Source organism: Pelodiscus sinensis, chromosome 17 (assembly GCF_049634645.1).
Source record: "Pelodiscus sinensis isolate JC-2024 chromosome 17, ASM4963464v1, whole genome shotgun sequence".
NCBI classification, from domain to species: Eukaryota; Metazoa; Chordata; order Testudines; family Trionychidae; genus Pelodiscus; species Pelodiscus sinensis.
The window spans coordinates 10,254,137-10,398,315 of record NC_134727.1 but is presented as its reverse complement, the minus strand read 5'-3'; the positions used below and the strand labels follow the sequence as shown (position 1 = coordinate 10,398,315).

The 144,179-nt window shown below is 40.1% G+C and overlaps 1 long non-coding RNA gene across 1 annotated transcript; it reads left to right on the top strand.

Moving 5' to 3' along the window:
- Window positions 1–56,196: 56,196 nt before the first annotated feature.
- Window positions 56,197–121,131, top strand: LOC142818659 (uncharacterized). Its single transcript, XR_012896238.1, has 3 exons — window positions 56,197–56,327; window positions 88,082–88,180; window positions 120,250–121,131. It is a non-coding gene; the product is annotated as an uncharacterized LOC142818659 (long non-coding RNA).
- Window positions 121,132–144,179: the final 23,048 nt, after the last annotated feature.

Below are 144,179 nucleotides of genomic sequence, written 5' to 3'. Positions count from 1 at the left end.
AGGGAGATTACCTTTTTATAGAGTAGGTAAAAAATTGATTCACACTATAGGACACATCTCCTCATTAAAATCTTCAAAGAATGCCACAACTGAACCAAATGTATGCCAGTATAGCTTCACCCCATCAGTTATAACCTATCCCAAGGGTAACTTTGATTTTGTGGAGCACATTTCAGTTTGACACCAGTATCAAATTCTTTGACATAGCATTTTGGAATGGTAGAAAGATGGGATTTATGAGTTTCTTGTTATATAATATATATGCCCCGCTATAAAATACAGTATGTTTTAGTAACCAAACCACTGATTTCTCATGAAGTTGTGTCCTGTACAAAACATAATTACATGACGAGTAGAATGTAATCTAGTTCAGGTCTTTATTATGCTAATGTTAGACTGGGTTCAAAAGCCAGTCATTATCCACATCAAGTCTTCTGGCAATTACACTCCTTCACCATCAAACCTCAGTTAATATAGTCTCTCTGTTATTATCAGCCTTTTCCTTATCAAATCATTCAATAGTCTGTTTGTGATAATTTCGCAGCAGTGGGATCTAAAATATTTTGATCTTGCCGAAAATCTAGATCTTGTTCTCTAGAAGACTTCTATCTGGAACTGGAAACACTATTTTTCTCTTTATTTTTTGTCTAGAGGCTTTATGGGGGTCTAGATTAACCACAGTGCTTAGAGCTTTGGCTTAAATCAGTTTCCCCCTATTTAATGTTTAACTTCAGAAATACGGTTTTTGTAAATACTCCTCATGGAAACATTACTAACAGAGACTTTCTTCAAACTTTTCTAGCTGCCTGAATGCAGTAGGGCATATTCTATATCCACAAATAAAACCTTCTAGCAGATTTTAATAGATTAGACTTTCCCAATAGGATTTCTGGGGAACACCAAACCCTTTCTCAGTTATTTGCCATATGTAAATGACTTGTCGTTTTGCAGAAGTCTGGACAGGCACTTCAAATGGAACCAAAAGGAAACTATAGAGGCACATCACGTGATCGTGGAATAGTATCTCTGTGGGTCCCAGCTTTTCCTAACTGGTCCCCTTCAATACACCTACGGTTGGACCAAACTGTGAACTTTCAGCCCTTAAACTCTTGGGCTTGCAGTCTTCTTTTGTCCTTTGTTGATTTCTTAGAGGCTGTTGCCCCACTGCTATCCCAGGCCTTTCTGCCTCCAACTCCTGCTCTATTCTGTCTTGTGGACTTTTTTTCTTTATTGGTTCACAACTGTGAATTCATACCTCCATGACTGGCATTTGCACGTGGGTGTAGTCAACTGATTGCTATAAATAGGGAAGACTTTCTCCTCCCTTTGGCCTGTGTTCACTATGGACTCTGTAATATCCATGACAAGGCATTAGTGATATTATAGTATGTTCTCTGTAGCCACTGGATTTTTCCCCCAGAGTCTTAATTTGACATTGTAATCATGCAAACTTTAATTGGACACTCTCTTATGACCCTTTTTATTCTTTTAACCTATTTCCAACCATGCTGGTTTAGGTTACAAGTGAGAGTAATTTTAAAAGCTTAGAAAGCAACAGGACCCAAGGGGGCCCTTTTGGATAATGTGAACTACTGTGCATAAGGAACAGAGCTGATGTTAACATGTATGTGTTTTTAATTTGAGGATTATGTTAGAATTGAATCACAATCTCCAAGGTGAAGAATGAGTGCTTTAGCAGAGTACTTAACCTCAGCTGTGAAAGTAACATTAATTACCTGACATACTTGTAACCAGCTTCCCAGCTCTGCATATGCTATAGCATTGTTGATTTCAAACAATGGTGTGTGGACTCTCAGAGCTTCTATCAGTGGTGAAACTTATCAGCACAGAAATTTTTAATTGCATATGTCTCTATTCCCATGAAGAATTCCCTAATGGCAATACCTGTTGATGTCTTCCTTTGACAAGCATCTCTTTGATGAATGATGGACTATGGTCAAATTTCTTGCTGACTCCAAAACTGGAACATGTAGCAGAACAGGGATTAGAGCCATGTGAGGCACAGTCAATGGGAGCAAAAAAATGGGGTATTCATAAACATTAAGTCCCACATTTAGGGAAACTGCTTGCTTGATTAGCACAAATCCAGACATAATGGAGGGAGCATAAGCAATTCCATTACTATAGATGGGTTTATTTCCATTGTGTTTCCTAATGCGATCCTTGTATTCATTGAATCTACTAATACAGGTTGGACCTCCCTGCTCTGGAACCGTAAGGACATGACCTGTCCCAAACCAGTGAACGGCAGAAGGGCTGCCATTGACTGTGCTGGAGGGTGGACATTCGGGGCAGAGACAGGGTGGATGTGGAGCCCCAGGAGTGCCGCCCTGTGGGAGCCTACCAAACCCCACAGAAGCCAGTCAGCACTCCTGGCCCCTACCACTGACTGCGGGGCTACACTTCTGGCCCCCGCCATGGGGCTCTGTGACCACTCTGCCTTTTCCCTCTAGAACCCCCTGTCCCTGCTTCTCCCTCCCTTTCTCCCCCAGCCCTGAGTTTGGGGCACACCAAAAGCTCTGGAAGGTCAGGAAAGGAGTTGCTGTGTGGGCTGGGTGGGGCGGGCAGCTTTTCCACAGGGATGACAGACCACATATGGTGCCGGACTATAGAAGTCAGGCCACAAAGGTTGAATCTGAACTATAGTTGATGCTGAGGAGCTGTGAGATCAGTAGATATGATACTGATCTCACAGCTCAAGGTATGGGCAATACACTAGTGCTAATACTTTGACCACAAGACTGCTCACTTGTACAAAAGTTTTCCATCTTTACTGTCCTCTTCACCCACCTCAGCCCTCTCTTATTTGTCTGTTTATGCACCTTTTGTATTGTGTCATAATCTAGATTGTAATACATGTTGGGCAGAAATGGTATTTGTTCTGTTCACTTGTACAATACTAACAAAATGGAACTTGGCTTTCTGATTAGGGTTCACTACCAATCAGAGGTGAGTGAATTTTTTTTCTACCAAATAGTATATTCATGTGAAAAATGTAGCTTTGGATGTGAACTAATGTAATGAATGTGAACTAACGTAATATGAATATGCCTAATAATCTTGGCCCCCATTTGTTTATTTTTTCTGGATTGGATTCAAGCAACTTTCACAAAATGGCTGGAGGAGAATCATATCAACATAGAGTTGGAAGAGACTTCAGGAGGTCATTGAATCCAACCCCCTGCTAAAAACTGAACTAATCCCAACTAAATCATCCCAACCAAAGCTTTGTCAAGATGGGACTTAAAAACCTTTAGGGATGGAAATTCCACTACCTCCCTAGATAACCCATTCCAGTACTTCACCTCCTAGTGAAATCGCTTCTCCTAATATCCAACCTAGACCTCCCCCACTTTACCTTGAGACCTTTGCTCCTCATTCTGTCATCTGTCACCACTGAGAACAGCTTCTCTCCATCCTCTTTGGGGCCCCCCTTCAGATAGTTGAAGGCTGCTATCAAATCCTTCCTCATTCTTCTCTTCTGTAAAATAAATAAGCCCAAATTCTTCAGCCTCTCCTCCTAAGGCATGTGCTCCAGCCCCCTAATCATTTTTGTTGCCCTCCTCTGGACTTTCTCCAATGTGTCCACACACTTTCTGTAACGGGGATGGGGGCTCAGAATTGGATGCAATACCCCAGATGTGGCCTCACCAGTGTCAAAGAATCATAGAACATTAGAACTGGAAGGGACTTCGAGAGGTCATTGAGTCCATTCCTCCACCCTTATGGCAGAACCCAATACTGTCTAGACCATCCCTGATAGATGTTTGTCTAACTGACTCTTAAATATCTCTAGAGTTGGTGATTCCACAGCCTCCATTGGCAACTTATTCCAGTGTTTAACCACCCTGTGGCTACGTCTACACTGGCATGATTTTCCGAAAATGCTTTTAACGGAAAAGTTTTCCGTTAAAAGCAGTTTCGGAAAAGCACATCTAGATTGGCAGGATGCTTTTCCGCAAAAGCACTTTTTGCGGAAAAGCGTCCGTGGCCAATGTAGACGCGCTTTTCCGCAAAAAAGCCCCGATCGCCATTTTCACAATCGGGGCTTTTTTGTGGAAAACAGTACTGTGCTGTTTACACTGGCCCTTTTGCGCAGAGACTTTTGCCCAAATGGGAGCAGCATAGCATTTCCGGAAAAGCACTGACGATCTTACATGAGATCGTCAGTGCTTTTCCGGAAATTCAAGCGGCCAGTGTAGACAGCTGGCAAGTTTTTCCGCTAAATCATCTGACACAGACTGACAGTGTTGAATAAAGGGGAATAATCACTTCCCTAGATCTGCTGGCAATGCTTTTAGTAATGCACCCCAATATGCCATTAGCTTTCTTGGTTGCAAGGGCACACAGTTGACTCATATCCAGCTTCTCCACTGTAATCCCCAGGTCCTTTTCTGCTCAACTGCTGCTTACCCAGTCAGTCCCCAGATTGTAATAGTTCATGGGATTCTTCCATCCCAGGTGCAGGACTTTGCACTTGTCCTTGTTTAACCTCATCAGATTTCTCCAGTTTGTCTAGGCCACTCTGGTCCCTATCCCTACCCTCCAGCATATTTACCTCTTCCCCTATCTTATTGTAATCTGCAAACTTGCTGAGGGTGCAATCCATCCCCTCATCCAGGACATTAATAAAGATGTTGAACAAAAACGGCCCCAGAACAGAACCTTGGAGCACTCCACTTGATATCAACTGCCACTTGATATCAATTACACATTGAGCCATTGATCACTACCCATTGAACCTGACCATCTAGCCAGCTTTCCATCCATCTTACAGTCCATTTATCCAATCCATACTTCCTTAACTTGCTGGCAAGAATACTGTGGGAGTCCATATCAGAATCTTTGCTGAAGTCAAGGTATGTCATGTGCATTGCATTCCCCATATCCATAGAGCATGGCGGAAAGGGATCTAGGGGTCATAGTGGACCACAAGTTGAATATGAGTCAACAGTGTGATGCTGTTGAAAAAAAAGCAAATATGATTCTAGGTTGTATCAACAGGTGTGTTGTAAGCAAAACTCATGAAGTCATTCTGCCGCTCTACTCTGCACTAGTTAGGCCTCAGCTGGAGTACTGTGTCCAGTTCTGGGCACCACATTTCAAGAAAGATGTGGAGAAATTGGAAAGGATACAGAGAAGAGCGACAAGAATGATTAAAGGTTTAGAGAACATGACCTATGAAGCCAGGCTTCATGAACTGGGCTTGTTTAGTTTGGAAAAAAGAAGATTAAGGGGGGACATGATAGCGGTTTTCAAATATCTAAAAGGGTGTCACAAGGAGGAAGGAGAAAATTTGTTCCTCTTGGTTTCTGAGGACAGGACAAGGAGTAATGGGCTTAAAGTGCAGCAGGGGAGGTTTAGATTGGACATTAGGAAAAAATTCCTAACTGTCAGGGTGGTCAAATATTGGAATAAATTGCCAAGGGAGGTGGTGGAATCTCCCTCTCTGGAGATATTTAAGAACAGGTTAGATAGACATCTGTCAGGGAGGGTGTAGACGGAACTTGGTCCCGCCTTGAGGGCGGGGAGCTGGACTCGATGACCTCTTGAGGTCCATTCCAGTCCTATTATTCTATGATTCTATGATAGAGCCAATTACCTTATGTGTGGATATGGAGGAGGCTTCCTTCCAAAAGCTTTAGTCCAGAGGTTAGTATACTTCCCACTACTTATTATTACAAACATATTTGAACTTGAGTCTCCTCCATCACAAGTCAGTATCCAGTTACCGGGCTGTGGGATATTTTGAGGTAAGCGTCTCTCATGCTGTCATTGGAGTGCAGGCTAGAACTTGCATTTTCTGCTTCCCTAGTGAACAAACTAACCACTGAACTGTACAGTTGATGAGTAGTTCTTAACCAGTCCTGTTGGAGTGGCTGCACTTTGAATGAAATGTATTGGACCAGAGCATGCGAGCGTAAATGATTCTTTAGCCTGGGGGTTGAGGCACTCATTTAGGACAAGCAAAATGCAGGACAATGTAGCACTTTAAAGACTAATCCAGATTGTAATTCGGACCGTCAGGGGGAGTCCATATAGAATTATTTTTCCTTTGGTGTTGATAGGGGGGATCTGGTAGGTCAGATTGATGTTCAGTGGTGGTTTGGAAATATTCTCGGAGATGGAGGCGGCGAAAAAAAGCCTCAAGATCACCACAAAATTGTATCCAGTTTGTGGGGGACGTGGGGCAGAAAGAGAGACCCCGGGACAAGACAGACTTTTCTGCTGGATTGAGTTTGTAGCTGGAGAGGTTAACAATATTATCCGGTGGGTTGAGGCAGTTGCTGTTGTAGCCAGTGGTATGGAGCAGGTTAGAAAATTTATTGTCTTTTCTTTGTTGTAGGGAATAGAAGTGTTGTAGGGAATAGTAGATTTCTTGTCTGGTGGAACAAAAGTCTTGCAAGGTGTCAGTCGGTGTGGATGTTTGTCTTGAGATGAGATGATCTAAGTTAGAAATGTCATTCTTGATGGTTTTCTGTTTCTTGTATAAAATACTTATCAGGTGGTTTCTTAATTTCTTGGATAGTGTGAGGCAGAGTCTTTCACTGTAGTCAGTGCAGTATATTGATCTTAATCGATTGTTCACTTTCAGTCCTTTGGGTACGATGTCCATCTTCTTGCACTTGGATAGAAAGATGATGTCTGTCTGTATCTGTGCAAGTTTCTTCGTATGGTTGATGGATTTCCATTCCAAGCAGCTAAATGTAGTGCCTTGCATGTAGAATAGTGATAGAGATGTAGCCGTGTTAGTCTGGGGTAGCTGAAGCAAAATGCAGGACAATGTAGCACTTTAAAGACTAACAAGATGGTTTATTAGATGATGAGCTTTCGTGGGCCAAACCCACTTCCTCAGATCAAATAGTGGAAGAAAGTAGTCACAACCATATATACCAAAGGATACAATTAAAAAAAATGAACAAATATGAAAAGGACAAATCACATTGCAGAACAGGAGGGAGATGCAGGGGGGGTGGGGGGGGGGAGAGGAAGGAAGGTAAGTGTGAATTGATGATATTAGAGGTAGGGAGAGTGGGATGTTTGTGAGTTAATGGTATTAGAGGTGATAATTGGGGAAACTATCTTGATAATGGGTGAGATAGTTCAAATGTTTGTTTAGTCCTTTTTGGAAAGTGTCGAATTTTAACATGAATGACAGTTCAGAGGATTCCCTTTCAAGTGCAGATGTAAAAGGTCTTTGTAGCAGAATGCAGGTGGTTAAGTCATTGAGAGAGTGTCCTTTCTGGTTAAAATGGCAAGAAACTGTTTTCTCTTTGTGATCTTTTCTGATATCTGTTTTGTGGGCATTAATCCTTTGGCGAAGTGTCTGAGATGTTTGTCCAATGTACATAGCAGACGGACACTTTCGGCACATGATAGCATAGATTATATTTCTGGATGCGCAGGAATATGTGTTCTTGATCTTATAACTCACTTGGTTAGGTCCAATAATGGTATCAGCAGAATGAATATGTGGACAAAGCTGGCAACGGGGTTTGTTGCAAGAGAAGGTACCAGGGTTGGTATTAGCGTGGTATGTCCTGTGGTGGTTGGTAAGAATCATCTTGAGGTTAGGTGGTTGTCTATAGGAGACTATGGGTCTGTCTCCCAGAGCCTCTTTGAGTATGGTATCCTGTTCCAATATAGGCTGTAGTTTATTGATAATGTGTTGGACAGGTTTAAGTTGGGGGTTGTAGGTGATGACAAGTGGTGTTCTATTGTTGGTTTTCTTGGGTCTGTCTTGAAGTAGATGGTTTCTAGGTATTCGTCTGGCTCTTTCAATTTGCTTTTTTATTTCTCTGGGTGGGTAGTTGAGGTTTATAAATGCTTGGTAGAGATCCTGAAGCTTCTGGTCTCTGTCAGTGGGATTAGAGCAGATGTGGTTGTATCGAAGGGCTTGGCTATAGACGATGGATCGTGTGGTGTGTTCTGGATGGGAGCTGGAAGCATGTAGGTAACTGTATGAGTCGGTGGGTTTTCTGTAGAGAGTGGTATCTAATTTTCCATTGTTGATTTGTACGGTGGTGTCCAGGAAGTGGATCTCTCGTGTAGAATGGTCCAGGCTGAGGTTGATGGTGGGGTGTACGTTGTTGAAATCTCTGTGGAATATCTCCAGTGTTTCTTGGCCATGCGTCCAGATCATAAAGATGTCATCGATGTACCGTAGGTAGAGGAGGGGTGAAAGGGGACGGGAGTTGAGGAAACGTTGTTCTAGGTCAGCCATAAAGATGTTAGCATACTGTGGGGCCATGCGTGTACCCATGGCTGTGCTGCTGATCTGGAGGTATAAGTTGTTCTCAAACTGGAAATAATTGTGGGTGAGAACAAAGTTACATAGGTCTGCTATCAGGTTGGCAGTAGTGTCCTCTGGGATAGTGTTTCTAATTGCTTGTAATCCGTCTTCATGTGGGATGTTGGTATATAGAGCTTCTACATCCATGGTGGCAAGGATGGTATTATTGGGGAGGTTATCGATGTTTTGTAGTTTCCTTAGGAAGTCAGTAGTGTCTCGGAGATAGCTGGGGGTATTGGTTACGAAGGGTTTGAGAAGAGTATCTACATAGCTGGATAGACCAGTAGTGAGCGTGCCAATACCAGAGATGATGGGACGTCCGGGGTGCCCAGGTTTATGGATCTAGGGAAGTAGATAGAACAATCCTGGTCGGGAGTCAGAAGGTGATTCTGTGTGGATTTGTTCCCGAGTAGCTGTGGGGAGGCTTTTAAGGAGACAGTGTAGTTTCTTTTGGTATTCCAAGGTGGGATCAGAGGGGAGAGGTTTGTAAAATGTGGTGTTCGAGAGTTGTCTGGTTGCCTCCTGGGTATAGTCGGCCTTATTCATAATGACCACAGCATGCCCTTTGTCAGCTGGTTTGATTACAATGTCCAGGTTGTTTTTGAGACTCTGGATGGCATGGTGTTCATTTATTAAAAATAAGCTTTATTCAATTCACTGATTTTATTTTTTGTAATTATTTTTTATTTTGGTGTGTCTCAAACTGATTGCTTTTTTTTTAGCTGCCAGTGAACCAGTTGTACTGTCAATATACATAAAATTGTGTGCATGTACATTTTCTGCTTCTGTAACTTTTAAATGTATAGTGTAATTTCACATGTAATTTATAATAATAACTTCTTTATTAATACAAATGTAAGTCTCTGTGGCCTTACTAAGAATTCAGCTCATCAAAATAAGGGCAGATTCAGATACCTCTACTAGGGATGTTAAATTTAGATTAATTGGCTAATTGAATAGTTGATGCAATGTCCTGTTGCTACACTTTAAAGGCGAAAGTACTGCGGCAAGCATGGGGCCTGTGGGGAACCTAAGCAGTCCCCCACTGGCCCTGGGCTCCGTGTGGCACTGCTGCTTTGAAAAGCCACATGGAGCCTGGCCTCAGGTTCCATGCAGCATTTCAAAGCGGCAGTACCGCATGGAGCCTGGGGGTCAGCGGGGACTCCCCAGCTGGCCCCAGGTTGCGCACAGGTTCCACATGGCACTGCCTCTTTGAACCACCCCCTCTCACTTCCCTCCTTGCTGCAGCAGCAAAGGGTTGGGGGAAGCGACTAGTTGAATAGTGTGTCAACTGTCTGTTAAGCATTTGCTTATCAGATGGTAAGCTAGTCTTTCACATCCCTAACCTCTACTAATTTTATGTAATATTTGAGTCTGTGTTTTACTTCAGTCAATGGAAGTACTAGTGGAACATGGTCCAACTGACTATGAGTAAAAATATTAGAATCTGGTCCTCTCTAAGATCCTTTGATTTAGGATCGTAGAGATTCATTGCATCAGATAGTATCCTGGCCTACTAATTCAAGAGTGTTTACTTCATTTCCCTATGTATAGATCAGTCTGATGATTTACCACAAATGAAGTATTTGTAACATTGTTAAATCTAGACAGACACAGACAAGTAGCAGATTGGAAACAGCTCTCTTTCATCTATAGAGATTTCAGCCAGTTTGCAAGTAAAGATTTAATGCTCTTTAACGTTATTAGGCAAAATTTGTAATCATAAGGGAGATTGACCTAAATGCCTGATAGACTGAAAAATTGCAACCTTACACAAATGTCTTATGACTACAATTTTTAGTATAACCTGTTATGTGGGTAGAAGGCCTCAAAGGCTCTGGACACAAGAATACAAACAAGTGGCTTTCAAAATTGACTAAGTGTTGCAGCCCTCTTATGTCATCTTAATAATTTGTGCAATATTATTAAACCTTAATAAACTCTGAAGAGACATACAGCATTACTAAACCATTCCAAAAATTGATCTATTACACTGAAGGTAAATCACTAGAATAATTTCAGAACAGAAATATTGAGAGAATATTTAGATCTGAGGTGGGCCTGAAGCCCCTCCCCCATATAAATAATCCTGATAGCTGATTATGATTAGTATAGATCCAGGTCCAAACCAAAATCCTAGATCGAAACCCCTCTGAACTTTTTATCCAGATTCAAAGACACACAAACTCACCTCTAGTTTAGATAAGGAGCCTCAAAAATGATCTGGCATTAAAAAACCTAGCTTATCTGGCTACTTAGTTAATTAGGTTGTCTGGCTTTACTCACCTCTTCCCCTACCTGGAGAAAAAATAAAGAGAATGGCGGGGGAGAGGGAAAGGAAGAAGGTTATAACTTCCAAACACAGAAGGCCAAGATTATAAGTGAGAGCCAACGGACAGTTCTGTCATGGCAGGCTGATATGAATTTTTCATGCAACAAAGTTGTGCCTGTGTTTGTCCCAGGATATTAGAGAGAAAAGGTGGCCTGGCTTGCACCACTTCCCACAGCTCCCAGTGGCTGGGAATAGTGACCTTTGGCTGACAGGAACTGTGAGCGGCCATACCTCTGGACACACCAGTAAGTAAAGCGACTGGTGGCCTGCTAGGGGCTAACCCTGGTGAACCACATCTAGCCCACAGACTGCTTATTGCCCACCCCTGATTTAGCACATATTGTAAGGGACCATTCAAGGTGGGGTTTGAAAGTGACCTTTCAGTCATTGGATCAAAAAAAAAAAAAGCCTTAATGGGTTACCGAATGTTATAGTAAGCCCTAAATCCATGGTCTCTTTTCAGTCCATGATCTGAATGTTGTCTAATATCTACAGCATCCAGCAATGATCTCATGAGAAACTCTTTCCTTTGGTGAGTATGTGTGGGAGAGAGATAAAAGGAGTTACTTTTCTAAGTAACTACTGAAAGTTGGTCCTATAAAATATATGACCTCAACTACACTGTCTCTCTCTATAACCTAAGTCTAACATGGCTACAGCAACACTGCAAACAACAGAGTATACCCATAATGTGCTTCCTTAAACTGAAGGTAGGGCACACTGCACATAGACAACTCTCTTTGTGGAAATTTCAGCCAGGGCACCACCCAGTCACTCAGAGGCAGCTCTTTAGTGGTTTCTCTGGAACTCTCCTGTTCAATGCACTGGTCACTTTTCATGCCTCAGCTCCCACTTCTCCCAAGTTTTATCTGAAAAACCGTGATGGAAATCTCCCACTGCGGGACAACATGGTCTAGAGAAGTGGCTTGGCTATTAACTCTCCTATGCAGTTGCTTTTGCAACACAAAGCGCTAATTAAAAGGATTACACATCCATCCAGAGCCAGGAGAATGTTTTAATTCACACAGACTACTTAATGACATTCTTGGTACTGTTACTCTCTAGGGTAAATTTAGCTCTTTCTATAGAAAGTTCAATGCTAATGTTGTCACATTGATGTCTCATAATATACATATATCTGCGTCTTTTGTCATAAAACAATTTGATATGGAGTCACTGAGGGCTTGTCTACACTATGGAGAAAATTGACCCTCCAAAGGTCGACCTTCTAGCATTCGATTTAGCGGGTCTAGTGTAGATCCCCAAATCAAATGGTGAGGGCAGTCCCCACCAGCGTCCTGTATTCATTCTGTGAGGAGTAAGGGAAGCCAATAAGAGCATGTGCTCCTGTTGGCCTCCCGCAGTGTAGATGCTGCTGTGGTTCAGCTTAAGATAAGCCAAATCCAGCTACACATTTCACGTAGGCTACGTCTAGACTGGTATGATTTTCCGCAAATGCTTTTAACAGAATAGTTTTCCGTTAAAAGCATTTGTGGAAAAGAGCATCTAGATTGGCACGGACGGTTTTCCGCAAAAAGTGCTTTTGCGGAAAAGCATCCGTGCCAATCTAGATGCACTTTTCCGCAAAAAAGCCCCGATCGCCATTTTCACGATCAGGGCTTTTTTGCGCAAAACAAATCTGAGCTGTCTACACTGGCCCTTTTGTGGAAAAGCTTTGCGCAAAAGGGACTTTTGCCCGAACAGGAGCAGCATAGTATTTCCACAAGAAGCACTGATTTCAGACAGTAGGAAGTCAGTGTTCTTGCGGAAATTCAAGCGGCCAGTGTAGACAGCTGGCAAGTTTTTCTGCAAAAGCAGCTGATTTTGCGGAAAAACTTGCCAGTCTAGACACAGCCGTAGCATAAACTGACCTTTCTGGTCTAGAATAGACCAGGTCTGAAAGACAATGAAAATGGAGGCCCACGTTGTTTGAGAGTCACTTCTCACTCAGAGTAGATCTGCACTGCCAGAGAAGTGCTTTGAATGTATAAATCATCTGACTGGATAGCAGCATCCTCCATAAAAATCACTGTGCTGTCATAAAATGACCCTTAATACAGTATTTAGATGACTAAGTGTGAAATGTTTAAATGTACTTATTTTGTGTTGCTGCTACTGGCAAACTTTTTTAAATAATTGGAGTTATTGGGAGAACCTTTAATTTTTTTCACTGTGGTAACATGGAAACTTTATCCCATGTGGTCCAATCTTGCATTCTTAGTGTATGAAAGCTGGTTTATAGATTTAATTCTATTGAAAACATCTAGCTGTGATTTCTAGTATTCTCTTTGAAGTCTGCATCACAACCAGATTAAGAAGTGGATATCAAGCATCGGCACTCAAACAGTAAATACTGATAAGTCTGTGAATAAAATTAGATACTATGAGGAAATGCCAGAAAAGATGTTTTACATTCACACAGAACTTTTCATTCTAAAGCATATATAAAAATATACAGTGCATCCAATGATCACTGAAACTCTCATCTACTGTTGGACTAGAAAGCGGCAGCTAGACAGATAGTCAGTGCATACTATGTTGTACATCCATGCAGAAAGGGACACTGGTGCATTTTCCTCCTCTTATGAGGAATGCTACCTGATCCTTAATGTCCAGACACCTAGATTGCTATGGTCTTTTCTGAAATACTCGTGGAACTTCATCAGTCTTTCTTGAATGGCTAAGGTATGCACTTACTGATAATCAAAGTGTGCACCATGACTCTTGCACTAATACGAATGGGTGCTGTTTGGGCTTTCCAAAGGTAACAGCAAGTATTTGGAACAAGAAATCAATAAATCAAAGGTTTACCTCTTCCCATGCACTGCCTTTTAAATGTAGTTTGAGGATAATTTGCTTGAAGTATTGCTCAGAAAGATTTTATGTTGATTTGAAAGTTATGGATCATTATTATTGTTTGCTTTCAAAGGCAAAATTAACATTTTAGTCTGAATGCTATTCCCACTACAAAATAGCTTGATCTAATGAACAGTTTATGGAATGAAAATAGCTTCCACCTGAAGTACTTAATGGAGCTTATTTGTCTCAGTCAATATTTAAATGTGAATAGAATTGGCACATGAAATTATTCTGTGTGGAGATCCACATTCACAGCAAGTGTAAAGTCAAACACTCCATGAAACAGACTAGCTGAATTTAACAGAAAACTGTGAATTACTGCTGCTGATGCTTGATTGCATTAATATCAATATTTATACTACTATAAACTATGTTTATGGCACTGTAATTGATGAAGCTATTAATACTACCTAGACTTAGGACTTGCAATTATATTGCTATAAACTTAATTTATAGTTATCATAATGGTCTTTAGCACTCAACTTGAGGCCTGAAAACATTATACATCCATAAAGCAAAGGTTATTTTGCACCTAAGTGTATTCCCATTTTTAAACAGGAATTGGTTTAATTTACAGTTATGGTTACAGGGTTTTTTTTAACTACGCTTTTTCATGTTATTTTATTTCTTTAATTCTAGACACATGTAATGATCCACTCAATAGAGAGGAACAAAATACATGCGGAACCTCTTCTCTCACAAACAAATGTTATTATATGTATTTGACAGTAAATTTCCATATTCTTTATCATAGCCATTTTTTCTGAATGATGGTAATATCGCCTAGACTACACTGGTTGAAGAATTCACCATTCTGAGAAATATAGTACTATTTTACTCAGTAGTTTCCATACCTGTGCCTGTTCAGGACTGGTCAGGAAGCAATTTCGATAAAATAAGTATTGACAAAAAACTCCCTCCAAACATTGAACCAAATCTAAAGCTATAGAGTGTGTTTTGAAAAAGTTTTGGTCATTTTTATTGAACAGCTCTGCCCTTTCTTTTTTCTAGTGTTATAATAGAAAATTTGAAGTAATAGAGAGGCTATTTTCAACATATTTTTGAAACATCAATCTGATCAGAGTGCCTCATCTAGCAAGATCTGTAGAGCAAAAATGTTTGAGTAGGTTTATTTAAACTTGATGTAAGTACATGAATTCTGAATGCTTTTCTGAATTAAATATTTGATATTTGGCCCTTGCAGAGACTCTCTTGTGTGTAGTCAGACAGATGTTCTCATAACTATATCAATGGGGGATGGAGTTCCCTGTCTGCCCTGGGGCAGAGTAGATCCTTTCTTCCTGGAGTACTAGAATGACCCTTGTGCAGTATTGTCTCTGGAAAAGCCTCACAATCACAGATGGATCTGTGTAGGTGAAGGGGTACTATACTGAGGCTGTATTAACTTTAAAAGTAATCCATTCTGCGGTATGAACTCCTTTTTTTGGGGGGAGAAGAGGATTGGAGGGGCCTCAAAGGATCAGCTGAGTTGGGTTTCAACTATCTGCATATTTTGTTTACATTTATTATGCTTAAAAAAATCTCTTGAAGCCATTTAAAGGGTCAAATACTATTACATCTGTTCTCCACAAGGAATTTCTGTTCTCAGAATGTGGAAATATCACACGAAAATCATAATCCAATAAATAGTCCTATAGGAAGTAGAAAAAGAGATGAAAAATGTAAATATAAATACGGAGTCATTCAGGTTAACCCAAATACTAATTTATTTTTACAGACATACAGCCCTCATCAAAAGTACTATATTGAGAGCTCCATCGAGATGTCCTCCCTTACTTTTATTATTTGCATTGTGGTTGAACATAGGAGCCCACTTATGGCCTAGAACCTAGGCTTTGGTCAAACACAAAACAAAAAGATGGTGTTTTCCCCAAAGGCCTTACAAGTAAGGTATAAGACAAACCACAGATGGAGACAGACAGATGGGCGCGTAATAGAACAATGAAGCAATGCAGGTCAGAAAGATAGGGGAAAAAGTATCATTTTCTGTTTTTTCAAATGGACATCAGTAGGAACACACAAAACAAAAACAAAACAAAATGTATTCAAAGCAGTTCAACTTTTTACCTGTTAATTTTCTTTTAGTGTAGAATAATATTTCTTGATGTCAACAAGAAAAAAAAGATTTATACCGCAGGAGCGCATAAAAACTGCATTCTTGTGAAATCCAGAGTAATGTGTATATAAATGAGACACTGGCTTCTCTCTCCTCACAGTTGGTTCAGCAAATCTGGACAGTCTACTTAATTCAAAAGCTGCTATAAAATTAGGATAAAAGAACATGAATATAAGGACCATTTGCACAAAGTTGGTAAAACAGTCTTACATTATGGAGGGTCAAAATACTTTGCATAGACATGGTGCAGAAGTGTGTGTGTTCTTTGTGAGGAGTCTATAAGAAGCCCACCCCATTAAAGAAACAACTGTAGTTTAGCTGGGTGTACCGAGGTATTCAAGAGAGCTGCATCATCTAGTAATCTTAGCTGTCCCGACATGGACAGCCCCAATGGAAGGACAAAACACGGCACAACTTCTCCTAAGCACCAGACAGAAACAATGGTAAGACAATGTAGCAAGAGTTATCATCATGCTTCTTGAGACGACATGCCTTGTCCTTCATGCCTTTGCTACTGAAATGGTGCATTCCCTCCCCCTTCTTGCAAACTCTGGATAGTAGCATAATGTAGCTGTTAAACTCTCTTTACTGCACAAACTGCAAGCCAAAGACACCTTGCCTTACCCTGTACCTTATGAAATTATTAAAATGAGTAGGGAAGTTCCGGCAAAAAGTTTTTGTGCACATCTTATTAGTGTGAGCCATCCCTTTCCTAGGGCTTGACTTCATTACCAGTCTAAATATAGATTAATAGATTTCCTAGACCAGATGGAACCATTATGATCACCTCCTCTAATCGCTGTATAAAACAGAGCATGGAACTTTCCCAAACTAATAATTACTTATGAATATGAGCATACCTTGAAACAATCTAATCATGATTTAAAAACTACCAGTGAAGGAGATTGCACTATGAGCCTCGATAAATTGTTCCATTGATAAATTACTCCCTCTGTTTAAAATGTAAGTCTTATTTTCAGTCATCTGAATTTGTCTAGCTTCAACTTCAAACAATTGTATCTGGTGATATCTTTCTCTGTTAAAAAGCCCATTATCAAATATTTATTCATAATGGAGCTAGTTTTGGAGTGTCATCATGCCACTTACAAATCTTCTCTTTGGTATAATAAATAGATTGAGTTATTTGTTTCTTCCAGCCATTGAATCATGTGATATCTTTCTCTGCTAGATTGAAAAGCACATTATCAAACATTTGTTCCCCATGCAGGTAGTTCTAAACTGGAATGAAGTTACTCTTTATTCTTCTCTTTGTTAAGTTAAATTGAATGCGCTCCTGAAGTCTGTTACTATAAAGCAGGTTGTCAAATCATTTAGTCATTCTCATAACTCTTTTCTGAACCCTTTCCAATGTATCTATATCCTTCTTGAGTTACGACAACCAGAGATACAAGATTCCAGTAGCAGTCCAACCAGTTTCAAATACAGAGATAAAATAACCCTTTTACTCCTACATGAGAGTCCCCTGTTTATGCATCCAAGTATTTTATTAGCCCATTAGGCCACCTTACCAGACAGGAAGCTCATATGCAACTGATTATTCAGCATGTCCTTAAATATTTTCTAGAGTCATGGCTTCCCAGAATAGAGACCCCCTTCTTGCAAGTATTGCCTTTTTTTTCTAGGTCTATGCATTTCCATTTGGCTTTATTTAAAAAGATCAATTTGTTTGTACCCCATTTACAAACCTCTTTATTATGTACTATGTCCAAACCTTTGTGTTATCTGTAATCTTTAGCAGTGATTATTTATTATTTTTCTTAAGGTCATTAATTAAATGTGTATGGCCAAGAGAAGAACCACACCCACTCAAGATGACCTATCAGTAAGACAGGATTTCATCTAGTTAATTTTAAATCATTCTAGTTTTGTTATTCAAAGTATTATGTGATACAAATTCAGATTATTTACAGGAGTGTTACATCAAAACTATTACCTTTCCCAACAGTGCTTTTTATTAAAAAAAATAATGTTATGTTTGTTTTATAGAATCTATGTTCCTTTTAAGTTGTGATTCAGCACACATTATCAGAAGTGTTCCAGCTGATTCTGACTACCTCAGTTTGTCTTGCTAGGAAAGGCATCTTCCTACATAATTCAATATCCCTTTGCTCACCAACTTGGCAATTTTTCCCTTATCTCCTTCCCCTAAAAGCAAAACAAAAAGTGAAAAAAATCACACTTGCTTGCCAGGCAGGTTTCTCCCAAATTCTCACTGCTATAATTAAAAGCTACATTTTGTTTAAGCAAATTAGGAGTTACAATAAAGTGGAAGGAACATGTGAAATGAATAATTAACATTGTATAGACTTCAGCATCATAATTAAGATTAAATACTGCATATATTCAAATGAGATTAGCACAGCCATTGAAAACTGAAATGTGCTCTGTGGGAGAGCCTATGCATTTGCTAAATAATGTTTTATGAAGAGTATTCCAAAAACATTAAGCATAAGGTTGTCATATATAAAATGATTAAAATTTTATACAAAAGAAGCTGTAATTCTGGTAAATGAAGCAATTTCATTTCCCTGTTGATTCCACCTTTAGGAATATACTGTAAATGAAAAGTGGCTCAATGTGGAGTCTTGCTAAATAGAAGATGAATGCCCGAGCATGAAGTTAATGAGCCTTGGATGCCTCTCTCTCTTTCATCCCAGAACATCTTTTCAGACGCAGGGAGCAGTGCAACATCACCATTCATTCTCCCTTAAGCTGAGCTCATCAAGAATTCCTTCATTCTAACTCACCATTATCCGAAATCCATTATCATTTCCATTTATTAGGCTTGATAGGCCTGGGTCAAAATCTGTAGAAATGGGTATCGTTTGCTGTACTGTTTCTATAGCAAATGAATTTTGGATGTAATGGCTAGTTAGGCCAGGCCTGTTATTCAGCTCATGGGAATGTCATGGCATAACCTTCTGGCTCGCTAAGAAAAAGCATTAATGGTTCTACCCTATTCCACTTACCTTACAAGGCTAACAAGCACTGGCTGCTTAGATTTGGAGCTGTCCTTCTCCTAGAGAAACTTGCCTGAAGATGCTAAGCAAGCCATATCACCTCTGGTTTGAGTCTTTCATATGACACTGAAATAAGTCTTTGGTGTAGATTGCATTTTTACTGTAAAATGTACTTTTAAAAATAAATTTATTCCATTGTGATGTTACCCAGGGTACAACCTGAACTGCTAAACAGCTGTGTTCCCTTAAGTAACAAGCCTAAGGTGTCTGTTTTGCGGTTTCTGTTTCTGCTCTCTCATACAGCCTCTAGCATGCAAAATCCCTCCCGGATGAAATGTATGAATGCTCTGGCCAGACACTCATGAAGCGATACAAAGTGATACCAGCAAAATCCCAGTCCCAGATTTGTCCCCAGGAATGTGTGTCATACTACCCAGGTCTCTCCGTTACAGACAATACAAGCTCATAAAAAGTACATCATTTCATCTCTCAAAATTATATACATGAGACCTGTTGTCTCAAATACTTCAATCCAAACACACACTGGTTCAGGTAAAACTAGGATATTAGCTACAGAAAGAGCAATTTTAAGTGACTATCAGTAATGAGGCATAGAGTTACAATTGATTACAAAGCAAATATAAGATAATATTCAAAATAATATGTAACTTAGCAAGCTAAATGAATACAAAACGAGGTTTGATCTCACCATATGCTTCAAGCCGTCTGTGCTAGCTAAAAAGCCTCCCAGCCAAGATTCCTCCCCTAATTCAATGATGCTTCCTTTTGGCCATCAAGTGTTGTAATTATTGTGAGTAAAGCTGGATGAGAGGTGATATGGAGGCTATTGTTTCTCCTTCTTGTACCTTTCCCTCTCCTTTAAGTATTATCTCCAGCTGGAGTTCAGAAGGCAGCCAGTCTGTTGACACATGAACTCCCAGCTGTTCCACTGTCAATATGTAAAGATCTCACTAACACCCTTCTTCAACAGTGTAACACAGTTGCAAATATAGCGAACATCATTATGGGCCATATTAGCAGGAATGTCATAAGTAAATCATGTGATCTAATTCTTCCACTCTGCTAAGTGCTGAGTAGGCCTCAACTAGAGTATTGTGTCGAGTTCTGGGTGTCATAGGACAGATGTGAACAAATTGGAGAAACTGCAAAGAAGAGCAGCAAAAATGATCAAATGTCTAGAAAACATGATCTATGAGGAAAGATGAAAAGAGTTGTGTTTCTTTAGTCTGGAAAAGAGAAGACTAAGAGGGGGCTTGATATATAAAAGGGGATTTAATAAATAAAAGGTTGTTACAAAGAGGTGGGAGAAAAAATCTTCTTAACATTTGAGGAAAGCACAAGAAACAATGGGCTTACACTCTAGCAAGCAAGGTTTAGCTTGGACATTAGAAAAAACTTATTAACTGTCAGGGCGGTTAAGAACTAGAATAAATTGCCCCGAGAGGTAGTGGAATCTCCATCAGTAGAAATTTTTAAGAGCAGCTTAGACAAACATCTGTCAGGAAAGTTCTAGATAGTACTTAGTCCTGCCATGAATGGAGAGGACTGACTAGATGACCTTTCAAGGACCCCTCCAGTCCTATAATTCTTGCCAAAGCATGGCTGCTTACCTTGGTGATAATTCTTTTGGAATAAGCTTTTCTGGAAGATATCTTTTGGATATTTCAGGGAAGCCTCAAAATTAGCCAGAGGCAGGCTCCCCTAATGTGGACACACTATCTCGACTTAAAGCCCCAGGAGGCACTGGGGAGGAATAACTTTAGAATGGCCCCAGGGAGGAGTTATTTCAACATAGCAGCTGTGGAGCTTCTACACCCATCCTCTTCTGAAAAAACTTTTTGGAAAAGGGCTTATTCCTTGAGGAATGAGGTTTACCGTTGTCGGAAAAAGCCATCTGTTATTTTGACTTTCTGACAAAATAAAGCAATAACAGTGTTGATGTTAGTATTGTTTTTCTGGAATAATAGCCATTATTCTGGAAAAATGGTTCAGTTTAGACACACCCTTTGTCTCTTAAATCTGTTTTAAATCTGTTTTACTTTAACAGATACTTTAACTTTGTATCATGTTATAGAAATAACAGAGTAAAATCTTATACATTTACACACAATGTTGATATATATTTTATCAAGACAATAATGCTTAGTAGATTATGAGGATTTAAATAATACCTCACAAGGCATAATTAGTACAAAACATATCATATAATTAATGGGTAAATGTGGGATACAGATTATCACAGACACCCAAAAATTACACTAATGGAGGTGAAGTTATGATCTAGAGAGGACAAGAAAATCATTTGGCATCATAAAGGAAACTTAGGTGTTTTGGCACATATGTTTTTGTTGTCCAAGTTTAGAAGTTATTAATGAAAATCACTTACTAGGGAAGACAATTTAGGGTTTTTGCATGGAAAATATATTGGCAAAAATGGACAGCCATACAAACTTTTAAATGTGTTGTAGCCCATCACCCCACTGTCATGCTCTGGTTATTACATCTTTGTTCAGCTTACTTAGATCCCAGCCAACCCTACATCCCTATCTTCTCTCATTAAGTATGTAGTCCCAACATGACCTGCAGGGTAAAAAATAAAAACATACAATAAATATATTAATTCAGATGTTTTTGTTGAGGTGGCTTTCCCTCCTCAAAAAATAGTCTTCTTTGTTAAATATGTATGTTTCATCACCCTGGCTTGCAAACTGTCAAACCCTTAAGCTAACTCATTCCTTGTGATCAACAATTAGCTGTTTGTGAGCCTGAGACAGCAGAAGATAAGGAGAGGAAAGAAAATGATCAGAAATAATTATACTCATGGATTTTATTTCTCATGGGTACCAACTACAGTTATATACCAGTGATCTCATTCTATGTCCCTCATGTGTACTTTATTCAGCACCTTAAAGTTGGTCTCTGGAAAACTCTGAAACTTTCTGGAACCCAGATATTCATTTTGGCCTAACTTTATACTTGTTATGCATCAGTGAGAGTTTGCTGTCTAGAGTTCTCTGAGCTGTATGTAGCGAGATATCTGTCATGCCTCCCTTTTGTGTTCTGCACCTTTAACCAATGATAGAAGTCTCTGTTTTGTCAGCAGGGAAGGTGGGGCACTGCTGTAAGGCTGCTCTCAAAGAGTGACACACATATAACTGTGCTTTCTCACAGAGATCATACATTAGTTCTTTGTTCTTGGTGTTGTCTTGTTTTTTTGCCAAGCATCTCCCTTATGAAAAATAAAAATAACCTAGACTGAAAATACATATTGTTCTGTGTGTCCAGAATAGAGAATATGCTTGTCTTTCTTATACAGTGTTATTAGTGGCTTATATTCTATGTGCTAGGAGCTTTGCCATAACATTACATTGCTGCTGTTCTTCTGACTCCTTATAGTATGATTGTGATGCTTGAATAATTAAGTAATGTAAAGAACTCAGATCTTCCACTGGAAGACACTGCAGAAATGCTAAGTTGTGTTATAATTTTAAGTGTAATAAGCAAAACCAAGGATTATTGTTGTGCCTTTTCTTTTGGTTGGTTTGGTTGGGAGCTTTGTAGTCTTTGTTCGTGGGTTAGGGTGCGTCTACCATGCACTGTTATTTTGAGATAACTAGTGTTATTTTGAAATAATGTTAGCGTCTACACAGCCATTCCATTATTTCAAAATAATTTTGAAATAACGGGTGGCTTATTCTGAAATCCATACACCTCATTCTACGAGGAACAGCGCTGCGGCTATTCCAAAATAGCTATTTTGAAATAAGGTGTGTGTGGACACTCCACTGTTGCTATTTTAAAATAGCCCCTCACCAGGGCCATTCTAAGTTATTCCCCCCCAGCGCCTCTAAATCAAGATAGCATGTCTATATTAGGCAAGCCTGTCTTGGACTAATTTTGAGGCTTCTCTGAAGTGTAGATGTGCTATTTCAAAATAAGCTATTTTGGAATAACTGTTCCGGAATAGCTTATTTCAAAATAGCCTTGCAGTGTAGACGTGCCCTTAGATGTTTTCTGAACACAGGATCCTGTTAGACTATGTAAAAGTTAATAGAGAGAGATTTGCTGGACGGTTTATATTTGTTTTGAACCATAGGCAGTTTTTAACCCATACTTTCCCATATTTTGCAAGATCATAGGATCCTGATTGTTGTTTCTGCTTTCATCGTGTTTTCGGTATAGGTGATCAAACTGCTCAAAGTGCTGTAGGAAGCATCTATATGACTTTGATCTAAGAGTCAGGGGGTACGTCTACACTACAACGTTAATTCGAACTAAGCTAATTCGAACTAACGGATCCAGACTAAAAAACTAGTTCGAATTAGTGTTTTGCTAATTCGAACTAGCATGTCCACATTAAGTGGACCCTGAACCAGGCTTAAGGATGGCCGGAAGCAGTGCCGGCAGGGCATCAGAGGAGGACTTAGAGCGTGAAGATGCTGTCTCAGGCTAGCCGAGGGCTGTGCTTAAAGGGGCCCGACCCCCACCCCGGACAGACAGTTCTCAGGGGTGCCCTGCTTGCAAAGCAGTCCTGGTTTGGATTGCCCGGACTACCCACACTGGGCACATCACAGCACTCGGCCATCAGACCGGCTGCACTTGCTGCAGGCTGCCATCTGGGGAGAGGGGGCAATTGGGGGGCTGCAGGAGAGCTTCCACCCCCAGAAGCCCGCAGAGCCAGCCCAGTCCTCCCCATCGGGGGCGCGTACCCCATTCCTCCCTCACCTCCTTCCACTTACCCTTCCCTAGCCCCTCTTCTTGATGTACAAAATAAAGGACAATTGTGTTCAAAAATGGAATCTGTCTTTATTGAACAAAACTGGGGGAGACTGGGAAAAGGAGGTGGGAGAGGGGAAGAGAGAGGCTGGGAGAGGGGAGGGCAACTACAATGATGAGGGGTTGGGAACAGGTCCCATATGAAGAGAGGCTAAAGAGACTGGGACTTTTCAGCTTAGAAAAGCGGAGACAGAGGGGGGACAGGATAGAGGTCTCTAAAAGCAGGAGTTGGGTGGAGAGGGTGCATACAGAAAGGTTCTTCATTAGTTCCCATAAAGAAGGACTAGAGGACACCAAAGGAAAGGAATGGTTAGCAGGCTTCAAACTAGTAACAGAAAGTTGTTCTTCACAAAGCAAAGAGTCAACCTGTGGAACTCCTTGCTGCAGGAGGCTGTGAAGGCTAGAACTAGAACAGAGTTTAAAGAGAAGTGAGATCAAGTCATGGAGGTTGGGTCCATGGAGTAGTCTTTGCCAGGGGGTAGGAGTGGTGTCCCTGCCCAAGGTTTGTGGAAGGCTGGAGAGGGATAGCAAGAGACAAATGGCTTGGTCACTGTCTTCGGTCCATCCTCTCCAGGGTTCCTAGGGTTGGCCGCTGTCGGCAGACAGGCTACTGGGCTAGATGGACCTTTGGTCTGACCCAGGATGGCCATTGTAAGCTCAGGGCTCAGGGTCGGGGGTCTCAGTGGATCACCTTGATTTTCATGCACACCTGCTCCTGGGTGGCCAGGCTGGCAGCTCTCCTGCCCTAGCCGGCCACTTTCCTGTGCCTAGTGCGGAGGTCATGGACGAGGTCCACGATGTCCGCACTAGTGCAGGCGGGTGCCCGCCGCTTGCGGTCCCGGGCAAGCTCCCGGGAGCTGCCAGCCTGGTCCCTGGAAGAGGGGGAGGGCTGGGGGGCATCGGGTGGCTGGCTCGAGCCGTGCCAGGTGCAGGGTCTGCTGGCTGGGTGCTGGCAGGCTTGCACCTGACACGGGCACCGTAGACAGCCCATGCCCCTTAAAGGGGTCCGGGGCCGGGAGGGGGTCAGTAGCGTTTCCCTGGTGTTGGCCAGAGTGGCCACCAGGGAAACCTGGGGAGGGCTAGCCTCCCACTAGTTCGAATTAAGGGGCTACACAGCCCTTAATTCGAACTAATAAATTCGAACTAGGCTTAATCCTCGTGGAATGAGGATTACCTAGTTCAAACTAAGCGCTCCGTTAGTTCGAATTAAATTCGAACTAACGGAGCGCTAGTGTAGCGCCTATGAAAGTTAGTTCGAACTAACTTTGTAGTGTAGACATACCCATGGATATCACAGCCCATTTTGCTAACGGGGGATATGGAACAGTGGAAGACATACAAAACAAGTATATGGAAGAATCAGATTTTATAGTTTATGAATTCTGTGGACTTTCATATTTTTTCATATTTTGCCTTGGGAATTCCTTTGGCATTCAGAATATAACGCTCAGATTTTCAAGCTGCCCAGGAGAATTGAACACATTAGGAAGCATTAGGGAGAACTGAACACATTATTTCATGAACCAGAGGCCTAAATCTTTTTTTTTCTCTGAAATTAGACCTATTTTCACTCCTTCTTTGATCATTTGTGCTATGCTCTCTGGGCCTGATTCAAAATCCATTGAAGTCAATGGAAAAATTCCCATTGACTTGAAACGACTTTGGATCTGGCTCTTAATTCCAGTCTCTCTCATGGTTTTTCAGCTCAAAAATGTTCTTTACGTTCTCTTCGGTATCTTTATTCATCCTTTTTTTAACCACTTATTATTTTCTTTTGGGCATCTCCCATGTTGCCCTAGCTTTCTGGTGTTCTTCTGGCTCTTCTCTTTGCTTCCTTGGCTTCCTTCCATGTTTTCTAGCACGCTGTGTTGTTCTGAGATGCTTTTTGTGAGATGCATGACAAAGAACTTGCTGTGTACTCAATATGAGAAAAAGGAGTGATGATGAATTAATATATTGTCCAAACAAAGTAGATGTCCATTTAATTTGTAAATCATCTCTTTCCTGCACAGAAATAAATTTCTGAAATATTATTATAGAATATTTTATACGATTTTCATACTAAATCAGTCTAAATACAGCATATTATATGCATCTAAAGTATTTACAAATAATGAACTACATATGCATGGATGACTGTATAGATATATATGGCAGTCAAGTAAGCTTACAGTAATTCAGTGGTCACATTTTGCTCTAGAGAATAAAATAATTTCACCACACTGTTTTCAGAATAGAAAAGTAGAGGGACTACTGTAAACAACAGCACTGATTGAATAATCCATGGCAAATAATATTAATTGTAAATTTAGCCTATTTTTCATCTCACAAATAATTTGTGAGCAGACTTTGTTTTTTATGAAACTACTGGCTGAAGAGTTTATGCAGATGGAGCTCAGCCTGCATGCTGTTTGCAAATTATCACTTTTACTATTTACTTGTCCTGATTTGTGATGTGTGATTAGTCAACTAAGTCCATATAGTTCTTCTTCTGCTATCTGACAGTATAGCTGAAACTTTTGAAACAATGAATTCTAAGTTAGAGAATCTTGGTTTTGCATTTAGTTGGATGTGAACTAGGATATTCATACAAAGTTTTCCCTGGACATTTGTGCACAAACAAGTTCTAACTTGCAAATGTTCACAAAGGGTATGGCTAGACTACAGGGTTTTGTTGACAGAATTTTTGTCGACAGATACTGTCGACAAAGCTTCTGTCGACAAAGAGCATCTAGACTACATCCAGTTCTGTCGACAAAGCAAGCCGCTCTGTCAACATCACAGTGTGGACGCAAAGGACAGTGTAGATGCAATAACGCCTTCTATCGACAGAACTCTGTCAACAAAAGGCGTTATTCCTCGTAGAATGAGGTTTACATACGTCGACAAAACTGCTGAGTTTTGTCAACGTTATGTCGACATAACTCAAAGGCAGTGTGGACTCAGGTATAGTTTTGTCGACAAAAGTCCACTTTTGTCGACAAAACCCTGTAGTCTAGACACACCCAAAAAGTGCATACAAAAGGACATAAACTTGTCTAAACTAAGCAGCACCTTTGCATCTTGAGCACTTGTTCACAAACACAATATTGTAGTATTTGTCTGGAAATCCTGAAAAATATGTTACTGAATTATCCACTTGAAAACTGGATTTTTTTTTTTAGAGCAACAGATGTACCTTACACACTGTCTGGATGTTAGAAGTTGTTCTATTTAACAGAGACAAACACGAACTCCAGATTGCTTTTAAAGAATTCTCCTTTGTTAGGTTGGGACAACTTCATTGCATTGGCTTGATGGTGGCATACTGGTGGATTGCATAAATCAGAAATGAATTTAGGCACAATCTTTAACCAGACTGTGAAATACCTTCAGGGATTGACAGAAGAGTCCCACAGACATTTGACAATTAAATGTTAGTTTCAAGAAGTCAGATTGTTACTAGCTGAAGCCCAACACTCTGATAGCCCAAAGAAAATAAATGAATTAAAGCCTTGCCACTGTCTGAGATAACTAGTTTTGCGATTCTAGCATTTTATATTAGTAGCATAGAAACAAAACCTTAATCAGGCTTTTGAGAAAAAAAGATATTTCTTTAATGACCAATATATCCCTATACTCCAATTAAAATCAATAATGAAGTTACATATGTAAAAACTACAGCAAAATGATGTTTTAACAAACAAATGAAAGCACGGGTTATAAGCCTAAAGTACTACTGTGTGTCTACTATATTTTGTTTCAGTGTTGATAGCTTCTATATTTATGCAGTAGTTAATTGCTATTATAAAGATCTACCAAAAGAAAAGAGAGAGGGAGAGTTGAGATTATGATGTGTTTCATCTGTTTTATTCTAACTTTCAGCTTTCTATTCATATTTAATTTTTAATACTGAGTGATTGGCAGCTGCATTTTGCATTCAAATGTTCTATGCCTACGGGGTGTTGGCTCAATTTTAGTTCTGAGCTACCCCAGGACATGCAGTTCAATATTACTAGCTATTGGAACACTGAAATAGCCTAATAGCTTCTACTTAGTGGCATGGTTGGTGGTAGCGCATCATGTTGCTCCACAGAGACTTGAGGGTTTTTTGTATGCATTTGGAATCTCAGATGCCTCTCTGGTTGAGAAAAGATGCACTGCGGAAGTGATATGCTTATTATCTTAGAAGGGGACTGGTAGCATTGCAGAGGACATTGGCATCTGATTGGCAAAGAAAAAGTGTTTTAAGGGAGTGCGAGAGAAAAAGGGTTCTCTGGCTTTTCAAGTCAGTGATAAAATGCTGGAGAGGAAATCCATGGATAAGGACAAGGGTAAAAGGATATTGCAGATGGGTCAAGTGAATGGCAATGACTGATATGGTCACTGTACAAATACCAGTTTGGAGTGCTCCTCACCTTACAGTCTTTTCAGCAAGAGCTCCTATTGAAATAAATAAGGCAGAGAGAAGAGAAAACTTGCTAACTTACTGACAAGAAAATATATTTCCAAAACATTAATCCCCTCTTTATAAGCTGAATGGGACAGGGAAAGATGATTCATGCCATCTGACTGCTTAATAAACATCACACCCAAATTCTCTGTCCAAGCATATTCAAATGATATCATCCCTAAAATATCAACATCCTTATACTGGTTCTCTTTCTCCTTTCTGCCCCTAGTTTATAATAGTAATAAAGACAACATGCAGCTGGGATTTTCCATGCTGTATAGAGCTGGAAATATGCACTAAATCAGAAACATGAGATGATTTTTATGTGGGTTTTTCAAAGAGGTTTCTTATCTGCATGCAAGATAACTGTAGCCTTGGAGGAAAGGTCTTGTTCATTGTGGGTATTGTATGGAATATATGGGCTCAAAGAATTAATATAACCCCCCAGTTCTGTTTCTTAGGAATCCAAACAAGACACACTTAAAAGGGGAAAGAAAAGAACAACAAAGGCAGAAAATGCAGCTTGTGTCTATATTTACTCTCACCTGCAATCTCAGAGGGCATGTGTACACTGGGGAGTTTTTTCAAAGTAACTCCTCTTATTTCGAAATAACAAGGTAAGCGTCAACACTACCAAGCCTGTTATTTCAAAATAATGAGCTTGTTATTTCAAAATTATAGCTCCTGCTTGCAAAGAGGAATAAGCTTATTTCGCAGTAGTTATTTTGAGAGTTATTATTTTGAAATAACCTGGTAGTGTAGACGTAGCCTCAATGCTGAAGAAGCATAGGCACAACACAAGGATTTGCCAGCCATTTCAAGACTTGGTAAACTTATACCATTATCTGATGTTGCATTTAGCTGCCTTTTTCTGGTAACAGACTTACATCAACATTGCAAAAACTACAGTCTTGGTCAGCTAAGCCAGACACTTAGTAAACAAAAGGAAAAAAAGGAAAGAAAAGAACAGAGAAGAGCAAGAAGAAAGTGGGGAGGGAAAAAACATACAATTTGGGGTGCATGGAGGGAATGAGAAAAAGTCTCACATTCCAAGGGGATGTTCAGGATTCAGCTGGGTCCTCATTCTCTGCCATTGTTTTGCCAGGACATCTCTCAGAATTAGGAAGAAAATGGTCTGAGGCCCAAGGAGCTAGTGGGGGGAGGGAGGTCAGCCAGGATGGTGAAGCAGTTTTGGGGTTTTTTTGTTTGTTTGTTTTTGTTTTTTGAGAGTGAGAGAAAGAAAGAGAAAGACAGAGAGAGAGAGAGATATTAAAACACATATAGTAGCAATAGTTACCACCTGACCTTTCCTTTGAATAATTTGCTTTATCACAAAGGGTGCATCTGTACTACACCGTTATTTCAAGATAACTAGCATTATTTCAAAATAAAAATGTGAGTGTACACACAGCCATTCTGTTAATTTAAAATAATTTTGAAATAACAAATGGCTGATTCCGAAATCTGTAACCCTCATTCCACGAGGAATAATGCCTATTCTGAAATAGCTATTTCAAAATAAGGCCCGTGTAAACACTCCACTTCCGCTATTTTAAAATAATCCCTCATCAGGTCTATTCTAAGTTATCAAGATTGCACAACTACATCAGGAAAGCCTGCCTCAGACTTTTTGAGGCTTCCCTGTAGTGTAGATGTGCTATTTTGAAATAAACTGTTTTGGAAAAAAAAATCCGGAATAGCTAATTTGGAATAATCATGCAGTGTAGACGTAACCTAAGGGTTTAACAAGATGTGACTGTACAGACCCTACTACCATAACTGAGTTTCATTATCAAATCAAGAATGATTTTCTTTAAGAGTTTTAACACTCACTTTTTAACATTTTTAATCCCTCCCCCAACTTTTTCTTTCTGAATTCTGCATTGTCATTTGTGCAAACATTTTTAAAAAGTTCTTATTCTATTTTCTTATTTACTTACTTTTCACATTTCTCAGCTGAGTTCTTTCAGCAGCTTTAAGTTTATCTTTTTTATGGTTTTGCACTTATTTTTTAACTTAGCACACTTTACTTGCAAAGCTGTGCTCACTAAATATAGTCCTTGAAGGATTGGTGCTTTTTACTTTGGATTTATGTAAATTGGTAACAGACATTGTTTTCTCCCTGACCTTTCAGGAATATTTTCCATTTAGTTTGTTTCCTTCAGTATAACTTTAATTTGATTTCTATGCATTTTTTACATTTATTTCTTAAGGTGGCACATTTTGTTTTGTAAAGTTTTAATCATAAGAAATAATCCTGAAACTGCTGCCTTCATTTCAGCTTCCTTTACTTGGAATACTCCCCCCCCCCACCCCCCAAAAAAACCCAACAACCACCTAGATAGTATTTTTCTATGTCTCCCAATGCATCCTATCTTATGGCATTTAACACATCTTTGCTGTACTTTGCTAATATTTTATTATTTATGGCATTGAACATGTCTCTGATGTGCTCTGCTATTCATTTTTTTTCTTTAAGACCACTCTCTGGGGTGCATTTTTCACCCATTCCCAGTCTCCCTTAATACTTCTCTAGGAAGAGCATAGGCTCTATCTTTTTAACCTACTTATCCAGTGTGGTTTAAATGCTTTCATGCCATTTCCCTTAATGATGAGTTGCAACTCTCTCACCAAGGGGTATATAGGTTACCTGATTCAGATGAGTGGATCTGAATCATGACACCAGTATATATTAGGTTTAGCTCTGAGATCTTAGCCACTCAGGAGTATGTTGGGTAGGCTTCTAAGACCCAATCCAGTCAGTAGCATCAGAGACTATCCACTCAGTTCCCAAGATCTCAGCTCACTCCAAACTCATCACTGAAGTTTCTTTATTGTCATACTTATGTTGATCAGGCTCAAGTGAGAGTACAGGGCAAACCAGACATCCAAAGTTACTAACCTCTTCCTTTATATACATTACACTGCAGTTACTATATATTGTATCATAGATGTGGAGATTGGCCTGATCATTTTGTTGGAACCAATCCCTCTACCATAAGCTCTGTCTGTGTCCATCTGCAACTTTTTGCCTCATCTTTATGTTTCTGACTTATTATTTTTATCTTGTCCATTGCATATGGTTCCTTGAGTGATCCTCGTCATCTAAGGGTGTTTCTAGACAGCACCCTTCTTTCAGAATAAGCTACTCAATTTGGGCTATGCAAATTGTGTAGCTTATTCCAAGTTTAAGTGAAAAGAGCTTATTTTGAAATTTGGTGCTGTGTAGATGCCGGATGCTGGAATAGCACATCCGCTATTACAGGAATTAGCGGGCGCTTTTAAAGACATGGAGTTGATATTTTAGGATACTTCCAGTATCCTGAAATAGCAACGCAGTCTAGATAGGCCCTTAGTTAGTACAGCCATTCTATCTTCACCTTGCTGATCCATTTACTTCCCTGATTCTGTATACCCAGAAATGAATCCTTACTCTTTTCTAATTACTTATGCCTAGCCAAGTTTACAGTTCCAATTAGCATAAATTTATAGTCCTAGTTACTTCAACTGTGTGACCTTGGTTGTAGGCCCAAAAGGGTTTTCAGTTATTGTGAGGGGAAAATTTAACAGGACATATGCACTGGGAAGTTAAGGCACCAAAAGACATGCCTAAGTCATAGGTGCTGGACAGCATAGTGCCTTGATGCTTGGTCAGTGCAGCATAGCATGTGTGTGGGCAACACCAAAGGCATTAAGTAGGTGCTAAAGACTGGATTTTATTAATTAATACTCATGTATTCTTAAACTGAAAAATATTAAAATTAAACTCAACATCACAGACTTGCAATTTCTATTTGAAAATTAGGCAACTGGAAGTACTGCAGGAATAATTATTTTCACTGATTAATGACATATTTACTAGGAAGAGCTATTTTCAAATATTTTTTAAAAATCTGTTATCATTTGCAAGGCTGTGGATTGTGCATCAGGTTTGTGGATTCTGTTCTAACTGATTTCACTGACTTGTACTCTAGCTTTGAAAACTCCATTAGTGTTTCTATTTACCCATTTTAAACAAAAACAAAATCCAAAAACAAAACAAAATTGTATTTTCTGTATTTTTCAGTATTCCACCTAACCCGTGCAGCCTCCATGGCAAGAGTGCTGAGAGTGCTAGTCTACATAGGACAGTGACCAGTGCTTTTACCCTCACCATTGATTTGAACAGAGTTAGGACAATACAGCGATAACAACACCAGTATCCTAGGTGCACAGTAGAGTTCACTAATGACAGTGAAATGATGAGAGACGTTAGATAAAAGTGTAATATCAACACAACTTAATTAACTTCCATGTGGTCACAGTAGAGGAGACATTGTGAAAGGCTCTCTTTGGAGCTAGAAACTTTGAATGGGTGAATATTGCACTCATGGATAATGTCTCCTCTTCTTCCACCAGAATCTTTTTATAGGTCTGAATTGCTCATATTAGAAGTCCATCAGCTTTTGAAGTTTGTAATACCACATCCTTCCTGGCAAAGGAAGAGACCATGCTATCTTGGTTTAACTGAGAAACAGAAGGCATTCTCCCATTTATCTGAGTTTCAGACAGGTTTCCTCATCTTGCCATCTCCTAAACCAGCTACCAGTAACATAACATTTATAGAGGTCTTCAGAGCATCCAAAATATCCCTCTTGCTTGCTGTGTTCCCTGTTAGAATCTGTTGCCCTGATTTCCTTTGGTATCAAAAAAATGCATCAAAGCCCCTATAACTTGGGGGCATCCAAGCAGTCAAAGGAAGACTTCCCCAATCCTATTCAATTTATCCCCATGTTGCTGGCTTATATTTGGGGAAGACTGGCATTAGGCTAGTTCTTCTTTCTAAAGGTTTAGCACTTGCTCTGAAGAAGTGCAGCCCACTCAAAGAGGTTCATGTCCCGATTTAAGGTGTACAATGGGTGCTCTGTGGTGGCAGTGAACAACTTCAGATTCCTGGGGGTACTTCAGACTTTCCGTGGCTCTGTTCAGACAGTCTGAACAGATGTCACCATTGCTTTTGGGACAAAAGATATCTCTGGAGTATGATGTGGAGAACAGAATGTTCTCTACGTAGGTCCTGCAGTTTCTTTGCAATGCTGTGATAGATAGCTCAGTGGTTTGCGCACTGGCCTTTTACACCCAGGCTGTGTCTACACTTGGCCACTTATTCCAGAAAATCAGCCGCTTTTCCGGAATAAGCTGTGAGCTGTCTACACTGGCCCTTGAATTTCTGGAAAAGCAACGACGTTGAACTGTACAAAATCAGCCGCTATTCCGGAAAAAGTATTCTGCTTCCGCTCGGGCATAAGTCCTTATTCCGGAACACTGTTCCGGAAAAGGGCCAGTGTAGACAGCCAAGTAGTCTTTTCCGGAAAAAAGCCCTGATCGTGGAAATGACGATCGGGGCTCTTTTCCAGAAAAGCGCGTCTACATTAGCCATGGATGCTTTTCCGGAAAAAGGGCGTTTCCGGAAAAGCAGCCTGCCAGTGTAGACGCTCTTTTTCTTATACTTATAATGAAAACTATTCTGTTTTAAGCATTTCCGGAAATTCATGCCAGTGTAGACACAGCCCCAGGGTTAGGAGCTCAATCCTTGAGGGAGCCATCTAGGGCAAATTAGTTAGGGATCAATCAGACTCAAGGCCCCTTCCAGTTCTAGTGTTTTATGACTTTACAAGGTAGTGAACCATTCATGCAGAAATCTGAGGTTCCCCTTTCTGCTTATGTCTCTTCTTGTGGTCTGGGATGTGGAGGAAGGGCAATCAGACAGATGTCAATAAGGCAGAGACTCTGCATTCCAGAGCTCTGCCCTGTCATTCATCAGGAAGCCTTTTTCAGAATACTGGAAGTCTGAATCTGAATTGAAGTAGAAGTAACTGTGCAAGAATGGTGTCTGCCTACCTTCTGAATAATGACAGTGAGATAGGGAAGAGACAGCATCATCTATGCACAAGAGAACAGAGCTCTTCCATTCTAGCCAAGCACCAGGTGCAAAAAATCTGTTGTCTACTGGAAGTATCTTATACTGTATGGTGGCCTTACCATGACACTCTGACAGAATTTAAAGTGATAGGTGAGATAAATAAGGGAGACTAATGTGTGGCAGAACACAACACAATGCAACATAACATAAATGATGCATAATTTAGCAGTTGATAAGGGGAATATTTCCTCTTTTATGGATTTTTTTTTCATGGAAATAACATAGGATACTGGAAACCAATTTCTGCTGTCAGTTGATATGAGGGAATGTGTCCATGGGGATAGAGTATTAACAGAATTTGGAAATCAAATAGTTTCTTAGGAAAGGAAGTTAAAACATTTGAAAACAAATTACAAGCCAATTCTTCTTTCAATCTTCTTCCCGCCTCCTCCCCCTATTAGTGATATTCTTTGTAAACAATTTGAAAGGATCTTTCTTGAATCAGCTTATACTCAGTTGGAATTTGCTTTTAACAATAACTTGAGCTTTAATAAGCTGGTACCCAGAGTTTGTGCCATGCTGATTCAAAGAGATAGCAAGACTATGAGTAAGATCAAAGGAACATGGACATGGGATCTTAACTACCAGACAGAAGAAACAGAGAATTATTCTGGAACCGTTTTTATTTTTGCCTGGATATAGAAAAGAATGATTCACTTTAATTTTCTACAAAGTATTTGCAACACTCCTTTAGTCAAGAACTTCCTTTTTCTTCTGTGCCAGAGATGTAAAACTCTGAAGAATTCTTTATTGAACTGTATATGGTTTTGATACTCATTAGGGGACAGTAGAACACTGGCAAAATATACAGTAGCAAACCTGAGAATACAGCAGTATATGCTTATTATGTGTCCACCAAATATTTTAAAACCTCTTTTGTTAACTTTAAAATGAAAAACTAGATGTAGTGACCTGTACAAATCAGTCATTACTGCATAGTTGTGAAGTACATGAAAAAATGAAACATAGGACCAAATTCTTACATGATTTGTCTACAAATCCATATAATTCAGTACAGTATTATCCACTTATCCCGAGATTCAATAAGTACCAGCATGTTTCTATTAGAGCTAAGTAATATTTTTTTTTCAAATAAACATTTTATTCACCAAAAATGCAGCTTTGTATAACCCAACCTATTTGCAAATATCACATGAATTTGCTGAATAGTTTTTTCCAAAAATGATTTTGGGACTAGGTTCAGTTTGTGAAGGATGATGTATTATTATTAACCTTGCAACTCTTAGCCCAATGGCTAGCTTGCTTGCTCGGGGATAAAGGAAGCCTAAGTTCAATACACTCTGAGAAGAAACTTGGATTTGGGCTTTCAGTCTTACAAGAAAATGGCATTTCATAACCATGGCTATGGAGTTATTTCATAGTTCTGCTTTTTATTCTCAGCAGTTTACATTGTTCCTCTTTATATAAACAATTATATCATCATAAGAGTAGGGCCTGTAACTTGGATCTTCTGCTCACAATTGAGTTCACCAGTAACCAGGCTCCACAGTCATTCTCACACTCTCTTTGGTCCAATGAGTGGGAGGAAGATTGAAGACCCCACTTCAAATTTCTGTGCCATATCAGGCAAAATGATGGTTGTAGAAGGGGAATCTTTCACATCCCAGATGAGTGTCCCAACCACTGGGTGGAGGTTATAAGTTTATCTCTTTTTCAGGTTATTTTGTTAATCAAGCTCTTCATTTCCATTGATTTTATTTTAAAAATTCCCAAAAATGAAATAATTTCTGGTTAAATGAAATATTTAGTTCAGCCAACAACAATATACTGTTAACTGTTTCAATGTGTCAAGATTTTGCAGGGCTTTTTTGGTTCAGGTTGAACTGATTTTCTTTCTGGTTTTAGAACTGCCAGCAAACTGAAAAACCACTTATTTATCCATCTCTAGATTAGACATTTATTAGAATTATTCAAATCTCTGAGGTTTTCAAAATTTGGCTGGAAATGGTCCATAAAAGTGGACCAGCTTGACAAAACCCTGTCTGGGATGATTTAGGCAAGGGGGCTGGACTCAATATCCTCCTGAGGTCTCTTCCAACCCTACGAGCCTTTGATTCTATGATTCTATGAGTTGGGCCTGAACAACCTTTCTCAGTGTATTTAGACGTTTTCCATTTCCTCTTCTGACTAGAATCCAAACATTCAGGGATATGTGAACATGGATTATAGCACAAAAATGGAAACTAACCATTCTTTGGAAGCACTACAAAGGTTTGATTTTGATGGAATTTTAGAACATAGATTCAGGGATTATATTATTAAAATCAGTTTGCCTTTCCTGAACACCTAGGCTACGTCTACACTGCCATGGTTTTCCGGAAATGCTTTTAACGGAAAAGTTTTCCGTTAAAAGCATTTTTGGAAAAGAGCATCTAGATTGGCATGGACGCTTTTCTGCAAAAGCACTTTTTGCGGAAAAGCATCCGTGCCAATCTAGATGCGCTTTTGCGCAAAAAAGCTCCAATCGCCATTTTAGCCATCGGGGATTTTTTGCGCAAAACAGTACTGTGCTGTCTACACTGGCCCTCTTGCGCAAATGATTTGCGCAAGAGGGCTTTTGCCCAGATGGGAGCAGCACAGTATTTCCGCAAGAACACTGACGATCTTACATGAGATCGTCAGTGTTCTTGCGGAAATTCAAACGGCAAGTGTAGACAGCTGGCAAGTTTTTCTGCAAAAGGAGATGATTTTGCGGAAACACTTGCCAGTCTAGACACAGTCCTATATTAGAGGCCATAGCAGAAGGAAGTTTAGACTAGAGCTGTTTGACAAATGGATTTTCTATCCTAGAAAAAAATGAGATTCCAAACATGTTTATAATAATTTAATATAAAATAAAGTAAATTTCAGAACAAAGGAGCAATTTGAAATAAAAAATCCAAACTTTCCATTCTCAGAACATTGAAAGAGTATATTTCAACATTTAATCAAGCACATGTTGAAGTACTATAAAAAATTTTCTGATTTTTTTCCTAAACAAAATTTCATCAAAATCTATACACTTTTAAAAAATGTTTTGTCAAAAAGGCATTGTCCCACTGAAAAAAATTACAATATTTCAAATAAATATTTCTAATTAGTTCCATTAGACATGTAGCAATATACATTGCACCTCTGAGATTAGCATCTTATTCAAAATTTATAAATACAATTAGATTAAATCTTTCAGAGTAGGTATACGTATTATTCTATAAATTCTGCAGAATGCAAGATACTTCTAATGAGCCAAATCAATTATTTCTAGAATTACTTATAATTAATATTAATTGCTGAGAGATAGGATAAGTAACTGGAACTTTGGAGTCTGTCCCAGGAAAAAAATAACAGAGCACAATATCTTCAACAGTATAAAATCTCTTTAAAAGATAACCATCCAAATTCCCTCTCTTATAGAACATTATCCATTACACACAGAATGAGTCATGTTCTGATAGATATAATAGATATGGGATACAGCTTAGCTCCTTTTCATATTACTATTTGAAGTTGAGAGCATGTCCCAGAATTTTGTTAAGAGTACCTCAGAAACCTCAACACTTGGGATTGTCTGTGTATAGGGATTTCCCCATAACATTTGTGTTAAGAAGTGATTTAAGAACACAGGGATTAGATACGGACATATTTTACTATAATGTTCATGTATTCAAAGAGGTTTTAATATTACTAGAGGAAATAGACTGTAGGGCATAGATAAAAAATATGGTGCATTGATAGGTCAGTGCTCTGCTTACAGCTCAGATAGACAAACTCAAGTTAGCTTTATGTGCGTCTACACTGCAGGGCTTGACTCAAAATAAGTTATGCAAATTGAGCTATGTCAACTGCATATTTTATTTCAAAATAGCTTATTTCGGAATAGAAAGCATCTACACAGCACTTACTTTGATGCAGAGCATTCTTCCTCCAACTTCCCTTGTTCTTCATACAATGAGGGTTATAGGAGTCAGAGTAAGAAGTCCTCCAGCTTTGGCCCATCCTTTGGGCAAGGCAAGAGAGGCGGTTGTCTTGGGCCCCATGCATTCAGAGCCCCACATTGCCCAGCTCCCAGCACCGCCGACCTTGCTGCTCACTTGTGACCGTGCGGCTCAGCCATGGTGCCTTAGGCCCCGCAAACTCTTTGGACGGGCCTGTTCCAGCTTGACAGCATTTTGACACTCTTTCAAATTAACTGCCTGCTGTGTAGATGTGGACTAAGTTCTTTCGGAATAGTGTTACAGGGTAGACATACCCCTTTAATTGAGCTAGTTGAGTACAGGAATAGTGGAGTTGCAGCAGCACAGTCTGGATTCATGAATAATTATCAAAAGTTCTGGGTGGACTAGTATAGCCCACGTGAAAGTAGGGCTGCCAACCCTCCAGGATTGGCCTGAAGTCTCCAGAAATTAAAGATTAATCTTGAATTAAAGTTTATGTCAAGTGATGAAACCTCCAGGAATACACCCAACCAAAACTGAAAGTGTGTGCTGCTTCAGTTTCACTCTCGGGTACTTCAATTAACTATATTTAAAGACAGCTTGGGTATGTCTACTGTCGTGGGCTAAATGCTCTGTGATTATAGCATAGATTTACCTTTACATATGTACATTTGAAAGTACATGAGCATTTACAAATTTAAACCAAGAAGATTTCAGTGGGACTATTAGGTAACATGAAAATATTAAGTAGGTATATTAAGCTGAATAGTAAGAAGTCCTTAATAGCTTAAAAATCATTAAGAAATGTTTTGCTAATCTCAAGAATGATAATATCTCTCATTTTCTATGTATTGAAGATACATATAATGTACAATAGATGCTTTTTTGGGGTTTTTACACGTTCGGGGAGTAAGAATAGCATTTCTATTAATTTTGAATTTGCATTGTATAATTGCTTGTTAATTAATTAATTGCATTTACTGAAATTAACTGAATTTAATTTCAATTTAAACCTAACACCTGAACCTTCACCATCACTTATCAGGGGTTCAAATCAGCAACCAGTCACTTCAAATTTAATATCCCTATTTACAGAGGTGAAAGGATAATAGATCCTTAATCTTCAAATTATAAATCAATTCTGAAATTGAGGATAGTGTTTTCTGACTTGTTTTTATCCTCCACCTGTTCTATTTAAAAACAAATATAACTTTATTCAATAATAATAATTACAATTCAACGTACGGCTGATGTGAGTGTTCCATCTGTGTTTCACTTCTTTCCTTGTCTCCAATGAATTTGAGGACTGAACCACATGGGTAATAATTATTGTGGGCCCTCCTTGAGACAGTAATGTTAATTTATTTTGCCTGAAGAAGCAGATATAACCATTGTTTTTCCCAGGTGCCTCATATACTCAGTTTTAAATTCTGTTATTCTATTGATATGTGATGCATGGTAATTAGACCCCTGAACATTTGCAAAACCTGCCTGACAATCAAGCCTTTAGAAAAAAAATCACTAGCCTCCTTAGCACCTCTATATTTTCAATTTGATAACAAATATCTCAGGGACTATGGGGTCCTCAAGGTGCTATGAATGAGCATCTTCTTCTCCTACCCCACACTTTGTCAGCAAAATTACCATACAGATAGGCACTGCAGAAGACGGTGAGTGTTACGGTTCTTTGGAATACATAGCATTGGTGGCAAATCTTACTACTACCATTCCACTTGAGAAACATAAATGTAATACATTGTGACTAGATACCTAGACAAATATCCCGATCATAATTTGGGATTGAACTCAGACCATCAGCAGCAAAAAGTCCTATCACTTGAGCTAGAGAGGTAGCTTCCTTTCTTTTGCAAGTATTGAAACTGCAGTAAAAGCTGGGATCAGCAACTAAAGAGAGACCTTATTACTCACGCTAACCCACTTGCTATGTAAAGAACCAAGATTCAGGTTGATCTTTATTCAGATATAAATGAGTGGCCTACATCATCTCCTCTCATTGTACATACACATAAGAGCAGACAGAATTCGGCATTTACATTTTCATGACAAGAAGACAAACATTATTCTTTATAAAACCCAAATGGCAACTAGCTTCTGTTCCTTGACATTGAATCTCCATGCTGAATGTGCCAATGGAGGTCATTTATTTTACTACATGGTAGCTACCCGCAAGAGGTGCAGACCCATTATGTAAAAGACCTATAGCAGTTCTATAATACTTTATTGATATTATATGTTGGTGAGATGTTTTGTGCATGACTATATTTGGGGAAAACAGTTAGGGAAATATTTTTTCACCATGCCATGATATGGCAAACACTTAAGAGCTGTTATGGGATAAATGACAGCCCTTAGCTTTGGGAATACTGGTTAAATCTCCTCGAGAGCTCAGCAGACTGGTCTGGATGAGCCAAAAGTCTCAGACCTGACAAAGAGAAAGAATCTCTGTCGAGATAAAAATAAACTCTATCCAGGAAGGAAGGAGCAGCTGGGGAGCTATCCAAATTGGCACAGGCACTCACTGCAGTGTTTGAAGCTGTTAGATCTGCTTAGGCTACCATGAGTGAAAAGCAACAGGCATGTAGAGTGCTGTTTCCAGTATTTTTCCCTGAATCCTTTGTGCCTACTACTAAAATTAAACAATACCATGGTTTTCAGAATGCTTTCTGGTAACAATATTCATTACTGCCACAGACTCCTGAAAGAAATAGACATAGGTGCCAAACCCAATACACCTGCTGAGTAAGTCCAGTTGATACACAAGGCTATATAACCCAAAGCCCTGTCTAAGGGTGCAGGTATACTGCACCCTTAGCTTGAAATAAGCTAGGCAATTTGAGCTATGCAAATTGCATAGCTTATTTTGTGTCAATTTCGAAATCGTTTTTTTTTTAAATTTGACACTGTCTACACAGTACTTGTTTCAAAATAAATCACTATTCTGAAACATCCCTTATTCCTCGTGGAATGAAGTTTACAGGGACATCAGAATAGCAAGCCTGTTCTATTTCAAAATAATGGGCGTATTCAAAAGACCTCCAGTATCCACAAATAGAGCTGCAGTATAGATCTAGCCTAAAAGTGGAAGAATTCCACCCTTGAAAGTGTGAAGGCTAGAGACCCAACACCTAAGATTATGTCTAGACTACATCCCTCCTTCAAAAGAGGGATGTAAATTAGACATATCGAAATTGCAAATGAAGCTGGGATTTGAATTTTCTGTGCTTCATTTGCATAATCACATCACAGCGTTCTTTCAAAAAACGCCATTTTTTTAGGAGTACAGAATATTTTGAAAAAGACTTTTCTTTTCAAATGAACTGCATCTAGACCATGGTTTCACTTTCAAAATAGTGTTTTTCAAAAGAACGCTGTGACATGATTATGCAAATGAAGCATGGGAAATTCAAATCCTGGCTTCATTTGCAATTTCGATATGTCTAATTTACATCCCTCTTTCAAAAGAGGGATGTAGTTTAGACGTACCCTAAAGGAGGTGCACACAGAAATAGGAGAGAGGTGCACCTAGTCCTGAAACAGGGACAAACTAATTTTATACTCTAAGTTAAAATATGACCAATGATATGAACTTATGAAGCTATGTAATGAGCAGTACAAATGCAGTTATCCCATTGATAGCATGATGCTAACCTGACAATCTGCTGTATATCTGAGATTGTGCATCTATATGTCTATTCATCTGTCTGTGTTCAAAAACTCCTCCTAAATGGTTAAAGCTAGGACCACCAAATTCGATATGCAGCTTCCTCTTATCCTAAATTAAAACAAGGTAAAGGTCTAGTTGTTTCAGGAAAACTGGATGTGCCTGGAGTGGGATTGTTTCTCATAAAACCATACAGAAAAGAGACAGAATGACCAGGTAGATGAAAGGAGCTAGCTGATGGTATGCACCTCCTCCATCTGAGACTGCCCCAGCGCTGAGCCTGCTACTGCTCAGGTGCCCTTTACTGAGGGTGGGGGCAGGCTGAACCTGTCTCTCTCCGGATTTGTACAGAAATGTTGCTATTCCCCTTCGTCAGGGAGCCAGGAGAAAATGCATATTCACCTGCCCCCTGTGCTGCATTCCTGGAGAACACAGGGGGCAGAGGAATGTGGACCTGCCCCAGCTGGGGAACATGCATCCCTCCACCCTCTATGCCCATTGGAGTTGCAGAGGCTATGGAAAGGTGCTTCTTACGTGGCCCAAACCTGCTGCGGTGAAAGAAAACTGGGGTAGTCTTCTCTCCCCAGGGCAGCCTGTATATTGAACCCCTCATTCCAAGCCCCACCCCAGAGCAATAATTTAAATGAAGCATGTGCATTTTCATTTTATTTAAAAACAAAAACAAAAATTGAGTTAAGGACCCAAGCTGCACCAGATTAATTTTCTAGTTGCCTATAATTCCTATTGCATTCACTACAATAAAGTAGTGAACAAACTCCTAAGCCCACATCTACCTTGATTTCAATGGAGCCATTACATCAATGGAGGACCAAGCACATTATTGTTTACTTTGAATATTTTATTATAAACTATGCCAAACCATCTTGTTTTGCAACAGTTACAGTGAACACACCTGGAAACAGAGGGCCAGTATGTGCTCATCCACTGTCTACATTGTTACCTCCAATCATATCAAGGTGGTAAAAATAAAGCATGCACAAAAATAATACAATTAATTTGGCAGATGTTTGAACTGAAGATGTCTGATTATCTCTTGTATTAAAAGGTTTTCATTTGCTTTTAGGTTCAGTATTGTGTCTTTGTCTTTCATGAGATCTAAATGATTCCAGTTATTACCAGTTTTAGAAAAAGTGCAACTTAAATTACAGATATAATAATATGCTTCTGCTATTTATTTTTCTCATTACAAATCATATCACAAATATAGTAATCATATACCTCAGGCACATAGCTATCTCCTGATGGTCTTATCCTCAGGTGGCATGGCTATTAGACTAATTGCCCAGCAATTTAAAACCTGAAAGTAGGGAGAAGGATTGTGGTCACAAAACCATAATTAAAAAGTCCTTCATAAATCAAAAGATAGCAGTTAACAATTTCTACTATAAGGCTGAGACTTACAAGGCTTCCTCTCTCAGGTTATGCAATTACCTCCCAAATATTTAAAAATAGATGACTTACAATCTCCCACTCTTCCCTTTCCAGCTTGTAGGTGCAATACTTGATTGATATTAGGGGTTTCTTTGTTAATGTTTGAGTTATCAAGGGAGTGGATGTGTTATTTGTGCTTGAGATAAGAAATTATTTAGGGAACCATGACTTAAAGCAATTAGTCTAGCTTTTATTTCTGAAAGATTTGCATTTTGACCCATGATCATTCTTATCTCCTGTTGCCTAGGTTTTTTGACATTGCAATCAGTCACTCTTATGAATAAATTGTTTTGATACTTCTGGTTCAAGACTTGTGGAAACCATTCAAGGCCATTTCAAAAGAGAGATACAAATCTTGTCAAAACTAATCTTCCTGGTTCAAAGATGGTTCAAGTCTGAGGTAAAATGCTTCCTCCCCTCCTCTTTCCCCCCCTCCCCCCACATGGCCAAAGTTTGCTTTCCTGTGAAGTAGTCATATAGAAAAATACTTTAGGGTTCTCCCTCTTTCTCACATACACACACAAATACATCTCCCTTCACTCTCAACATGTTATAAGCTTGAATTTCATCAATCACCAAGTTTTGCAGCTATGTGGATAGAGCAAAATATGTAAACTTTAGCTTCAGCAAAATGCACATGGATGTGAACAAAATCTGGAGTGACAGGGAGATGGGGGTAAGGCAGATCATATTCAAACCATGGCTGATTGCAAGCATGTTCAAGCCTTAAGTTGGCTGTTTCTCATCCCTCTATTCTATATGCTCCAAACTCTACAGAGTTTGCACTTTGGAAGGTATGAAACTATCGTGTATAAAGGTAAACATGACTTTTGCGTAAGTCTTCTGCTGGATTAAGAATAAGGTGCTCAGCCCTTATTGTTTTGATTGTGCCTACATTGTTTTGATACAATCTGATTATTTGCACTAAATGGAGCAGCAACCATTAGAATGGTGTCCATTAATTCCCAAGAAATATCCAGCACTGAAATAAGGATTGTTGGCATAAGCAGAGTGTTTTATGCTGATTATTTAAATTATCCTTTTTTGGTTTCTTTTTTGCCTGTTCACAAAGAAGTATGGAGAATACATTTGTCATCCAATTCTGCAGTGTGACACCTGGAGAATACAAGTGCCGCTTGTCACTATGTCTTGTAACCGAATATCTCTGCCTCATAAGTAGTGGGAAAGTATTACAACCGACACCCTGCTCCCTCCTCCAAAAAACCCAACAACCAACAATGGAAATGTGAGTGGAAAGATGTTGCTCTCTGATGCCACCACACACACCAAAAGAATATTGTAGAATGACTCAAGCAGTTCAGCCCCCAAACGTCAATGAGAAATTCTGGGAAGATTCAGCATCAAATACACCCTTGCTCTCATGTGTTCAGGCTGCATTTCAGTGTTTTGGGGATATAGATTTTGCTGTATAGAGAGAATTAATGCCTTGAATTTCAGCCAGCTGAAACAGAGGCCTGGTTCCATTCAGGCTGCAATATTCATCAAATACAATATGTATGATTTTTTAATATTTCATATGGACTTTTATAAGTTGCACTCATATACAATACTCAGTGGGCCATTATTAAGTGTTCCCAAATGGCCATATTCTTCTAGCAATATACATGCAGATTAGTTTCTTCTAGATCCATACCTGAAACTGTGAGCTTTCTTAATTTTGATATTTATGCTTCCTCCTAATTGTATGTACACATGTAACTCATATTAATGGTTGTTACACACATCCAATGACTGGAGAATAGATACTTAAAATGTCTGAATCCCAAAGGGTAAGACATGCAGTACTTGGCAAATCCTGACATAATGGAAAAGATAAGGATCGGACCCTTAGGAGCTAGTTTAGAAATCCAAATCACTTCAGGGCATACCTCTCACTGTCACTCATCATGCAGGATGACCCTCATTTCAGAGCCAATTCCAGCCCACATAGGCCTCAGCTTGCTACCGCTATCCTATGAAAGTTGAATGATGGAACTGGGGGGGGGTAGAAAACTATATTGATGGATGAGAAATTAATAGCACATAATTTAGCAATTCCTGCACTGCTATTTTTCTTATGGTTATCTCATGGAATCTTTATTCCTCCTTTGGGTTTGGCAGTTGAAAACACAATGTCCGTCAATTAGATGTTGCTTAAGTAAGAAAATTAAACATGAAATATGTTTGGACCAATTCATGACCAAGGAATGAGTGAAAACATGCAATGTAGAGGCCTAACCTTAAGTCCCTTTTACCTTTGACTAAAGCCAGAATGCTTGTGCTTTTAGCCATTTTTATTCTTCAAATCCAGTTTCCTTTCACGTGTGTCTGCCCTAAGAGCCATTCAAAATGGCAAATTCCAAAAGAACTTCATGACCATTTGACAGGCTTCACAATTTGCATAACAAAAGAGATAAGAAATTTTGTATATGCCAGAGCTACTTTAAAATATGCTAAATCTCTCTACTGATTAGGAACAAATAATAATTTGCTTTGTTTGTTTGTGATTAGCAGGTCATCTATCAGGTCAGCTTATCTATCAAACTAATTAATGTTGTCATCTATGACTATATGTTATTTACGTTTTATCTACAGTTTCTTCTAAAATATAATAGTACATCTTTGTAAAATTCTGAAACAAAAAGCAGATGTAGGAACTAAAAACAATTTCCTTTGTCTAAAACCACTGTGCCTTTCTCCTCCCTCCCCCACCAGGTACTTTTCTCCTTTCAACAATTGACTTGAAGCCTTAAAAAGTGCTCCTACTTCAGTTTCCTAACACTCGGCCCAAAGTCTGGTCCAGAAATGCTCAGCTGGCTGGATTATCCCCACAAAAATTTCTTTGCTTTTGTAGGTGTTGGAATCAAAGGTTTTGATCCTGCTCAATGGGAGTTTTGCCATTGATTAATGGAAGGTTTGGTGCACTGATTTAACAAAGCCATTCTCTGTGGTCATGGCTATGCTAGGAAATTATTTTTAAATTATTAAATTTGACTTAAGAATTCCCAATTTAACAAATTCAAACTAATATGTCCCCACGGGAAGTATCAACATTAGTCCAAGGCAGGCTCCGTTAATGTGGACGCACTATGTCAGACTTAGAGCCCCAGGAAACACTCCGGGGAGCTGCAGGAGGCCTCCCGAAGGCCAGTAAGTTCAAATTAGTGACACCGGAGAGTTGACACTAATGTTATTTCGAAATTGCTATTTTGGAATTAGCGTTACTCCTCATGAAAAGTAGGAGTACAGAGTTTGAATTCCATAGCCCGTGATTTTGAAATAGCAAGCTTGTCTGTGTAAACACATCTCTTATACATTCAACCTGGGGAGGGTTATTTCAGAATAAGATCCTAGTGTAGACCAGGGCTGTGAGTGTAACCTGTCCACCATGCCCTTTCTATAAGCCTATATTGAGGTTCTTGCAGCTTGTGGCAGAGTCATGCACGAAGGACCCATAATATGATGTGATAATGTGTTACTAGAGAGCCTACAGACACGCAATACTGCTTGCTAAAACTGCTTTTGCAAATGAATGAACTGGATTGTCTCAACTAAGCCTTAATTTACAATCCTTGGGACGTAACCTTCTCATGATTCACTTAAAGTCAATAGGAGCTATGTGCACAAATTGAGCCCCTTAACGATTCACTTTTTAGTATTTTACCACCGATGATCATGCTAATTTCAGGGGTTTCATTATTTAACTTCAGCCCCAGCAGAAGATCTCATATTGGTCAAGTTAATGCAAGTCATTACTTCACTTGTTATTTGACTACAAAATAATGATTTGCAGCCATGGTAACTTCCAGCAAAGTCTTGAACTGATGCTAAGGATCAGGGACAAGAGTTCTCACTAGATCAATGCTTAAACAATAATTCTGTGATACTTGTATTTGTATTGTACAAAATGTTTTCATGTATAATGAAAGAATACAGCAGTGTTCACATAAACAATCTTCTGAACAGGCTGACTTGTCTATAAATATATCAATAGGTGGCATTGGGTAACTCCTCAGGAGCCAACACAGAAACTAAGCTCAGCTTCTTATCAGGCACATACTACCCAAAATGGATTGTAGTAGCAGCCACTAGTATATCCATTGGCTTTGGAAAATATCTTAATACTCAAACTGCCACTTCTTAGAAAACAGACTATCAAATTTTGTACATCTTTAAGGAATAACATAAATCCCAACTATAAATAAAACTTACTTTCTTAAATCAAATATAGAATGCCCTTCACAGAATGCTTGCAAGTACAGTTGTTCTGTTTTAATAACTTGAGACAGAAATTAAAGTAAAGCAAATGTATTTAAGATGTGAACCTAGTTACTGGTTTGGATGGAAGGAATAATGAAAGTAATATAACAATAACATTATTTATTACTCATAGATCATGGTCTAATCAAAGTATTTTTAAAGTTGGGATACAACATTTGTTTTACTTAAAAAAAGATAAAAATAAAGAGGTGAAGTGACTTGCCAAATCTCACACAGCTAGCCATTGGCAGAGTCAGGAATAGAATCCAGGGGTGAACTCCTAGACAGAAGTGATTGCTGAAGAGTCACTCAGAACTTTGTTGAATTGGCGAATATGAGATACACAAATACATAGTAAAGTTTAATTTCAGTAGAAATGTGTATTCATTTTTTATTATTGTTATTGTATTGTACAGCACACTTCAACACCGTGTAAAGAACCGTCATCCCGAGAAAAATGTCTGATAGTTTCTTTTATTTAATGCTAGCTAATACTCTACATATTCTTTCCAATATCAAAGGCAACACATCATTTGCTTTACTTTGTAGTGTCATGAATGGCATTTAGTTTAAAGTTTTCTGTCTTTGGTAGCATTCTCAAGTGATTTAATTTACTCAATTTGCAACAAGAGTTGCTATCATGACAGAGAAAATTATGTTTGCAAGTGACAGATTTCTGATAATACTGAGGTCTCAACAGGATTTTTGAGATAGTTTCTCAAATATTCTGTTTCACATAAAATACATTCATTTGCAATCAGGTTAAGTTAATGTAAACAGAAAGCAAAGTTCATTTGCAGTATATTTTATATGCACCATGCACATGGATGTGCTTTTAGAGTTGTAAATCTTCAACATAGAAGTGACACATTGTGGGAATTATGCCTGGCACAGCTTTTCGCTATATGTGATCCATGCTTAACATCTCTAAACTTGGTTTATATTTTCTCCTGCACCTTTCCCAACCAGAGGAGTTTATTTTCTTTGAGTAGTTGTTCTGAGAGTGAAGATATAAATGTTACGGTTAACTTAATGTTATAGTGTTCAAACAAGTACATTTGAAATAAAAAGACTTTTGCTCTTTGATAAATCTTTTTCTTTTTAATCTTATCTCAATAGGGTATTGGTCTCTGAACTCTGAAACAGTGGTTCTCAAATTTATTTGATCGCATGTCTCCCCTTATTTGTATCTGTAGTTGTTTATGCTCCCCACCTCTCCGGGCACCTACCCAGCAGCCATTGCTCACAGGCTGTCCAGCTCTAAGGCAGAACAGAGAGCTCCGGGTACTGGTCTGCTCAAAAGGGCTAACCATTAGACATTTTTTCTTTGGTTGCCTCTAAGGTTATGTCTACACTGCCGGCTTTTGCTGACAGAGAGTATGCAAATGAAGTGCTGATTACCATTTTGTCGTGCTTCATTTGCATAATCTATTTGAGCCATTTTTGTGCAAGTGTTTTTTGTGCAAAAACAAGCAGTGTGGATGTTTTGCAAAAAGAGGTTTTTGCACAAAAAGGAAACATCCACACTACTTGTTTTTGCGCAAAAACCCCTTGCGCAAAAATGGCTCAAATAGATTATGCAAATGAAACGCAACAGAATGCTAATCAGTGCTTCATTTGCATACTCAGTGACAGCAAAAGCCGCAGTGTAGACAAAGCCTCTGACAGAATTGGCATTTCCAGGCACTGTTACAAAAGTTACAGGATTAAGTTTAGCATTATTCAGTACAGAATTCTGAATAACTCTTTAAAAAATTCTCAAGTCACAGTGAGATTCATAAATGTGAATAATTCAATCTATACATTTGAGCTTTTATTGAAAACAAATTCAGCAAACTAAGGACATGGCTACACTTCAGAGCAAAATTCAAATTAAGCTATGCAACTTCAGCTACGTCAATCGTGTAGCTGAAGTCTAAATAGCTTAATTCGGCTTTTGGCGCTATCTACACAGCAGGAAGTTGAAGGAAGAACACTCTTCCTTTGACTTCCCTTACTTCTTGTGAAATGAAGCTTACAGTAGTCAGAGTAAGAAGTCCTCCAGCTTGCCATTATTTCGAAATAATGGCTTGCTGTGTAGATGCACTCTTTGTTATTTTGGAATAACGTCAGTTATTCTGAAATAACGCTGCTGTGTAATAAATACCTTAAGGACTGTGAAAATATTTCTGAAAATATAAAATGATTAACAGGAAGAATATTCCCTAGAAATCATAGGATTTTTAGGGACCCTTCGATTACTCCCTCTGCATATAACTGCAAGGTTCCTATAAGTCTGACATAAATTAGTTAAACTATATTTACAGTCTTGATTCAGTATTAATTTCTGGGGGGAAGGGAAGGGGCTAGTAGAGTTATCAATAGACATGCAGCATATTATCACACCAGAGAGAGAATGATGGAATTCATATGTGATTATTATTGAATTGGGATGGTTCTATTACTCATAGGCAAAACCTATGAGTGAGTTGGGTAACCAAATACAAAGAAAACTTTTTACAGGAGGGCAAAGAACCAGGCTCCATATGTCAGAGCTAGCTAACAGCAGCAAGGAATTTTTCCCTGACCAAAGTGTAGGGCAGCAGTATCAGGGAGGGTGAGGCCTAAATGGAGTTCCTTGTCCCCAGGGCCAGCCTAAGGGCCAGGGAAATGGAATCCACACCCAGGGATCCATAGCCAGGGGAGAGCCACAAAAGGCTCAGCCTTCCCACACTGGCTCTGGTGAGACTTCACTTAGCCAGTGCACAGACTGCTCTTCTCCCCAGTCTCAATCTCTGGTCCTGCCCCTCCACCCACTCGTTCATCATCCTGCTGGCAGAGGGCTCCAACTCTACCCAAGCCCCCACTCCAGGAGCCGGAGTGGTAGGGACCGCCACTGATAGCACAGTACAATGGCCCAGCCCACCTCCATCTAAAACAGGGCAGAATCCTGCCCTGTCTGTGCCACTTGATCTCCAGCAGGGATGGGCATGAGAGAAACTTTCTCTCCATGTGACATGACACATGGGGGCTCAGAGGAGGAGCTGGGCTGGGCAGGAAGCAATAGGGGAGCCCGGAAAGGCTGGGAACAGGCTGTGTGTGTAGATATCCAGAGTGTGGGGAACTGAGCTTGGGGGGTAGAGCCAGGCAGGGACTTCAAGGAGTGGGGGCGGGGTGGGAAGAGGAGGGAGGGCAGAGGAGAAACTGGGCTGTGAATGGCTGGGGAGAGACAAGCCAGGTAGTGAAGTCTGAATAGAGGAGGCCTAGCTTGGCTCTCCCCAAGGCAGGTCTGGAGAGGAAGGAGAGGAGTGAGGTTTTGTTGCATTCTTTCTGTTTGTGCTGTTGCTTGTGAGTGTTTAGCACTGGTGAATTGACTCCTCTTCTTATTACACCGTACATCCCAAGTCCCTTTGTACTTTTCAGTATTAGAGGGAAATGCTCTATTTTAGGGAGAATGAAAGGACAGCTGATGGGCTAGAGCTGAGTCAGGCAAAGTATTGGATGAGAGTTGGACTCAGCCATCAGTGTCAGTGATTTCTTTTTTGTAATTCAAATGGATTTGGGGTCACAGCTCACATCCCAGTCGGCAAAATATTTCCCTGTGGCCTTCTGTCATGCACACAGTGGTATCGCACTGCCAGCTCGGGAGAGGGAAAGCTTCCAGGTGATTTCCCACCTCCATGAAACCAAAGACCTGTGCTTGCCATTGCCATGCTGGAGTCTTCACATTTATTTATGACAAATAAAATTTACAGAGTTTTCCAGAAATTTAAAATAATTTTAATTTTTTAGTGGTGAATTCCCTCAGGAACATGGGGTGCTGGTCTGTTGTGTGTGTGGTGGGGGCTGTTGGTGGGACGGCATTGGGCCAAGGGTTCTGTGGTAGAGATCTCTCGGTGACCACTGAGTATGAGGGTTGCTGGGAATAAGGGGGTGGAGGTACTGGGTAACAGTGTGCCAGGAATGCTAGCAGCACAGGGCTAGTGTTGGGACCAGAGACAGAAGGAAAGTGTAGGGCTTGTGGGTAATAAGGGGGTGCAAAGTGGCACAAAGCTGTGGTTTTTGGTAAAGGAGCTGCAGGAAAGGAAGCAGGGATTGATGAAGCACATGGGTGCCAGGAGAAATACAGGGGTTCCCCTGACACCCATCCAACACCATGAACATCAGTAATGTCACACATTTATTTTCCCAGTCTGAAAGCAGGCTAATCTTTCCTCTTGGATGACTGGCTATTTATTCTGGCATCACCTTCTATGGTCCCTTTCCTCCCAGACTCATTCTTTGTCCTCAGTCTTCATACCAAAATTCTCCTCTACCTCTTCTCACCTCCCCTCTATCCAAATGAAGCCACGTACCTTAGAATCATGAATAAAACTGTGGAAGCTTTAGAGAACATTAAAAATAAGTGATATATTTTAGAAACATTTTCAGATTTCAGTATCTTCAAACTCAGATAGCTTCCCTGTATATATTTTTTGTCTAAGTAGGCTAGATGTTTGAAACTGGGTTAATAAATATCCATGCTTCTTATGTAGACTAAGTTATGTGTATAAAGATACATACATAAGGCTATATTTATCTGGAGGAAGGTGGAAACTGAACTCCCTTATGATAGTGGAGGCAAATGCATGGCAAGAGATATTCACTTCTGAACCATTGGGCAAGGGTACCCAAAAAGCAGAAAGCACTGGATGGGAAGGGGGAGGGGGTGACAAAATCAACAGGAGAGTGCCAGTGAGACTTGGGCTGACTTGCTACAAAGCAGCTACCCTCCCCCTGCAGACTTTCCAAATCCAGAAGGGAGCATAAATCAGAAAGACACACTGGCTTTCCACTGACTTCTTGGGATCTACTCCTGATTTACAATGCAGAGATCAGAACTGGGCCTGCAATGTATACAATATGCACTTTCAGTAAATATAAAATATCCACTTATGCCATGAATGATGGAGAAAATGAACACCTTAGCGCTTGGATAATTTTCTACCGTGTTTGAGGAATTATTGCCATTGCTCAGAGCTTTAAGTATTAAATGGCCTCAGGCGAGGCTTGTAAATGTAGACATGTCTCTGTCACAAACTCTATTTACCTGCTTTTGAGCATTTTTGTCAATGAGCCATGAAAGTGTTTGGACTCAGGAAAAACAGATACTGGGAACTGATTACACTAAATTCATGCAGTAATAAAAACGAAAAGCTTTGGTGTCTTAAGAGATCATCACATCCCTTTTTTAAAGAAACCTAAAGTTTCTCAAAGATCTTCTATATTCTACTGTACAGTTTCCAATTGTATAATGCCTTCTCTGTGTATTTCAGTACCCGGTAAAAAGAAATTCACATAGCCAGGATCCAAAATAATCAATAGCATTTATTTTATATGCCAGAGCAACTATAAAATGTGCTAAATCTCTATACTGATTGGGAACAAATAATAATTTGCTTTGTTTATTTGTGACTGTGTTTTTAATATATCAAGGGATAAAGAAAGGAGAGTTGCAGGCATTTTTCTTTCTAATGCCGAATATTTATATCCCTCTGAAAAAATATCACATTTCTGTTGAGATATGCTGAATAGAAACGAGCTCCTCTGTTCCCAAGCAACATCCATCTTTTGGTGTTTGCATTGCTCCACTCTGTTTCTAAGAGACTATTGTGCACAAATTGAGAGCCAGTGCATGGATGACAAATTGTTTTTTCATGCGGTAATCACAATACATTACATGTTTTGTTTTGATGCAAAGTAGCATTTAATTAACATGTGATACATTTTTAAGGCTGCCCTTTTCCTTTATCTGATTTGGCAAAAGTGATTTGCCTAGATGGCAAACTACTACTGCAAGGGTGGGGAACCTAAGGCCTGGGAACTGGATTCAGCCCCTGGCTTGCCTAGATTCAAGGCTACCTCCCCACAGCATTGGGGAGCCTGTGCTAGTGCTCCAGTCCCCGCCCCCGCCCCATATCCTCACGGGGCTGGAGCACAAAACAATCTAGCATAGCCAACCCTCCCGCCCCCCACCCAAGGCTCTCGTCTGCCAGGAGACTGTGTAATTGTCTTTCTCCTTCTCAATTGGGGACCAAGTCAGAAAGTCAGAGAGGGTTTTTTTTTCTTCTCACTTGTATGTGGCTACTGACTAATTTTTCTGTGGGTCAGCGGTCGCTGACTCAAAAAAGTTTCCCCACCCCTGTGCTTACTTCTGTTAACGCTAGTTCTGTGGATGTCATGTCCTTTTGTTTTTCTGTTTCTTTTCTCTCCAGTAATTCAAGTCCTAGTCCTTCAACTGGATCTGCACATAAAAACCATCTGTGTCCTAGAGCCCTTGATGCAAGTTTGGGGGGCACTTCTGCAGAACCCCACTAATGTGGGATTTGGGATTTGCCCATACAAAGCCAAATCTTTTAAAACCATGTTGTGGTTTCATATGAGCTGCTGAGAAGCTTAATGGCCCTGTTGAAGGTCCCACTGTGTAGATTTTAATTTGTTTCTCCTCTGATTGCTGATCTAAATTTGAAGTCTGAGGGAACCTCTGAAATACACTTTCCAAAGGGTATGTTTACTAGGGATGGTAAATTTAGATTAATTAACTAATCAAATAATCCATGGGATTTCCATTGACTATTCAATTAGTCTATAAGGGCACTTGAACCTTTGAACTGAAACAAGAGTCCTGCCAGGCTTTTGCTGCAGTTCAAAAGCAGAAGCCTTGCAGGGAGCGTGGGACCAGTGGACTCTTCCACTGGCCCCGCACTCCCTGTGGTGCCTCAGCCTTTAAAATGTACAAGAGCCCTAGGGGTCAGGGTGTTTGCTTGGGGAAGAGCAGGGGGGTGGATTCAAGTCCTGCCCCTCCCTCCCAGGGAGGGATGGGATGGGACAGCCAACACCCATGTTACCCCAGTGTACAAGAGGCTTTTGTACATTTCAAAATCAAAAGTGGCATGAACAGAGACTGCTTCAGTCCCCACTCATGATGTTTCCTGCTGTGCCTCTACCTCCCCTCCTTTCCCCAGCTCCTACTCCCCACCCTTTGCTGCTTCTCTCTAATAGAGGAGTAACGGTAGTTCGGAATAGGAAGCCTAGTCCGAACTACCTAGTTCGTGCCACGTGTAGCCGCGGGGCACAGAGTCCGAACTAGCAGGCATTTAAAAATGGCGGCGCCCGGCAACATGCAAATGAAGCCCGGGAAATTCAAATCCCGGGCTTCATTTGCAATTCCGGTTGACTACATTACCACATAGTCCGGTTGACTACATTACCTAGTTCGAACTAGGGTGGTAGTGTAGACATACCCTTACATCCCTAATGTCTACATTGGAATTAGACACCTACTGCTAGCCTGTGCCACTGGCTTGGGCTTGTAGGACTCTGGCAATCAGCCTGGTTTATCAAAGTGTAGAGTTTTGAGCTTGGGCAAGGGTCTAAGCTATGGGAGCTGGTGTTGGGGAAATGGCCTAGAGCTTATACTGCAGCCTGACCCCTTACATTTATATTGCAATTAAACAGACTCTGAGCCCCCATCCTGCTATCCTGAAACAACTGGGGGTTTTAACTGGAGTGTAGTTATATCCATGGTTCTGGAAATCAAAATCTGCGGAAGGTGGAAAAACGCTGAGTCAGATGTAACCATCTCTGATCTTTTTATCAAGCTGGAGTCTCCTCCCCTTTTTCTTTATTGTGTCTTTAAGGAAGCAAACTGGTGCTACATGGGCCTAGCCTTAATGTTAGTGTCCTTTAGCTTCCTATCTTTCACTGTCCATTGTAGCCTGGATTCACCAGGCTCCTTGCTGGTGTGTTGCCCTTTCCCCTTTTTTGCAAGTATGTTCTGCAATCAGGGAAATCTTTGTTCTGTCCTGTTTTAACAGCATGTATAGTTTACAGAACCCCAGCATGCCTTGGTTCCGGTGAGTGCACGCTGACTTTAGTTTCCTTCTTGTTTCCTGGCTCTATGACAAGTAACATTTCACAAGTAACATTACACTTGCAGGATGAAAGGAAATGGAAGACTTCTTAGCCCATTTTTGTGCCCTTCTCACATTCTGAACTAACCCTATAAAAATAACATGGCAGACTGAAACTGCCAGTGCTGGGTATCAGGACAATGAGTTGTTCATATTCAGAGGTAATGCCTGAACACAGGCTTGGGTTAACAAACAGCAGATATACTCTTCTGCCTTTGACAGAGAGATCCCATGTTTATTGTGTGATTTCCACTGTATTTCTTATTATAGTAATGGACTGATGGCACTCACATCTGTCTACCCTTTTCCTGGCAAAGAATAAATCCTTTCTGGTTGTAATCATAAGGCTCCTTTAATCAGCAGAGTCTAAGCTTGAAAGATAAGAGAATATAAGTGAGTTTGATTCTATACAGACTTATCTCTTAAAGCAAAACTGCACATTCAAATGCATGGATGTCATGATAAAGAGATCCCCAAAATAATGTGGATCCATTTGTTTCCCCCAATGAACTAAACAGAGTCCCAAGAAAATGAAAGATGCTCTCATAAGCGGTTTCCCTTTAGGATTCAAAGTAAGTAACTTTAGTAGGACCACACATATCATTAAATTAATAAAAGTCTCATCTTATGCTCTGGGCATCCATTACATAAATAGGAGTGAACAGAACACATAATAATGCAGTTGGAAAACAAAGGGCTCTTCATCCCACCATGAAGCACAAACAAATATCCACCAGCAAATATAATGCTAGTAATAGCACTAAACCCAAATCCCTGCTCTCCAGTAGCCTAGAGATAAAGTTGGTCTTTGCATCTTATATATAAAATGTGTGTATCTATGATAACTGGCTAAGGGTGTGTGTGTGTGGGAAGCCTTTGAATATTAGGTGCGAATTCAGACACAAATTAACTGAACCAAACACCATAGTAACCTATGAGTGTAAAGTAACATTTAAATCTTTTCAAGTAAAAAGATGACAAGGTGCAGGCTTTTTTCCCTTCTCCCAGATAGTTTGAATCCCAGCTGTGCCATTAGCACAGCTCTCTGACTGCTTTCAGCTGTGTGGGGATTTTTTTCCCCTCTCCTGAACACCCACACATTTGCCGTTCTGCAGCTAAAGGTGAAGTTCCACTCTGCAGCACTGAATTCACATGAACATAGTTATACCTGTACCTGCTGTTCCACTTACAGCAGAGCATGTCATCACAAAGCCTTCAGGGGGTTTTGAGTTCACCTCTTATGACACAGCTCTGTAAGTTGTTCTCTATTCTGGTTGATAACAGGTTTGGAAGGACAATTAACTGGAATATGTAATTTGGCATTGTTTCCCTCCCAAAATAGTGCCCTTTATTTGTAATGTATTTCTTTCATACCATTGATACTTGTTTTGAAAGTGAATCCCTTGCAAGTATCAGAATAGAGAGCTAAGTTTTAGTTACTCATGGTGATAGTACTAAGTAGTGGCTAGATTAGAAGTACAATCAAGCGGTTTGAGCTGTATTTTCTTTGTCTCTCTTTTATTTTCTGTTAACCATGATCTGATGGTATTTCTCAGTCAGAATTTGATTTAACCCAGAAAAAATTGGGAAAGAAATCTAAACCATAACTTCTCCTTTTATATAGAAAATTCATACCTTGCACAAGGAAATTTGAATCTTGGTTCTTTCCTAAACCAAATTGTCAAGCCGGAAGGCTTTTGATTAGATTTAATTTTGTGTGGGGAGCTTGGTTTTTAATTTTACCAGTAGGGCCTTTGTTTTCATGGTCAGCATTTCTCATATAATGCCTGATTTTAAAAACAAACAAACCTATAATTTAAATTTGACAACCAAGCTCATGGTACGAAAGCTGCTAGATCTATCTAACAATGAGAATTACCAACTATTGTTGATGTACTACCTAGTTACATGTTTTTTCTTCCTATTTTTTATTAAATCAAGCTCCAGAAGATCTGGCATTTGTTAATTAAAAGTATTAAAAGAAGAATTTGAGCATATAGGTGATTTCATGGGCAGCCTGTAGAGACAGTCTTTAAAGAAAATTATGAATTAGCAGTAGATCAAGTTGAATAAATTGGTTAAAGCTTTATTGGAGAGAGCATGGGGAACATAGTAATTGAAGAGTCTTTGTTATTTTATGAATGATCAGAGTCCTATTGTGCCAAGCTGGGAAGAGTGTGGCAAAGACATTCACATGGATTTATATAGACTAGCTATGTGCACTTTTAAAAACATTAGCGCAATATCTACTGTCTTAGCTCTACACCTACCTAAACATTATCAACCTGTCTGGATAGAAATAGGTCCTGAGGAAGGCTCTGCTGTTGGCTTGGGAAGGAAATTCCGCAGTGAAGAATGTGGCGACTTCAGTGCATGTTCTGTGCCTGTCGATTGTGAAAAAACCCACCAGATGAGGAGAAGTTGGTCACTCTCTAAATCTGCATAGTCCAGATGAATGATCACAGATAAGCCAAAATTTATTGTTAGTTTATCAGCTTCAGGGGGTAGCCAAGTTAGTCTGTACAGGATAAACTTAGAAAACAACAAATGATCTGGTAGCACTTTATAGACTAACAAAACATGTAGATGGTATTATTAGCTTTTGTGGGTACAGACCACTTCTTCAGATGACCAGAGTCAACAGAAGAAATGGGCTGTGCCCACGAAAGCTAATGATGCAATCTACATGTTTTGTTAGTCTATAAAGTGCTACCAGACTATTTGTTAGTTTATTGTTCCCCAACTGGTAATACAATTAAGATATGAAGCTGCACAGACCTTGGTAGCTCGGAGATTTGTGCATCTGGCACTTGATGTCTGCTTTAGGCTGGTGGGTCTGCTATGTAGGTAATCTCAGGAAGGGCAACTAGGATGGTATGTGTGTGTTCTGTTCCTGCATGCTATCTGGGAGAAGATGTAGGGGAGTATTGGCTGAAGTCTCCCTGGTGTGGAAGTGTGTCTTGGAGGATCTGACTCGTGGTTGCAGTTTTTCTGGAACTTTGGTGGGTGCAGGGGTGATTTAAGGATTAGTTGGTGGGCAAAAGCCTGACTGACTGACTGAATTATTTCTGAGTACAGGTTGAACCTCTCTAGTCTGGCACACTTGGGACCTGGCTGGTGCCAAATCACAGGAGCTTAATATTGTCTTGCAGCACTTCCAACACTTTCACTGCTTACTGCACTCTTAGAAGACATTTAGGGGCAAATTCGAGCTAAATAACTGCATAGAACACTGAGTGCCAGGAATGGTGGCTGTAAACAAACTTTATAGGACTGCAGGACACTTGGCCACACCAATGATTAGTAACTAAAATCATGCCAGTCCATGGATGTTGCCAGACCAGAGAGTGCCAGACTAGAGAGGTTCAACCTATATCTGTTTGGAGGACCCCTGGAGCTTGTCACAAGTAAGATCACCTGATACTGTTGCCAACATCCTCCTTTGTCTCCTGCCCTCCACTCTAGACTACCACAGCTATGCCCTATTCTGCTTACTGTCTACACTTCCCATCTCTATGGCCTGGAACAAAATATGGCAGGAGATTTCCAATTTTTGTCAGTCATTACAACCATGACTCTCCTCTAGAAGTCACTCTACCTATCTCATTGTTTCTATGTTCTGAGAGTACTATTTATGTGCACATGTCTCGTGACAGCTATCTATCACACACCATGAAGAATGTCAGGACGGGATTAGATATGGACTCCAGGAGAGCAGAAAAAGAGGGTTGGGAATTGTGCTGGGTTTGAGGTTCTTGGGGAAAGAGCAGCAGAGGACTAGAGACTAGATCAATCTTGAAGCCTTGTCTGCAGCAGATAACCATACTACCAAGAAATTCTTCAATGAAAAACTGACAGCAATATAGGATTTGAAAGTTGATCAGCTCTGGGTGCAAAAGTATGTGGTGATGAGATCTATGATTTTAGAAGGCAGAAACAAAGGGCTTGCAATGTATGGGAGTAGTTCTTATCCATTGATCTCACTTTCCCAATGTTCTCATGTACCAAATGTTCCAAATGTTTTCATGTACCATGTGTTGGGCAGTAACAGGAGGAATTCTGAGTTGTAAAACTGAACTGGATCTTTACTAAGGGTATATCTAACATCAGCATTATTTTGGAATAACAGCCATTATTCTGAAATAACAATGCAAGCATCTACACAGCAGTTCAGTTATTTTGAAATAATGGACAGCTTATTCTGACTTCTGCTAACCTCATTCCATGAGGAATAATGCCTATTCTGAAACAGCTATTTCAGAATAGCAGTAGAGTGGATGCTCCACTGCTGCTATTTCAAAATAGCTCCTCCCCAGAGCCATTCAAAGTAATTACTCCCCAGTTCCTCCTGGGGCTCTAAATTGAGGTAGCACATCCACATTAGGGAAGCCTGCCTCAAACTATTTTTGAGGCTTCCTTGCAGTGTAGACGAGCAATTTCAAAATAAACTATTTTAGAGTATTTCTTCTGGATTAGCTTATTTTGAAATAAGTGTGCAGTGCAGATGTATCCTAAGTAAACTATTTCCAGAGGTGCTCCATATTCACACACAATAGTAATAGAGATGTAGCAGTGTTAGTCTGGTCTTGCTGAAACAAAATTATGGTCATGCCAATTTTCTTCCATAATTTGATCTGAGGAAGTGGGTCTCGCCCACGAAAGCTCATCACCTAATAAACATCTTGTTAATCTTTAAAGAGCTGCATAGTCCTGTCTTCCATATTCACACAGACTAACTTCTTTATTCTTTCCTAGATTCTTCCCTCCTACAACTTGTACTGTTCTCTAAGGCTAAGTCTAGACTATGGGGCTTTATCGGAAAAAGCTACGCAAATTGCTCTCTGCAATTTGCATAGCTTTTTCTGATCGCTTTTGTGGAAGAGGCTTTTTCACCATTTGGTCCAGTCTAGATGGGGCCAACTGGTAGAAAAGCCTCTTCTTTCAGCGGAGCCCTTATGCCTTGTGAAATGAGGTATGCAGGGCTCCCCGAAAGAACACATTTGCTCTTCCGTGAAAAAAGTAGAAGAGCAAATGCATTACTTGGATGCCTCAGGGTTTTTGCAGGATACCTCTGGTATCCTGCAAAAACCCCATAGTCTAGATGTAGCCTAAGTCCTGCACAGGCTAGAGTTCAGAATACATTAATTTAAAAAGTACTAAGTTAGCCAATCTGTGATTCATGAGATGCTTCCCAGTTAATGCACCATTCATGTGAATGAGGGGTAAGTTCATAATTTGCTCTGTTTAAAATCATCTAAATACACACCCAGTCAGACATAAGCAAGCAAATTTAAAGTGTAAAGACCAGAAAGGCTGGAAATATCCCTACCCTTTTTAAAGTCAGATAAATTCTGAAGAACCCAGCAATTAGTCTGGGCTGGATTACGTCCTCACATGCAAAGGGAATATGTGACTGTGCTGCCCCAGGAACAGGGCAAGACCTAAAATGTGATGCTTAGAATCACAATTTGCTCCTTGATTTTAACTCTGCAATGGCTCACGTGCCTTTTCTAGTGCATCTGGGAAGTCAAGACCCCTCTCCCAGTATTCCTGACCCCTGCTCACCTTCATGGTGGTCTTCATTTTCACAGCAAAGTTCCTCAGGTGTGAATTGGCACCACTCAAGATGCATTGTCAGTGAAGTACTGCTATTCACTTGACTAGCAACTCTTTCACAGTAGGTTTGCCTACAGTGTTACTGATCTTCTCCTAGAAGCAAACATATGAAACACAACACTCATAACTTCAGATACAAAAATAATACTTGCATAGGAGCAGTATAAATAGAATCATCAAAGCATAAGCTTTCAATAAGTCTCACTTGGCCCACTTCGTACAAGATTTTGTGCAAACATATTAACAATGAAATTCGTATTGTTTATCAATACTGAGAATTACTTCAGAATATATTTAACCTAGTTAAGAAATTATTTGAAAGACAAAGGGTTACAATTTCAGGTGATATTTACAAAGCATATTTAGGCATGAAAGTACCTAATAATATTTAAGCTGGAATTTGATGTGTTCTTTCAAAGACAAAAAAGTGCATGTGTGTCGGAGCAGGTAAAAGGAATGATATTTATTGCTGTGAAGTGTATTTCAAATGAGGGGTTGAAAAATACATAGCCATGTTGTTTTGCATTTGGCTATGAATCCAGTTACTAAATTGCAATAAAAACATGTTGGGCCTAATTCTGCTCCCTCTTATGCTGATGAAAACACTACATCAGTCAATGGATTTACACAAGTATAATGGAGACCAGAATTTCATTGAGAGACATGAACATATAAGCTATTGTGAAGTTAGAATTTGTAGTATTGATTTTTTTGAATCATATGTAGAACTCCTTTCCTGAGGAGGTTGTGAACGCTAGGACTGTAACAGGGTTTAAAAGAGAACTAGATAAATTCATGGAGGTTAAGTCCATAAATGGCTATTAGCCAGTATGGGTAAGGAATGATGTCCTGAGCCCCGTTAGGGTAGGTCTACACTGCATCCCTAGTTCGGTAATGAAGTAGTTAATGAAGCAGGGATTCCTGATTCGAACCAGGAAGTGCGCACCAGGATGCGTTAGTTTGGACTAAAGCCCTTAGTCCGAACTAATGTTACTACAGGCAGTCCCCGACTTACGCAGATCCGACTTATGTCAGATCCGCACTCACGAACGGGGCTTTCTCGCCCCGGAGCTCGCAGGCAGCGATCTGCCACCTCGACCTCCAGGGCGAGAAAAGCTGCTCCCGATGCCCCTGGTCTTCTGGAGACCGTCTCCAGCAGACCAGGGGCACCGGGAGCGAAGCCACAGCCGCGGCAGGTTCCCGCGCTTCTGAGGCTTTGCCAGAGCAAAGCCTCAGAGGCGCGGCACCCCGCTGCCACTGCGGCTTTGCTCCCCGTGTCCCTGGTCTGCTGGGGGGGGGGGGGGCGCAGCTAGTGTGCCCCCCCCCCCCAGCAGACCAGGCTTTTGTTGTGGACCCTGAGGCAGAGCAGCTGGGGCGCTGCCGGTTGGTCCTGCAGCGCTGCTCTGGGCACTACTGGACCAACCCGGCAGCACCCCAGCTGCTCTGCCCCAGGCGTCCCCAAGTCAGCCGCTGCTGGTCAGTTTCAGCAGCGGCTGAATCAGGACACCTGGGGCAGAGTAGCTGGGGTGCTGCTGGGTTGGTCCAGTAGCGCCGAGGAGCGGTGCTACTGGAGCAACCCAGCAGCACCCCAGCTGCTCTGCCCCAGGCGTCCCCAAGTCAGCCGCTGCTGAAACTGACCAGCGCTGACTACAGGAAGCCTGAGGCAGAGTTGCTCTTGGGGACGCTTGGGGTTCTTAAGTTGAATCTGTATGTAAGTCAGAACTGGCGGTCAGTTTCAGCAGCGGCTGAATCTGGACGCCAGTTCCGACTTACATACAGATTCAACTTAAGAACAAACCTACAGTCCCTATCTTGTACGTAAGCCAGGGACTGCCTGTACTCAAAAAATGAGGAGTAATGTTAGTTTGGACTAACGCATCCTGGCGCACACTTCCTGGTTCGAATCAGCTGTGATTCGAACTAGCGCGACAGCGAGATCATGTTAATGAAGCGCGGGATATTTAAATACCCGCTTCATTAACTACTTCGGTCATCTCCATTTGCATCCCTAGTTCGGACTAGGATGCAGTGTAGACGTACCCTTAGGCTGTGTCTAGACTGGCAAGTTTTTCCACAAAATCATCTGCTTTTGCGGAAAAACTTGCCAGCTGTCTACACTGGCCGCCTGAATTTCCGCAAAAGCACTGACGATCTCATGTAAGATTGTCAGTGCTTTTGCGGAAATACTATGCTGCTCCCGTTTGGCAAAAGTCTTTTTCCGAAAAACTTTTGCGCAAAAGGGCCAATGTAGACAGCAAAGATTTGTTTTCTGCAAAAAAGCCCCGATCGCGAAAATGGCCATCGGGGCTTTTTTGCGGAAAAGTGCATCTGGATTGGCCACGGACGCTTTTCCACAAAAAGTGCTTTTGCAGAAAAGCGTCCTGCCAATTTAGACGCGTTTTTCCGAAAATGCTTTAACGGAAAAGTTTTCCGTTAAAAGCATTTCCAGAAAATCATGCCAGTGTAGACGTAGCCCTCGAGTGTGGAGATGGATGGCAGGAGAAAGATTGCTTGATCATTACCTGTTCGAGTCACTCCCTCTGGGACACCTGGCATTGGCCACTGTCAGCAGACAGGGTATTGGTCTGACTCAGTATGGCCATTCTTATGTTCTTGTATCTGAGATATCAGCGTTCAAATAGTTTAAAATATTATATGACCACAAAGAGATTTTAGTAATTTTCACAGTATTTGAGATGTCAAACCTAAGTAGCAAAAAATAATTTAAAAATAACTCTCCAGAATGATGATGGAATTTAGCCTTCAGCTGAGAAATAGATTTCACACTCTGACATTACTACCTTAAAACAAAAGTCTGAATCACAAGTGAGAGGAAACAATGTGTCCATAGTTAAAGTCAAAGAGGAAATCATAGGTAAGCAGACAGCACACTGAGATAAGTAAACATTCTAATAAAACAAAGTACACATGACTGAAGAGGACAGATAAAGGGGAGAAAAACAAGAGAAAAACAGGGAGAGAAGGGCATTGAATACTATACGCTTGGTGGGACCTTGAGGAAAGAGATCACAAAGGACATTCAAAATACAGTGTCACATTTGTGAATGTGACATGGGGGGATCTTAAATCATAGAACTGCAAGAAAAAGGGAAGTTTTTGATGTGGTGGCACAAGCAGATGTTCTTTGTTAAAGACAATGATTGCGCAGACTGCTAAGACGGATCAAAATGGAGCCCCACAGAGTGCTTAAGAATGTTACCCGTGACTTCATGCATATAACACTAGAGATAGTGGAAGCATCACACACTTCATCCCATTGGAAATCCAAGGTAAATTGTAAGGATTGGATTTCTTCTTCCTCTTCTTCCCTGTCCTACATCATAAAAGAACAAGTTGTAGAGAGAAACCATGCACCAAAACCAGGATGAATATTACTTAGTAACACCCCTTTGAAATAAATGTAAAAAACAATGGAAGCCCAATAGCAGAACAATTGGCAAAACTCCCTTGCTATGCATCAGAATATGCTAGGGTATGTCTACACTGCATTCCTTTTTCGAGAGAGGAAAGCAAATGCAGCTGAGCGAAATTGCAAATGAAGCGCAGATTTGAATTTCCCATGCTTCATTTGCATGATCGTGTCCGTCCGCTATTTTGAAATACCCTATTTTGAGATAAAACACCCTGTGAAAACGTAATTATTTTGAAAGAAACCCCTTCTTTGGAAATAACCGTTAAACCTCATATTTTTTTTTTAGCAGTAAGAGGTATTTTGAAAGAAGATTTTTTTTTTTTCAAAATAACCGCATCTACACAGCGTGTTTTATCTCAAAATAGGTTATTTTGAAATAGCGGACGGACTCAATCATGCAAATGAAATGCAGGAAATTCAAATCCGTGCATCATTTGCAATTTCGCTCGGCTGCATTCCTCTCTCAAAAGAGGAATGCAGTATAGACATAACCCTAAAGAATTAGACATCACAGGACAATTTAAAAAAAGAAACATGCACAGGCATTTTCTGAGTTACTTCATTCTTTCTTTACAAAAAGACTTTTGATTATTGCCAAGCCTCAAAAATTATTGAACACTGACTATTCACAATAAATTGTTGGACACTCTGTACAGTATGATATATTGTGGATTTAGAATGTATGATGAAAGGTCATTGTGTTTGTCTCATGATGGAGAGTGATAAATAACTATTTTGTGTCTAGCCTTTTGTTGCTCAATACACATTTTTGTGATTATATTTAAAACATAATTATGAAGTGTGAGTGGGACCAAAATTAGATAAGCTAGACACACTTTTTTTTTTTTTTTTTTTTTTTTTACTGTCCTAAATATTTCTAAGTCGTGATGGGGCTCAAGCATTCCCAAGGGCAACGTTCACAGTATCTCCCTACCTCTTCCTTAGCAGTGGTGGGAGGGAGAGTATGAATGATCCTGTTTAATATGCAGAAGAAAAGTTTCAATAATAAATCAGTTTTATTACTTATCTTGCCTATCCCCAGCTTCTTTCGCTTTCATTTAATTTTGATGTCCTACATGAAGGCCAGATCCTACTATCTATGGCTTTTCCTTTCTTTAGTTGGCATGACTCCTTCAGCGAAGGAAGGGTTGAAAGTCCACATATCAAAGTCCACCATTTTGAAATTGTTTTTGTACACAAACTCAATTCCTGATTTCAATTTAAACCAGAGAAGGAAAATAATAGTAAATGGTAAATGTCAAGTGCTGTTATATACCCTCTTTACATAGGACATGCCTACATTGGGAAGGTTTGGCGACAAAAGTGCTGTCGAAATGCAAAAGTTGCCAAAAGTGAAAATCAGTTAAACCAGTTTTTCTGCCCCTCAGTGTTGCCATTTCATGGCCACATTGCTTTCCTCTCTGGCTGTGTCCAGACTCAGGGGTTTTTTCGGGAAAAGTAGCCTTTTTCCGAAAAAACGTCACCTGCATCTAGACTGCAGCCGCGTTCTTTCGAAATTAAATCGAAAGAACGCGGCTTTTCTTTCGACGGTAGTAAACCTCATTTTACGAGGAAGAACGCCTTTTTTCGAAAGTGCTCTTTCGAAAAAAGGCATTCTTGAATGCAAACGGGTTTTTCAAAAGAGAGCATCCAGACTGCCTTTCGAAAAAGTGGCTTGCTTTTTCGAAAGTTCCACTTGCAGTCTAGACGCTCTTTTTCGAAAGAGGCTTTTTCGAAAGTATCTTTTGAAAAAGCCTCTTTCAAAAGAGGCTTGTAGTCTAGACATAGCCTATCTGTCGATGGTGCTAGCAATGTGGGTAAGCATCCCATAGTGCAGTGTTGTGGGAAGGCAGAGCTGCTCTGTGAGTTCTCCATACTGAGAAATGCCATAGCAGCGCAGAGGTCCCTCTAGCCCTTCCCTGAGAGCAGCAGCCTGCCTGCTCTTGTGTTCCTAGTGCATTCCAATGGATTTGTTGTTTGTTTGTTCCCCAAATGGAGCAGCTCTCTCAGTTGTAAGATACTTCCTGGTGCTTTCAAAGGGGAGGGGTGCATGCCTTTAAGGCAGCAGAGATTACAAAACGCTGAGGACAGCCAGAAGGGCAGGAATTGTGGGAAACTGGCGAAGCCAGTTCTCTCAACCAAACAAACAGCAGAGTCCACATTGGCTTTTTGTCAACAAGAAAGGGAAGGGGGGAGCATTGTGCAGGGCTGGAAGCTTTTTATCACCAAAAATATTTACAACATTAACAATGGTGGTTTTACAATATTCATTAAGTGTTTGCCAGAGCTAGCTGACGTAGAACAAATGCTTCCACTTCCTCTTTGTTTTCTGAATATCCCTGTTGTTTTAACCCAGTATAGTCATAAAGTAATTATCTATGAATGCTGTATGAAGATGTTTATCTTCCACCTTTTGCTCTTACTCAATAATCGGATTAGGAGGGGCAGAAATTTCACTATAGAGGAAGCAGGGAGGAAGTGGAGTTTCAGTGCTGGGAAGGAGGTTCTCATTCCTTCTGTGATGTGCTTAGGTGGGTGGATAGGGAGGTTGGTGTTAGTGGTGTCTTTTGCACAGCTACAAGCAAGAGAAAATATTTTTAAACTAAGAAAGTGTGATTTCGAAAATCACACAAATAGCTGGCAGAATCTGGAGCTGGTACAGAACCTAAAGCTACTTTATAAACTCTTTTTTTGGTTCAGACTGATGAGATTTTAAGTGGAAAATGTCCCTGCAGAATGTTTTTAATGTCCAGCATTAATTTTAGAAGTGAGTTGCCACCCTTCACAGAAAAGAGCAGCAGATGCCATTGAAAGTTTGCTATCTCCACTGTGTGACACCTCCATTTGACATCAGATTTCTTTAGCTGAACCTGTTCTACTTTTTGACATTGATAAAAATTGTGAACTAAAGTATTTAATGGAAGGCATGCGTAATGCAGAATCAAACAGTGCACTCAAAACTTAATCATAATCGAGTAAATCAGATTATAAAAGCATCAACTCAGAGGGAGATGGGAACAACTAGCACATCCCTGTCATACCATATTTAGCATCTACATGGCACTTTTAGAAGAGCCAAATAATTTTATCATCGCACTACCCTAAGAAGATAGGGTGGTGTCATTGACTGACAAGAAACTGAGGTAGACATAGACTGCAATTTTTCTCTAGATCAAACATCATTTCAATGATAGAGTCAGAAATTTAATTCAACAGTGTGGCTCCAAGTCCCTTGCTCATAATATCAGAAAACATTGTCTTCCATAGCTGTCCAAATGTACCACAGCTGATTGCTATTTTGGAGGAGGGTGGATACATAAAATACATTGATCAATATGCTTTGTAGGAAATTATTTCTTTTACAAAGTGAGCCATAAATATTCACCAGAGAGGAGAAGAGAATTTCATAGGGGTTTTTATATTATTTTCTTATTTCTGAGTACCCCAAAATGTACCAGGTATACTTCATTGAAATAAACAGACATGCTTACTGCTAAGGTAATTTCTTTGTGGAGGTTAACAATATATTTCAACCAACGATCTCCAACTGTCCAATTTTACATGGTAGATATTCCATGTAACTTGTCTAATGCCACACAAGTCAACAGCAGTCATGAATAAAATAATGTACAGAACTGATTTGCTGGTTTATTGGACATTTTGAAAAATTGAGGAAAAATCAGTTAGGTTGAAGAAAATATATCATTTGAGTTTAAGTATTTATTTAAAAAAAATTGACTTCCATTTCAAAACAAAATGGAATTTTGAATAAAAAAATCAAAACATTGAATTTAATAGTGTTGAAACTTTTATTTTGAATTTTTTGGAGGGGAGAAGTTACCAAACAGTTTGGAGAAAATCAACATAAATTCACAAAATGTTTTGATGGATCCCAATATAACTTATTGTTTTAAAAAAAAATAGGCAAAAAATGTTGCCAAACGTCAATCACAGCAGACACTATTTTTGCTGACTCCCGTTTTGTTATTCTAGCTATTAAATTAATCTGTTTCCCTAGAGATTTGTGAATCTGGCTGCATCAACACAGACATTTTTACCATAGTCTCATCTGACCCAACTAGCATGTCTGAATAACATGTAGTGGAAAACACCAAAAGTTGGTTTACATTCATGCTTCCCTGTTGCTACCAATGATACAGCTGCACTTGTATTAAAGAAATGGTAAAAGGAGTCTTCACAATTTCCAGGGAAAACAAAGCCATTGGCTGAGTCTAGACTGGCAAGTTTTTCTGCAAAAGCAGCTGCTTTTGAAGAAAAACTTGCCAGCTGTCTACACTGGCCGCTTGAATTTCCTCAAGAACACTGACAATTTCATGTAAGATTGTCAGTGTTCTTGCGGAAATGCTATGCTGCTCCCATTCGAGCAAAAGCCCTCTTGCACAAAAAGTGCTTTTGCGGAAAAGCAACCATGCCAATCTAGACGCTCTTTTTTGCAAATGCTTTTAACGGAAAAACTTTTCCGTTAAAAGCATTTGCGGAAACCCATTCCAGTCTAGACGTAGCCATTGTGTGTAAAAGGACCATGTTTTGTTATTCACATGCTATATGAGCCATCTAATGTCTTTCTACCGATCTTCAAATCTAAGTACAAACTAAGTTAAGCACTAACGTGTATGCTAGATGTCCCTGTGCATGGAAATAGTTGGAAATTTTTAGACAAAAATATTTTGTTTATCCCCTGTCAGGCAAGCATCCTGAACTGTCAGGTAAACTAAGGCCTGGCAGTCTCTCCAACAAAGCAGATTCTAACAACGTAGCAGTTCACATGGAGTTTTTAAACATAGTGGAGAAAGCCTTGTTTTAAATTTGCAGATTATTAGTGATAGCAAATTTTTCTCATTGGAGAAGCACTAACAATCTGTAAAGCTGTGCTTTTGCCACTGTGAAGTTGCTTGCTGTTTTAGGTAATAAGGTTAATAGTGACATAGGAGTTTTGAACATAAAACGTGCCTCTCAGGACAACATAACTAACTTAGTGGAACCACAATTTACGAATAACATTTAATCTTCACTTACAAATTATATGACACTGTAAGCACTGAAGAAACGCTGATAGCAGATGTTGCTTGTCTCAGAATCCAACACACAAAACTTGTGGCTCTGAGCTAATAAACTGGGAACTCCTGTTGCTATGAAAAAGAAAACCCAGCAGAAACGTTCTTAATTCTGCCTGTTTCATGTGTATGGAAAATTTCCTTACTCTCATGGAAAGTCACCATTTCAAACATATTTCCAAACCTATCCACAATTGCCCTCTGACAATTAAGCAGTTTTACTTCTAGTATTCATTCAAATTCTTTCATTAGATTCTTTTTAAGGGAAATTGATTCACAGAACAAATAGAGTTATGTCAGTGGTAATATTTGTGTGGAATGACAGGAAAAGATTGGAGAAATAATTTCTATTTATTTCTATTATTTATGTTACAGGTTTGGTTGATAGATTCCGCAGCTTACTGCCCATGATATCACAACATAGTCTTAACTTTCCTGATGTTTCTTTGTCACTTACCAACTAATTTCTCCAGTGCAGAGGCCTGAAAAAGGTCTGATGTTCAGTTAATATTCCACCAAATATTTTCTCATTTTTAAATTCTCCATTGAGTTTACAGTAACACAGGTCTGACAAGCTTGATGGGTTTTAAAGAAAGGTGGAAAGAAATCTTTTTGGTCTATTAGCCCTGGTCTACACTAGGGAGTTATTTCAAAATAACAAGTGGAGCAGCTACACTACCAAACCCATTATTTCAAAGTAAGGGTCTGATTATTTCAAAATTATAACTTCTACTTTCCATGAGGAATAACACTTATTTCAAAATAGTTACTTCAAAATAGGAGTAATGTGGATGCTCCACTGCTGCTATTTTAAAATAACTGCTCCCCAGAGTCATTCAAAGTAATTACTCCCCAGTGCTTCCTGGGGCTCTGAGTCGAGGTAGCGCATCCACATAAGGGAGCCTGCCTTTTACTAATTTCAAGGCTTCCCTGTAGTGTGGATTTGCCATTTTAAAACAGTTATTTTGAGAGTTATTTCAAAATAATGTGTTAGAATAGTCATGTACTTAGAGAAAGAGCCATCCATTTATCTAGCGTTTAAAATTCTTACCTTGTCTACATTGAAATATGAATTCAGTATGAAAATGGGTCTATCTTTTTGCTACATTCCAAAACCAATGTCTTAATGGTAGCACATAATATAGTCATCAGAAGAGACTAAGATTTCTTTCACTGCAGTTTAATATGTCTTTTTATAAATGGTCAGGGGAATTTATTAGCCATTCTAGTGGAAATGTGAATATTCACAACCCAGAAATTTGGCATTTCTTATTAAGATATTTTACCCACTTGTGGCATTTAATGGGATGAAATAACTGAGTAGTTCAACCTGGATAAAGACCTAGAAGTTTGGATAAACAGATGAACCTTTTCTGAACCTCTTACATCTAGGACTTTGAGTGAGGTATCTAAGAACAGCCCCCCCTCCCCCCCCCCCCCCCCGCAATCAGTAATAATAGAAATACTGTACTGTAAGAATTGACTACTTTGTAATATTTGTAATTTCTATGTTCAGTTCCAACTGGAATAGACATTGCAAAAGTGAAAAATAATTCTAAAGAAAAAAATCAATGGAACCATCTGAGCCTCAGAAACAATTTTCTTTGGGCTTGTTTCAAGTTCAGGGTGGAAGTTTGGTCAGTTTTGAGTTATGCTGAGTTTTTTTTTCATCTATTCCTATTGCTATTAGATGCTTGGGAAGTGATAGCTTCTTCTTCATTTTCTTTCCCCAAATGCTGCAGATAGTACAGCTAACTCATTCAAATTTTATGTGTCAGGTCGCATGTCATAAAATATAATGATATTTAACATAAATTACAGAACACCACATGGTGCCTAAAATTAAAGCATAATACGTTCATTTTTAGTATCTGATACTTGCTATCAATTTTTATAGTGAGATAATTTGGAAATGCAGATGCTGAGGGGAGAAAAGATAATTATAATGTATTGGTGGGTGCTGTATGGGTCTGCTCTTTTCTCTACCCACAGATATAATCTTTTCTAATTACTACATATTCCCTTTTCCTTATCATATTTAAAGTGATGGTTCTCTTATTATTATAATATCTTTATTAAAGCTGTAGATTAGTTAACTAAAATTACTATATAAGTGACATATATACATGAAAAGAGCTTTGACTTGTATTTTTTTTTTTTTTTGGCCCTTAATTTCTGGGTTTATAAGAGAAAAGAACATATGAATGATCATATGGGGTCGGAGAGTTCTGACAGTTCAACAGTGGCAAATGCCAGATGTTCCAGAGAGAATTAAGAAAATGGTGCAATTATAGAATGATCCATCCGCTGTTTATCTCAGCTTCTGGTAGTTGGAGGCTTAGAAATGCTTAGAGCATGGGGTTGCTTTCCTGGCCATGTTGGCTAATAACCAATCCTGTTACATTTTTGATAGAAATGTAGCCGTGTTAGTCTGGGGTAGTTGAAGCAAAATGCAGGACAATGTAGCACTTTAAAGACTAACAAGATGGTTTATTAGATGATGAGCTTTCGTGGGCCAGACCCACTTCCTCAGATCAAATAGTGGAAGAAAGTAGTCACAACCATATATACCAAAGGATACAATTAAAAAAAAATGAACAAATATGAAAAGGACAAATCACATTGCAGAACAGGAGGGGGATGCACTTTAAAGTGCTACATTGTCCTGCATTTTGCTGTTACATTTTTGGCATTCACAATATCCCCTGACAACAGGTTCCACAGGTTGACTGTTCATTGTGTGAAGAAATACTTCCTTATGTTTCCCTCGTTCTTGTATTATGTGAAGGGATAAATAACTCTTCTCTGTTCATTTTATTTATCCTATTCACACCATTCATGATTGTATAGATCTCAGTCATAGTCCCTTAAATCATCTTCTGTTCTGAATAGTTCCACTCTTTTTAAATTTTCCTCATATAGAAGCTCATCAATACTCCAATCATTTTTGTTGCCCTTCTCTGTACCTTTTCCAATTCTACTATTTTTTTTGTGATGGGGTGATCACAACTGCATACAGTATTCCTGTTGAGGGTATAGCATAGATTTAAATAATAATATTACATTTTCTAACATCATCTGTTTCCTAATCACTTCTAACGTGTTAGTTTTTTCATGGCTAGAGCCATCCTCAGTGACTCCAAGATCTCTTTCTTGAATGTTAAGAAAGCTATTTTAGAACCCAATTATCCACAGAAAATTTTGGAGTTACATCTTTCAATGTGTATTACTTTGTGCTTATCAACATTGAATTTCATCTGCCATTTTGTTGTCCAGTCATACAGTTTTGTGAGGTACCTTTGTAGCTCTTTGCAGTCAGCTTTGGGCTTAAGTATACTGAATAACACAGTGTCATTTGCAGATTTTACCACCTTGCTATTTATTCCCCTTTTCAGCTAACTTACGAATATATTGAACATCATAAGTACCAGTACAGGTCCTTTGGATAATTGGCCATTGTGAAAATTGGTCACTGATTCCTACTCTTGACAATATTTTAACCAACTATTGAACAACAAGAAGACCTTTCCTCTTATCCCATGACTGTTTACTTTTGCTTAAAAACCTTTCGTAAGGGAGAACTTGTAAAAAGTTTTTTGAAAGTCCAAGTACATTATATCCACTGTTCACATATTTGTAGACAACCTTAAATAACTGTAACAGATTGGTAAGGCATGGTTTCCCGTTACAAAAGCTGTGTGATTCTTTCCCAAATGCATTGTTTTGATTCACAGACATTAAGTTCAGAAGGAATCATCATATTACATGGAATCTTCCCAGTGGACCCTTAAACTCTGGCAGAGTTACAGAAGTCCTCAAATAATTGAAACATTTCAAGTTACAGAGAATCTACCATTTACACTGGTTTAAACCTAGGTGTCTTATGCTCCATAGAAGGAAAAACTCTGCCAATCTGACTGGGAGATTCCTTCCTGACCCCAGATAGAGCTATTGGTTAGAGCCTGAGTATGTCAGTGAGATTCACGAGATACACATCTGGGAAAGAATTCTCTATAATTACTCAGATTTCTCCTGGTCTTGTGTCCTACCATTGCCATTTTAGACAATTTGCTTCAAAGATCCATAGATTGGCTACATGCCATTGTAGGCAATCCCGTCATATCATCACCTCCATAGATTTATTAATTTCAGTCTTGAAGACAGTTTTTGTTTTTGTCCCGCTACTATTCTTGGAAGGCTATTAAAGAACTTCACCTTTCTCATGGTTAGAAACCTTGACCAAACTTCAAGCCTACATTTCCTGATCACCAGTTTATATTTTTGTTCTTGTCCACGTATATTTTGTCCACATTTATGCTTTAATTTAAATATCTCCACTCTCTCTTTGGTATTCATCCCTCTGATCTATTTATAGAAAACTGTCATATCTCCCCTCAGCCTTCTTTTGATTAGGCTAAACAAGCCAAGCCCTTTGAGTTTCTTCTCTAAAGGTAAGTTTCCATTCTTCAGGTCATCTTTTTAGTCCCGTTAATCTATGGATATTTCTACACTTGTTCCCTAGTTCGAGCTAGGGATGCAAATGTAGGCGACCAAAATTGCTAATGAAGCAGGGATTTAAATATCCCGTGCTTCATTAGCATGATCTTGCCGGCACGTTACTCTGCTCAACAGCTGATTTGAACCAGGAAGTGCACTCCGGGACGCGTTAGTTCAAACCAAACCCCTTGGTTTGAACAAACGTTACCCCTCATTTTTTGGAAATGAGCACTTCCTGGTTCGAATCAGCTGTTGAGCGGAGTAACGTGCTGGCGAGATCATGCTAATGAAGCACAGGATATTTAAATCCCCACTTCATTAACAATTTCGGTCGCCTACATTTGTATCCCTAGCTCGAACTACGGAGCAAATGTAGACATACCTTATGTGTCTGATACACTAAACAGAATTATTTTTAACTAATTTCTCTGAACTCTTGTGTGAATGCTAGCTGGTTCTATTGACTTTACTATTTAATTAATCAGTTTGCTCCAAAACTTCCTATACTAACATCTGTGTCTGAGACAATTCCTCAGATGTGTCACCTAAAGAGAATGGCTACAGTGTAGGAATCTCATTCACAGTCTTTTCAGTGAAGACTAATGAAAAGAATTAATTTTGCTTCTCTGTGGTCGCCTTGTCTTCCTTGAGTTCGCTTTCAGTACTTTGATCCTTCAGGGGTCCCACTGATTGTTTGGCAGGCTTCCTGCTTCTGAAGTATTTAAAAAAACTAAGAGCAATTTTTTTGATGTGTGTCTTGTTAGTTTCTCTTCACGTGGTTTTTTTTTTTTTTTTTTTTTTTTTTTTTTTTTTTTTTTTTGGCCAGTCTAATTATGCTTCAACATCTGATTTGCCAGAGTTTATGTTCCTTTCTGTTTGCCTCTGAAAGATTTGACTCCCAATTTTGAAAAGATGACTTTTTGCCCCTAACTTTTTACTCTGCTATTTAGCTATAGTGACATTTTTGTTTCTCTTGCTGTTTTTGTTTAAATTATTTAATTATTATTTGAGCCATATATTTATTTTGAGCCTCTATTATTAATGCTGCTTTTAAAAGTTTCCATGCAGCTTACAAGCATTTCACTCATTGTTCTTCTTAATTCCGTTTTTACTCATTTTTATGTAGTTCCCCTTTTTAAAGTTAAATGCTAGTGTTGTGGGATTCTTTGCTATTTCCTCCCTCCAAGGATGTTAAATTTAATTACTTTATAGTCACTATTAACCAGCAGTTCACCTATAGTCATATCTTGGAACAGACCCTCTTCTCCACTTTGGACTAAATCAGGAATTGCCTCTTCTCCTTGTGGGTCCTAAGTTTAGCTCTCTTCCACTAATTACATCCCATTTGAATTCTAGTTCTGATGCCATAATGGATATGATGATGATGAGGCTTGCAAATATTTCTGTTTAATCACCTTATTTATATAGGGAAATTGTGAAATCAGCTATCTGAGTATTTTAAATTCATATATTACAAATATTACAAATTATTATTAATTCACAGATAACAAATGTCCTTGTTTTAGAAACACCTATGAAAGGAGGTCAATGAGGAAGAAAATTCTCCTGATCGCATTTAGGAAACCATTTAATCAATGGGGCAGTGTTTGCCATTCTCTAGAAAAAGCTGTGAGTTTAGTAGCCTGTCAAGGATCTGAGACCTGAACCCAACAACAGTGGCGGGGGCGGTCTGGGCTGTCAGACCCAATGTAGAGAGCCAGTTATCATGTTGCTCAGTACTGAGAGTCAGTGGCCATGTTGACACGTGGCAAGAATCAGTGGCTGGGATTAAGGGAAACCAGGCTCTTCCTACTCCATTGGATTCCAACCCAGGACCCTGTGAATAATGGCTAAATTATGGCTCAAATATGTGGCATAGAGGTGAGCACCTTTACTCCTGTTCCCTGCATCACTTCCTATACTGGCTTCTTCCATCCACTCCACTGCTCAGATTTTGGATGCCCCCCCTGAAGCACCCTCTGATCGTGTTCTGCAGTTCATCATTCTCTGCCTCTGGGGAGTGAAAAGCTTGTGCCATCTTGTCAGTGACATCTGGTCTCAGCTACACAAAGCCTCCGCAACTTCCCTGCAGGAGGATAAAGTGCATGTCTGTTCCTCTGTTCTGTCTGTCCAGGTTGGGTTGAGCTGCTCCCTTTTGAGTCCTGCTTCCAATTAGAGGATGCCTAGCAAGTGCAGACAGATGAGATCTTCTGGGCCCAGAAATGCTCTTTAACCCTCAGAGCACTAGTGAGGGGCCTGTATGCCCAGAGAATGAAGAGTTGATGAGCTATGGACAAATAGATCATACCAGTTCTCTCCCCACATTCAGTGCAATATGTCAGATCATTTCTCAACATCTTCTTTGGGATCATTTTCCATAATTCAGTTATTTTTTCCTCAGTCTGATTGACAAAAATGTCAATGGTTATTACTCCAGACAGAATTTATCCTTCAGTCCTTGTAGACAGTCTTCTGCCCCATTGCGAGGTATTCCGCCATCAGGTGTTTTTGAATGATAATTAAATGGTCAGTCTCCTAACCTGGAGTATAAATCTGAAGTAACTTATCAGTAGCTCTCAATAAGTCTGTTTCTTTGACACACAAAAAACCAGATATCATTAAGAAAGTATGATTTTGACACACATTAAGTACAAGGGATAAGCAAAACTCAGGGTATGTCTACATGACAGAGTTTTGTTGGAAAAACAGCTGTTTTAATGACAACTTGAGGAACGTCCACACTGCCAATGTTTTCTTTTGCTGGAAAACCCCCTCTATTCTTTTGATTTTTCTTGGAGAAGAACAACAGCAAAGGAAAAACAGCTCTTTCACAAAAGGTGTGGGTGAACGGGGAAGAAGAAGTTCTTTGGAAGAAGAGGAAAGAGGAAAAAAGCACAAGTGCTGTGGTGGCCATTCCATCTATAGCAATCACAGCTTACATGAGAGAAAGCATCCATTTAGTCTGGACATTCTCTTTTGAAAAAGGAGAATGCTTTTTCTATGTACTATTACAGTGTGGATGCTCCCTTTCAGAAAATTTTTCGAAAGATCTTATATGTATATGTCAAGGCTTTCCTCACTCTGGAACCATAAATGCTGAAGTGGGAGCTTGCAAAAGGACTCCCAAACCTGATCTTTACAGGCTTTGGTATAAAACTTCCCCCCAAAATCCTAATACCTGGATTTTGGAGAATAAAAATGGCTTCCACCATCCAAGTATTCCAAGATATCCAGGGAAGAGATCACTTGGGAAACCTCCTCCCTAAAACCTCACAAGTACCTCAAGCTCTTTTCCCCTAAGAGCTTGAAAAGGAAAGAGAAAATATAAGTTGCAATCTGTGGTAGCTGCCCCTAGTCAGAAGCATGCATATACACAGAGAAAGATTTTTCAGGACACAGAAATAAGCCAATACCAGGTTAATAAAAAAACAGAAGCAAACTTTTATTATTAAAACAAAACCATAGTTGCCAGCATAGTGACTAGATGGAAAAGAGCCACCAATTAATCTAGATACTCGGGGGAATCCCCCTGGGCTCAGGACTTAGTTACAAAAGAGAGGAAAAACTCACTTTTAGCAGCACAGACGTAATTCCCACATTCCCAAACTAGGAAAACAATAAAGCCTGACGGGTTAACTAACTTTACTCTACTTGCATATTGTAAAAAGACTTTTCTTAGAGAGAAAGATGGCCTCCCATCTCCCTGTTACCTGAAAGGAAACTGCTCTGACTCAAAGGAGGGAAAAGTTTAAAAATTCCTTTGTCCCAGTTTGAAATCCCTACCTGCCTTACCATTGGCTGACCAGATACCTGGCTAGGTTAACCCCTTAGTACCCAGGCTGCTGGCCATCCCTCATGGTTATGACACTCCCCCCAAAATGCTGACGGTGCTGGACAGCTTCTGGCCACACTGGCTGTGATTTCTTCTTGGCTGTCTGGGATAAAACATAGTAAATAAGTATATGCACACTACGTTCCTAGCGAATACATGAGAGTCAAACAACCTCCTCCACATCTGTGGAGTACCATGACTTATATACAGAGAGAGTCCTAAGTAAATTTTTTGCAGAGCATTACTTTTGCAGGACCTTTTAGCCAAGGCCCCATGTTGTTGACTTATTTTAACTGCTCCTTTAAGCAATCAAACTCTTAGTTTTAAAATCAAATTTAGAATAGCGTAGTGTCCTGATCCAAAGCTCAATCGACCAGGTTCTGTGCATCCAGCTGAATACACTGCTGTCATACACCAGGCTGGGTCTTGGCACTGCTGAGGGTGTCAGCTCAGGGTGAATTGCTCAAAATGAGGGCTATTTACTGCCCTTAACTGGGGACCTTTCCCATAAGGAACCCCACCAGTCATACAGAGTGCTTCAGCTGCTAATCCGGCCAGCAGGAAGCCTCACCAGCAAAACCCCTCAAACATCCCAGCTTCCCTGTGCCAATCAGATTCAGGCCTCACACACTGGTGAGAGGTTATAAAACCCATACTCAACAACTTCAAGCTGATCCTCCCAGTTCAAAGGACTCAGCCACAGTTCCAGGCCAATTTTTACTTTAGATCTTACCCCGAAGAGCACGCTGGGCCAAGCCTTTAGAATCTAAACTCTAAAGGTGTATTATTAAAAGAAAGAAAAAATGGAGTGAGAGATTGTTAAAGAGAACATATTACATTAATCACAGAGTGCTTGATGCAGGCTATCATCAGAGATATTACAAACTGCTAGCTTAATAGTCTTTAGGGTTAGCCTCGGGCCTTTTGATGTTCCATCTGGAGCTGGTCACATGCTCAGATGACCTGTCTTTGTTCCACATGCAAATAGTCCCATGCACTAGCTGGTTTGCAGACTCCCAGATGCATTCCTCAGGTGTGTAAGGGCCACTCAGAGTCATTGTTCCTGAGGCAGTGCTACTTAGCATAGCCATCCACTGAATAACCATTCCTCACAGAAGGCAGTCCAGGCCCATTTCTTCCTTCCAGACAGAAAAAAATTAAAATACAAGAACAGAGTCCATTCCATAACTTCATAGACAAAAATGACAGAAGTACACAAGTATCATACATAGAATCAGCTTTCATTTGACACCTTACATGGCCCCTTTTGCACAATACATGGACCCAACACCCATTAGTGAGTAAAGCACTTTGCCTTTCTCTGAAGAACTAGGTGCTAAAGAAATTATAGTAGACTTGATGGACTAGTAGTATGATTTGTATGGCAAGTCAGCCATACCAGATCAACATTTCCTCATTCAAAACAATGTGGATTTAGGATTTAAGAGACTGCAGTAAAAAGACTACAGAAATAGAAAACATTCTGAGGGAATCAAATTTGGAAATTAAATACCACAATTAAGGGCACAATAGACCCTCTGCATGAAATGCATAAAATGAAATTCCATTTTCTTAAATTCATACTAAATTCATACTAAATTCTATAATACCTTTACAGCCACATCAACCCCAGTCGGATTTTTTTTAGTTTTGAGCTAATGTAGTTCAGATTAGTTTGTTCTCTTACATTTTCAAAGATACTTAATTTAGCAGGAAATCTTTTTCCCCAATTTTGTTTAATCAGTGTTAAAACATGCTCAGTTTCAGTACAGACTGTCATGAACCAATTGGCCAACTTAGGTCAAAGAGAAATTAGTTTTCTGCTAGTTCAAAAGGGAAACTTTTGAAGAATAATATATGTGCTTATTGTGGAATAATGATGGTGAAATTTATGCTTGATGCAGTTATAAATAAGTCATTGAAAGCATTTATTATTATTATTATTATTATTATTTATTATTTATTATTATTCATTATTATTTATTTCCCTCTGTATAAAAAAGTTTTTCCTGCCATGTGACAGAATAATATCATCAGACTCACTGGCCACAAGAGCAGACAGAGAGAGGGAGGTTGGCAAGAAGAATAGGCAAGGGGTTTTTGCAGCCAGAAAGAAGGGGTTTGGTGAGCAGAGTGAGTGGGGGCAAACCCCTAGTTGTTGTTGTTATTATTTATTATTATTATTATTGTTAACAGAGGCCATGAAAAGCCACAGGAAGGATCTAACTCGGTTAATATCACAAGCTGTTTCCCCACCTGCATTCAGGACAGCTTTACTATAGCAGCTGTCTTGGTTAGTGTTGGCACACAAATGTCAGCATGGATTCCCCATGGTTTACATAGACAAATGAACAGAGCACCGCTCCAGCGGGAGTCTTTAATAATGTACACTCTAAAAAGCTGCCATGTGTGGGCATTGGACTTTGAAGTTCTGAGAGGTGAGAAGTTTCATGAAGATTATTTAAAGTCAATCAACTTTTGATTTTTTTAAAAGAGGTTAAAGAAAGTCGTGATGATCTTTGCATTTTATCTTTAATGTTAATTAAATACATTTTAGGTTTGCATCAGTGCTTTTGTATAACAACTCTGATAGAGAGGGGGCTTAAAGGAATGGTATAACTCAGTCCAAAGTAGCTGAACTTCAATGAACAGAACTTGGAATTTGTTCAGTTTACAGTACAGTACAGTATCAAATACTAGCTGTGAAAACTTGAGCCAGGTTGTAATAAATGGATACTATTGAATATCTTAGGAGCAGAACTGGATATATACATACTACAATAACATTTTCATGTATATTAATTTTGAATTTATAAACCAATTCTCTTCTTTGTTTATACCCCTTGTGTGTGCTTTCTGGGCAAAATTCACACTTGTTCAGAGGAATGATACCAGATCTGTGCTCTGCTTAAGTCTTCAAATGGTTGCAGTATCTCTCTCTTTCATGGCTAATCACAGCTTAGGACACATGTCCTCCCACAAATGGTAGCTGAGCCAGAGCATCTTTTAACTCCAGTGACAGAGTCCATGATGTCTAGAGCTGTAAGATCAGCATTCTAGACAAAAAATATGACTTATTGTGGCAAAGTGATAGTGTCTAACACTTGCATTTTTTCAGCCATTGGACTATTTTAAGAGTGAATTATGATCCCCAGTTATTATAGAAAAATCCTCATTCTTATAAGTGTCTACAATGAAGTCTCAGACAATAAAACATTTCCTGAAAACTTGGAGTACTTTAAGTGCTATAATTTAATATGGCTTTTTAAAAATCTTTTTGTCAGGGTACTAATGTTTCTTTATGTCTCTAATTGCAAAAGGCACCACATTTGACAAAGCTTGACATATAGGTGGCTTTTGGCATTGGTTTGTGCAAGAAACAGTTTGTGAGCCGGAGTGGTAAAAGTGTCAATTTCCTATCAGTGAATCTGAAGTAGAGTAAATATAGTGGCAAAACAATTTTGTGGACAACCTAAAGCAGCTCAGGCCAATCTAGACGCTCTTTTCCGCAAATGCTTTTAACGGAAAACTTTTCCGTTTAAAGTATTTGCGGAAAATCGTGCCAGTCTAGATGTAGCCGGAGGGAATGTCTGTGGATCCATTTTCCAAACAGAGTAACAAAAAAGCAAAAGCTAACTTGAAAAAGGTTATATAGGAAGCCTGAAGCAGTCAGGAAGAGGACTTCATCTCTGAGGTGATAGGCCCATGTATTAATGCACATTCTCTCGTGAAAATTGCTTGCAATCTCTTTACTTAGCCAGATTTCACAGTTGGTCTTATAAAGTTTCACCACCCTTATAAAGTTCTTCAGAGCATGAAAAAGCATGTGAACATGCAAAGCATAGCGGCCATTCTTTTCCAGATCAGATAACTAAAAGAGAGTTTATTTTAGTGATTTGCCTGGGAAATGCTGTGGTCTTGGGTTTAGGTATTGTCTATTGATCTAGAAATCTGACAATTATATAATATTTTTTACATTATATGAAGATGTGGCAAAGGGAATGTAATCAGAGATGTAGTGGAGTACTGTGGATCCCCATCCCCAATTGAAGCAGAGGTACAGAACTGCTAATTGAAAGGGTTTCATCTATTGGAGTGGACATGAGGTTTCAGCAAGTAATCATAGCACATTACCATACCGCTACAAACAACAAAGTTGTAAATGAGTTTGGAAGTTTGATAGTGTCATGAATAACATGTGTGTATTGTGGGTGGTGAAAGTCAGAGCTGGTACAAGCAGATTAAGCAACTGCTTACAGCCCTTAGCAGCTTAGGGTAGCCCCCACTTAATTATTAGCATGCATTGTGTTGGGGATGTCCCAAAATACATCTGCGTAGGGCCCCATTTGCTAGCGCTGGTGTGGGTGAAAATATGTAAGTAGTTGTGATTAGAGTAAGGATACATCTACACAGCAACATTATTTCAAAATAACTTAGTCTGTGTCTACACAGCAGGCAGTTATTTTGAAATAAAGTTGAAATACTGTCAAGCTGGAGAACTTCTTACTCCAACTCCTGTAATCCTCATTGTACAAGGAGTAAGGGAAGTTGGAGGAAGAGTGCTTTATTTTGAAATGAGTGCTATGGAAAAACTCCCAATTTCAAAATAAGCTATGCAATTGACATAGCTTAATTTGTGTAGCTTATTTTGAGTTAAGCTCTTCTGTATAGACACATAAGTGATGTGTTTTCTTGGTAGAAGGAACCTGCTTGTTGATTTCTTAGACTCTTTGCATTCACTGGTGGAAATTGCACTTGAATAGCTTTAAATACACTTAGTTGATACTGCATACATCACCTTAAAACAAGAATCTTACCCCTGACTCAGAGAGTATTCCTTCAGATTTAAGTTACTCCCCAGTGATCAACTATATTACTTTGTAGCTCTAATGGGGATCACACATGCAAGAGTTTCCCTTTGGGAAGCCTGTATGCACCATTATGAAGTGACATGGATGCAGCTTTACCAACACAAAGTGATATTATTTTATTTTGCTAAACAATGCACAACCATTCAGAAGTGGATTCAAAATAACAGAGAATTACACACAGATACCATGGTTGGCATTCCACTCAAGCCACTGGTTAGACCTGACTCTTAGACTTGGTTTCCCTCCATTTTCATTGGGCATCAACCTACAGCTTGCTTGCTGCAGATCCCTAACTGTCATTCTCCACCAGCCTGGAACATGTTCTCCAAATATCCTTCTGTATCAACCTATATAGCCCACTGAAATGTCCTTCAGCCCTCTCTGTGGGGCCATCTTTTCAACTGGTAAAGGTCTTTTAAGCATGAGTTTCTCAACCTTGAGAAACAGCCCTCCCACCAGGACTGGGGCTAAGGAGTACCACTTCATGGTTATAAGCCTGGCTATAGTTTTAGAAAGGGCTTCTTATATAGTCTATTGTTTTACCTTTTTTTTTGCCTCTTTAGTTTTATCTTTCCTTTCCCGTTTCTGTATCCTGTATTATGTTCATTCGGACCAGATAATATCATCCAGAAGTACCAAGGTGCATATGTTGTTTATAAAAAACAATTCTCAGTTCCCCACAGTGTGTATGTAGTGCAGAAATAAGTGTGTTCAGTCCTGCAGTTTCTTTATATTTGTGTATATGAAGGTTGTGAGGGAGAATGCGGAAAAAAGTGATGATGAGCAGTGAATTGTTTGTTAGAATACCAGTATGAGGACAATGTATAAAGCAAGGTAAGCGCTATATGTTGTGGAATTAGTGGAATTGCAGGTTATTGATATGTGCCACCTTAACTCTAACCTCAAGAACTGGCACAGACACAGCACAGGTGTAACAAGAGGAATTAAGCTGACACGGTTGGAGAACATAAGGAGCTAGCAGCAATTAATAGCTGTTATCAAGTCTTTGCAAAAGAAAAAATAGGTTATAATGAAAAGTCAAATAATTATTTTGGTATTAAAACTTTTAAGATCTCAATTTGCTTTTCACTTATACCCTGCTAAATCAGGAACTATTTCAGAGAATTCAAAAGAGTGATTGCAAGGGGAAAGGAGACTAAGGACATAAAATTTTAAAACTATCCCATTTTTGAGCTAAGAATTTTTGAAGCTTGGATTTTTCAGGGCTTGTGGTTCTTTAGTTAGAAGGAAATGTTTCAGGAAACATTTTAAAAGGACAGATTTTTAAGTGTTTACTCTACCAAAGTTAAATATTGACCAAGAAAATATTATGGAATTGAATTCAAACAGTGAAGTATGCGAAAGATTTTAATTCTGCTCTATGCAAACCTCAGAGCATTCTTAGCTATGGAGCCACAAAAATGCCTCCATAATTGTGCATGGACATATGCATATGCATACTTTACAAATGGGGCCAAATTAGAGATACTCATCACATAGAAACATCAAAATTAATGATCAAACTGTTGAAGTAGTAGATTAATTTAATTATCTGGGATCATACATATCAAATCAAAGAGGCTGCTCCAGAGAAATACGAAAACAAAGAAGATGTCTCTCTCAACCATGACCTGCCTTACAAAGTGTGGAAAACTATGACATCTCTAAATATTTTCAAGGTTTGACTGGTGAAAAGCTTATTTTTTTTCCCTAGTGGTATCCTTGAAGGATATGGATATGACTCCTGGGAAATTGGTCATGCTGTCAAGAAGAACAATGAAGGCTTTGAGATGTGGATGTAGCAAAAACACTGGCATATCTGTTGATGGAAAAAATATACCATTTATGTTGAAAATATTTTTTGAGAGAAGCAAACTTTCCTCTTGGAAAGCAACAGACAGAAAATTGTGTACTTGGGTCACAGAACATAGCTGAACATAGCCTTGGAAAATCATTATGGGAGGAATGGTGACAGGTCATTGTAGCAGGGGGTGACCACTAAGAAGAAAGATGGATAATGCGCAGGAGGTCACCAGAAAGTCTAAGGGTATGTCTACATTGCAGTTTTTTCAGGAAAACTGCCATTTTTCTGAAAAACTTCACTTATATCCATGCTCCAATTGCATTCTTTTTAAAAAAAAAAACCCCAAAGGAATAGTTTTTTTTTCTGACATTGGTAAACTGCTTTCTATGAGGAAGGAGCTCTTTTCGAAAAAGGCGTGTGTGGCTGGGGAAGAAGAAGATCTTTAGAAAGAAGAGGAAAGAGAAAAAAGCTCAGGTGCCCTGATAGCCACTCCATCAATAGTAATCACAGCTTAAATGTGAGATAGCGTCCATTCAGTGTGGATGCTCTCGTTTGAAAAAGAAGATCGCTTTTTCAGTGCGCTTTTGTGTGTGGATGCTCTCTTTCAGAAGGAGTTTTTTTGGGAGATATCATCTTAAAAAAGGTTCTTCCAAAAGAAGCCTGCAGTCTAGACATAGCCCAAGAGTTCAAACTCAATGGTGAATCAGGAAAGTTTACAAAAATTCTGTGATGTTACTAGCATTGAGACATGAATAAATGGACTTTATTTATTTGTGAAAGGAAATCATAGGTATATTAGTCAGATGTTTGAGGGGCCATACGCAATGTTTCCAGGCAGCATGGCTTGAATCTATATGGGAAAACAGCTTGTCAGGGCTGACCCCAACTCTGATACTCCAAGTGCAGAAGCCCACAAAAGACCTTAAAAAAATACCTTGGTTCTACAGGTTCTGCTTACAAAAACTCCCCAAAGTCACAAATTCACTGTCTTTTAGAGGGTCGCTGCCACCGTCAAGTAATTTTTATCCCTAAACACAGGGTGTGAACACTTGAATTCTCCCCAGAGTTATCCCAAGCTCCTTTACCACAAGAAAGCTTGAAAAACAAGAGAAGAGAAAACCAAACTGCAGTCTCTGCGGGTACATCTAGACTATAAGCCTCTTTCGAAAGCGGCTTTTTCAAAAAAGACTCTTTCGAAAGAGAGCATCTAGAATGCAGCCTCTTTCTTTGAAAGAGTATGCCACTTTTTCGAAAGAGAGCACCTAAGCAGTCTGGATGCTCTCTTTCCAAAAAGCACTGTTTGTGTTTAACGCCTTTTTTCGAAAAAACACTTTAGAAAAAAGGCATTATTCCTCGTAAAATGAGGTTTTCCATGGTCTGCAAAAATGCCACGTTCTTTCGATTTAATTTCAAAAGAACTTGGCAGCAGTCTAGACACAGGTGAAGCTTTTTGGAAAAAAGGCCACTTTTTCGAAAAAACCCTCTAGTCTAAACACACCCTGAAAGCTGACTTCTAGTCTGACGCATGCAGACAGATACAGACTGACCTGCTGTTACCTTCCAATACACAAGAATTTTAAAAAAGTGATTTTTTTTTTTTTTACAAAACAAAAGATCTACTTGATAAAGCATAATTGATAGGTATTACAAAGCAACTAAGGAAAACAAATTAAAACACAGAGAAAAGCTCTAGGAACAATTCTTAGATGGTGAATGGGGGAGGAGAAGCATAAATTCACACAGAGCTGTTGAAACCAAACCACAAAATAAAGAAAAATACCCTGATTGTGACTAGATCCACTTTTTCCCTTTATTTACTCATGGTCTCCTCTTGGTTCAGTCCTCTTCCATGCCCCAAATGCCTTAGAGGCACAATAGTGCTGCCTGGGATTAAATCATTCTGGGTACGTCTAAACGTTTTTTTCCCCGAAAAAAACCCTTTTTCAAAAAACCACTCTCCCTAAAAAAAGGAGGTTTACGCAGTTTTTTTAAAAGTTTTTTTTCCCGAAAAAACCACATCCAGAATTTGCATAGCCTTTTTTAAAAAAATGTAGTTTAGATGTACCCTCTGTGTCTTCACTCCTGGTTTAACTCTTCCACACAAAAAAAGCAGGCAAGGTATCTATATCCAATTCAAATTCCAAGCCTCTATCCCCATTGGTTCTTCTGGCAACAGCCTTGCTAGCTACCTGAATTTAACCCTTTAGTTTCAGAGTGCTGGCCAGCACTCCTCCTGTCCATTACACAGCTATAATATCTCCATAGCATCTCAGCAGCATATCCTGACTGTGATAAAAGCAGCTAATATCCTTTGAGGGCTAGACTAGACACTTCTAACATGTATAGTAAAATATCAAAAGAAATCTGATTCCTATGACTTAGTGCAGACTGGATTATAGTTGTAATTCTATGCTTTATAGATTTTATTTTTAATCTCAAGTGACAGAGTATATTATATTCCATGCAACATGCTCCTTTAGGACAAGTTCAGTTACTATATAGAGGAGGGGATACCACAAAGATAACGGAGATAGAAAGTTCAAGGAGTTTCAATGATCCATGAACAATAGTAAATCTTCAATAGATCAGGACCTGTACTCCAGTATGTCTATAAAATTGGTAAAATAATATATTAATTATTTATATGTTTGGCAATTAAACTATTTGTCAAAGATATTGTTCAGGGCATGTTATTAGCTAGCTGAATAATGAAGAAAATAATTCTGTGGATGGTAGACTATTCACTGACTATTTTTCTCCACAATAGTGTTTCTAGACTTTTGCATGATCTCCTTGAATTGTTCTGCTATACTGTATTCTCTCTTATGAATTTGCTTTTTTACTCCATTTATTTGGCTATTGTACAAAATTTCACTCCAAGTCTGTCCCCAAACCTGTTCTTTCTCTCTCCCTTTTGCCTTACAATGCAAGAGCAAACTTTTATATAGTTCTGACTTAGCTATATGGATTATATTTTTGTCACACGACCCCTCTAAGACTACACTTCTCATTAGCAAACATATGTCATATGAACCATCTACTATCAGTCGTCTTTTAATTTCTCCCCTTACATAATGACATATAATCCTTTTCAATCCTCCTGTCCACCTTCTTGATAATCCTTCACCTCCATAAACTTGGGTGGGAACAAATGTGGCAACCTACATTTTGCTAAGTAGCCTTCCAACACTGTTAAGCATGATTTGGGGTTTTTTAGCTTAAAAACAAATAAAACTACATGTGGAATTATTAACATCTTTGGAAGTCATCACTCTAGTTGTCTTCTTCTGAACTGGTCTAACCTTTGCCTTTTTTTTAAACAATAAAACCTCATGAACCCAATTTTTCGGCTTTGTAGAGCATTGATGTGAAAGGCAGATTGTGCTGGACAAATATATTGTACTATCCATTGCTTTATGTCACAGTTTTAAGTCACGGAATAAGATTATTGTACCTACTCCAGCTCTCTTAAAAGATAAATCCTTTTGCAATAATTTTGCCCTAATATAGTATTGTCAAAAAGTGCAATATGCTTACATTCATGAGAAAACCTCTCTAATTGGAATTACTGGACCTTGACTTACTTGTCACAGCTACATTCAGGGTGAAGGTGAAATCTTTGAGAAGTCTGTTCTTGAAAATTAGAGCACAGCTTCTCTGAATAAAAACATTATAAGAGTACACATCCATATATGATTCATTTTTTTTCACCAAGTCTTTTCCCCCGTCTCTTCTTATGTACAAAATTAACAGGGAAAAAAAACCCTTGAATTTAATAACATTTGAACTTCAATCGTACTGTCTAAATTGTTATCAGTTAATGAATGTTTCTTGTACTGGAAGAGTTAAACCAAATCACAATTTTAAACTTTGTAATAGGTGGGGGAATTGCAGCTAAAGCCATTGAGCTTAATGGGAATTAGTCATCCGTCCTTGATTGTTCAGATGTTGGAAGAGGGACCCAAATAACTCACTGAGGTAAGTGCTTTTCCTAAGCTCCTAAAGTCTGGATAATAAATAGAAACTAATCATTTCCTCATGATTACTAGACATGTCTTTATAGAATTCATAACAACAAAGCAAGACAGTCTTTGTTTTAGCATTTTGCTCCAACAATTACAAATTGAGTATCAAAGCAATAATCAGGAGAGCCTGTTCTTTTACTTGTCCCCCAATCTCTTCAGCAAAAATAAAACAATTAAAATGAAATTTAGTAATATTGTCCTTATAACAGAAACTGTGCTCGATTTTAAGTCTTAATCATTTTCTGCATTTTCAGAGATTACAAATACGTGTATATGGTAATGAATTTTGAATATATTTCCAGATATAATTATTTATGCATGTTTTGTGGGTATATTACATACACATTCAATAATCATCTTTGGAAGTATATGCAAAATATACATGATTTACCCTTGGAAGACAATAACCAGAATCTATAATATATGCAATATCCTTGAGAAAACAGCGAGAAAAAAAATTCCCAGAAAGTACATGGCCAACACAACATCATTTGGGAAAAATTATTTTTAACTTCAGTTGATAATCAGTTATGTCCGTATAAATGTTACTATTCTAAATAAATTACCTCTAAACATTTCAAAGCACTAATGTAGCTGATCATGTAGCCATTCAGGTTAGGTTAATTAATAAAGTTTTTATAATTTTTCACAGGCTTATAACTGTCTTTCATTTAATAGCCTGTTGCAGGCATAATATTTGGAAGACTTTACACTCTTTAATTACAATAATATAAAGCTTTAAATTAATAAAATTGTCACTGTAATCTTACTTGGTCAGTCACTGTAAAGCTTATTAAAAACATATTTTCTAATGATATAATAGTTTTATATTAGATTTTGCGCAACACACATAATTGTTACAGTGCAGGTGAAGTGCTGCTTTTAGTCATTCTATTTCTACAGTGACTTAATTAAAATGTGGCTGGTTTTGCACTTAAAGTGAACATGATTGGGAAAAATATACTGATTATGAACCAGCGGGCTTGTCCAAATAGTTCTTGTTTAGTTTTTGTCCTGCTATCCAGTGAATTGAGGATTTTGTTGTGAATGTTGTACATTAGAGCAGTTAGCCTGGAAATTTCAACTGGAGATCTAGTCTCAGAAGAGTAACTAAATGAAAAGATCTCTTTTGCTATCTCATTAGGAAGTAAAGTGTGTAGTATGCTACCCTCTGATTGTCATCCTTGTTTGCATATCATGGATATCACTAGAAAGTGAGCTACTAACAAATGACTGCCTCTGCAAAATCTGTTTGGTTATTAAATTATCATTCAGAGGTGAGGAGTGTTGGTATGTATAATATATAAGGCAATTGTGAAAAAAACAGGCAACCTAATGCTGAGTGGAAAATGTGCCTAGCACCTCTGCTGATACCCTAAACAGCCATTCTGTATTGTACATTAGTTAAAGGTCTTTATGAAAAAGCAGAAGGAGAAGGGAAAACATAAAATGGAGAATGAATTACTTAAGATTAAATAGTTCTTATTACTGAAATCGGCAACATGTAGAGCTAACGGCAGATATTTTCCACAGACAGATGGAATGCTCAGCTATCCCAGCAGCATTTAGTATAAAGTATCTGGTAAGATTCATTTTTTAGACATTTGCATATAAATATAAACATCATTAGTAGGGGCTAATTGCCCTGTAGGAACTAAAATGTGAGAATTAGCATCTTCAGTTTGAGGGTTTTTAAAACATTTTTTATTTTATTTTTTTATTATTTTCAAAGTATCTCTTACACCCATCATGTTTGTTACTGCATGGCTGCAACAGATAATTGCTACCATTAAGAATCTCAAATGCAAAATCAAAACCATTTGGCATGGCTTCCAGGGCCACCCAGCACAGTAAGTAACCACAGAAAATGACTATACTAGATTTATGTTCATGCATATTCATAAGGGCACTTGATTTGACTTTCCAAGTTGAGGGGAATGGGTTGAAAGTTTGTTGACAGATCATCCCCCAAACCAAAACCTAACATAAAAGCTGACCAGGATATTGTACAGCACACACAAGTGCTTCTTGGAGGCAGAACACAACATTGAAGACTTATTTATTTTAGCTGCTCAGTAGAGAAGAAGTGGGTTGTGCCCACAAAAGCTCATGATACCATCTATATTTTTGTTAGTCACTAAAGTGCTGCAAGACTATTTGTTGTATTTTAAGTTTTTTTTCAGAAGAAAAATGATACTTCTAGAAAACTACAGACCATAAGCCTTTGGCTTCCTTGTTTGTCTTCTTGATCACAAAAGTCAATGGTATATGTTATTCCAGTTTTGGTTTGTGGGCTAAGTTTCTGCACAGAGAGCTATGTTACATCAGTGTTTATTATCTTTGACTCATAAAGAACATAAGGAAGATTCTATGAATCCATATGACAAAGACAATAGAAAAAATGTTCATATAAACTCAACAGTGCAGTTGAAAAAGCTGACTGCATGTGAAATATTGAAAAACTATTTTATGTTTCTAAACTTGAGAGCTGCCTTGTTGCTGTGTTATGTTTAGAAGAGAATTAGTTGACACTATATTTTAAAAAGAAAAAAAAAAAACCCCTCCCCCAAAGCCCCACACATTACCATGAGATTTACCAAATATTTGTTCTAGTGGAATAAATGTGTTAAATTATAGATTAGAATCAGTACAAAGAAACCTTTACAAATCTTTAAACAAAAGACAGAACTATGTAGCATTTTAAAGACTAAAACAAAATGGTTTATTAGGTGATGAGCTTTCGTGGGCCAGCCCCACTTCCTCAGATCAATATGTGGAAGAAAATCGGCACAACCATATATACCAAAGTGATACAATTAAAAAAAAAAGTGAACGCATGTGAAATTGACAAATCAAATTTTAGAACAGAGTGGGGATGAGGGGGGAAGGTAAGTTTCTGTGAGGTAGTGACATAGGGGTGATAATAGGGGAAGTTTCTGTGAGGTAATGACTTTAGGGGTGATATTTGGGGAAGCTATCTTTGTAATGGGTGAGATAATAAGAGTCTTTGTTTAAACCTATACATAAAGTGTCAAATTTACGTATGAATGACAATTCTGAAGCTTCTCGTTGAAGTCTGGAGTTAAAGTCTCTTTGAAGCAAAATGTTTGTTTCAGTTTTGCACATAGCAAACAATATTATACTTAAATGAAGCACTCCTTATTAGAGTAAAACATTTACCTAATAAGATATTCCACTAGATTTTCTGACATTTTTTTTTCAGTATGCATGTATAAGGAAATGCAAATCACTGATTACTAGTTGTGATGTTTTCCTAGATAGTTCCAACTACTTCTCTTTCTGTTTCCCATTTGTATCATCTGCCCTTTCCCTGACTCATCTTTCTTTTTCTGATTCTCTATCAAGTTTCTTATTTTTCTGTTCATTACTCCTGGCAGTCTGTTGTTCATCAGATGATGGATACTTTCTGATATGGTCTCTCAGAAAATAACACTGGCATTGTGGAATTGTGTGCTTGTAGAAATGTCCTGTGTTTCTGACTTTTGCCTGCACTGCCATTTAAATACAGGTCCTACTGAACACATAGGGTGCGTCTAGACTGGCAAGATTTTTGTGTAAAAGCAGCTGCTTTTGCGCAAAAACTTGCCAGCTGTCTACACTGGCCGCTTGAATTTGCGCAAGACCACTGACTTTCTAATGTACAAAATCAGTGCTTCTTGCTCAAATACTTTCACGCTCCCGCTCTGGAAAAAGCCCTCTTGTGCAAAAATACTTGCCCAAGAGGGCCAGTGTAGACAGGGAAGAACTGTTTTGCGCAAAAAAGCCCTGATGGCTAAAATGGCGATCGGGGCTTTCTTGCGCAAAATCGCGTCTAGACTGGCCACGGATGCTTTTGCGTAAAAAGTGCTTTTGCGCAAAAGCATCTGTGCCAATCTAGACGCGCTTTTGCGGAAATATTTTTAATGGAAAAGCTTTTCCGTTAAATGTATTTCCACAAAATCATGCCAGTCTAAACGCAGCCATACAGTTGAATGGTGTCAAATACAGAATCTTCATCCTTTCTGTCTGCACATTTCTGGCCCTGTCAATGTGTGCATCTTCTCAATCTTCCATGAACATTGTGTTCCATAAAGTCTACTTCTCTTCATTCCCCCTTGATTTTTTGCCTTCCCAATCCCCTATGACTGAAAAGTCTGCTCGACTCCTCTCCTGTCCTGGTCAACATACAAACTCCCTTTCCTCCTTCAAGTATTTCCTTAACACTTATGTGATGCAGACAATAATCTCCCATGGCGGCTTCCAACTAGCTATCCAGATGTAACCTACATGACTTTCTGTCCCCCTCTAGCAGTTGTATCACAGGGAGGTTTTTTTAGCTGGCAAACTAAGGGTATGTCTACACTAGGAAATTATTTCAAAATAACTAAATCTGACATAACTCCCAATTTAACAAAATCGAAATAGTGTGTCCCCACTACAGGGAAGTATTGAAATTAGTCACAATTATTTTGAAATAGCCCATCCATACTGATTGGAGCTTGCCTCGGACTTAGAGTTCCCAGAAGCACTCTGGGGAGGGCACTTGGAGGACAGAGACTTCCTCTGGCTGCTTGGTCAGTCAAGCTGAGATGTGTACTTTCAGGGGCGCCTCTCTATAGCCGTGTCTAACACGCCAGTCTTCCACTGCCTCCCTCCTTGTGGGGCACCGAACTCCCACCGTGTGCTCTGGTTGCCTTTGAAGATGCCACTGCACTCATAACATGGAGGCTGAGCTGCTGCAGAGCTGTGCTAGGCTCATGGACCTTGTACTGTTCTTTAATAGCACAATATTTCCAGCCCGTGCTCATGCTGCTTGAAGAGGACGAGGACCAGCTGGACTGAAGGGTCTGCTCAGCCAGGTCCTGGGGTTCCTGCTGCTGTACATGCTGCTCAATCCCCTGGACACTGTGAAACACCACTTCTGGCCACGGGAGACCAATTTGGACTGGTGGGAATGCATCGTCCTGCAGCTATGGGATGACCAGAAGTGGCTGCAGATGGAAGGTCACTTCTGCACATGGAAGGTCACCTTCCTCAAGCTCTGTGAGAGGCTTACCCCTGCCCTCAGGTGACAGGACACCCACATGAGATCCACCATCCCCGTGCAGAAGTGCATCACCATCACCTGTGGAAGCACACTACAATGGACAACTATCGCTCCATCAGGAATCAGTTCGACATGGGGAAATCCACAACTGGGGCATTGCTCCTGCAGGTAGCCAAGGCCATCAACCATGTGCTGCTATGGAGGGCCATCACTCTGGGTAATGTGAACATCATTGTGGTTGGCTTTGCCACCATGGGCTTTCCCTAACTGCCTGGAGGATGGGGGCCATAGACAGCATGCATATCCCCATCCTGGTCCTCCAACCACCATGCCTGAGACTTTATAAACTGGAAGGGGTGCTCTCTGGTGCTGCAGGCCCTCATGGATTACAAGGGATGTTTCACCATCAACATCAGATGGTCAGGAAAGGCACACACAGCCCACATCTTCTGGAACTCCTGCTTGTTCTGAAAGATAAATGCCAGCACTTTTTCCCCCAACTGCATCACCAGAGTTGGGGAGGTGGACATGACCATGGGGAGGTTCAGGGGTCTCCTCAGCTGTCTGGACCTCAGGGAATGTAACATCCCCTTTGTGGTGGCAGCCTGCTATGTACTGCACAACCTTTGTGAAAGCCAGGGGGAGACTTTTTTCTGCCAGAGTTGAACGCAAAGGCTGAACAGCTGGTCAGTGCATTCGAGCAGCCAGACACCAACACCATCAGGAGAGCACTTCAAGGGGCTGTGCTCATTAAGGAGGCCTTAAGGGAAAGTTTCATTCAAGATCATCTGTGAGACTCTCCCCCGTGGCTCTCTACAAGAGGCCCCTGCATTCCCTCTCTGTGCCTTTCCTCCTCCAACTCCTTCCTTTCCACTACCTTCTCCCTCCTGCAGAGAAAATAACAAACCCTTCTTTTCTTTAACAGGACTCTTTATGGAGGGACAGTACACAACAGGAGAAGGACTAGGGAAAGAACCTGGAATGGAGGAGTGGGAAGGAAGGAGGAGGGAAGCTCAGGATAGAACAGGGATTGGAGTATGCCTCCAAGTGGTCAGGAGACTTTGGCCTGGAAGAAGTCCCACCGCCACATGTTCTGGGACCCTGGTGGTCCTTGGCAAAGCTAGGAGGGTAAGCCATGGGGAGGCAGGGAGATGGCTGATGGCCCACTCCATGCATGAAGACATGTGCTTGATCACTGAGGTAAGGGAGGAGCATATGGCCTCATGCTAGCATGCCAGCTGGTCTCAGGAAGCCTTCCTCTACTCCTGGAGTGAATGCTACCTAAGTGCAGGCATGACCCTATGCTATGTGTGGTACTGCTGTGTAGTTCCATGACCCCAGACTTCTTAGTGGTGGCATGTTGTGGGAAGGTATCCCGCCATGGAGTCTGGAGTAAGGTAGGTCTCTCCAGGAACTTTGTGAGAAGGACAAGCCCATTGCCTGTCCCTGTGTGTATATAGGGAAAGCTGTTGAACTCACCTGAAGTGCCTTCCCTGGGAGAAGGGAAAGCCTTTTCCAAAGCCTGGGAGACATCCTAAATGGGGGGAACTGGCTCTAGGGTGAAGAGCAGGACCTGGCTGCTGGGTACAGTTGCCTGGCTGGCCGCCGCCACCTCCTCCTCCTTGTTTACAGCCCCACCTCTCTGGAGGCAGATGCTGGGCGTGTCCTTGCCGAACTCCACAATGATGGGGGACAGAGGTGACCGGCCCCCTTCCAACGATGGCATCCAGCTGCTTAAAGTAGTAGCAGGTGTATGGTTCTGTTTTGATCCCTGGCCTTGTAGTAGGCCTGGCAGAGCTCTTTCACCTTCGTCTAGACCAGTTCCAGGGTCCAGTTGTGGCCTTTGTCAGACAGGCTGGTGACTATCCTGCTGTCTCACAAAGGGCTGGCAAAGCTGGGTCCATGTGAGAAGCCCTTCTCCTGCTGCCTAGAGTTTTAAGCTCCACAAGAAGAAGGGGAACAGTGGACATGCCAAGTGTGACCAGAGTGGTGAGAACAGCAGCACAGGATTGTCCACAGTAACACAATTTCAAAATTAGCATTATCCCTGAGGAAAGCAGTCCAGATCTCAAAATAACCAGCCTATTATTTCTAAATAATGGTCTTGGTAGTATGGACACTCCGCTTATTATTTGACATAAAGGGGCTTATTTCAAAATAACTCCTTATTGTACACAAGGGCTATGAGAGCTGGGACTCCTAGCTCATACATTACATGACCTTTGAGTCAAGATTCCAGGTTCAGTCTTGGCCGCTGATAATCCTTTAGAGGCATTATATAATCACCTAACTAGCATACCATGCAAAACAATCTCTCTGCCACACTTTGTGTTTACTTCCCTTCTACTCCTTGTCTCACAGTATCTATCCCTGTGTCCTATCATACCATATCTAGTCTAGATTGTATGATCCTTCAATCAGGAAGTCTTCATTCTCTATGCAAAGTACCAATCATAATTATAGCACTGCATAAAAATGTCTGTTATTGCACACCTACAGTTTCAATGCTCGTGGAAGACTCTGAAGTAATGACTTGATAAAATACATAGATACTGCCTTTGTACAAGAAATTAATTAATTCCACAGCTCCAAAGTGGTTCACATGCAGTTTTCTATAGCATGTTTTTTCCCCATTATAGTCTAAAGCTGCCTCAGCACTTTTGAGTCCAAATATCCTAAGGTATGAGATGTGCAGCTATATATCTGTAGGTTGTGGTCTGGATTTGCCCATGATTTTCACCAGTTTCTACCAATTCAAGCCCTTGTGATGGACAGTTTGCATGAAGGGCTATCAAAATCCCACAAGTCACCTGTAAACCCACTTCACTAGAAGAAAGGGTGCACATGCAGACAGTGTTGTCCTGAGAGGGGAAGATACTGGACTGGGTAGTGGTGCAGACAGGGGATTTGATGATTCAGGACTTTCTCCAGCAGCTTCAAAGAAGAAAGCTGCCCTCTTCCATTTTAGAACTGTTCAAGGGGGAAGGAGGCTGACTCTTACCCTTTGCAGTAGCCATCACCACTATAGTAGGCACTTCTTTGGAACAATACATGTGTGAATGGGTATGGCAGCTCCCTTGAATGGGTGCCAGCTCCGTTGCAGCCATGGAGGGCTCAATGGGAGCAGAGGGGTTGCTCATGGTGGCAGGGAAGGCTTCTGGTGTATGGCACAGGGCTAGCAAGACTTTCCTTGTGCCACAAGCCCTTCCCCCTGAGGCAATATCTTTAAAGGCTGCAGAGATAGTGGAACTATAAGAGTTCTGATGAGTGTGGACAAAGTGGCTACTAGGGCACCTCTGAGAATCCCTGGAGACCACTTACTTTGAAATAACCACAGTTGCACTGTGTGCTCACACTCTATTTTGAAATAATTATTTTGAAATGGGCATTATTCCGCATGAAATAAGGGTTATAGAATTCAGAATAAGAAAATTGCTATTTCAAAATTATTTCAAAATAATAGACTTGCTGTGTAGACGTATCGCTGCTGTGTAGACATGCCCTTAGAGATAGCATTAGGGTTTTTTATTCACTTATTTGACTCTTGCTGTTATTCTTTACCATAGTCATATAACAGACCATGACAATCCATTTTGGTTAAAATTATTCAAAAACATTCTATTTTCATAGGCTTTTAAGCACTTCCAATTCTGCTGTGAGTCTGGAACTCAGAAAAAAGACTATCCTGAATACCTGAAAAGCTCAAACAAGGAGCAGAGGGTTGTTCAAATTTTGCTCTCAAAATAAATGACATAACTTCAAGGCACGTTCATATTTAATTGGATCTGGTTCACCAATTCATGATCTTTAGTGCACTTGCAATTAAATATTTCACACATAATCCTATGCACAATATGTTACAGACCCCGTTCCTCTAAAACCATCCTACAGAAAATGGGTGCTTTGACTTTAAAAGAGGTTATCCAAGGCACTCATAATGATAAGGCATGAAAGAATTACAAAATAAGCTGCAACCATAAAATGAATGGGATTTTAATTCTCTGAACCTTTCAGTTAATCTGTATCTGAGATCAGTCTTTTTGAAAGTTTGTGCTGTAGCTAGTGGTTTTTCTTGCGCATTAAACATGACAGATTTTTTTCTTCATTTTTTAGTGCAAGGAAACAATTGTTCTTTGTTCAATGATATCTGAAACAAGAGAAGCTGCCTACAGCTGTTACTAGCTATTACTTTTAGTGAATGTAGCAAAATACAGCAGAGAAAGAAAAGCAATTAAATTATCATTCGACCATCATTGATGTTATCTCCACTATTCTTCTTATAAGGAAATAACATGCATCCACAGATGGCAGCTGTTGGGGGCAGGGCAGAAGGAAAGAGCTAAAATAGATGGTGTTTTCAAACTTTCACTTGTATTTTTGCCACTGGAGTTCAGTGGTTTTTGGAGAAGACAAATTGCTGCATTAAGGACTGAAAATACACTTTCTCAAAGAGAGCAATATAATAACAATGTGCCACCAGCTCCGTAAAATATCCTGCACTATTGTATAAAACATTGCATATTTAAATTACAATGGGAACTAATTTGTGACTCTGGGACATCTAATGTGTAAACACTGCTGGAGTGTTCCTGCCACCTAGGCTTCAACCACCTACCGATACTGATACTGGAGGCCACCAACCTAGGGTGCCAGCTGGACCTAACAGCTTCACCCTGGGGACCTGTGGCACAACCAGGGACTCCTGGGTTGGTCTCCAAACCATGCCCTGCAATGCTATGGTGGCCCTTGGCTGGATTCAAAGCCCCGTCTCAGAGGTCCCATGTGAAACCTTATTGGTGGATGGGTTGAGCTCCCAATCTCACCCTGAGCCCCTAAATACTATTCCAGCCCTATCATAAACCCTTACATGGGGTCCCAAAAGCAATATGAGACTGAGCCAAGCAATTGGAAAATATGATTTTGGGAGCTGAGGACTATTCCCCCCCACAAGTGACAAAGATTTATTGAAGAAAGGTTGACTTGCACTGAATGAGATATTGCTTTATAGCTTCGCAGGTGTGTTAAATTAATGAAGTGGTTGCCAGGTTTTCATGGTCTTGTCTGCCTACTTATCTGGGATACTGAGATATCTAGAAATGCTTCTAAACTATAAACTGCTAGGTGAAAGACCATAAAGAAAAGTTGAGTCCTTGTCTGGATGAGAGGACCATGAAGTAAAAAAATCATATTTAAAATGTGTAAAGTCTTCACAAGAGTTTCATTCTGCACTGCTTTTTTCTTTTTCTGTTTCTTTTTTTCTTTCCCCCTTTCTTCTTTTTGTGGATGTGAAGAGGGAAGTTCATGGTTGACATTGACTCTTGGATCTAAAAACTGGCCTCAGATAGAAGCGTTCATGAATATTAATCACTATACAGAGACCTTTACAAATGTGAAGTGATTTTGCAAATCATTATCAGGGAAAAGGAATGTCAGAATTAAGGAAGTTAGGTAATACTTATGCCCAGCTCTGGATCTGCCAAAGCCGAGGAACAAAATTCTGTACTATATAGTACTACAATTCATATTATATGTCAAATATAAAATAAACCTCCACACTGGTCTAGAAGGATGTAGCCATGACTGTTTAAAGATAGGAAGAAACTGTTATTGCTTCAGCCATAGTGGAATATGTCAAGCTATGACTTAAGCACAAATTTACTGACTATCATACAGTTTACCATAAGTTAAGAAAAAACACTGCCAAAGATTGAGTTGATGTTCATGTCTAAACAGTAAATATTAGAGTTTTAATAGGAATGGAACTAATTGAGGTTGAACAGTGAGAATTTTTTGTACAAACTGAACACTTTTCAAAATCAGCCTGTTTTATAGTTTGAGCTGCTTTGCAAGTGTAACCCACATGCCTGGTAGCTGTGGTTCACTGCTCCCTGTAAAGGCACTTAGACCACTTATAGAGCGAGATAAGAATGAGTGAGCTCTATAGCCTAAGATGAGAACCAGCTGGCTTTATAGTTCAAACTGTAGAAGCTCCTACACTAAGCTCCTAGAGGTCCCAGATTCAAATTTTCCTCCCGGTGATTACACAAGAACTTGTGGTGTGTGTGTGGGGGGGGAGGGGGTATAGGGGAGCATTAGGTCAATAACACTTTCATTCAAGATGGACATCTAATTTTTTGCACGCCCTGTTGTCCTTGAAAATCCTGAAACAACATAGGTGCTAGGATATTTCAATTATGAGGATGGTAGAAAAGGCTGATTAAAACAGGGGAAGAGACATTTTTCACTCTTTCACGTTTCAGTTGTATTGCTCACTGAAATGAAGTCACGTGGAATTGGTTGTTAGTCCCTGATTTTCTAGGACCTCTTTGCTTGGCAAAGCTATTTTTGCTTGTTTTTCCAAACAAAGTGTTCTCTGACACTTAGACCTACTTAAAAAGAAGACAAATACTAAGGCAATACATTCTTTCATATTCGATGAGCTGAGGTCTTTTTTTAAAATAAACACCCATATCTTGGCAATCAGCAGGAGAAAGAAAATGCCCCTTCCCTAGAGTTTGTCCCTCCTGGCACAATCTGGTTTAGTTTATTTAAAGTTATAGACCGTGGCCAAGATTTTAAAGGTATTTAGGCATTTTAGTACTTTCGTTGTATTTAGGTTCCTACGTGCCTAAAACACTTTTGAAAATGAGACTGAGGCTCTGGAATGGATTAAGCATTTCAATGCTGAGCCCTAATACCTCTCAAAACTTTTAAAATCTAGGTCCTTGTCCTTCACTTTTGTTAGTCTGAGAAACAACTTAGAAAAGTTGGACACTCACGTGTACAAGCTCTGCTGACTTTGCCCAAGGCAACTGTGCCTTTAATTCATAGACAGTAAGAACCCTTTCTGCAGAACCAACGTATCCTGATGGAAAAACCATTGAAATGGTACTTCTATTTTATTTTTATTTTTATTTTTTTGGCTAGAAAGCATGTCCCATTGTTGAACTCTTAGTTAAATTAGTTCAAGGAAATGAACTGTATTAATAACCTTACAATACTTGAGATTTCTCTTTCTCAAAAAAAGAAACCAAAACCCAAAACCTCAAACATCTTGAAGCTTGCACTTGTGTATATTTTCTCTGTGGGAAAAGCCACACTGGAAATGTCAGAGACATGAAATCATCCAAAATGAAACTGCAAGAAATTTAATGCAAAGAACATGCTGATTTTCACACTGTGCTGATATTGACCAAGAAAATAGCCTTTTTTCCTCCCCTTCTGGATCTTCTGTCTTATAATTTAGATCATACAAGAAAATGTTAGCTCTTTGTATCATTGTTCATTTAAATGCAGGACATGGCCTTGAAGCAGAAGAGATATAGGGATATGTGAAACCAAGAGTGAACTTCTCAATTATATTAGTGAGGTTTAAATTCTTCTTTGAAGGATGAAGACTAACACAGATTCAGGTCTGCAAGATTAGCCTCAGGAAATCATCAGTTAAATTAATAAGTAATTTGAGAATGAGTGAATGGAATAGCAGAATTTTAAAGACAAGCATAATAGCAGTAAGAATAAGGTTAGACTTGCTTCAGAAATGGTAATCCAGGTCATGCCATGTTATAACCCTTCCACAGAAGTAATGCTAATCTAAGAGATAGACAGAGTGTATTGGGAACACAGACCAGCATTAAAAAGGCTGTTGGCTTTGGGGGGCATAATATTTAAGCTTTTTATTTATGTATAACTTTGCCTAGATCACACAGTCACTTGGGGAAAATTCATTGGAGGAAGTCTGGGGGAAGTAAAGTGTTGAAATTTCTTTTGTGTTGTTTCTTCTGATTTCCACTACTGCTGAGCCAGAGTGGCTGACTACGACAGCATAACCAAAGGGGCTTAATTCCACCAAGATCCCTGGAGTTTCTCTTCAGGCCCCTATCCATAAAGATGGCATGTGGGTTTACACTACTCCTGAGAGCCCTGCCAAGCCCTCTGTCATCACAGCTCCTGTTTCAGCAGAGGTTGACCAGTCAGGAACAGCGTAAAGTCCCTCTGCATAGCCAAGGCAGTATCAGAAGTTAACACATCATGGATTTTTATGGTGTGTTAACTTCTGAGCGTATTTCAGATAGATTTGGTTATGATATCCCTATTGGAAACCTAGGTCATATGTAGGGGAGAGGTTCTTGGGCAGGATTGTCTGATCTTCTATTCCCCCTTAAATTATTTTGTACAGAAAAATCACCACCAGGAGAGAGAAATTGCTAAACACACGTAAGCTAAAGAAAGGAGTGAATTCAACCTTACTTTCTCTGCAGTGTGAACTATTAATATGGGGTGACATTCACATCTAACACAGAGCTTGTGCACCACTTAGGCCCAACTCGAGTCCTTAAAATAGGCAGGCCATAGATGATGTTTTGATGCTTGGTAACCTTTATGGGCGTGAACTTCATTCTTATAGAAACTTTTGCAACAAATTTAGCCTTTACTTCTGTTCAGAATTATCACACAAACAGACTTCAATATTTATTAACATTTTGTTAGCTGGTAAAGGCCGGATTCTCTTATACAGTCTAGTTATTTTGGTCTTTCTGGAAAGTTGCCATATCTCCCCAGCTGGGTTATTCCCCAGCCTTGAAGAGTTCCTGAGCTGTCATGAGAGTGGGAGGGAGTGCAGCTAGAGCATGACTCTGTTATTCCAGGTGGGGGAAGTAGCCCAGGGAGCTGATATAGTGAGGCCTTATAATCCAGGACTCTCTCCACCCTCAGCTGCTCAATGGGCACATATAAAATCTGAACTAAAGTACATTATGCAACATATTTCAGACAATTAATTGATCATGTGGTGTTAACATAATTACTGATTTCAGAGTTTAGTATTTTAAGCTTGGTATTTGGTTGTGTGACCAATTCACCTAAATCTTGTATTTTCTTTGCACTCTGAGTAAATGACTTGAAATTTCATAAACAGGAATAGGGCTTGAATATATCACTAGAGCTACTTGTCTGTTTCAAGATGACTGGATAAATGCTTCTACGCAAACCTTTGCACAAAATATATTTACTGAACCATTAGCAAGACTTTCCCTTTCCATTCATTTCCTTTTTGCATTAAAAAAACCCTCTAATGTAACTGTTAAGAGAAAATAAATAAAAGGGTCACAATTGCCATCTGTCACATTACTGAGTTGGAGGGAAGCAGCCAGATCGCTGCTGCACCCCTAGGTGGGGGTGTTGGCCCCAGAAATTGGTATTGAATGGGAGCTTGTTGTTTTCTGATCCTGTGTACACTGTTTATGTGAATATATAATGTCTGTGTGTGTAGATCTGTAATCTGTTTGGAAACTGAAGATTTCCCTGCATGTGGTTAAGCATTGGGCAGGGCCGAGCCTGTGGAGCCTGTGGACATGCTAATTACCTGTGGAACAATGGTTCTCAATAGGCCAAAGACACACCCAAAGAATGGGGGCTGTCCTGAGAGCAGCCAGCAGGGAACACAGAGAGGCTGAGGACCAGGTGACCTGCATACCAGAAGGGGCTGGGAAGGGGGTATAAAGAGGCCATGTGGTCGATGCCATTTTGTTCTCAGCTCAGCACTTCATCCCAGAGGCAGCATTGCAGGGATTGAAGAGCCCGGAAGACCTGTGAACCCATCCTGATCGTAGGATGTGCAATAAGAACTTTTAAACCAGCAGCTGCAACATCTCTGCTAGAGCCTGCATCGAGGACTGGGAGATTCGGTGCATGTAACATACTGTACTTTAATAACCTTACTCTCATGCTTTTCTTTCCTGTAATAATAAACCTTTAGATATAGATTCTAAAGGATTGGCCCAGCGTGATTTGTGGGTAAGGTCCAAAGGGTAAATTGACCAGGGATCTGTGGCTGGTTTCTTGGAACCGGACAGAACTTGTTCGGGGTAGGTGGGATTGGGTGGTAGGACCCCCCCACCTGTGCATGAGGCCATCTGGGGCATGGATATTGCTGGGGTGTCGGAGGGGTTTTGCTCGGGAGGCTTCAGGCAGGTTGCTGAAGCGCTCTGTGGGACTGGTTTGTGACCTGTGTGGAAAGGTCACCAGTTGGGGGCCGTAAGAAGCCCCGGATTCGAGCAATTCGCCCTGAGCAGACGCCCTCAGCTGTGCCCAGACACGGCCCGGTCCGTCACACCATCAAAGCAAATTTGAACTGTTTATTTGAATGAATGTGTGCTAACTTTTTATGTGTCATTCAGTTCTAGTGCTTTCTATATAGTACATTTTTTTTATTCTTGACTTTTTAATATATGTTTACATCTGTGGTTTAAGGGCCTGGAAATAAATTTGTATTACCTTAATAAGTCTTTGCTAAATAAATTCCTAGTACATCATTATTACCTTATTTAATGCATATACATACACACTCGGTCTAACTGATAGAGGATCCTAAATTTGAGGTAGTTGAAAATCTAAACACATAAAATCACATTAATCCAAGAAAAAGCCTGGGTGCCAATTTTGCGCCTGCTAATGCTATTTTGAGGACTTACCTGGTGCAAATATATTGGTTTCATCTTTGTGCAGGGATGAATGTCATCTTGCAGTGGAGAGGACTAGAGCAGTAACCCTGTGTATCATTCAAATCAGGGGTGTGCAAAATATGGCCTGCAGGTCAGATCAGGCCCTCCGGGTCACCAGATCCAGGCTCTCTGCCTACTCCGCCCCTCATGCTACACTCAAAGCAGCTGTCTGAATGCTGTGAGCCCAAGGGAGACAGGGGAGAGGCTTCACACACTAGCCCTACCCCCAACAAAATCTTGCATCTCTCATTTGTTGCAAACCAGCCAGTGGGAGCTACCACTTTGCAGGACAGACAGTGCATGAAGTACCCCTCCCCCCTCCAGCCTTAGAGCATTCAGAGTCAGCCACACATGGCCCCTGCAGTTGGTGCAGGGGCATGAAAGACAGGGACCTGGCTGAGGAACCAGCTGTACTGCTGGCTGGGAATTCCTGGCCAAAGTCTGTCTCTCTCTCCTCCCAATCCTCTCTCCTTCTTCTGCACCATACACCATGTAACCCAACCCCTCTGCACCTGCACCCATAACCCTTCCCAGACCCTTCATTCTCTCCTACACAAACTCTTTCCAGATCTTGCACCCCAACCCCCTCCCTTGGTCATAACCCATATTCTTGTACCCCTTCCTGCACTCATGTCTTAGGTCACAACCCCCTCCCAGATCCAGCACCCCCTCCTACACTGCTTCTCCAAGTCACAACCCTTTCCTCCAACCCCGTCTCTTGCCCCAGGTCATAACCTTTTCCTTCGCCCAAACTCTCTTCCAGACCCCACACCCACTCTTGCATTCCAATTTCTGACCCCAGCCTCTCTTCTTCACCGAACCTCCACCCCAGACCCTACATTTCCTCCATTCGCATCATGAAAGAGTGTGGCCGTTCACCACTTACTACATTTTTGGAGTGGTGACTCATCAAAAATTATTGCCCATCCATGATTTAAATGGTATTGAAGTGCTTCATAGGATTTTTGCTTATGCATAGGGAACAAATTCACCCAATAAAAGGTTGTAGAAATAAATATTTTACTATTTTCAGATAATAAATATATTGCAGTAATTAAATGTCCAAAATATGTATTGCATTCTCTCTGATGATGAAGAATTCATTTGCTATGCATGGTAATCTCAACAAAATCTAAATTGGAATCTAGAGAGATAGCACTGTTAAAACTTCTAAATAGAGGATTTTTCTCATCTGTCTATCTATCTATCTACTGTGTGTGTGTGTGTGTGTGTGTGAGAGCGAGAGAGAGCGCGAGCGCGCGCGCCAAGGAGACTAAAGACTCTCACATAACTTTTATTTTACTTTTTATTCTCTCTAAACACTGAAAGTCGGGGACTAGTCGTTATTTCACAGCTGTGGAAAGTGTTGATGCTTGATATTACTTATTTCATAATATATCTACTTCCATTTCTGTATTTGTATTAAAGTTTAGTACTTTGTGTGGGTGTGTGTGTGTGTGTGTATATGTGTGAAACGAAAGTTCAAACTGGTAACTAATTGTCATGGAATAGGTTACTGGGTTATTAATATTTTCACATTTTCCTTTGGAAAACGTTAAAGCAATTGCAGTAAAGTATAGAAATAAGTATAAACTGGTTTTGGATACAAGTAGGGTAATTGTTGTCTGATTCAATAGCATTATTTTGAAAGTTATATATTTAAAACGGCAATAATATTTCCCATATCGTAATAGAACCTTTTTTTCTCTGAGTCATAGCTGATAAACCTCTCTTTGGAACAGAGATAAAGTTCATTTGAAATAATTATGTTTTGCATATTCCCGGTATGGCAGACTCATAACTCTAAAAAGTATACTGTGCTATTTCTATGGGCTATGAAAACAAAAAAAAGTAAGTTTTCAGACTATTAAAAAAAAGGAATAAATGTTCTCACCACATAATTAGGCTTTGCATATCATGAACATTGTTCTTGTGACTGTTTTTATAATTTAACATAGTTATACCAGAGAAGTTAAAATTATGCATGCAGTCTTTATTATATTACACATATAAGTTTGAAAAAAGTCTTTCCCTGTACTAAAAATAATAAATTAACTAAATAGATTCATTGTGTCGTGAAAAATATATTTCTTGAGCTTCACATAATTTAATTCCTTTTTATTCTAGGCATAAAAGCATTTTTTCCTAGGGGGAAATTATTGCTTAACTACTGTTATGTATTCACTGGCAGTCTAAGCCACTCAGCCAAAGATAGTTTTAAAAGGAAGTAGAGAAAGCTGATTGAAGAGAAATCCTCAAACTAAAAATGAAAAATGGAGGACTTCAAATTTCATGTATTTCTTTTATAAAGAATTTGCAATGGTCCTAGAGCCAGAAAATCATTTAAAAGAGTTTTTTTTTTTATCAATGTTGTTTCATGATCCATTATGGGGCTGGTTTTGCAAAAGCTTGTTCTTCTAAATCAGTGTTTCTCAACCTTTTTTTTTTTTTTTTTTTTTTTTTTTTAATAAAGTACCCTCTTTAAAGAAATAAGTACTCCCAGTACTCCCAATTTTCAGACGCATAATTTTTTTCTATCATTGCAATACATTTGTTTAAACAACTTAATTGTAGCCAGGCGGCTGATGAAATTTTTGGGTGTAAAAAGTACAAAAATAATAAAACACTCTAAAATGTCAAACAAAAATTCAGTTTTCTTTAAATTTCAGTTGTGTTGATGTACTCCCCCTCCACCAGATTTCTCTCAAGTATCCATAATGGTACTCGTACCTCTTGTTGAGAAACACTGTTCTAAATAAAATTTCTCGTGTGCATAATCATTTGCAATATAGGGCCTTTAAGATTCATATTCATGTTTAAGCCCAACTTCCCACTTTTGTCTATACACATTTGTCTATTGTCTATCTGGATTCTGATGCACCGGAATCCTCTAAAGGTTCTGGCCTCTGTGTTATCCAGAGGTATGAGTCTAAACCTACATCCTCCTATGGCATTTAAACTCATTTATTTTGCAGTATAGCCACAGGAGAACCCTGGGTAGCAGGATTGTGTTCTGAGTTCTGTCCACAAGTGGTATCCTCAGGGATGGAAAGGGTCCTTTCCAGTAGGTACAAGAGCCTGGAAGTCTGTACTCTGAACACCGGACCAGACTGCTGTTAGTGTTAAGTTTGCACACTTTTGTTTCTTTCTTTGTGAAGATGATAAATGGTGCCATATATGTTCCTCCACGCATGTTTAGCTGAGGGTCATGCAAGCTAAATGCATCATACGGCCCAAGAAGAAAACAAACACAGGGGGCACTGTTCCAGAAACAATGAAATTGCAGATTGAGATTACAGTATACTTAGTATGACCATTTTTCTCTTTTGTTTGTTTAGTTTCTTAATAGTTTTGGTTTCCTTGGTATGCATTAGTTTTGTTTACTTTCTTTTATGGCTTAATGGCAGCTGGTTTATCTATAAGGTTTATAAACTGTTTGTTATTTGCATGCATGATTTAAATAAAATGCTCGATTTGTAAGCAAGAACATATTGCAAGGTTATATGAGCAAGTTTTATTAAATTAGTTAAAAATAAACTTCATCAGACTAATCCATAAGCTGTGTTTTGAGGTACATGAATAATTTTTATAAAATCCTTAACAAAATTAATAGAAAGGAAACTCTGGGGAAGCGGTCTTTAATAGTATATAGAGCTACATGAAGAGTTTTCATTAACTTCTTAAGCTGCCTCATTCCCAGAAATTGTGGGAAAAATATGGAATAATACAACATGAGAATTTTATGTTGTCATTCTGCCTCATCTATCCCATCCTCTTTCTCCTTCCATCCTGTCCCAGTAATGAGAGGTGTACTTTCTTGTTGCATGTACTGAATCAGCAATACAACACCATCAACCCTTGTCATCATAGATATTGTGCAGTTCATAGCAGACTACAATATGAACAGCATTGACTTCATTAGCACCCAAACAGTTCCGAATGCAGTGTCATCTGGCTTTCAGTCTGCCAAATGCATATTCTACTACCAGCCTGCAAGTACTGAGCATGTAGTTGAACTTTCTTTTGCCAGGTAATCTGAGATCAGAATGTGATTTCATAAGCCACGGCAAAAATAAGGGTATGTGGGATAGCCTGGAATGACAATGGGAGAGTGACTCCATTTATATGATGTTATTTTAAGGAGCTAATGTGCCAGCTTGTCCATGAAGGTAAATTCCCAGTCTCCATATAACCCTGGCATCATACACCTTGCCAGTATATCCCATGTTAGTATCCATGAGCTTGCCTCTGTGGTTGACTGGGCGGCGCATAATAATATAGTAGTACATTTGTAGTTTACTCATGTGGTCCTTGTGGAGGATGAATTATGGGAACTTGAGTCCATTCAATAGCTCTAGTATAGTTTGGATAGCTCATTTTCTCACAGCCAGTGATTTTGGGGTAAACCATGGTCCTGATTGCTTCACAAACCCACTGCATAACATTTTACTTTCTTATACCGAACTGGTCAACCATGAATTTGTAGCTATCTGTGGTATCCAGCTTCTGCCTCAGCATGGACTCCCTTATGCATGTATTCTGTCACTGGAGAGTCACTGCTCACACAGCTCTATGAATGTCCATTTCATTAGGTAAAAGATCTAGAGCTGGTCATCCCAAGTTCAAGTGATAATGTGATCCCACCACTCTATGCTTGTGGTCCTCATTGGGAAATGCCAATCTATACATAGAGAATCTGCAATTATAGCAACAGGCATATGCAACATTGGCCAGATTCCAGATGCCATTGCTGTACACTTCTCCCTTCTAAGAGGAGCTTTCACTTCGGGCATGTCAACACTTGAAAATTATTTTGAAATAACTAAATTCGACATCATTTACTATTTAACAAAATTGAAATAGCTTGTCCCCACTATGGGGGAGCCTCAACATTAGTCAGAATTATTTCAAAATAGCCCATCCACACTGATTGGAGCCTGCCTCGGACTTAGAGCTTTTGGAAGTACCGTGGGGAGGGCACCAGGAGGGTGGAGACTTCCTGTGGCTGCTTGGTCAGGCAAGCTGCAATGTGTGCTTACAGAAGCGCCTCTCTATGGCCACATCTCACATGCAATGCCTCCGCTTGAACCCAAAAAGTAGAGAGCTCTGGTTGCCCTTGTGGATGCCACAGCACTCACAACATGGAGCCAGAGCTTCTGCAAAGCAGTGCCATGCTCATGGACCTTGTGCTATGCTTCATGATGCACTACTTCCACACTGCCTGCATGCTGCTCCAGCAAGATGAAGGTCCAGTCTGGGCTGCAGGGTCTGCTCAGCCAGGTCCTGGGGCTCCTGCTGCTGTGCATGCTGCTCAGTCCCCTGGACACCGCATAATGCTGCTGCAGACCCTCATGGATCATAAGGGATGTTTCACCGACATCGACATTGAGTGGTAGGGAGAGGCACTCCTGCATCCTCTGAAAGATGCATGCTGGTACTTTTTCTCCAACTACACCACCAGAGATGGGGAGGTGGACATGTCCATCATCGTCCTGGGTGACGCAGCCTACCCCTTGCTCCCCTGGCACATGAAGTGCCAGATTGGCAGCTTGGACCCCACCAAGCAGCAGTACAATGCCAGGTTGAGCAGGTACCACAGTGGTGGAATGTGTGTTCAGTTGTTTAAAGGGGAGGTTCTGTAGTCTCCTCACCCCTTGGACCTCAGTGAACACAACATCTCCTTTGTGGTGACAGACTTCTGTGTGCTCCACAACCTCTGTGAGAGCAAGGGGAAAACTTTTCTGCTAGGGTAGAGACATATTCTGAATGGCTGGCCAAGGTATGTGAGCAGCCAAACATCAGGTCCATGAGGAGAACACATCAAGGGACTGTGCTCATCAGGGAATCCTTGAAGGAGAGTTTCATCATGTAAGACTCTCCCCCATGGCTCTTGAAAGGGGGCCCTTGCATTCCCTCTGTTTGCCTTTCCTCCCACACCCCTCCCAGCCACTGCCCTCCTTCCCCACATCCCTCCTCCCTGCCCTGCAGAGTAAATAAAAAGCCTTCTTTGTTGAAACCACAGAACTGTTTATTGGGTTGTATAGAACAGGGGATGGACTGGGGGAAAGAACCTGGAATTGGGGAGGATGAAATGGGGTTCAGGGATGGGATGGGACTGGCACCTGTCTCTGGTTGGTCAGCAAGCTTCAGATGCCTAAGAGGTCCCACCACCACATGCTTTGGGGCCCGGCAGCCTCTGAGGGGTAGAGGGGCTAGGAGCGGAATCCATTGGAGGGTGAGGAAGTGCCTGGTGGTCCACACCATTCATGAGGCCGTGCCCTCCATCACCAAGGTGAGGGGAGAAGCTCATGGCCTTATGCTGACATGCTGGCTTGTCCCAGGCAGACTTCCTCTGCTCCCGGCACTCCCTTTGAGCCCCTGGATGAGGGACTGCAGATAGGACATCTGGTCCTGCATCAGGTCCTTATGGAATCTTTTCTGCTGGCAGATCCTGTGGAGTTGAGTAGATAGTGTATGAGGTGGTGGACACAACAAGCTCACCACCAGCCCAGCTGTGAAGAAAATTTACTCCATGACGACGGGGGCAGAGGTGACCAGATGCCAAGGATTGCATCCAGCTGCTCAAAGTAACAGCAGGTGTGCAGTGCTGCCCTGGAGCATCCACTTTGCTCCCTGGCCTCATAGGAGGATTGCTGGAGCACCTTGTCCTTCATCTGGATGATCTGATTCATCAGCAGTCTGGTGATAGACATCCACATTCCCGTTTCTGGTACGGAGATCCTGGAGTTTGGTCTTCTCTCTCCATACATTGATGAGGTCCAGGATCTCTGCACCAATCCGTGCCAGAGCTCTCCTGCAATCTTGGCCAGTGGCAGCCAAAGGATGCTCTGAGGGAGTGATGGGATCATTCAAGGCTCCCTCAGACGCTGTTGTATGGCACAGGGTTTGCAAAGCTTTGCCATGTAGCAAAGCCCTTCTCCTGCTGTTTGGAGTTTTAAGTTCTGCAGGAGAAGGGGAGCAGCGGCGATTCCAGATATGGCCAGAACTGCAGCTGTGAGAGGCTTTTGGAGGCCAGTTATTTCGAATTAGCAAAAGCAGAGCATTTCCACTAACACAACTATGAAATAACAATTTTGAAACCAGCATTCTTCTCTGATAAAAGAAGGAATACAGATTTTGAAATAATCATCCTGTTGTTCCAAAATAATGGGCTTGGTAGTGTGGATGTTCCACTTATCATTTTGACCTAAGGAGGATTATTTCGAAATAGACCAGGGCTAGGGCAGATATTACTGCTGAAATGCCTACCAACAGCTTACATGTGCCCTGGCTGATTCCCAAAATAGGAAGGTATCTATCAGCAGGAGAAGGTCTTTCACTGGCCTGGATCCCTTGCAATCAAGTGCTGCAGAGTAGATAGACAAGTTCTGAGCACCATCCCCCATGAAGCCAATCCTAGAACAGCTATAGCTAATATGGCCATACTGAAGCTAGCAGTATCCTTATCACCAAAGAGCTAAGGCACACATATCAATGCACTAGGAACATTCAAGAATAAGCTCGAAAAGAATGAGTCTTCGTGTACAGGTAACATTGTCTCCAGTCTGTGAAGCATAGAAATACTCTTAGAATGCAGCCTTGTAGGGTATGTCGAGTAGACTACATGTCTCTGCCAGCAGAGGCATGTAAATTAGACCTACCGACATATTTAAATCCCCGATTTATTGACTATCCTCAGCTTTATTAAAATAAAAATGGCTGCTGCGTTGTGCCAGCTCAGCTGGTCATTGGCACAATGCGGCAATCAAGACACGAATCGGTTGGCAAGGAAAGCCTTTGCCGACTAATCCTGTAAACCTTGTTTCATGAGGCATAACAGATCGGTCAGCAAAGGCTTTCCTTTCCAACCGATCCACATCTTGACTGTGGTGTTGTGCTTACGATCAGCTGAGCCGGCACAACACGGTGGCTATTTTTATTTTAATGAAGGGGGGGATATTTAAATCCCTGCTTCATTGACTATGTTGGTATGTCTAATTTACATGCCTCTGCTGGTAGAGACATGTAGTCTAGACATACCCGTAAAGAGAGAAACTATGAGTGCAATCTTAGTCCCGCTGATTTCAAATGCTCCAGGATTTTATCCTATTATTCATTATAATCTGGAAGAAACTGGATAAATGGTCTTTAAAATAGAAAGGGTGTCTCACTGGTGAGTGTTGCCCACATGCTCAGGCTTCAGCTGATCGCCATATTTGGGGTCGAGAAGGAATTTTCCTTTAGGGTAGATTGGCAGAGGCCCTGGTGATTTTTCGCCTTCCTCTGTAGCATGGGGCACAGATCACTTGCTGGAGGATTCTCTGCATTTTGTGGTCCTTAAACCATTTGAGGACTTCAATATCTGAGATATAGGTGAGAGGATTATTCTAGGAGAGGGAGGGTGATATTCTGTGGCCTGCATTGTGCAGGGGGTCAGACTAGATGATCATAATGGTCCCTTCTGACCTTAAAGTCTTTGAGTCTATGAGAAAAAAGATGCACTATTCTGATTCTGAGCAAATTTAATGCTACAAGATAGGTAGGAGGGATATTTTATCAACTGCCAGGGATGGTGAACTACATACTTCAGACAGCTAGTATAATCGACCATGAAGTATTTTATCAATTTAGGCCATAAAGTATTGTATCCATCAGTCAGATTAATTCATAGGTGAGAGTAGAGTATGGATTTCAAAAGGCCTTCAGCATTGATCCAACTCTGTTCCTATTTGAAGTCAATGGTAAACTGCCTACTGACTTCAGTGGAAAGGGGGAAGAAAGACTAATGTTGAGAGCTTTTGATAATCACACTTTGTATCCCTATCTGTCACATATTTACAGGTTTGGCGCTATGTCTCAGGTTTAAGATATCTATTGGAGGAACCATTTCACTGTTCCCAACCCCAACGATTCTCAGTTTTCTTTTGGTATTTCCCACAGGTTCATTCATTAGCAATTCTTCAAGTCGAGGAAGATTTTGATCACGAACAAACATATGGGTCCTGAGATGACTCTGGAGTTGAGTCCTGGAAATTCAGATCTATGTGTAGTATCTTCCTTATCGCTTTTCACTCCCTCTGAGATTGGGCCTCTGTGACCTCCGCCCAGCTAGTCCAATTCATTCCAACCTCTAGTTACAGACTTGTTCAGGGACTAGTTCTGCAGTCTAGACATAGACCCAGTTTTAATGATCCAGTTTCTTCCAGAAGCCAGCCTTTTATCCCTGGATGTTCATCTCCCAGACCTCTATCTCTGGGTAGAGCCATGTGAGTTCACAACCTCATGAGCTGGAACATCCTACTCTTGAGGCTTGTTTGTTCAGTTCTAGGGGCTTCCATTGTTCTAGGGGCTTCCATTGTATCTCTGACAATGTGTTCATCAGGATTGGTTTCAATCAGTTCCTTAACTACCCAGTCATGGTTCAGATAGCAAAGTGACATGCACACGTAAAATCCTGTGCTGTCCCAATGCTTTTACTTTTGCCAGCTCTTTGTGCAAATTTCAGAGGGGAATGTAGGCACACCTCAGATTTATAAACATATTACAGAAAATTCCAACCTTGTCACACAACTGTAAAACTGAATTGGCTACTCATTAAAACAACAGTAAAATCTATTTGGCTGTGGAATAGTATTACAAGAAGAGTCATGGAAACTCCATTGTTTGAAATGTTTATATTATTTTGGACAAGACAAAAGTTCAGCTGTTGTTCTCCAGGGCTTAAACTAGCTTGAAATGGGCATAGGCTGGACAATCGACTAGGTCCTTTCCTCCTCTATTTTCAACAATAATTATTTTTTCTTAAAATAACTGGTAGTATTAACCTTTCCAGATGGCATTCCCCCTCTTTCATCCTTTCTATCACTGGAGGTATTTATATTGAAGATCTTTTGCCTGCACAGACTACCCTCATTTTATCCTGTAATGAAATCCTATTATGTGCTTATGATATCATGATCTCTTGCCATGGGAACGGTTGCAGTACTATTCTGATTCTAATCTATCTCTCAGTGGAACCTGAAATATCATCAGAATCTCAAGTTGCAGCACTATGTATTGCTGCTCTTACCTCTGCTTTCATTAGAGACTCTGCCAATATAGACAGAGCCACAGATTATTGGGCTGCATGTTTGAGAAAACCAGCAATTGTACTAAGTGCCAGTGCCTTTCCCAAGTCATCACAGTATTCTAGTGACTAAGAAGAAGACTTAAGGAAGTGGCTGAGTGTTGCATGTGGAGATATCCAGTCCACTAAAAGCTCTATTATCCTGTATGTTGGAAGAATGAGGGGAGCTAATTAATAAAATACTATGGTTAACTGAGAGTTATATTTAACCAAAGGATTACCAATTTTCAGAGAAATAGAATACAAAAAATGAATAAAGTATAAAATAGTATATGGGTGCTCATCAATCCAGTAGGGGTACTGCACCGCAAAATGGTAGGTTATTGAAGCACTTTTATATATACCAGTACATTTTCTATAAAGTATGTTATCTTATGACAGTATGGGCAGTGTATAGTATTCACACAAATCACTAAACATGCACTGATCATTAAAACTACACTGAACATAACTTAATCTTTCATGATTCAGAAGATACTTCCCTGATTTCAACTTACTTATCGTCTGCCTCTTTTGCATAAAACATAATGGCTGTGTCTACATTGGCCCCTATTATGGAATAGGCATGCTAATGTAGAACTTTGGAAGAGGCAAATGCGCGGGGGATTTAAATATCCCTCGCGGCATTTACATTTTCATGGCCGCCGCTTTTTTCCAGCTTGGAGAGAAGCCGGAGAAAAGCGTCCAGACTGGCAAGTAGGAATAAGAGATCCTCCGGAATAGGGCTTTATTCCGGAGGATCGCGCCAGTCTGGACGCTTTTCTCCGGCTTATCTCCAAGCCGGAAAAAAGCGGCGGCCATGAAAATGCAAATGCCGCGGGGGATATTTAAATCCCCCGCGCATTTGCCTCTTCCAAAGTTCTACATTAGCATGCCTATTCCATAATAGGGGCCAATGTAGACGTAGCCCTAATGTATAACATTTTGGGCAGTATACTAGCCCCAGGTCCTAGATCGAAGATTTGTATTGGGAGATACCAGAAATTTCAGTTAAATGAGTGCCGGACTACACAGCTTTACTGTATTTTCTGATCATTAAGCTTAAATAGAATTATCTTGCACATCCAACTACAGACAACAGCAGAGAATTATATATCTGTGGGAGAGGGGAGATGCTTTGATAGACTTAATGTGCTAAATTGTGCTAATTTAGAAAGTGATTTTGGGCTTTAAGGGGTGCTAAGGCTGAGTAATAGGTGCACTTTTGATTACTGTATCTCTTCTGAATCTCTCCATCACCTTTCATAGAAAGATTTGGAAGCTGCTCTCAGCCTATTATTCCTAATAATCTACTTGCTGTACATACTGTACATGTGTTATTCCACCCTGGCTGGTATAGAAAGTGAACATTTGTATTAGGGAAAGAAATCATTTGAAAGTATTTGTTTCCCTCCAAATCATTTCTCTTCCTCATGATGCAACTGAGGTTCTATATGGTGATGAATCCATACATTGTAAAACCAGGGAAAATTGTGTTCAGCGCCCTATTCTATGACTGATATTGCATACCATGGAGTAGAATAACATCTACACACACTCTTTGCCACATGCCTGCAGTACTGGAGTGAGCGAATGCATGTAAATATGTGGGCTGCTCTTGTAGATTGCTCCTGGCCCACTCCCTCACTACTTTCTATATTGCTGACAAAAATGCCTTCTCCATGGTAGACTGCGGGGAGGAGTTGGAAATGTGTAGCCCTCTCTGATGGCAATTCATTGGATCTTTATGTTGGTATTCCATAGTGGTGTCCAGATGAAGTATACTTATATGTCCAGGAGTAGTAGAGGTTTCTTCTTCATGTAGTCTCATTACAGGTTGGACCTCCCTGGTCCAGCACTCTTGGGAGCTTACTTGTCCTGGATGAGGGATTTTTCTGGACCAGGGGAGGTTATATCTGGCTCCTCTGCTACCGGCTCCCCCCAGTTCTGGACCAACCACCAGCCTCCTGTGTAGTTCCCCCTTGCTACCAGCCCCGCTGCCCTGCTGGTTCCCCTACTGCCTTTTCTGCTATTCTGGGTAGCCTAGCTCCCTGCTCACTAGGCTCCTGGCCCCCTGGGGCAGTCCCTCGGCAGAGCACTGAGCTCCTGGCTCCCGTGGCAGCCCTGCTGTGATGCGCTGAGTTTCTGGCCTCCTGGGGAGAGAACCAGTGTGGCACGCTGATCTCCTGGCCCCATTGGGTTGTGCCTGGCTGACCAGTTGCACTGCACTGGGCAGCCCAGCTGCAGGGAGCTCAGGCACCAGCTCTCCACCGGGACTGTCTGGTCCTGGAACACTTGTGACCCTGACAGACAACAGATGTTGCTGGACCAGAGAGTCCCGGAGTACAGAAGTTCAACCTCTAGTTGTTAAATGCAGAAATCTATGACTACATCACCACTTGTTGGGATTGTAAATGCACAACTGTCAAAAAAGTCACTATTTTTAAATTCCCACCACTTTTTTTACGTGGCTGAATATGGACATAGGCTCTAAATTAAGTCAGAAGCCAGTTTTGAACATTTTGTTAATGGTGCAATTTTATGCTTTAACAGATCTAACGTGACCCAATTAGGGTTGATGCTAGAACCATTCATGAGAATTTCCTGAATATGGTGAACTTAAAAGTGCACTTTAATGTTGTGATAGTTCAGATGTGTTTTGTCGCTGATTGTTTTTGACACAAAGACCTTTCTCATGTTAGGCTGGAGGGTTGGAAAAGGCCAACCCACGTGGCTGTAATTCATCTGATCTTTGTGCTGGTCTTCTACACCAGTGTGCAGAGTATTCTTACACTGCCGGATGGTGTAGAGTTTGAGTAAAGGAAAGAAATAAAATTGTTGATTTTACATTTAGATAAATAAACTACCTTAACTTATTTAAAACCCCAGTTAAACAAAGCTTTTGAGCATCTGTGGCTATGGTTACACTGCACTGTAGTGCTGCAGCTGTGCCACTGAAAGGTCTGTGAAACTGTTCCATGCCAACAGAAGAGCACTCTCCTGCTAACATAATTATACCACGGAGCCACAGTAGCTAAACTGGCAGGAAAGCATTGACTGTCGACATAGCGCTGACCACACTGGGACTTTTGTTGGTAATATTTTTGTTGTGTTTTTTCACACCCTTGATTGACAACGTTTTACCAACTAAAGTGATAGAATAGACATAATGCAGTAGATGGCTCATCAAAGACAATGTGGCTTTTGCATGTGCTTAACTGTTTTTTGCATTGAGGCTCTAATTCAACTATAAAATCAGAGAAATGCACTGCTAATGCAGAGTCCCAGGCTGTGTACACACTACAGCTTAGGTCAGCGTAAGTTATGTTTCTCAGGGGTGTGACTAAGCCTCTCCTTTGAGTGACTGCAAGTTTCACTGAAATAAGCGAACAGCAGGCAGCATAATGTAGGCAGGAAAGCTTCTCCTGCCAACATCAGCCCCCACCAGTGGCAGGACCTGGAAGTAATTAATTGAACGGAAGAGCTCTCTGCCATTGGCTAAGGGCATTGGCACAAGCAGCACTGCATCTGTAAGCTCTGTAGTGTTGCCATAGCCCCAGTCTCTGTACCACTTGAGACCCACTGCAGTCTTCAGAATAGTAATGAAGTGGTGCTTAGTCCTTATTCTGATCAACTGCAAGAGGATAATTTTCACCCAGAGACGCAGAGGCCTTGCACAAAACTCAACCATCATTTATCATCACATCAATGGTTAAATGATATGTGGAGTAGGATTTCTGCCCTGTGCATGCATTGCAGTCTTTGTTCATGAGAGCAAGCATGAAAACTTGAGCCCTCAAGGAAACACTCTGCCAAGCTATGAGCTTGCGGAAACACTGGTTTCAACAGAAGATGCTGCCTTTGCAACTATCCCTAGCATAGTTAACCCAGCTCTGTCTCAGGCTATGTCTACACTGCAGAGCTATTCCAGGATACCTCTGAGGGTTTTTGGCTGTGTCTAGACTACGTGCCTCTGTCGTCAGAGGCATGTAGATTAGACACATAGGCAAAGGCAAATGAAGCCGCGATTTAAATGATCGCGGCTTCATTTAAATTTACATGGCTGCCACGCTGAGCCGACAAACAGCTGATCAGCTGTTTGTCCGCTCAGCGTGCTAGTCTGGACGCTCCCCTGCCAACATCAAAGCCCTTTGTCGGCAGCCCCGTTATTCCTCGTGGGATGAGGTTTACCGGGGCTGCCGACAAAGGGCTTTGATGTCGGCAGGGGAGCGTCCAGACTAGCGCACTGAGCAGACAAACAGCTGATCAGCTGTTTGTCGGCTCAGCGTGGCAGCCATGTAAATTTAAATTAAGCTGCGATCATTTAAATCGCGGCTTCATTTGCCTTTGCCAAAACAACAAATCTACATGGCTCCGTTGACGGAGCCATGTAGTTTAGACGTACCCTTTCATGGTCCAAATATAGATGAGCCAAGTGTCGGAAAAGCCTCTTTCAAAAGAAAAGCGGGAAAAGATACACAAATTGTGGTTTGCAATTTGCATATCTTTTTCCAACTTTTCCCTGCAGTGTAGACGTAGCCTCAATAGTCTTTAGGAAGCAATTTGAAAAGCAGACTCTTTTTAAAATTTTGTACTTAGGGAATGTCTACACTAGGAAATTATTTTTAAAAAATCTTATTTCAAAATAACTCCCGAAATAACTATTTCAAAAGCATATCAATACTACAAGGGAGCCTTGAAATTAGTCCGAGACAGGTTCCTTTAATGTGGATGCACTACCTTGACTTAGAGCACCTGGAAGCATGAGATAGTAATTACTTTGAATGACTGTGGAGAGTGGTTATTTCGAAATAGCAGCAGCGGAGCACACAACTGCTATTTTGAAATAACTTTTGAAATAAGTGTTATGCCCCGTGGAAAGCAGGAGTTGTTATTTCAAAATAACCAGCCCATTATTTCAAAATAATAGGCTTGGTAGTGTGGATGCTCCACTTATTATTTTGAAATAAGGATGTAGAAATAATTTAGAGATGATTTAGTTGGGGTTGCTCCTCCTTTGTGCAGGGAGTTGGACTTGATGACCTTCTGAGATCTCTTCCAGCCCTAGGATTCTATAATAATGTGCAGGCACAAAAGCCGGTATCCAAGTACTTGGATGCATCACAAAATAAGTACTGTGATGGAAATGCAGCAGCTTTTTCACTCAGAATTAATGATGGGTGCAAGGCTGCAACCACGAAAGGGATGTGGCTGTGTTGAGAGTAATTTTTTTTTTTTGTAATCAGCTTTTTAGTCTTATTCTGTTTAGAGCATTTCACAGATACTCATATTATCCATTAAATTGTTAATTTGAACCACATAAATTGAAGCTACATGGAGCTTCACAATATAAAAGTCATTGAATACTGTGTTCATTTTTTTATGTAATACATTCAAGGACGAATCACCCTAGTAGTTCAAGCTGTTCACTCATTCACATACTTTACTGTCCAAACTGAAGTGGTTTACCCTGCTAATGTATTCTGTGTCTGTTTTTATCTACGCATACAAAACAGAACTAGTTTCCCCTGGAATATCACAGTGACCAGGGAGAAAGTGTTGAGTTACCATGTACTGAGATCAGATGGCAGTATTATGCATTTAATTACTTTGCACAGACATTAGAGTTGCAATGGGGCAGGGCTGTAGTCTTTTAACAGTGATTTTATTGTTGTCATATGGTCTTATCAATGTCACTTGAAACTCATACTGCAATCACATAATACTTTACATGTTAGAGAGAAATTACCTAGGTAAAATTTTCATGAAGTCACCTTAGTGTCAAAAATGAAGCCAAAAATGAAAGTTTCATATTATCAGCATTATTATCATGAATTTATGACACTTCTAATTAAAATGATAACATTCAATTTTTAAGAACAGATTAATTTTCCACAGTGTTTCATCCCTGTACAGTATTACCTTATTTACTGCAGAGTTCTCAATGGGTTGTGAGTCAGGCACTTAATAGCCATAGGGGGAAGGATGGGAGATCCTAAAGAAATACGGAGCTCCAATATTGCACATTAGAAAATTTCATTTGGGTATTATTTTAAATGGGAAATTATCACTTTACATAAAATAGAAATGATCACTTTACTGCTACAGCCCGTATAAGTATTAAGGGCTGTAGAAGTAGCTAGGACACCCTGCCTGCAAAGAACAGAAGCAGATAGATTGTATATGTAAGAACCAATGGAGCACAACCTAGGCCAGCAATCACTCTTCCCTTTCTAAAGGTTCTGTGTATGCTTCCATCAGTACCAGTGATCTGGTTGATATGGTAGGTGGATCCATCCCTTTCGGAGTAATTAATATTCCTGGTTATGAGGATCAATGAGGCTTACGATTATGGTTTCCCTCTACAGGTTGGAGGGCATTTTTGGTACCTGTCAGTCCTGAACAAGAGAGTTTGCCGGACCAGGGGAGGTTAACACAGGCCCTCCTGCAGCCAGCCCAGCTGGACTCCCAGCCCCAGCAGGGCTCCCAGCTGGGGCTGCTGTCCCACTGCTATGGCCTCGTATGCCTCTCAGCTGCCAGCCCCTGCTGCCTGGCTACTGGACTTTATGCCCCTGGCCTGGCTGGGCTCTCGGTCCCAGCAGGACTTTCAGCCATTGGCCCCTTGACACTGGCCTGGTAGGGCTTCTGGCATTAGCAGGCTGCCGGCTGCTGGCCTTTCTACCGGATTCACCTGGCCCCATTGCAGGGCTCCCAGCTGCTGGCCCTCCTGCTATGAGACTCTGGGCCACCGGGCTCTCTGATCCAGGAAAATCCAAGGTCCTGCCAAATCACAGATGTGGCCAGACGAGAGTCCCGGTTTTGAGAAGTTCATCCTGGACCTAGGAGCACAAGTGGGGGAAGAATTAATTGAGGGAAGATGTTTGAGAACCAAGGATGCATGAACCACTGCTGTACAGTACAATCTGAAATCAGGTTGAAGTGCCAAATCACAGGCAGTGAATGCAGAAGGATTTCCATGCCAACCCCCTTAAATTGACATGGGTTTGAGACTATCCTTTTACATCACTCTTTTGCATATATGCATACAGAATAATGAGAAACCTCAGCCAGAGAGAAATGCAGTGACTTACTTGAGGTCACTGTGATTTGGTAGAGTAGGCAAGTCCTTCCTATCAAAATAGCTGGGTTCTAGTGTTGTCTTGGGACACTGAATCACCAAGAGACTTTTGGTAGGAAGTTTAGGGTGGCAATACATAAAACTCTTGGAGTATGTCTAGACTGAGAGTTTTTTTGGGATACCGGAGGTGCTATACACACATATGTAGGAGTACTTCCATCCACAGATAACCTGCACTTCAAATTATTTATAAAAGGAAAGTGTTCAAACATCCTAAATGATAATACCTTTCTGAACCTTTCTTTAGAGCTAACTGATGGAGGTACTGCCAACATCAAGTTTTATTGTGTATTTAGGACTTGTCATACTGATCTTACCAAGGCAAGATAAATTGTAGCTTGGCTCTGTATTGCCAATATCAAGTTGCTGAGAATCTGGGATGAGGGAAAAGTGAGAGTTTTCATTATAATAGCAGAACTAAGTAGTCCCTTTCTATTGCTAAAGGTCTCTCTTCTCTTGATCTATGGTCTGATATTTACCATAAAGGCTTCAAAAACAATATTCCCAGCCTGTTATACTAATATATTAGGTCTCTTGTGTCAGCCCTGGAAGCTCCTTGCAGAATCTACAGAAGATAATCTGAGAGCTCTAATGGAGCCTTCCGTTCCTCCTGCAGCTTCTCATCATTCTCAAATGTCATGGTTGCCTCTCTTCAATTTTATAGTATTCCTGGCTTTTAATTCCTTCTAAAGGTCTTTGGGAACCACTCCTAGCTATCCTCTGGCTATCCTCTCAAAAAATGGGCCATTGCAAACCAAGTTTGGGGGTTATTGTTTCTCTGGAATTTCTATTGTATTTGGGAATATATTTGAATGAGACCCTCAAAACTCTGGAGAAAAAACAAAAAACCTTGCCTGGCTCACACAGAAATGGGAGGGATTCACAAGTGGATTAATATTTTGTTTCTTTTTTGAAAATACATCTAATGTTGTTTTGTTGAATATTTACTTTATTATAGAAACAATGGAATCATTTGCTGGATGGATTACTGTCCTTATCAATATATTTAGCCCTTCAAGCATACATATTCAGCCATTCTAATCCACATATTCACTCTAACATATTCTCCCTCTCTATGTCAAGGAAACACATACACATTTTTTCATTTCTCTGTGTCAAGGAAACTCATTCATATTTTCCATTCATCTGATTTGTTTGTGAAGTATAATTATCTGTAACTCAAACAGCACTGAATGCAAGTAGTAGCTCTTGTAGAAATAATTTAGTTCCAGTGGCATTTGTTATATGCTCTCGGGATCCTTTTCTCTCACACAAAGCGTTTCTTGGTAACAACTGGCAACCCTTTTAATTGCTAGGATAGTTCAATTTATATCAGCAACAAATGTTCAGTGAACACTGAGAGTCTTGGTGAAATGTGATTTTGATTATTTTTGTTCAGATTGCATTGATGTGCTTAGTAATGCATCCAGCTTCTCAGACCTGTCTGGAAATTTAGGTCCTTATTAGCAATAGCAGTGTCCTGTGGTAGTGGACCAGAGTTTACATCCAATAGAGTAGGGCTGTGAAGAAGTGAATAAATATGGGGATAGAGAAAAACAGAATATGTTCTACAATGTGAGAGCTTATGTTTATTTAAAGAGATACCACCAACTTGAGATGTAGTAATTTTGAAACCTGACTGAAAATACCTTTAGGCACTACCCCTGATTTATCTAAGGGGTTGTTTTGTTTTGTTTTTATTTGTTCTTGTTGTTGGGTAGTTTTACAATCACATTTTCTAATGGTTTTTTTTTAATTCCTCTTGACTGATTTTTGAAGACTGAGTGGTCCAATTTTTAGATCCAAGGGAAACCAGGACACTCTAGAGAGACTTTACCACTTATTTATTTATTGCAAGCTTTATGCAGTTAACATAGTTGTTTAAATTTTACAAGCCTTAAAAAAAATCACAATTCAGTTTAAACCTTAAATACTATAAATGGTAAAGCAATTAATACAATACAAACATTGCAAAAGCAATTAATAGAAAATTATTATAATACAATAATTAAGGCTAGTTCACTTACACTTCACCCATATGGTACCGTCAGTACCAGGTAGGAGGTCATGGTTCCTTTGATTCCCACGCGTAGGAACGCCATGCACTGGGGCCGCCGGTGTGAAAGGGTCCATTACTTCTAGTTACATCGATCAGGATCCGTGGGTCAATCCTGCTCCCTCCCTCCCACTGATTACCTTTTCTACACCTATAGTTATACTCGACTTGGTCGTTCTAGTAATATCTACCAATTAATTATGTATTGCATAAAATACCTATTATGCCCATATTTGGGATACATCCTGCTATTCAGGTAGTTCCAAAAACTATATACAGGCAGTCCCCGGGTTACGTACTAGATAGGGACTGTAGGTTTGTTCTTAAGTTGAATCTGTATGTAAGTCGGAACTGGCGTCCAGATTCAGACACTGCTGAAACTGACCGCCAGTTCTGACTTACATACAGAATCAACTTAAGAACCCCAGGCGTCCCCAAGTCAGCTGCTGCTGAAACTGATCAGCAGCTGATTCCAGGAAGCCCGGGGCAGAGCAACTCTGCCTGGGGCTTCCTGTAGTCAGCGCTGGTCAGTTTCAGCAGAAGCTGACTTGGGGATGCCTGGGGCAGAGCAGCTGGGGTGCTACTGGACCAACCCAGCAGCACCCCATCTGCTCTGCCCCAGACGTCCTGATTCAGCCGCTGCTGAAACTGACCAGCAGCGGCTGAATCAGGACCTGGGGCAGAGCAGCTGGGGTGCTGCCGGGTTGGTCCAGTAGTGCCCACAGGCGCTGCAGGACCAATCGGCAGCGCCCCAGCTGCTCTGCCCCAGAGTCCAAAACAAAAGCCTGGTCTGCTGGGGGGGTGGAGCACACTAGCTGCGCCCCCCCCCCCAGCAGACCAGGGACACGGGGAGCAGAGCCGCAGCGGCAGCAGGGTGCCGCGCCTCTGAGGCTTTGCTCTGGCAAAGCCTCAAAGGCGAGGGACCCCGTCACGGCTGTGGCTTCAGTCTGGGTGCCTGTGGTCTGCTGGGGACGGTCCCCAGCAGACCACAGGCACCCGGACTGAAGCCGCAGCCGTGGGGGGTCCCGCGCCTCTGAGGCTTTGCCAGAGCAAAGCCTCAGAGGCGCGGGGAACCGCCGCTGCTGCCGCTCCAGTCTGGGTGCCTGTGGTCTGCTGGGGACGGTCCCCAGTAGACCACAGGCACCCTGACTGAAGCCGCAGCCGCGGGGGGGGTCCCGCGCCTCTGAGGCTTTGCCAGAGCAAAGCCTCAGAGGCGCGGGGAACCGCCGCTGCTGCCGCTCCAGTCTGGGTGCCTGTGGTCTGCTGGGGACGGTCCCCAGCAGACCACAGGCACCCGGACTGAAGCCGCAGCCGCGGGGGGGAACCGCGCCTCTGAGGCTTTGCCAGAGCAAAGCCTCAGAGGCGCGGGACCCCCCCGCGGCTGCGGCTTCAGTCCGGGTGCCTGTGGTCTGCTGGGGACCGTCCCCAGCAGACCACAGGCACCGGGTCTCAAGGGGCAGCAGCAGCGGTTCCCACGCTTCTGAGGCTTTGCTCTGGCAAAGCCTCAGAAGCGCGGGAACCCGCCCGGTGCCCCTGGTCTGCTGGAGACGGTCTCCAGCAGACCAGGGGCACCGGAGCAGCTTACGAACGGGGCTTTCTCGCCCCGACTTCCGGGGCGAGAAAGCTCCGTTCGTAAGTGCGGATCCGACATAAGTCGGATCCGCGTAAGTCGGGGACTGCCTGTACTTGATTGACAGTTCTATGGCTGCACCTCTGATTTTTGCTTATTAGAAATGTTAGGTACCAGTATCAGGTTTCTCCCAATGTTCTTGGCATGGTTTCACTATACCATACTGCCTACGCACGATTGTTTAAAGCACTCCTGTCTCTCAGAGCTCCCTCCTACAGCCCAGCCTACGTGCTTACGTGCACCAGACTTGAGTCAGGCCTGGGTTTGCTTTCTTAGAAATCCACACTTTGGGCAAGACAGCCATTGTTAAACTGGTCAAGGCAGGGCCGGACAATGCAGACATTATTCTTCTAGTCAAGACAGGGTTGTCCAGGCTCCTCTACAGAAGACCCAATTAAATAATATCAGAATTGTCCTGAGCCTGCAAACAGTTAAATACATATGTAGCTTTACTTACATGATGTCTTTGATGATACATGTCAATGAAGTTATCCACATGTTTAAGTGCTTGCAGAATTGAAGCCTAACTGACACTGCTGGTAAAACAGAGCAATTAGTGACTGTTTCAATTAAGATGGGAAGAGGTAAATATAAGTTACTCTAATTTTAGATATAGCAACCTAGACTTAACTGTAACAAGTGTAAATGATGTGATATAATGTGACTTTATTTCAAGTGATGAGGGCCCTTCCAACGGACCTAAAATAGGAATTATTTTGTATTTTTGATTGAAAGGAGCCGAATGGCTTTTCCTGCCATCAAAGATACAGAAAATAATCTGAGCACTCCAATGAAGCTTTCCATTCCTCCTGTAGCTTCTCTTCATTCTCAAACATCAAAGTAGATAGCCAATTTAAGCAGTGGTCTGAGTGTGGTCTATTCAATTGATAGAGAGCATGGAGAACTGATGAGTCACAGAGCTAGTCAGCATCATTTAAATGAAATCTTTATGGTTGAAAAATGTCCTTCTTAAAAATGCAAAAAAAATCCCCAACCCTATTTTTGTCATTTAAAGTGTTGTGCCTCCTTTTATTTCCTGAAGTGTTCATTTAAAACATTATTGAAAATATTGACATTTCTCAATAATATGCACAATTTCTAATGATCTTTTTTAAAAGATGAAAAAAATGTTTCGAAATATAAAACATTTAGAAAAAATAAGAAATATTTGGTGTCACTGAAATACAATAAACTTTGCAATTTAATTTTTTTTCAAAAATTGTTTTTTTTTTCATCAGCTCTAGTCAATAGCTTACAAGTAGGAAAGGGGAACAGATGGAGAAAGATGCATTGTGTAGTCAAAAAGAGTTAAAGTAAAAATGAGTACCATGAATGACTAACCCCTGGAGCTTTGTTCAAGTAATCTATGAATGTCTGAGATCTGTTTTCTATCGTAAGTGCCAATTATCTTTATTAGGACAATTTTAAAAAAGAAATTACCCCCCCCCCCCCCACACACACATCTGTAGCTCAGATTTGCAGAAATGCATATAAGGAATAAATGTAACTCTGGTTACAGTTAAATCTGTAAAAAGCCAAATGCAAAGTGTTTAGTCCTAGAGGGTTATGTGTTATGTAATACAAAATTTAATCTAAAGAAAGACAAAAATACTACACAGTGATGTCTTTAGGGTTTCTTTTTTCCATTCTTCTGTCGTATTTGCTTAACTCAGCAACAGCAAGAAGTGCTTACTGAAGACATTAAAAAATACCTTTTGGACTATATCCAAATTTCAGCCTAAAAGAAACATGTTGGATAAAATTATAAGTATGGGAAAACAGGTTATTATAATGGAATCCTGAATATTAACCTGCTATAGAATATTGTGTTCATACCCAAATGTTTGATAGACTACATGTGTATATTAGAAAATTATTGAAGCACTAACATTTCAGGATTACTGGAAGTACCTGTTTTTTGTCCCTCTACTAAGTTATGAATTCTCTGTTTCTGCGTAAGATTTGATGGCATAGGAATTACATTTGAAACTAGGATGGGAAAGATTAAGCCTAATTGCTTGAATTTCAGTAGTCAGAATGAAAGTAATTATTTATCTCAAGCTGAATCCATGGAATTGCCGGTTTCGCAATTTAGAAACAGAGAATGTTGGCCTCTTATTAGGAGATGGCAAAACCATCTTTTTATCTAGTTAAAATTCAAACAAGGGGAGGAAACATGATGGTGATGATAGTGAAGAAACATACCGAATAGCTGAAGGCAGAAACGTCAACTGCTGCTCAGAGGAAGATAGGTGGTCCAAAATGTTCTTAGCAGGGAACATTTGGTTTTCCTCTCTTTTCCATACAGTGCAATGACATGACCTTTTAAATCATGAAACCTACATGAGATATTGAGGAGAATGGGATGTATGTTTCAAGAAGTAACACTTCCTCATTATGTAGGTAAGGACTCTGCCAATACCTTTCAGCAAATGTTTAGTGTCATATTTACTGTATGACCCAGTTTTACATAGTTCCTCTATAGTACTTTGACTTACATGTTGTCCAACATTTTCTAACCTGGGGAAAGGAGTAATTACAGAATTATGCACACAAAAGAACTGTTATAAGCCTGTGGAATTATCAGAAATGGGAACTGATTGATTGCAAGGTGGCTGTGCTCTTCAGGGACTGGACAATTTAGGGGCTTTGCATGAATCTTCAAAATATGCTGGAAAGAGCAAAACAGGAGTTAAGCACCAAAATGTTAGGTTATGCTCCGGCAAGAGTAAATAGACAGATGAGTGCTTGTGGAGCACATATTTTATATATATATATATATATATATATATATATATATAAGACAGCAGGTTTAAAACAAACAAAAGAAAGTTTTTCTTCACTCAATTCACAGTCAGCCTGCGGAACTCCTTGCCAGCAGATGTGGTGAAGGCTAGGACTTTAACAAGGTTCAAAAAAAGAGCTAGATAGATTCATAGAGGTTAGGTCCATCAATGGATGTTAGCCAGGATGGGTAGGAATGGTGTCCCTAGCCTCTGGTTCTGTGGAGGTGGGTGACAGGAGAGAGATCACATGAGGATTACCTGTTGAGTTCTCTCCTTCTAGGGTATCTGGTATTGGCCACTGTCAGCAGACAGGATACTGAGCTGGATGGACCATTGGTCCAACCCAGTATTGCCGTTCTTATACACCCATGCCCTTCGGTACATAGCACCTAAGTTCTTAAAACTGCATGAAGGTAAAACAAATGCTGTGTCTATAATCAGTATAACCACACTGTATCAGTCTTCACTCAAAGTGTCTACAAAAGGCTTAGAAATGTAGCCGTGTTAGTCTGGTGTAGCTGAAGCAAAATACAGGACTGTGTATCTTTGGTATATATGGTTGTGACTATTTTCTTCCACTATTTGATCTGAGGAAGTGGGTCTGGCCCACGAAAGCTCATCATCTAATAAACCATCTTGTTAGTCTTTAAAGTGCTACATAGTCCTGTATTTTGCTACAAAAGGCTTGTTTCTTAAGTGCATCCACTATACGCAGATTCTTGTGGTCTTTGTTACCCAGGACAAAACAAGGAGACATTTGAATGACAGATTCAGACTGTCAGTAATCTCCCTTGATTTGGTTGCATCACTGTGGTATAACTTGGATGTCACTTGGATGTCATTTAGAGTTTTTCAGTTTCATCATAAAAAGGTAAACATGGAATGGTCTTCTAGGAGAACTTTTAAGATAATAAAGGCCATATCCTCACCTGATTCAAATAGCATAGCATCATTAGTTTGAATCATGTTAGGCTTGTTTACACCAGCTGAGGATTTTACCTCCAAAATTGATTTATCATGTAAATGTAGTGCACTCCTTTTTTACTTAAAGAATATTAAAAAACAGCGAATAGTTCTGCAGCATCTTAGAGACTAACAAAAATATGGATGGTACCATGAACTTTTGTGGGCACTGCCCACAAAATGGAGTGAATGGAGATAAAGGGTCCAGAGTACAAATAAATAGCAGAGAAAGAGAAGTCATGGGGAGAGAAAGAGAAGGAAAAAATGGGGCAAAATATTGTCAATTGCAGTGTCTGTGCTAAAGAGGTTCTATGTACCTGGTACTAAGCTTTTTATGTCAATAGGGTGTATCAATGATTTGAGGTAAGTATACTCCCTGTAACTCTATTAGAAAAAGGCCAGCTTCAACAAATGAAATCAAGATATTTTCTGTAAGCATAGCAAAGGCTACAACAGGGAAGGGAAGCATGCTGTGCAAGGTGATCATAATTGGACATCAGAGGAGTATCCTCCTTTTTTTTGCTGTAGAAACTGAAACATGGAAGCAGCTCTAATGAAAGTAACTTCAAAAGAACCTAACTAATTTATTCTAAGGAGGTCTAAAATGTAACTAAGGCATAAGTGTTGGACTATTAAAAGGGTAGAATGGTTTGACTCTATTCAGGCAACAATCATATCAGATATTATTTTTGTGAAGGAGCTCTGATGATCATGCAGGTTAAGATCAAATAGATAAATTGCTCACACAAAAGTCCTATAACATGAATTGAAAAGTTTTTAAAATGATGTAAAAATCCATAGATTGAAAAGGTTCCAAATTTGGTTTCAGTCAAAGATGAACGAAGCATTTCAGACTTTAATCCCAGTATTTTGATTTTGAAAATTTTAGTCAAGAAATAACATGAAAATGGACTTTCTGGTTTGTCCTGGTTGGGTCAAAAATCTTTAGAACATCATTCCAACTGTTATTTTAATACTTCTGGACTGAATCAGAGACCAAAAGCACAGAAACAAGTGAATTTAATATTTCTGAACTTCAAAAGAGGTTTGATTTTAGTTCTTATTCTCTCTAGGGATGGGTGAACTAGTAGAGTTAAAAGCAAATTAAATTTAGCAAATTGTTGGTCTGAATGTAATCAGTTTTGTGCATTGCGGTATGGAGGAACAATCGGAGAGCCTGGGGATGTTTGGATTCCGGCTTTTGGTTCAGCCCATCGGTTACAAAGTTTAGGCTCTGATCTACTTCAATGTTCAGAGATACTTGATTTCAGTTTGGGTTGCTCTCCAGTCAGAATCACTCTCAAGGAGCATATATACCAATTGACAAAAGACTCCAATAATTCTCGGGATAAAGAATGCAGCCAGGAAAACCAGAAAATCTGTTTTCCTGTTTTTTCCTACCTAATATTTCCTGCTGGGGCTCAGGCTCAGGAGGACCAACAGCATTGTCGGGCCACTGGACTTTTTTTTTCTTAGGGGGTAGAGGGGAGAGTCTGGCTCTGTACTTCCAGAAGGGACAGGCCTCAGGTGGAAGGGGTGTGGCTGGGGCTAGCCTCTCCCTACCAGCTCTTTGGCACTGCCCAGAGAACACCACTCAGGACTCCAGCAGTGATTTAAAGGGCCTACAGCTCTGGCTGTGCCCTGGGCACTTCTGAATTGCCAGGCTCTGGGGCAGTTGCTTCTGTCCCTGTCGACAGGCCTGCTGAGGCTTCAAAGGAGCCAGAACTCAGATGAGAATCTGACCTCTGTTTTTTTCCATCTTGAAGAGTGAGAAGCTATCTGCAGTGGCTTATCCAGCCTTGTGAATGAGTTGGATGGTGAGAGAGCACATTTTTCTGTTACCCAAAGCCGTGAGTGGAAAATGCTCATCTAGACCAAGAAAAACTATGAATATTAATTTTCACAAGATACATTTGTTGTCTTTGTTTATTTCAACACAGAATCAGTTATTCTCTAACAGCACTCTTTGGAAGAAAATTCTTATCACTAGAAGCTCTACAGGAACGAATAGCACAGTATGTAACATTGTGTTCCCGAAATGACTTCTATTCTCGCAGCAAACAAAGCTACCAACAAGCTGGCACACATTATTTGCTTAACACTTCTATTTATACCAGCACTGCTTTGAACAACCAGGGCTAACATCTGAGATACTTAAAAGACCCCCAATTCTGAGAGTTTCAGAGTGCCTCACCATTTTTCATGTATTTATCCTCACAGCAATCCTGTCTTGTAGGGCAGTGCTGTTATCCTCATTGCACAGACCAGGAGCTGAGGTACATAGAGCCTAAGCAACTTTCCCAAGTCACACAAGACACTTGGGGTGTGTCTAAACTACACCCCTCTATCGGAAGAGGGATATAAATTAGACGCATTGAAAGTGCAATTGAAGCCGGGATTTAAATATCCCGCACTTCGTTTGCATAATGGCGGCCGACTTTTTTTTTCAAAATGGGGCTTTTGGAAAAAAACGGCAGTTTAGATGTGGCATTTTCAACAGAAATGCCCCATTTTGAAAGATCCTGTATGCCTCAAAGAATGAGGTGCACAGGAACTTTTGAAATGGAGCATGTCTGTCAAAAATGCCCTGTCTAAACTGCCGGATTTTTTTAAAAGACCCGTTTCTAAAAAAAGCGGCGGCTGCCATTATGCAAATGAAGTGCGGGATATTTAAATCCCATCTTCATTTGTGCTTTCAATACTTCTAATTTACATTCCTCTGCCAACAGAGGGGTGTAGTTTAGACATACGCTTGTGGAAGAGCAGGGACTTAAATTCCAGTCTCTCAAATCCTAGACTAGTGCCTGAACCACTAGACCTCCCTAATGCACTGAAGTGTTACTACACAACCTACTAAGAGTTCACATTGGCATTAGGGATGGGCAAAATTAGTTGGTTAAAACAAGATTGAACTTTCATACCAAAGGACAGCCAAACCTTCTACATGGTGTGGTTATGAGTATAGTCTGGAAACTTCAGTGAAGGACTGCTCCTTCTACTGTGCCTTATGCTGCTTTCTCTACTTCTGGATTTAATGACCTTCTAGTTTTGTTGAAAAACACTGGGGGAAAATCAATTATGTTGCACATCTGCCTCTCCATGTGTATATGCGGAGTGAGAGAGATGAAGGGCTGCTTTTGTACAATGGAGGCCCCCAATGAATAAATTTACATGGTGAGGGAAGCCAGATATACAAATTTGTGTTGAATCAGGCCCTTGGCTATCAAAACCATTCCCTAAATGAAGACAGTAATTGGTAATCATTGTGGCTTTGCTACTGGATAGAATAAATACTGCTAAACCTTTTTGCAAAGAAAATCATTAATGAGGTAGCAGTCAATCTTGATCTTTTCCTTACAAACTGTCACAGTTTGGCTGATGTTAAATGAAATCATCTTTGAAATGCTGTTACACCTTTTTCTTACAATAAGGCAGACAATAATGAATAAGTGGTGTCAGCTCTATGATCTAAAAAGGTTAGAAACAAAAATTAAAATCTAACCAAACAAAAAGGAGAACAAAGAAAAATTTCAATTTAGGGGAGAAGTTTACTTGTTATTTCAGTTGACATTTTATTGAATGTCACTGAGAATGAATAAACAAGTTAACGAGGTTTTTGCTAAATCTCTGCAAATACAGTTTTAATCCAAAAACCCTTCTCCTCCCCTAATCTGAAACTTTCGATATGGGGGCTATTTGAGTGTCCCCTGGTTTTGCAGTGATGCATTCATTCAACAAAAATATGATCAGCATCAAAAGCTTAACATTCAGATTAACCACTTTTTGGCACCTCACCTCTTTCCAGTTTGAACTTGGAATCTCCTCCGTGCACAGACCACTAATGAGCAAATCCTTGCTTATGAATTCAGTTCAGAATTGAATTTTTTTTTCTTTTTGCATAATGTCTGCTTTGAAGTCAGGCAGTCCAAGAAAGTGATTGATCTTGCCCAAGTTCATAACTTTTTCAAAGTACAGCGGATATCATTAAATTTTAATTAACCCTTTGAGCTCCTTCTATGATGTAAAGATGAGGGAACATCAAAGGCTCATGTGTTAGAGCAGCAGTGGAATCTTTTGAGCTGGCTTAGCCTCATTGAAGATATCTAAGCTGCAAAATATTTCAGCTCTGTAGTCAGCTCAATTCTAGTTACTGGCTCTGCTCTGCGTTAGAAGAGGCAGAGCTATTGTTATATTCTCAGCTAAAGCTATTTATAAACTGTGATATTGAGCATTCCTTTCTTTCTGAGTGTTCCTCCCCCTATTAAAAAAACTATATTGTAAAATTATAAAACAAATGAATAAATAACATTAAATGTCTTATTTTTTTCTCTCTTTGTTTATGGCCCATTAAATAGTATATGCCTGGTAGTTGCCTTTATGAAAAATCTCCCATAGCATTTTGTGGGAATTAAAGAAATAGGTTTCTATAGAAATACTTATGAAAATCATTTGCCTCCCTTTTTATCCATTCAGTGAAATGTAGGTAGTGCATAGATTACTAAAACCATTTTTCTATCGCTCACACTAAAATCTGGTTTAGGATTACAGACAAGGACAGCATCAAATCTACTGTGTACAACATGAATGGAAATGAAGTTGTGACATCTGGTAAATATGGTCTGAAAACAGACATAAGAGGTTTCACAAGGAAGTCTTTCTTTCAAGCCCCATTGACAACTTAATCATAGAATCATAGAGTTGGAACAGATCTCAGGAGGTCATCAAGTTCAACCCCTTGCCCAAAGAAGGAACAACCTTCTAGGGTTCCCAGCCAGGGCTTTCTTAAACTGAGACTGAAAAACCTCTAGAAATGGAGAGTTCGCCACTTCCCTAGGTAACCCATTCCAGTGCTTCCCCACCCTCCTAGTGAAGTAGTCTTTCCTAATATCCAACCTAGACGTCTCCCACTGCAGTTTCAAACCATTGCTCCTTGTTCTTCCATCTGTCACTACTGAGAGCAGCCTCTCTCCATCCTCTTTGGAACCACCCTTCAGGTAGTTAAAGGCTGCTATCAAATCCCCACAATTAATCTCTTCTGCAGATTAAACAAGCCCAAATCCCTTCCGCCTTTCCTTGTAAATCATGTGTTCCAGCTCCCTAATAATTTTTGTTGCCCTCTGAACTCTGCAGGTTCCAGAGCATCCAGGAATCATTGGGAAATCATAATAATTCTGGCTACTTCCCCCTCCCCCTGTTCTCCCAAATACATATGAAATGACATGTGATTGTGCTTATAATACAATGGTCTCCATCAAGCAATCGTACCTGAATGCAGGCTCATTCTCTTTACACCCAACCCCTCATAAAAACAAGATTGTGTTTAATGATGTGTGTAAGTGTGAGAAACAGAGACATAGAAAGAGAGAGAGAGAGAGAGAGAGAAACAGAGAGAGATGCCGCTTTGTCATTACTTAGTTCAGTTCTAAGTTGCATAGAGCAAAGTGATACAATTTCAGAGTCTTGCTCTCGGTTAGTTAATCACCTAATAGCATATGATATATATAGGGATCTAAACACAAATGTGTGAAAAATGTTAGTTATTTTTATTCTTCAAGACAACAAAGAAAAGCTGAAGTACTTTAAACTTTTCACTTAGGCTTTTTTTAAAAAAAATCTTCCTGCTCTGATGCATGAAAAAATCTGTACAATGGCAATTTTTTTCACATCTGAAGAATGCCCCTTAATTTTTTTTAGCCATGAATGAGAGTATTGGGGTCATGCAAGTGTCAAGAATATGCTTATGCCATGTCTGTGAAAATCTGACCAAAATTAGCCATTGTATTTTGAATGTGCTTAATAGAGACTTAGAATTTGGCAGACAGATTCTGACGATTCTGTCTGCACTGAGCATGCTCCATCCTGGCGCTGCAGGAGGTGAACATAATTATCCCTGCAATCACTCCTGCTGGTAATCAAGGGCTGCAGTGAATCTCAGGACAAGAATATAGGACAAAGAGCCTGCCTCTGCTGAGTGCTCAGTTTCTTCCCCTACTTGTGCTCAGGTAGTATGGAAGAGAAGTGAATGCAGAGGAGTGAAAATGGGGTAGGCATTGGGTTGAAAGAAGTGAAGTGGCAGGGGGGACAATGGAGAAGGAGAAGTTCAGGAGCCATTTGGAATAGGAGGATAGAAGTCAGAGGACAAGACCAGAGAAGAAGGGAACAAAAGGAAAAATAGTATGTGATCAAAGAATTAAAGATTGTATCATATTGCATATGCTCAAGGAAGATGAACTAATCTCTTAATGCTCAATTTTGCAACCTGAACATTCGTTTAACATCATTTTTGGATTGATATAATATAGACATTGCACATTGTAATAGCTTAGTGGAAATAAATTTGAGGGATATTCTTTAAATAAGTTCAAATCAAAGGCTAGTTGTAGCTAAATTATAAATTATCTCTCTTATAAAGTCCTTTTCATTCATAAATATCATGGATTATACCCTGTTTATTATCAGAGAAATGAATTATCTAGCCCCATATCATACAACATGTGACTGGCAGAACCAAGAAGAAGATCACTACCACCACCACCATGTTCTTGCTTAGCACTTTTCATCAGTAAATCTCAAAGGCCTTTACAAAGGTCAGCAGCATTTCCTCCATTTTGCAGAAGGGGAAACTGAGGCGCAGAACAGTGAAGTGACTTGCCACTGAGCAGTTCACTTTCAAAGTCTGGAATAAACACAGGGCACTGTTCACTGAGCTACTCTGATATTCCCAAGCCTAGACCCATTGCTTTTTGGGGTTAGGACTGGATTTTGATTTCTTGTTACTTATTTTTTGCTTTCATTTAATCAGTATTGAGAGAAAAATGAAGAAGAAGGTTGAATCTGGCACCAAATGGCCCCAAGCTTCAGGGTGGTTTGAGTATGGGGATTTGTTCTGCAACCATCGCTAATATAAATGTATATTGTGAAATACTAAAATCCAAATACAGTGTAACAAATTATGTTCCTATCCTTGCTTCTTTCTACTATTTCAGACACAGAAGTAGCCCCATCTGTTCCCTAAATTTAGAACAGGAGATTATTACAGTGTATTTAATACACTATGCTAATTTTTGGTAAATGCTTTCTAAGTTGTACTAATCTTCTATTATACATATACAAAAGATATATTACCTTGTATGGCTGATGATATATATTTTTTTAATGGCAACGTGTATTGCACATGAACATTTCAACGATGGGAGAGAAAAAGGAGACAGACATTTTCCCCAACCAAGCCAGTATTTTGCTCCATATGTGCAAATGTGCCATCTACCACAGTCCTACATCATTGAAACAAATATGACTCCATTTATTTAATGCTAGCTAGCCAATGCAGAGTATAATGTATATAATAGATTAAAATACAATGCCATGTCAAGTAACAATAGGAACTCTTGAAATAAGTGGAATAATTTTATTAATGAGATAAACATATTTAGGCCATGTCGACACTAGGAAACTTTCAAAATAGCTAAATTAGACTTAATAACTCACAATTTTACAAAATCAAAATGGCGTGTCCCCACTATAGAGAAGCCTCGAAATTAGTCCAGACTCCATTAATGTGGGCACGCTAGCTCAAATTAGAGGGCCAGGAAGCACTGGGGAGTACAGTAAAACTCCAATAGTCTGGCATCCAATAGTCTGGCACTCCTGATAGTCCGGCATCAAAATGGTAAGAGCCTAGTGAATGAGCTTTGGCAAAAAATGAGTCACAAGGTAACAGCAGCAGCAGCTGAACTGAGCAAAAAGGGTAAAAAAGGCTTAAAAAAACGAAAACATCACAGTATACTGTATACAGTATGTACAATAAAAAGGGTTAAGAAAACTTTATATACAGTATATAGTGTATACAGTGTATATATATATAACCATCTTATAGTATCTCCTGATAGTCCGGCATATTTGATAATCCGGCACCACCTAGGTCCCATGGGTTCCGGATTATCGGAAGTCTACTGTAATTAGTTTGATTACTCTGAGAAGTAGTTATTTCAAAATAGCAGCACTGGAGCATCCACACTAATGCTATTTCAAAGTAACTGTTTAAATTAGTGATAGAAATGTAGCCGTGTTAGTCTGGTGTAGCTGGTATATATGGTTGTGCCAATTTTCTTCCACTATTTGATCTGAGGAAGTGGGTCTGGCCCACGAAAGCTCATCACCTAATAAACCATCTTGTTAGTCTTTAAAGTGCTACATAGTATTTTGTTTAAATTAGTATTATTATCAGTGTTTCTGGCTTCTAGGTTGCAGTGACAAATCTCAGCATTGTCTGGCAGCTCACATCCTCAAAGTAAAGTTGTGGAAGTTATGAATATCAAAGGAGACTGGGCAGAGGAGAGTTGGCAAGATCCATGATAAAGATTACGAAGGAAAGGCTGCAGAAACTGGCCTTGCCTAAGGTGGTCTGACCTTAGGAGAGCCTGAAACCATTCTCATTTTTATTAACAGTTTTTTTTTTCCTTCACAACCTGCTTGCTATTTATGGTCTGCCATATTGAAATGACAATAAGTAAATCTGAAGGAAGTGGGAAAAGGAAAAATATTAATCATATGTCAAATTGTATTGATTCTGAGTGCATGATTTCTGTTCATGTAAATGGGACTCGTAGCTTTAACTTTCTATACGTTCTTCTTAAAACACATCTCTGAATTTGAAAGGCTGTGTACCAAATGAACTGAAATAGCATTTTGTTTGGAAGTAAAAAAAATAAAATAAAGAGTATAATGCAGGGTATATTGGACAAGAAAGCTACAGTGGCAGAATATTTCTAGGGACATCAAGTATGGATTTGTTTGGTTTTGTTCTGGTAAGTGAATTTAGCACTCATTGGATCTGATTATCTGACATTTTAGCATCTTTCCCTATTCATAGGCAGCAGAAATGCAAGCAATACCCTGCCAGTGTGCATCATGGACCCAGATGAGAGAGTGGTTTGGTTTCATGACCATTCAGTATCAAGCACTTTGACTGCAACTGTTGAAAGGGGAACTAATAGCATTAGGCTTTTTTGCTATACCAGTAGAGATGACACAACACTTTCTCTGCAATTCCCACTCCCTCTTGTCATTTCCTCTTATAGCTGCCACCCTCCCCATGCTACACCTGTCAATGGAGGGTTCCCACCTCCGTAATTTACCTAGCTTGTCATGTTACTGCAGGTTTCAGCCACTTCCTGCTGAGGGTGGATTCAAACCAGAACCTAAAGCAATGATTGTCTTCCTTTTTTCAAATTGAACCAAATATTTGAAATTCTCATGGCCAGCTCTCACACAATTCCCACAATCCTGGAATCTGGTCTCAAAGCACTCAATTCTAGAGACATCCAGGCTTTAAGACTCTCTGTGGTGCCAGCTCAATAGGATTTAACAATACTGCTTTCTTCTCACTCAGAAGTGTGGGGAAGTTGGAAGAGAGCTTGAATGACCTTGAAGAGGGCAATAGTGAGGAACTGAGTATGGGAGTTAAACTGGCCCTAAGCTGTGGCAGCAGGATCTAAGAAAGGAGGTGGACATTTCTTCCCTCACGGACTCCCATTTTGTCTTAGTACTTATGTGATTTTGCAGGGTGTGTGTGTGAACAGACATTTCTCTATCACCAGGATGAGAATCAGTGTTTTGAAGGAGGTAGGCTCCCTAGAAATCTCATCTCTTCCACCTCTACACAATTAATATTCTGGACAGTTGACATTTTTAGGGCTTTTTTCTTTTATGTTTTAGTGGAACAAATACCAATGTCCAGATCTCATAATAAAAATGTGAGGAATTGCACACAATATTTACAGTTAATTATTGAGCTTACCACATTTTGAGTTTTGCATGAAACTGAAAACAGTATTGAAAAGATCAGTTTAGTAGTCCACTTAAACCATAAACAAAGACCAGTAAAAGAAATCCTAGTTATAGCTATATTGGGCCCAGTTCATCCCTTGGATGATGAAGATGGACGGTCACTTGTTGCCAAGTATTGTCATCTTCCATGGGAGTTGTAGACTCTCAGGGTACATCTACACTGTGGGGGTTTTCTGGGATACCAAAGGTATCCCAGAAAAACTGCGCTGCATCCAGGGAACGTGTTTGCTCTTCCGCTTTTTTTTGCAGAGTGCAAATGTGCTCATTCAGAAGCCCTGTCTTCCTCATTCCATGAGGAAGAAGGGCTCTTCTGAAAGAGGGGGATTTTCCAAAATTTGGCCCATTGTAGATGGGCCAAATTTCAGAAAAGCTTCTTCTGAAAAAAAATAGAAAAAAGCTGTAGTGTAGATCTAGCCTCAAGTGGTGGATAAAGCTGATCCAGGTATAGCTGGAGGCTGTTGACCATGACTAGAAGCCAGTCTCTTCTCCTCCTCCTCAGCTTGGTGGTGGGCAAATTAAAAATGCAGAGAGCCATTTTGTAGGACCTTTCTCCATTTTTAGTGATTCTGGGTGAATATTTCCCAAGTGTCAACATAAATGTTACATTTATTTAAATGATCCTTTAGCAAGTCCTTATAACACTTCCATTGTCCTCCCATGTTACGGTATCCTTCTTTCAGCTGAGATAACAGGCTCTGTTTTAGGAGGTGATAGTCTCATATCCAAACAATGTGACCAGTCCAGCCAAGTTGCTGATGGATGATCATTGTCTTGATACTGGTGGTCTTTGCCTCTCCCAGGACACTGATGTTAGTGCACTTGTCTTCCCATTTGATCTTTAAGATCTTGAGGGGGCAGTGTTGGTGATACCTCTCAATGACTTTCAAATGATGTTTGTAGGTTGTCCATTTCAGACCCATACAATAGTGTTAGAAGAATGATAGCTTGATAGAAAAGAAGTTTAGTGTCTGTATGAATGTCATAGTCTTCAAAAACTCTGTGCCGTAAATGAGCAAAGGCTGCACTGGCACAGCTCAGATGATGCTGGATTTCTACATCAATATCTGCCCAGGATGAAAGATAGCTTCCAAGGTAGAGAAAATGATCAACATTCTCCAGTGCCTCTCCATTGATTTTAATAGATGGGGTGTATGATACCTCATTTGGAGAGGGCTGATAGAGCATTTTGGCTTTCTTGATGTTGAGGGTGAGACCAAGACATGCGTAAGCATCAACAAACACATTCAAGATAGTTTGAAGATCTTTCTCAGAATGGGCAAAAACTGCATTGTCATCAGCATACTGAAGTTCCACAATAGATGTGGTGGAAATTTTACACTTAGTTTTCAGCTTGCTAAGCCTGGATAGCTTTCCATTCATTCTGTAGATGATTTTAATGCTAGCTGAGAGCTTTCCAGCAATTAGGTAGGAAATGACAGCGATAAAGACTACGAACAGGTTGATTGCTGTTTGTACTTTGAAATGTTTACTCTGGGAGCCAGTGCTGCTCGGAATAGTCGCGCTCATGTTGTCATGAAGCAACTTTGGGGCACTGATGTATTTATCAGGATATGCAACCTTTGAAAGTACAGTCCAAAAGGCATGGCAATTCACTAAGTCAAAGGCTTTAGTTAGATCAATAAAAGCCTTATACAGTGGTCGGGTTTGCTCCTGACGCTTTTCTTGCAGCATCCATGCAATCAAGATTATATCTGCAATTCCACAACATGGTCAGAAGCCACTCTGTGACTCTGGTAGAATTTCTTTTGATGGGGCAGAAGATGGGTTGCAAGGACCCATGCTAGAAATTTGCCTGCAACAGCAAGGAGAGCAATATCACAATAGTTTCCACAGTCTACTTTATCTCCTTTCTTAAAGAAGATAACAATCAAGGCATCCCTCATTTCACTGGGTGTCTCCTTTATCCAGGTTTTAAGGATAAGCAGGCTAAGCTGCCAAATTAACTCTAGTCCACCATCTGAAAAGATTTCAGCGAGATCTCATCTGGACCTGCTGCCTTATTGTTCTCATCTGCTTGATGGCACTGTATACCTCATGAAAACTGAGAGGGTCTCCAAGCCCATACCTAGAAAGTCATTGGGGGATTTGCTCAAGAACGTCTTCATCTTCAAAGTGTTCTTTACAGTGAAAGTGAATGTCTTTATTGTCCTCAAATGTGTGGTTCCAACCTTAGAGTGAAGGGGGTTTATGCCATGACAAGCTGGCCCATAAACAGCCTTAAAAGCATTAAAGAAACTACGTGTATTATGGGTGTCCACAAAATGTTGGCATTCTTGCACTGTCTCAGTCCAACATTTGTTCTTAAGTTTTCTGGTTTTATGTTGGAAAAGCATGGGCTTTTCTTTTTGTCTTCCAATTAATATCAATCTGCCAAGCATAACATGTCATTCTCTTCTCATTGATGAGTTGCACGATTTCAACATCATTTTCATCAAACTAGTCCTGATGCTTTCTAGTGTGGTGCCTATGGTTTCCACACAGCTATTAATGATTGCTGCTTTCAGCTGGCTTCAATGTTCCTCAATTTCTTCCGGAAACTCTGATGGAAGCTTTTCTTCTAAGACTACTTGGAAGTGGTCATGCTTAATGGGGTCCTTCAGATCTTGAACCTTCAGTTTGTGCCTGACCTGCTTCTCTTGCAACCTCCACTGGGGATGATCATAAATTTCATTGTGGATCCAATGATGTGATGATCAGTCTAGCAATCATCAGCACTTATCATTGCTCTTGTGAGAAGTACATCACTGTGTTCTCAAGCATGAACTATGAATTAGTCAAGAAGATGCCAGTGCTTTGAACGTGAGTATCTCCACGATGTTTGAACTTGCCCTTTTATCATGTTCGTGTTCAGCATACTTGGTCAGGAGCAGAATTCCATTTGAGTTGCTTTTGCCACCTCCTTTCCTGATGGTTCCTTTCAACAGGTCTGAGTCTCGTCCAACAAGTGCATTGAAATCCCTCAGAAGAATGATCTTATCTTCTTTAGGGGTCTCCAATAAAATGGTTTCCAGCTGAGAGTCAAAATCTTCCTTCACACCCTCATCGGCCTCCATTGTTGGTGCTTAGGCACTCACAATAGTTACCTGTTGGTTTTTGGTGAGCCTCAATCAGAGTGTCATAAGCCACTCATTGACGCCTACTGGCAGCCCAGAGAGGCACCTTATGAGCTTGTTCTTTATAGCAAAGCCTACTGCATAAAATCAAGGCTCATCTAAAGATTTTCCCTTCTAGAAGTAGGTGTATCCTTCTTTCTCCTCCCTCAACCTGCCCTCATCAGATCTTTCAGACAAGGCAGCAATATCAATGTTAAACCAATTCAGTTCACAGGCAATGATAGCTGTACATTGCACTGGTCGGTCACTGTCTGAGTTGTCCATCGGGGTATGTACATTCCAGGTTTCAAAGTTGAGAAGTTTCTTACATTTTCAACCACTGGGGGGGTGATCCTGCTGGATGCAGCTATCTAGACAAGAGAAAAAGAGTCAAGACTATTTTTAGGGCACTTTTTCTATCCCCATGTGGGGTGAGCAAAGTGAATCCTAAAGAGGACGGCTAGTCATGGGTGCAGCTGATGAGATGCTTGACCGAATCACATACCCACTGCCTCTCTGTCCATTGCCACCCACCAAATACCATCAGACTTTTGAATTGTGCAGGTGTTATTTCCCCAAAAACTGTAGGATGCCTGTGCAAGGCTTCTTTTAAAGTGGGGAGATGGGTGCACAACAATCACCATATCATCTTTGACAGATAGAGGGTTTGAAACCAATGTCATGGACACCATGACATTTGGAGATCCTCTATCTGCTGCAGCCTTCATCTGCCTTCACAGCCATTGTAACATTACACAACAGTTTCATCTCCATTGTGCAGTTATCCTCCGCCTGCTCTGCCACTGAGGACTTCTTGGATCACACTTTGTCTGGAACCTTGCCCTTCACTGTTCTGCCATGGGTGACCCAAAGGGAGTACATGACTCCAGGCAGCATCACTCTTGGGGGTCATTGGAATGTGCAAGTCTCTCCATCACTACAAAAAGATGATTCATGGCTCTTCATCCACTTCATCCCTCTGATAAGAATATTAAAACCAGTATTTTAATATCAAGGATATCTGTGTCCTCAGTCATATTTCAAAAATGGTTGTACTTAAACCTGTTTGTAATGATGAAGTCTCTTGCTTGCTTTCCACAAACTAAAACTAGGTGGAAGATATTGTACATTTTTTTATTAGTAGTATTTTCTTGACTTCCTGACCCTTAAGAAATTAGTATGTGACTTTGTAAGGCATTTTTGGATTTAGAAGTCTTCAATCTTTTGTATAACATCAAACTTACAGGGAAAGGGTCTCATCTTGTAAATAAGATTCATTTTAATTCCTTCTTATGAAGTACTTGAAAGGCTAGAGTACAAGGAGATGCTATTTAGAAAACAATTTTGCCCTTCAGAAAGAGCAAAAACTTTGAAAAGGACAGGAAGTGAGAAGACCTCATTACAGTAATATGAATTAAACCAAAATCAGATTGGCTGGAAAACAAATGGCTACACTTACATTCTGTTGCTGTTGTGCATTACAATGATAGCTGAGTACATTAATATTGCAACTGCTACTGCTACAGGGCAATTTGTGTACATCACCAAATAATCAGTAATCCTAAATTTAGATAATGGTATTATTAGTCACATTATTCTGAACTTCAGTTCAATTATTAAGAAACATTAGTAGGTTTATAGGGATATTGATATAATTAAAATAGTGAAATATCATTACAGATACTGAAATATCAACCATCAAACCATTGAAAATTTTAGGTGTTGAAATTTATTTCAAGACATATGTTGTGCCTTTGTAACCTGTGTTTCTCTTCAAGGGATTTACAATGTTAAGTCCAATTAATCACATTGGTAAAATCTCGCACAGTAGTCTAATTCAGCTGCCATGCAGCTGTGAAAGTATCATGTCTCCTAAATTAAGCAGGATCCTGATCATAACACAGTACCTGGGTGGGAAACTAATTGAGAAAATTCAAGATGTTTCCAGAAGTAATGTGGTTGTCTGTCCATTATCACAAGATGATTTATCCAAATATAAGGATATTTGTGCAGGGTCCTATCCAAAAGAACAACTAAGTAATTACTTTCTGCCTACATAAATTCTTCTCAGGATTTCAGCTGGAATTTCATTCTTTTTTTGCATTGTTAAACCTCATGGAATGAGGTTTACCAGTTAATTCAAACTAAGGGGTTTATCTTGAAATCCCGCTTCTCTGCTGCGTGTAGACGCAGGCAGTTACTTTGGGCTAGACAGTTTCCAAAATGGCAACTGGCTGGCAATATGCTAATTAAGCGTGGGATATTTAAATCCCATGCTTCATTAGCAATTTTGGTCACCCTCATTAGCCTCCCTAGTTTGAACTAGGGGGCTAGTGCAGAAGAGAGAGAGTAATGTGGACTGATAATTTTTTTTATTTGGGGAAAAGAAGGGCCAAATTCTTCCAGAGTCAAACTCTATTACAGTCTGTGTAGTTACACTAGAGATGAATTTGGCTTTTAAGTTTCAGTTGCTATACTTGATCACTTAGTAAAAAGAGAAAGAAAAGAGAAAAAGAAAAGGGTAAACCTACTAGAATTATGCAGTCAGTAGTTCAGTGTTGTAGTGGTATGATTATAAGCCAAGTTTCTCTTCTCTACAGGGAGTAAAAATATTGTTTACTCTAGTTACATAAACAATACAGTGTGGATTAACTTGACATAAAAACATTAAAAAGATCATTGTATTTGCACCATGAAAATGCCATACAGCAAAACATGGATAACACTGAAACACACTGCCACATACCCTCCCTGGACTAATTA